The 138,551-nt window shown below is 43.0% G+C and overlaps 13 protein-coding genes across 20 annotated transcripts in view; 8 read left to right on the forward strand and 5 right to left on the reverse strand.

Annotated features, from left to right (window-relative positions):
* Positions 1–3,097: 3,097 nt before the first annotated feature.
* Positions 3,098–7,045, reverse strand: emilin3a (elastin microfibril interfacer 3a). Its single transcript, XM_084015154.1, has 4 exons — positions 6,723–7,045; positions 6,474–6,593; positions 5,845–6,350; positions 3,098–5,641 (listed from the first exon to the last, which is right to left on the reverse strand). Exons 1-4 carry the CDS (start codon positions 6,866–6,868, stop codon positions 3,684–3,686), a joined length of 2,730 nt encoding a protein of 909 aa, XP_083871280.1. The 5' UTR covers positions 6,869–7,045; the 3' UTR covers positions 3,098–3,683.
* A 9,552-nt stretch (positions 7,046–16,597) lies between these two features.
* samd10a (sterile alpha motif domain containing 10a) lies at positions 16,598–23,286 on the forward strand. Its single transcript, XM_084016393.1, has 5 exons — positions 16,598–16,759; positions 18,388–18,569; positions 21,953–22,121; positions 22,222–22,362; positions 23,085–23,286. Exons 1-5 carry the CDS (start codon positions 16,747–16,749, stop codon positions 23,105–23,107), a joined length of 528 nt encoding a protein of 175 aa, XP_083872519.1. The 5' UTR covers positions 16,598–16,746; the 3' UTR covers positions 23,108–23,286.
* Positions 23,287–23,540: 254 nt separating this feature from the next.
* Positions 23,541–32,716, forward strand: uckl1a (uridine-cytidine kinase 1-like 1a). 2 transcript variants are annotated; one of them, XM_084015902.1, is made up of 15 exons: positions 23,541–23,712; positions 26,812–26,999; positions 27,196–27,302; positions 28,039–28,209; positions 28,393–28,464; positions 28,614–28,803; positions 28,892–28,953; positions 29,606–29,622; positions 29,754–29,852; positions 29,927–30,020; positions 30,458–30,520; positions 30,625–30,747; positions 30,971–31,078; positions 31,391–31,547; positions 32,157–32,716. In XM_084015902.1, the coding sequence occupies exons 1-15, from the start codon at positions 23,567–23,569 to the stop codon at positions 32,234–32,236; spliced, it is 1,677 nt and encodes a 558-aa protein (XP_083872028.1). In that variant the 5' UTR covers positions 23,541–23,566; the 3' UTR covers positions 32,237–32,716. The 2 variants fall into 2 exon arrangements, with proteins under 2 accessions (XP_083872028.1, XP_083872029.1); XM_084015903.1 differs by lacking the exon at positions 23,541–23,712 and adding an exon at positions 25,177–25,427.
* A 1,773-nt stretch (positions 32,717–34,489) lies between these two features.
* LOC311017746 (uncharacterized protein) lies at positions 34,490–49,252 on the reverse strand. 3 transcript variants are annotated; one of them, XM_084016324.1, is made up of 8 exons: positions 48,882–49,252; positions 41,773–41,994; positions 40,879–40,936; positions 40,564–40,642; positions 38,888–39,234; positions 38,653–38,742; positions 36,763–36,900; positions 34,490–36,609 (listed from the first exon to the last, which is right to left on the reverse strand). In XM_084016324.1, the coding sequence occupies exons 2-8, from the start codon at positions 41,904–41,906 to the stop codon at positions 36,070–36,072; spliced, it is 1,386 nt and encodes a 461-aa protein (XP_083872450.1). In that variant the 5' UTR covers positions 41,907–41,994; positions 48,882–49,252; the 3' UTR covers positions 34,490–36,069. The 3 variants fall into 3 exon arrangements, with proteins under 3 accessions (XP_083872450.1, XP_083872448.1, XP_083872449.1); XM_084016322.1 differs by having other exon boundaries at positions 38,888–39,351; XM_084016323.1 differs by lacking the exon at positions 38,653–38,742 and having other exon boundaries at positions 38,888–39,351; positions 48,882–49,250.
* Positions 49,253–50,446: 1,194 nt separating this feature from the next.
* On the forward strand, positions 50,447–55,309 carry nkain5 (sodium/potassium transporting ATPase interacting 5). 3 transcript variants are annotated; one of them, XR_014597546.1, is made up of 8 exons: positions 50,447–50,780; positions 51,687–51,824; positions 52,638–52,718; positions 53,408–53,605; positions 54,386–54,446; positions 54,655–54,720; positions 54,839–55,153; positions 55,202–55,309. XR_014597546.1 is itself a non-coding variant. In XM_084014889.1 (7 exons), exons 1-6 carry the CDS (start codon positions 50,631–50,633, stop codon positions 54,708–54,710), a joined length of 684 nt encoding a protein of 227 aa, XP_083871015.1. In that variant the 5' UTR covers positions 50,447–50,630; the 3' UTR covers positions 54,711–54,720; positions 54,839–55,309. The 3 variants fall into 3 exon arrangements, 2 of the variants coding, with proteins under 2 accessions (XP_083871015.1, XP_083871016.1); XM_084014889.1 differs by having other exon boundaries at positions 54,839–55,309; XM_084014890.1 differs by lacking the exon at positions 54,655–54,720 and having other exon boundaries at positions 54,839–55,309.
* An 880-nt stretch (positions 55,310–56,189) lies between these two features.
* On the forward strand, positions 56,190–62,013 carry ythdf1 (YTH N6-methyladenosine RNA binding protein F1). 2 transcript variants are annotated; one of them, XM_084014991.1, is made up of 6 exons: positions 56,190–56,532; positions 56,909–56,936; positions 57,407–57,501; positions 57,613–59,262; positions 60,039–60,083; positions 60,448–62,013. In XM_084014991.1, the coding sequence occupies exons 1-6, from the start codon at positions 56,503–56,505 to the stop codon at positions 60,460–60,462; spliced, it is 1,863 nt and encodes a 620-aa protein (XP_083871117.1). In that variant the 5' UTR covers positions 56,190–56,502; the 3' UTR covers positions 60,463–62,013. The 2 variants fall into 2 exon arrangements, with proteins under 2 accessions (XP_083871117.1, XP_083871118.1); XM_084014992.1 differs by lacking the exon at positions 56,909–56,936 and having other exon boundaries at positions 56,509–56,532.
* Positions 62,014–65,220: 3,207 nt separating this feature from the next.
* Positions 65,221–72,237, reverse strand: LOC311016951 (voltage-gated purine nucleotide uniporter SLC17A9-like). The gene is made up of 13 exons (XM_084015000.1): positions 72,067–72,237; positions 71,375–71,572; positions 71,141–71,280; positions 70,380–70,479; positions 70,173–70,297; positions 69,555–69,654; positions 69,369–69,465; positions 69,152–69,239; positions 69,025–69,059; positions 68,516–68,631; positions 67,155–67,210; positions 67,038–67,067; positions 65,221–66,941 (listed from the first exon to the last, which is right to left on the reverse strand). Exons 1-13 carry the CDS (start codon positions 72,186–72,188, stop codon positions 66,772–66,774), a joined length of 1,377 nt encoding a protein of 458 aa, XP_083871126.1. The 5' UTR covers positions 72,189–72,237; the 3' UTR covers positions 65,221–66,771.
* A 483-nt stretch (positions 72,238–72,720) lies between these two features.
* Positions 72,721–76,639, reverse strand: LOC311016962 (glucose-induced degradation protein 8-B homolog). 2 transcript variants are annotated; one of them, XM_084015014.1, is made up of 5 exons: positions 76,481–76,639; positions 76,000–76,127; positions 75,683–75,879; positions 75,378–75,575; positions 72,721–74,147 (listed from the first exon to the last, which is right to left on the reverse strand). In XM_084015014.1, exons 2-5 carry the CDS (start codon positions 76,118–76,120, stop codon positions 73,974–73,976), a joined length of 690 nt encoding a protein of 229 aa, XP_083871140.1. In that variant the 5' UTR covers positions 76,121–76,127; positions 76,481–76,639; the 3' UTR covers positions 72,721–73,973. The 2 variants fall into 2 exon arrangements, with proteins under 2 accessions (XP_083871140.1, XP_083871139.1); XM_084015013.1 differs by lacking the exon at positions 76,481–76,639 and having other exon boundaries at positions 76,000–76,225.
* Positions 76,640–78,052: 1,413 nt separating this feature from the next.
* Positions 78,053–82,396, forward strand: dnajc5aa (DnaJ (Hsp40) homolog, subfamily C, member 5aa). The gene is made up of 5 exons (XM_084015019.1): positions 78,053–78,202; positions 79,097–79,225; positions 79,308–79,521; positions 79,646–79,817; positions 79,931–82,396. Exons 2-5 carry the CDS (start codon positions 79,116–79,118, stop codon positions 80,032–80,034), a joined length of 600 nt encoding a protein of 199 aa, XP_083871145.1. The 5' UTR covers positions 78,053–78,202; positions 79,097–79,115; the 3' UTR covers positions 80,035–82,396.
* A 1,339-nt stretch (positions 82,397–83,735) lies between these two features.
* On the forward strand, positions 83,736–87,664 carry LOC311016964 (tumor protein D54-like). Its single transcript, XM_084015018.1, has 9 exons — positions 83,736–83,842; positions 84,255–84,370; positions 84,557–84,705; positions 85,137–85,184; positions 85,584–85,685; positions 86,529–86,555; positions 87,005–87,037; positions 87,130–87,178; positions 87,272–87,664. Exons 1-9 carry the CDS (start codon positions 83,830–83,832, stop codon positions 87,341–87,343), a joined length of 609 nt encoding a protein of 202 aa, XP_083871144.1. The 5' UTR covers positions 83,736–83,829; the 3' UTR covers positions 87,344–87,664.
* A 1,026-nt stretch (positions 87,665–88,690) lies between these two features.
* ppdpfa (pancreatic progenitor cell differentiation and proliferation factor a) lies at positions 88,691–90,959 on the forward strand. Its single transcript, XM_084015027.1, has 5 exons — positions 88,691–88,848; positions 89,850–89,953; positions 90,186–90,263; positions 90,369–90,462; positions 90,555–90,959. Exons 2-5 carry the CDS (start codon positions 89,899–89,901, stop codon positions 90,685–90,687), a joined length of 360 nt encoding a protein of 119 aa, XP_083871153.1. The 5' UTR covers positions 88,691–88,848; positions 89,850–89,898; the 3' UTR covers positions 90,688–90,959.
* Positions 90,960–101,281: 10,322 nt separating this feature from the next.
* On the reverse strand, positions 101,282–119,057 carry nol4la (nucleolar protein 4-like a). The gene is made up of 11 exons (XM_084014990.1): positions 118,193–119,057; positions 110,278–110,433; positions 108,385–108,496; positions 106,798–106,907; positions 104,720–104,861; positions 103,692–103,984; positions 103,375–103,560; positions 102,654–102,842; positions 102,423–102,539; positions 102,145–102,334; positions 101,282–101,828 (listed from the first exon to the last, which is right to left on the reverse strand). The coding sequence occupies exons 1-11, from the start codon at positions 118,532–118,534 to the stop codon at positions 101,611–101,613; spliced, it is 2,055 nt and encodes a 684-aa protein (XP_083871116.1). The 5' UTR covers positions 118,535–119,057; the 3' UTR covers positions 101,282–101,610.
* Positions 119,058–133,912: 14,855 nt separating this feature from the next.
* dnmt3ba (DNA (cytosine-5-)-methyltransferase 3 beta, duplicate a) overlaps positions 133,913–138,551 on the forward strand; it is an 11,234-nt gene continuing 6,595 nt past the window's right edge. The window contains exons 1-5 of the mRNA XM_084016370.1: positions 133,913–134,023; positions 135,920–136,054; positions 136,220–136,365; positions 136,518–136,689; positions 136,804–138,527. Of these exons, the coding sequence (XP_083872496.1) occupies positions 135,931–136,054; positions 136,220–136,365; positions 136,518–136,689; positions 136,804–138,527 (2,166 nt within the window). The 5' untranslated portion in view covers positions 133,913–134,023; positions 135,920–135,930. The remainder of the gene's footprint in view (positions 134,024–135,919; positions 136,055–136,219; positions 136,366–136,517; positions 136,690–136,803; positions 138,528–138,551) is intronic.

The following is a 138,551-nucleotide window of genomic DNA, read 5'->3' on the forward strand; positions in this document are numbered from 1 at the left end:
ATACAGCCCATAGACATGGATGAGAAGGGTTGGAAACTGAGAAGTGCACATTTGATTCATTAGTGAAATAAATGTCAAATCACGTCTATTTCATACTGAAAATCTTAACTAAAACCACTTGTATCCATAACATGATTTCCACTATTTAAGCAAGATCTAAACCAAGACAATAAGACAATGCTTTAGTCAATTTACAGTCGTGTGTTTTCTGCACGGTGGTGTAGTGGTTAGCGCTGTCGCCTAACAGCAAAAATCTGGGTTGGGGTTCCTTCTGTATGTGGAGTTTGCATGAATGGATGGATTAAATTAGAATTTAAAAGTCTTACTTGGGGGGAGAGACAAAGATCGTGAGAGACAGAATGCTGACACCACAATGTCCCGGTCACAGATGGGTACGTTTGATTTACTCTGTGATGTGTTTATTTTGGGCCTCACAGTGTTATATGTTATATACATTGGTTTATTGTTATTTTAATTGTTTTCATTGTAAATAGTTTATTGATTAATTGTGGTCTTCTATTGTGACCAATAAAACAGTTCCGTTGTTACGTTCTTTAGAAGAAGCAACTTGTGGTTCCACTGAGAAAAAAATATTTCTCTCTGACGCAACATGCCAAATTAAAAGTTAACTTAATACAAAGACAATTTTATAGGCACTTGGATGATTTGATTGCCCTTCTTGTTTCCCTCCTCATGGTACATGATCCGGCTCAATGCGTCTACCAAGACAACCAGCGCTTTAGAAAATACTTTTCATTAATGTCTCTGTTTTTGTAAGAGAGTGATTGAGCTTCAAAGGAAATCATAATGGCACATGCAAATTGATTGGTTACACCTGCTTGGCTCTATTCATTCTCTTTTTTCAGTCACTTAAGGGAGCAGCAAAACCAATAAACCTGATGCAGGGTTTGCGTTTTCTAGGTTGACATTATTATCAGTCTCTGCGTGAAACATTGGCTCACAAAGTCTGACGAAGCTGGTATATGGAAATCCTTTTAGTATAGCAACATTCTCAGTTGTCACTTTTGTAACTAGAACAGAATACGACCTGATCAAAAGGCCCATTACATGACAGTTTTAATGAGTTTTAGTTGTATGGGCGCTTAAACTGAACTGGATTTTAAACAACATTAGGACGGAAACATGTGGCATGCCATGTTTCTACCTACGCCTCCACCTTCAAAGCTTACTAATTTATATGTTATATCTTGTTAGTTTGATTTGTATACAAACTATAATGTATTAACAACAAGTTTCAGTTTTACTGTACAGAGAGTTGCCTTCCATGGCTTTTTCCCCTTGCTTTCAGTCTATAGGCTAAGCTAATCATCTCTGGGCTCTAGCTTCATATTCAGTGTACAGACATTGAGAGTGGTTTCAATCTTCTCATCTAATCCAATATAACTTATTAAGTCAAGTGCAGTACTTATGTGTACTTCATGAAATCTTCATGTTTATGGAAGACTATTCACTTCGGTGTGAATTAGACTAATTTCCCTTCTGCTATCCATCTGTTTTCCTCAGAGTGGAGGTGTCTCTGAGGATTGAGCCAGGCATTAAACTCTTGCAATAATCCATCTTCACACATTTTTCAAGAAGCAATAATGTGTAAAGCTGTACTGGAGCGTTTGTCCTCTATACCCACGCTTACAAAACATTGTGAAGTGTATTTGAAATATAAAATAATAAATAAAATATAGCCCAGCCTTACATGTTACTGCCTTTTGATGTTAAATCCTGGAGCTTATTATTAAGAAGCTCCGAGTCCTTGATTTTTAAAGTAACCCTCTCCTGGGCTTCCTTGTATTTGAGCCAGCTGTCATCATTACTGTCTGATGTCGGCCATCACTATAATGAGGACAAAACCTCTACTTTAACCTTAAGCTTCCACAGAGGACATTATATAGGATGATTCACATTTTAGACCGCGGCAGCTCTCTGTTTACACGAATGTCCTTTGTCCTCTGTCTTTGTGCCAGGTTTGCCTCTTTTGATTTAGGTGCATGTCTCGGCCATGACGTGAAGCGTGCAAGTTGTGCAGAGAGCATAATCGGATCCATGAGTAGGCAGTGAAGAGACTCGAGTCCGAGGAGACAAATTCACCGGCCCGTGACTGCCCTTTCATTGCAAGTGTCTACTTGGAAACAAACAAGATTAATGGGACTTTGTTGGGGCTTGTGTTCGGTCTAAACTTCAACGAGGCATGGGAGGAATACAGAAAAAACACAAGTCATAACAGAGATGTAATTGAGAAGCAATGCGGGACTGGTGTGGTGCAGCAAAGAGAGAATGGTAGATTATTCTGTGTGTTGCTTTGTATATAGTAACCTGTTATATTCAGTTATTTATCTTTCATTGCATGTATGTTTATCTTAAAGTACACTTTAAGTAATGGAAGAAAGGTTGCTGGAAGCAGTGGAATGTCTCTCCATTCCTCTTACCTGCTGTGCATGCATGGGCATGAACCTGCATCATTACCTAGGTTTCTATTTGTTTCTTTACTCAAACACTCAGCTTTACCAACATAAATCTGTTGTCTATGTTTTCTGCCGTCCCTCCTTTTCCTTCCTGGCATTTCCCTAGTTTTTATTCCCCACATGTCCTGGGTTAAATTGTTTTTACACAGCAGTTGGCTCATCTCCTACAAAGCTGTCATGTTAATGGTTGTTTGTCTGATAGGGGAGTGGCTGAGCGGGAGCTACAGTGACAGGCGAGGGTTATTCACAAGGTCATCTATAGCCCTACTGTGACTTCCAATGAGAAGTGTGCTTCGAAAGCCAGGCTGATAGATTTGTAGAGAGAGAATGAAATGCAGCAGACTGTACAGAAGTCCTCCTCGTCATTCTGTTTCTGTTGCAATATTGTCAATTTGTAATTTTCCTCTGGCAAGCGAGGACTGTCTTCATGAACTATAATTTATACTCACAGTCAGTATTATTAATGCTTCTCTATTATTCCTCCTCTGCATAAAACACTTCCCACCACTAAGGTGAAACATGACTAGTTTTGGAAATTCAGGGTTGGATCAGAAGAGTCCTTAATATATTTTTGTCGATCACCTCGGGTGTTACTCAACTGTTAACCAAGGAAACATGAATAATAAAGAAATGTATTTATTGGATTGTCAGAATTGAAAAACATTGAAATGAAACTGTGTACAGCTTGAAATGCTAACATATGCAGGATTACAATCAGAATAGAAAGGGATGTTCAAAAATGGAAATCCTATAAAAAAACATAATATCTTGTATTCTTCTAGTCTAGACATAAAAAAAATCAATAGAAAAACTTAAACAAGAAATGTAAACATTGCTATACAACCATTCATACAATAGAATTTGTGTAACCTTACATAAACAGAATAGTAACACAGGTGCAGTTTGCTCAATCACTGGTCCTGTGAATATTTGATCGATAACAAAAAAAGATTTAATTTCACCCTCGTGATTCATGTTTAAGATTCTGTGTTATTAGTGCAGTTGGAATTAGCTCCCATTGTTTTCATTTTATACTGTAAGCTAACTAAAACCATCATTCAGTGCAGGTTCAAAACCTTTTGTATTTTACAACTCAAATAATAACATGGGGTTTTAGTTGACCCAACTACACCTGCAGAGTATTTCCCCCTTTTCATTCATTTCTTTTCTTTTTAATCTACTGTCTGTCACTCCATATAAACTGATCTAATTCGAAGTGAACGTGTCCCCTCTCCTCAGCTCAGGCTCCTCTAAACTCTGTTGTGTTGGCTCTACTTGGGAGGTGCAGTTTCTGAGTCCGCCTCTCAGCTCAGACAGCTGCTGAGCATGATTGGAAAGAGTCCCGTTGACTTGCACAAGAAGCCCATTCGATTGTCTCTCCAACTCCTCCCTGATTCTCTCCAAGTCCTCTGCCAAGTAATTCAGGCCCTTACACTGGTCCTCCACACTGGCAACACGCCCTCCAACCTCGATTACCTCTTTCTGGACCCCCATGGCTGTGCTCCGGCAGCCCCGGACCTCCTCAGCTAACCGCCTTCTCATCTCTTGCAGCTCTCCTTTAACCCGGGTCAGTCTGCGTTCACCTGCCCCGAGCATTGAAGCCTGATGTCCTACTAGCTGCACCACACCCTTTATCTGCTGGGCCATACGAGCCTCTCTCTCTTGCCAGGAGCTGTTCGCTTGGCCCACCTGGTGGACCACGGTCCCCAGGGAATCCTGGAGGCCTTTGAGGGTATGGTTGACTGAGCTGACATTAAACTTTAGAATTGTGAGCTCTCCCTGGATGGAATAATCTCCCTCTGCTTGTTCCTGCTTGTCCCTGGGGGTCAGATGCGTTAGGATCTTCTGCAATGTGATGTTGAGGCTATTCAAACGGTCACCTTGCTTGTCGAGGGCCTCCTTCACGTTCTGCTCCTCTGCCAGGTTTGCGCTTGGTGCAGCAGAGTCTCCTTGGATGGCAGATGTTTTTTGAGGAGAGGAACAGGAGGAGGAGCAGCGAATCTCAAGGCTGCTCAGGTGCTTCTGCACTCTGTCCACATCTACTGCTATTCTCCCCCTGAGAGACTCCAGCTCTGTCTCCAGAGTGGGAACAGCATGACCCTCAAGCAGAGCGGGGGCAGTGGCATTACCCAGCTCCTCCAAAGCCATCAGTAAACGGCCTTCCAGAGCCCTCAACTTACCATCCATTCTGTCTTCCACGCCCTGTCCTGTCTGGGCTCTGTCTGGGAAACCACTCTTCCTTTCAGACTCATCGTTTTGAATCAGCCCTGTCAGGTTGAGCTTGTCCTCTACATACCCCAGACGCCCCTCCAACATTCCCTCTATGTGGTCTTTGTGTGCACCTAGCTCCACTCTTAGGTGCCCCTGGGACTGGTTGAGGCCTGCCACTGATGTTTCCAGCATTTGCACCCTTTCAAACAGTCCATTCACTCTACCAGAGCAGTTCTCTCCCTCCTTTACACCACGGATCTGTGACTGGAGGTTTCTCAGCTCTGTTCTCAAGTCTGTGTTCCTTTCCTCCATAGCGTCCTCCATCTGCTCCTGCCTCTGACTTTGCTCCCTCTGGCACTGGCGACGCAAATCCCCAGCTTTCTCCTCGCATCGGCCCTCTGCGCTCTCCACACGTTTCTCAAAACCATCAAGGATTTCTGTCCTGGCTAAACTCAGCTTGGCATCCATTATGCTCTCCATAGCTTTCTGGGTGTTTTCGTCAAGATTCCCATTGGGGTCTGATACCACCCCAGCTTGACTCGACATCTTCTTCAGCGCTCCATCATGTCCCGACACTGTTGCTTTGAGTTCCTGTAGCTCTGCTGTCTTGGTTTGCAGCTCTGTCCGGAGCTCTTCTACTCTTACATTCAGTTCATTAAGGCCTGGAAGCACATGTGTGCCATCCAGACCCTCTGCGTCAGGGTCGCCCCCAGGAATCTCAACAAACCCTACAGTAGAGGGACCAGAGGCTACAACTGGAGCAGGAATGGGACCAGGTGCAGCAGAAAGCAGAGCTGACAGCATCCTGTTGGCATCCTCTCTCAGCGAGGCTCGTAGACTATCTTCCAGTCCATTCACAGTTCCCCTCAGGGTGTCCAGGCCCTGGTTTAGGCGTCGTACATCCTCCTCCATTCGATATATTCGCTCCTCTGTCTCACTGTCAAGAGCCTGGCCTAAAGAGAGAAAGAAAAGCTATTAATTGGAACAAACATAATACATTTTTGTGCTTTTGTTGTTATTTGAATCCAGTTCAAAACAATTATGATAAATCAGGATTTCAGAGCCCAATGTGACTCGAAAAAGTATGTTGTATGCTCACTTTTGTTTCAATTCATTGGCAAAAACATTTAAAATTAGTATATAGTTTTGAACTCACCTATAGTTTCACCCTCAGGCTGTTCACCACCAGAGGAAAGAGGAGGGATATCCTCTGGTATATGTTCCTCAGGTCCTTGGCTATGCTCATTTTCTTGTTCATGCTCTGTGTGATGTGGTTCCTGGTGCTCTGGCATCAGCTCTGGTTCGGATGGATATTGTTCAAAGGTGTCTGGGTAGGAGGAGGTCCTTGGAGGCCCAAAGTGGTGCATTGGGTAAGAGTGAAAACTACCGGTGGCAGGTCCTTTGGGTTGACTCCATGGACTGGCCTTCGCAACAGTGTTCATAGGTGGGCCCTTGAACATGGGACCTTTGTACTGTGGCCCCTTAAACTGCGGGCCTTTCATTGATGGGCCCTTGAACGGGGGCATCATTTTCATGGGGTGTTGGTAAACTTGATGTCCCTCCATACAGCCGTAACCAGAGTACCCGGGACAACAACGCCACTCCAACTCTGTGACTGTTTTATGTGCCACCTTGAAGATTGGTTTGTGCATCAGACGATACCTGAGAGGAAAAGCCAACCATCCGTCAGAAACATACACTTCACTGTGGTATTTGTACTCTGAAGTGATATGAATAGCAATTTTTGAAATATCAACATGACAAAATAAGAGATTGTTTACTCACTGTAGAGTTGGACATTTTTGGCCCCAGGAACACTTGTTGTATTCAGCTTTTACATATGGGGCTGCCCCATCCTGCACGGTGAAGGACACTGTCTTTTCAACCACATAGGCACAGTGGTTCCTTCCAGAGAGGAGATCAAAGATGACAGAATAGAGGTGGGACACAGATATGATTTGTAGTTAGATTTAAAAAAGATGAATTGATGTAGACTTGATTCCTGAGAGCACAAGACAGAGAGAGAGAACTTACTTGTGTCTGCTGGTGGGTTTCCCTTGGCCATGGTGTTGACTGAGCCCAGCTTTATACTGGTTAAACTGGAGTGGTCTGTAGAACTTGGTTTCGGCCAGTGACAAAAATAGAGTCAGGAGCACAAAAGGAGCCATCACAAAATGCATCTTTGAATAAAAATATCCAAATTTGAGGTCAAAAGTTAGTAGTGAAAAGAGTCTTTAAACGAAGGTAAAGGTGATCTCACAGAAGAAAAGAGTACTCCTCCATCAAGGGCAAGTATTACCTAAATAGTCCCGTCCGTTCACTTGACACGGAGATTATTGAATTACTGGGCTTCCAAAAGCAGAAACTCACAAACGATGATGCAAAATTGACATCAGGAAAAAAAAAGTTTGAGTCTCTGCAGGACAACCCTTTTTGAGCAGAATGCCACCCTGTGTTGCCTCTGACGCCGGTTGTGGGTGTGGTGGTCTCTGTTGGAGTGACAACAGTCCACTGTGAGTTTGGTGGACTGCAGACACCACTAATAGGGCCCCACTGGCACCATCTGCATATCTCCTCCCACTCAACCTCCTCAAAGTAACACCAGAGTGACACTGAAGGAGGCAAGAGAGCCCTCATCTTCACAGTCGGTGTTATTCCTGAAGTATGCCATTGCACTCAACTTAAAAGTTTGTATTATAAATCCAGTTTGAAGGCTGCCTTCTACCAATGAGGGTAGAGGCTTAAATCCCATGAGCTTTTTTTTCCATTTTGACATCACGGCACACCAGAGGGGAAATAGAACATCACATCCAGAGTAGTCCCAGACTTGGCAGTGTTTGTGTTGTTTTTATTTTTATTTTAGGATAACTGCTGAAATAAATAATCCAAAGATGATGAGTGAATTTAGTCAGCAACTTTTTTTTTCTTTCACAGTATGGAGAAGACTTGACCTGTAATGTGTACGAACCTTAAGAAAATAACAATAACATTGACCTTTTGATGTAGATGAGAAAAGTTGCCAACAATATTGCTCAAAAGCATTTTTCATGATGATTGAAAGCATCCTTGTCTTTTGCCATTTCAAACTCCTATTCTTCTCATTTAAATTCGTTTTTTGATATCATCCTCAGAATGACAACCATTAGAAACTTTGTCCTTCATTATTGACACATTCATTGTGGCACAGTGTACGGTTGTTATCAATTAATATCTCAATTATTTTTTGGGATTATCGCCTTGTGATGATGCCCATAATATATAATATTGTATGAGGTCTGTATGGTAATCCACACACATCTTTTTTAATGCAAGAATTACTGATGTGTGATGATATTGTTGAGATTATGTGATGGCTCTGCACTCTCTAAGGGAAATCTGTGAAACATATTGGGCTGTTTTTCTTCACACATAGACACAGTTTAAACCCTGACCTAACAGCAAACCTCCAGGACTGGGAACAAATAAAAACAAATACCCTGTGTTGAAGGCTGTGACAGTACACACCCATGCCTGAGTACCTTGCCCCCACAAGCCCACACATTCATTTACAACACTCCTCTTTGTACAGTTGAATAACTTCACCCCCCCCCTGAGTAGAGAGAGACGGCTGGCACCTCCACTATTCAGCAAGAACACTTTCCATGTTAAGGCCACTTAGACAGAGCCACTTTTTAGTTTGCATTTTAGATATTTTATCGTCACCAATTTTCCAAAGAAGCACAATGAAATATTGAATTTACAGAATTAGCTTTTGGAGGGCAAACTGAAAACACTTGTGGAGAAAATCAAAGACTTCAAGGTTCACTGCCTTTTAAAAATATTACCCGTCACCTTTCTTTCCAGTTTGAGATGTGATTTGTTTTCAAGGTAAATTTCATCACAACGCTGTCTTGTTCTGATAGTCCAAAGGAAAGTGTGTGAGGATGGAGCAAACAGAATAACACAATTTCTATTCATTGCCGGAACTAGAGTTTGAAGGCTCTTTATTTAATGTGAGTGTTTTTAACATAGGCAGTGGTGGAAAGTAGTGAAGTACATGTATACAACTACCCACTGATCATGTATGGGTGGCTTCTGAGTTCTTGGCAGTTCCATTTAAACTCCACAGTTGGCTTTATTGGTTGTGAATGCAGGAGAAATTCACATTATGTTCTTCTGTACACGTTATTCTTTATTTTCTTATTATATCTTCCGGGTCAGAAAGTTTGGCCTTCAACTCCTTCAACATTTTCAACATATTCACTCCATTCAAACACAGAATATTCATCACACATGGGAATCAACCGCGTCTATTTTTCTAATTGATATCATTCATAATTTCAGAGATATTTGATGTTTTTCATTTCAAGTAGATTCCAGAATCTCCAAAAAATCCTCAATATTCACACTTTTTCAAGCATTTTCAAAGCTCATCATTCACACTTCCAGATAGAAACTCCATTCAAACTTTTAAATGTTCACAAAGATTAAGACTTTCTCACACAAATTCAACTTTTTCACAGCATTCATATTTTTTGCACAGTCGCAGTTCAAATATTGGTCACTTAGCTTTTCAACAAACCCTACATTATTTCACAGTTTTTATATATTCTGGACATTATTCAAAGTTTTCAAAAGCAGCAATCCGCATTTGGCTTCAGCTTGTCAACAGGGAGCATAACTTCAGAACTTGCCTTCGCTAGTTTAAATCACGTTGAGTTTGAGGCTCAGAAATCTCAAATGATCCCATATTTTTTAGAAAAAAATCAACGATTAGAAACAAATCCAGTCTGAAATCAGATTTATTTTTAATCACAAGTCCATTTTTTCCCCTCTCCCATTTATAATCTTGCATACATACACATAGCTATGCATCATTGTTAACAACATGGACTTTTTTTGATACTTTTAAGTACACATAGACTGATGGCTAATGTACTTTTTCATAAGTATGAATGAGTTTTACTTGTAATGGAAGATTTGAGTCCCTCCTGTATGGACTGAACACCGTTAATGCCACACGTTTGTGAAAACTGTTTTGCTCTGATCATTGTAACATGACCTCATTTTAAACAAGAGAAACTCTGTGTCCTTTATTTTGTTGGGATCTTTTGATTGATCCTTTTTAGAAGCATGCCCATTTCCTGTATCCTGTTTGTAACAGGTCCCACCTCTTTTACCTGGAAACACCCTGTTCAGTATAGATTCACAACAGTGTGTGTGTGTGTGTGTGTGTTGCATGTTCTCCGTGAGCTTTTACCCTCCTGATTTGTAAACAACCTCTCATTGTATCATGTGAAACATGTTGCAGAGCCACACATCATCCAGGCTCGGACTTCCTGGTGCAGTGAAACAAGTGCAGCTTTATACCGCAGGCGGTGGCAACTCCACCCAGAGTTTTCCTTGAATGGTATCACACAGCCACAGCTGTTTTAGCTTCCACTCACCTGGTCGTCATAACGCATACGTCAGGCGTAAGCCTTTCATGGCCTTCTCCACATCGCCACAGTTTAGACGGGGTGAGGTCAAATTTGCCTGCATGGAAAAGAAAGTGGAGAACACCATCTATGGAAGTCTGTGCAACATATGGGTAGCTGCATTCATGTTTATCCCTTCCGTTTTCCTTTGTGTCTATTTAGTTTTAACACTAGCTGTCCAAATTCCGAGCTGGCCTGTAAATCTCCTTATGTGTGTCTTTAGCGTTCAACAAAGTCAGTCCTTTACTAGACTGTGTGACTTTGGCAGTGCTTTCCCAGCAGTGCTGGCTTATAGTATTTGCATTTTCACAATATGTTTTAACTTGCATGGAATAACTGATAAGTTGGAGCATGAACAAAAGACATTCAAAATGTTTTAGACATTTTTTTATAGCTTCTTAAAAAAAACTTTATTCTGAGCCCAGTATGACCCAAATCTCTCTCATTTCTTGTTTCAGATATAAGTTTCTGAATTCTGCATGTTATTGTATCAATAGCATTTATGTATCAACAGCTTTTCTTCATCAAATGAGCTGTTAAAAGTTCAGAGAAAATGTTGCAAAAGCAGGTTTAAATACTGTCGTGTGTAATTTGCAGCTTTGTTTGTTTGTATTAGTGGCATATAGCCGCTCTTGTATGTTCACAGCCATGTAAAAGAACAAACAAGAGTAATTGGTCTCAACACATCACAAACCTCAACCTTGTTTCCTGTGGTGCTGCACCTACAGCTACATGCTTCTTTTTTTACCTCTTTATGTAAGATTGCTGTTTTATGTTTTTGAGTGAATGTTTTTTTCTCTTTTGGTAGTGCGATCATTTATATCTGAGGGGTTACCATCTTATAAGAAAAATAGTAATTAAATAAGACAAATGTTGGCCTGAACAAACCTTAATGTGGTGACACATGGGGAGCCAGAGGTCACGGCACACTTCACACATTAACCAAGAAGTTTAGTGTGTTTGCTGTTGCCAGACTCATGACTGTGAGTACACATCTGGAGGCAACACACACACACACACACACACACACACACTCTCACACACACACACACACCAACTGTCAGGATAGAACTCTTACAATAAGCTTTCATTTCTATGAACTTTTTATGAACCCTCTTTCACTAATCTTTGTCACAGTCATTCAATATTAGACATTGAATTTGATGTGACAATATGTTAATTTTCTTAAAAAATCGAATTCAGTACGATCCGATTAAAGGGGCAGTTCAGGGTTGAACAGAGACTCAGTAGTAGACAAAGGACACGAGGCAAAAGCAGGTGGTCACAGCCAAGTTATCAGTCCCAACAGCAAAATCTACCAGGCAGAGATCCAAACACCAGGGGGCTATTTCACAAAACCTAAACCATGAATGCCGGTATCCTGGCTGAATTTAGCCATGACTCAGTTTCATGAAAGCAGTGGCACATTTTTTTTAAATCAAAGATATTTAAAAGACCAAATGGTCCATCATATTTATTTATGCCATTTTCGGTAGCTTTGCATCATTTTGGTTGCATTTCACAGTAGAATGTCTCCCTGTACATGGAAAGAGACTGCCCCCTTGTGTTGACTGCTTGTTTGGATGTAAAGTGAAGAATAAAACAGTTTCCCTCTCTTTCAAATGCTCTTGACTCGACAAAAAAGGGTAGAATTGTTGCTCGATAAGAAACTATTCTACTAGAGTTTTACAGTACAATATATTTAATGTTTGGACTAAAAATAATGCACTGGGCAGGATTTTCTGCATCTCTCTGGAATTACCATAAAAACAATTGCTGAAAAATAATTCCTTTCACTGTTAAAACAAAAGTCAGCTGCTCGGTGTGAACCTCAAATGTATACTATTAATATTTTAGGCCCTTTGATGTTCTCTCTTGTGGAAACTATTCATCCAAGCGGCCCCTTTCATGTTTTAGCCCGCTAACCAGGCCAAATGTGTACATGCTTAAAGTTTAAGAGGAGCCCCAATGCTCAAATACTTGTGTCCTTAGAAACATCTGCAGAAACTACTCATACCCGCACCCTGCCAATTAAACTAGTCGGCTGGGTGGGAGGGGGGGGTTATATTTGGCAGACGTTGTTATTTAGTGTGGAGTCATTTAAAATAAACATCAATCACATAATGCAGTATCAAAAACAGCAGGGAGCCTCTCTCGGCATATTTTGATTCTTATAAACCCAAAGAGAGAATGTTAAATCGGGGAGATTAAAGGCGCCCAGAACAACAACGCATCATCGCTAACTGTGAAACTGTTGCTATTGTCAGCAGGCATCCCAGTGGACCCCGTGAACTCTTTCCTGTTGCTTCTTGCTGCTCCCCACAACTTCTGCACTGTGTTGCGAATGCTGGTTTTGTTGCTGTTTCTGTCTTTATCATCAGCTATTGTTTGTTCAGGGAAAATTAACTTCATTAGGCACTTTTACAGCAATGCCCTGTATCACATTCATACTGGCGAGAAGGATATACAACACATAACAACCGCAGTAATAACAATAAAGGGCTGAAAAAAGTCAAATAAAAACCAATAACTAACAGACATTGGCAAGAATGATAAATGGCAATAAAAACTGTAAGATGAGGAAAAAGTTAAACAACAACTAAATGAAAAATAAATCTGCCAAGAAGGAAGGATATACAACAGCAATAAAAATAATAACAACCATATCTGCAAATGAACCAAAGCAACACCATACAACAACCATATCATCTATCATACACATCAAATGATCTACCAACACATATCTGTCTAGTCAATACCTCTTGTAATTTGTTCCATTTTATTTGGTGTGGAAATATCAAATTTACCAAGCTCAGTTTGGATTTTTAATGGCTAAAATATCCTGTAAGTGTGTGTGTGAGGACAAATGAGGTAGAAGAGCAACTTGCCTAGCAAGGCCATAAAGTAGGCCGTGTCTTTCTCTTCTATCACACTCTGGTTCACAGCGGTGATTTCTAAAACCAGCCCCATTTCTAAAATGTAGACGAGGGAAATCTGTATCTAGTGATTTTCATGTGAATGGAGCTGTAAGCATTTACAAAATATCACCATAATCTTTTATAGTTGATTGAACAATTGTCATTATTTTATTCATGGTGTCTTGTTGTCTTCTGGGCATCAATCATCTGTTTGTTTTTTTAACCAGAAACGGCATTATCGCTCTTGAACTCTATTAAAAAATATAAATTTGAGTATGTCGTAAAATACTTAATTCAAACTTTACGGAAACAAATTACCTCACCAAATGCACCTTTGTTTATCTTTCTTTTTCATCAATAACAAACTCTGGTTTGGTCGAAATAAAGCATACTTCACTATGTTAGGCAGGAAAATATAAGGAGAGGAGCAATAACCAAGATGGGTTGGTGAATTTTATTTGATTTCTGTCCACTTTCAATTAATTATTATTACGACATGGTAAAATCAATGGTGTCTGGTATATTTGGCACAACATAAATGCTGTTTCTGGTTAAACCAAAAAGGATTTTACTCTTTAAAAAAAGGTCTATTTAGGTTTGTTTTCCATAGTGTTGACTAGTGGCACTTATAATAACAATCCTGTCAGGGGCAAGAACAAGCATTTGTGGTGTGGTGGTTCACGTTTACACTGTGATCTGTAACATTAACATTTTCTTCTATCTTTTAGATTTGTTAACGTTTTTATTGCTGCTGCAGAGTCTGTTTGAAACCTTGGCTATATCTTTCAGACGCATATTGTACACAGAATTGTAGACTTCTGTGTACTTCTCTGCTTTCTGTTTTAGATAACATTTCTGTTTATTGTAGTGGGTGCTTGTTGTGACTTTACTTCGCTGTGTAATTTAATGAAAAATGCACTGACTATCTGCATTGTGACTCTTTTTTCCCCTTGGTGGATTCAGAAATCTACAAGGTAATTTATCTTTTACTCAGACAGTCTGCAGAGACCCTCTGATATCCATCTGTGTCTCTCCATCACTGCACAACTGAACACCTGCCCACATTCACTGTTGATGCTGATCAATTGTGCCAGGCACAGCCCTGTGTATTATTGTGATCTCTCTAATCAACTTTCATCATCACACTTGCACCTCTACATTCTCCTGCCAAAATCTGTCTCAGGAGGACAATCATGTTTAAATCTGCGTGGAAAAGAAATGCAGTTTTTCCTCTGCTGGTTCCAGTTTGATAACGCTTGCAGCTGCAGTGTTTTTTTCATTTTTTGTTTTGCTGTTTTGGAGTTTTCAAGCAAAATGGTTTCAAAGCCAGAGAAGTAATGTATAAAAATAATAGAGACGAGAACCATGAAATGTATTTGAGTCCAGACCTTCAGGGGCAATCCCTCAGCTCCTCCCTGATGCTCTTAAGATTTGTAGCATCTGATAAATAAAACTCAGTTTGCCCTCCTTTTTAGATCTTGTTATGTATATATATGTCTGCCTTATTTGTAATGGGAGATCCCTCCCCACTTAGCCTATTGGACCCAAACCTCTTTTCCCAAAATATCTACTTTTATTTTAGCATTTGCGTTTCTTGTACTAATAGTCTTGTATTTTTGACAAGGCAGGGACTTGGTTGGTTGAAATGCAGTGTCCACAGCGTGGCGCCAACCTGGCCGGACACATACAAGTGCAGGAGGCCCAAGAGACAGCGGCTGCATATGCCCCTTTGGGGAAACCCCGCCTGGATGCACCAGGGACAGAGCGACAGGGAAGCAAGGCCGGGGCACCAAACAATACAGTCTTCCAGAGCAGGCCCTGAGGACAAACCGGCAAAGGAAACCCCTCCACCCCAGAGACAAAGACTTTTGCGTGCATCCACCAAACCGGCATCACGGTAATCTTTCCACAGGTTCACCTATGGAAACCTATGTAATAACTTTTACTTCCTCTAGGCAGTAAAATTTGATCGTCTTCTCAGCACTCTGCCAGGGGAAGGACTGCCCCCGGCAGGACAATCTGAGGACATCACTAAACAATGTAATTGGTAGCAACGGGTGGTGTATACAGGATCTTAATCGAGGCAAGCTTATGACTTGCTTTTACTGTGAAGTCTCCATTCATGGGACATGATTGCATTCCCCTGTGACTATCAAGAGTGAGGCAGGAGCCACATGCTGATCCACTTAGTATGGCGTGCGTATAGCCCTGGGCATCAATGGGCATCACAGACCTGTTGTTGCACATCTCGTGTGGCTGAAGGACACTTATCCCTCTAAGAAGATGCCGCTGGATAAACCTACGTAACTAGAGCCTCTCGACATTATACATGAACTGCCATGCATCACAACATTTGTTTGTATGTTGGGAATAAGAAGGTGTTGACGGTGTTGGACGCCCACTTAGTCACTACCACCATTTTGACAGTGACTTGCAATAATACAAGCACCCTACACTCAGTATTACATTAGTCAGAAAGAACGTCTATTTTAAGACTGATAAATTCTACTAGAATAACTAGTACTACTCTTGTGCTTTATCACTTATTGTAGTATCAATATGTCCCGATCAATTTTTTACCCACCGTTCCCCATCCAAGTAATTTAATAAGAGCATAGATGCTCTCCGGGTACTCCGGCTTCCTCTCACAGTCAAGACATGCATTTTAGGTTAATGATGACTCTAAACCTGCCAGTAAGTGTGAATGTGAATAGCTGTTTCTCTCTATAGACTGCTATACCTGTCCAGCTCCAAATGAGAACATGACTATAGGCTATCATAGAATTATAATATAATAAAATGAGCAATTACTTTGTATCTAGTAAATAGAAGTGTGAGTATTTTATGTGATTCTCAAAGCTAGGTCTATGTCCAGTATTGCATTTGCATGGGTCAATGGGGAAGTTTGGTATATCCAATTATCCAACAGATAATGTTATATATTAACACATCTGTTGAGTTATTATTATGTTGTGTTGCACAAGTGAAAGATGAATGCTTGCTTTTCGGCGGACATAGTGTGTGATCAATAAAGTAACTGTGCAGGGTAGGTGCCCTCTGATTGGCCTGTCGTCCCGCAGCTCTTCCTCACATAGAGGGTCCATCACAGAGATAGAGGGCCCGCTGCCCGCAGGCGCGCACAGAGCTCCCTTTCTTTAAGAAAAGGCGATGGGGGGAATTCCGTCCGCTGGATGCTGCAGCGACGAGAAGCCCTTTTTTTTTCCATCCGGCTGTTTTTCAGAGTCTCCACTGGCTGCGATAATTACAGGGCCCGGGGCTGCACTTTGAGCCCACTGCGCTCAAGCAGGCTTGAGAAAAAGCTGCGCATCTGATTCTCACGACACATGTATTAAAAACCACAAAACGCGCGCGCGCGCGCGCAGGCACGCACGAGCCAGCGGAACCAGTCAGCCAGCTGCTCGAGGACATTCCTGTTGTGTCTCCCAACAACTTCGGCAGCGGATGACACCGGTGGACGACGTGAGCTGGTTTTAAGGCAGTTGGACAAGGGAGACTTGAGAGGATGCGGAGCGCCAGTCCTCCTGCCGGAGCCCACTGAAACTTTTGTCCGCTAACGCAGCGTGGAGAGGCGGGGGAGAGGCGGGCGCAGGACCCGCAGTCCGTGTGTCGGTCACCGGAGAGGATGGGAGTCTCTGACTAGATCCACTACGGCGCAGAAACACCATGGCTGTGGACGGTAGGCGGCTTTCTGTGGCTTACATTCTATACATTAGTCGACAGTCTATTCAGAAAGAAAGAACCTGCATTCGGTGGGAAAACTTGGAGCATGACTTTGTTGAATTAATTCGGTATCGTTACCCGCGAGACCGGTTTAACAGGTATGTTAGTGGTCTGTTGACTAAGCTATACAGCAGATGAATAGCTGAAAGTACATAGGCAGCAACATAAGGTCAAAACATAACATTAAATCTGCCACAAACACACAGCTCGGTAAAATAACTTTAAACTCAGTGCTTTAGAAACGCCTGTAGGAACATTATAGGAACATTAAACAAACTAGGAGGATGCAGGCTATTCTGTTGACACAATGAAACCCCACCAGACTGGACCAGTATCTCCAGCCTGCTGGAGCAGCTGCGTTTTAAGTAATTGGACAGTTGCTGTTTACCACATTCTGGTGAAAATGAGATTGTGTGTTGCTCACTTTTTAATCTACAAAGCAGATTCGACCATCACACCAAGTTAGACGCACTGCATGCAGGCTAGATCCCTTCACAGCACGCCTAGTAAGATTTCTGTTCATGAAAGAGTTTTCTATCCGGTGCTGGCAATTAATATGTGTGTGCTAGTTAATGAGGAATGTTCCCTTTTTAATAGGCGGGCAAAACTAAAGGAAGGGAGGAAAAACTCTGTCTGACAAGTGGTCTTAATTAAATGTGTTTAATCGGGGAAAGGGGCACATGTTTGGTGCTGCAGCAGCCTGGGGGGAGCAATAACTTTGTGAAGGAGAGTTCATATCTTCGCAGCTTTGGAGTTTCGACCTCAAAGAAACAAAAATGGCATACTGAGTTCTAGTCATAATAATCTGATGCTGCTGGTTTGCCTTGATGATTGCAGGACTCAGCTTTGCTCCGCTCTCAGCGGGAGATGTTGAGTGACAGAAAGGAGAGGCACGAAGCCAGAAAGCCAAAAAGACACTCTTTCATCTTCTCAAACCCTCGTCCCCACTGACGGTCTCTCTCATTATGTCCTCTTTTCAAATTCTCTTCTCAATTTAAGATATTGAAAATGCGCGTTAACACACACACACACACAAGCACAGCTGCACACACGGCTTCAAACACGGCAAGAAAGTTCTTGAAATCTGGCACATGAATCAGTAATGACCCGTAGCTCTCAGCCAGGATCTGTGCCAGCAACGGCGTATTTACTGTAGTTCCACACTTTCTTTAACTACTAGATGTTGGGAAGCCACCTGCTGTCGAGCGGGTTTGGATGTCTGCCTGCAGGCTTCCTTGTAATGATGAGAATTTGGCTCGTCTCACAGCTCCAACATTCACCAACAAGTACAAAGAAATAGTGTCACCTGAACACCCACTTCTATGACTTAACCAGGAGCTTGTACAGATGTCAGGGACTTTGAACGTTACCTCATGCCTGCTCGGTGGAGCAGGTACGAGCACGCACTTCATGATGAGATCATTCCCGAATGACAGGGTGTTCAGGTGGGTTCAAGTCTGACTTTTGTTTACAGGTCTCGCAGAGTTTAGGGACTTTTTTTTTCTTTTCTTGCAGAGCATGTCTCATGCTGTTTTTACAGATACGGTGATCTAATCAATACACCACCTGCTTTTAACTCTCCAGCGGCATCCAGTTTCAGTTTCTGCCGGCCAGCTGTGGAGTACAGGGCTCTGCCTGAGGACTTCAAGCACCAGCTGAGTCGTCGTACAGGTGGGAATCTAACCTGGCACGATGGCCGTGGACAGAAAACCGCAGGAGGCAGGACCGTGAAGCTGCTGCAGCAGCCGGGCACGGAGGCCCTGCAGGTGCTGAACGCATGCACAACATGTGGAATAGCACACACCTGGTTCATAAGCTGATGTGATATTTCTTTTTCTTTCAGCGCAATGGAAAACAATACAAGGCAATATTGGTTAAAATGAGATCCCTTTAGTCATTGCGATTTGAGCGCTCCCTACAGTCACGATTCAAATCATGGCATAATGTACAGATTGGTGAGGTCACAGGTGCCAGCAGCTGTGAATTTTATCACCGACTCAGGTGGTGGAAGGTAGGCGGTGTAATAACACGAAGGAAAAGTCGGTGAGAACCAGTGCTAACATGAGCAAGCTAGGCTTTAAATTACAGAGTAGAATACAAACAACACGACAGACATCTTAAATAATTAATTGCATAAACACTGCGGAAAAAACACCATCTTATGTCAAAGTTAGGATAGAAGGGGTTCGTCCTGATTTGATAGACAGGAAAATGTGCATCATAGCTGAAATATCAGCTCCCTAAAGATTTTTTTCAAATCACTAACCAAACATTTTTTAAATATTTAATTGAAAATCATTATTGGGATTATTTTCTGCTTGCATTATATGGAATTCATGTTGTTTTCAATTTCCCTTTTTAATTGTCAGTCCCACTGCCTAAGTAAAGTAGTGCAAACCTAATATTTGCTTAACAAATCATCAGACAGTCATTTTCCTTGTTGTCTTATCAACATGAGGATACATGGAAATTATCCTTGGTGGTGATGTTCAGTAACTCTACTCCCAAAATTCTGTGCAAAGGAGTCTGTCAAGAAAAAAAGCAATGGTCTGGCAAACGTGGCCCGTCGCCACACGTTGTTGCAAATGGACACTTTGTTAGCAGAGAATGGAGGTTGCTCTCTCCCCAGCGGGTTGGTGGGCTTCAACAGCCTTTTACTACAATATGGCTTTAAATAGCAACGGCCCTCCAACACTGGCGCTGTGCTGCAGCAGCACTGTTGACTGAGGGCACAAAGAAACAGAATTTAGTTTGATACAGTCTGTGATTGTCGTTGCACGGTGTGCAAAGCCTTTTTTTTTTTAAATAAATCTCTTTATGTGAAACATTATCAGATATACTTCAAGCAGCCTTTCGGTTCCAGTTCCAACATTTTTCTTAGTCGATATTCGTTTTGTTATCTGATTACAGCATAGCCGTCAACAGACACCATCCGTCTGTGCTGCAAACTGCCCTCTTTTAAAGCCCTCGGTTAGAAGTCAGAAAGCCTGTGTCTTTGTCTTCACCCCATGAAAGACTCTTTAAAAGGCAGTAATGAGCTGGAGCCAAAGCTGCAGACATAGAACTGGGCTGGGCTGATAACAGAGTTGTACACAATGCATTGTTTGTTTGCTTCAATCCTCTTGGATGCACATAATGCAGTGGTCGGTTTATTTTTTTCTGTTAGATGTGCACATGTGACTTCTTCCACAGTTCAGCTTTTCATTCTTCAGTTTAATGTACTCTTTTTCTACATGTTGCCGGCGACGCTTGCCCACTCTGCAACCACAGACTCCTCACTAATACACTGCACATGTTGCTTTGGGAGCAGTAAAAGCTCATTATAGTCTCTCTCTCAACAACACAACACATTTAGTAACTGTTGAATGGAAATAATAATGGATTCGCCATTTTTTTGTGCAAGAATGTTCAAATCCAGCTTCTATATATTGAGAGTTTGCTACATTTATTTCTCTAATTAAAAACACAACAGTGTTAAGACAAAACAAGCTATTTGCTTATTACCTTTGGCTTCAGGAAATTGTGATGGCCTTTTTTCCACAATTCTGTCCGACGTTTGATTGGTCTAAGAATTCATCATTTAGTCAACAAAATAATTAGGATATTAGTTAATAATGGAATCCATTACTTTCAGCCTGAGTAGAAATGGCGACATGGTTTTTGGGGAAAGTGGTGTTCTGAATAGGGATGGGTTTTGCCACGGATTTTCCTCAATCAAGTCGTTTTCAATTCACAAACTCCGATTGGATTACTGATTCGATATTGGGATATTTCAGTTACAATACCAATATCGCTTGGATATAGTATACATATATAAATATATATTCAAGAAAAATACTCTACTCAAACTAGCTGCCCTGAATCAATGTATTCTCATGAATTTTCGTATGGAAACGTACGAAAAATTATGTGCAATTTTTTCGTGTTTTATCCGACGAATATCAAAATGACGCCAGTGCACATGCGCGATTCCCTGCAGTGAAAAATGGCTTCCATTCCTTTCATTCATTATGGAAAATGCAGCATAATGCAGCATTTTAAAGCTGTTTCGGCATTAAAGTACGTTTTGATGACATTCCTAGCGAAAAATATGCATTTTGTTCTCATATTTATCCTTCATTGAATGTATATGATCTTTCGTTTGTTGGTTAGGGTTAGGTTAGGGTAGGGTAGGGTAAAGGTTAAGGTTTGGGTTAGAATCGGAGGAGCCTGGGATCGAACCAGCAATCTTGCAGTCGCAGGCTAGCCCCCTCTACCTCCTGAGCTAAACCCCCTCTACCTCCTAAGCTAAACCCTCTGAAGGTCATGGTCAGGTTTAGGTCTGATCGTCTCTAACTACCAGCATAAAGCGCATCGTTTACGTGACTACGGCTCTGTGTAATACGTAGGAAATCATACGAAAATATCGTGTTTTACTTTTCGTACTTTTTAGTACGAACGCTGAGTGAGAGCAGCCTGCCTGAATGTGTCTTTCCTACCTTTGTGTTATTTTGATCCCCATTAGCTCCATGTACTGTGACACTGACAGTAGCTACTCTCCTAGAAGTCCCCATATATTTAAATGAAAATGATGCACAACACTTCTGACATCCCTACTCCCAGAAACACTCAAAATACATCAAACAACGGTCGTACAATTGATAGCTCCGGAAGATGCATATTAAGCAAACCTCCTGCACAAATCTTAATCCATTCTTTTTTTTCCGTAGCACCACTTTTTCCTGCATCTGAGAAAATCTTGAGTTGGAGAAACGCTGAGCCTGCTGAATTTTTAAAACTGATTGACTGATCAAAGGCCCAGTTTGATAGTTCTACTACACCCTGTACATCTTTTAAGATTAAAGCGCTGGATCTCATGATCACACTGGCCTACTGTGCAGTTGCTGTTGCAGGAACTGCTGCTGCATGTTCGTTGATCTTCCAGAAGTTCACATCTATGCGAGATGTTTGATCTGCCCACACATCGCAATCGTCTCTGTGTGCTTTAAGGCTTTTAAAACCTTACCTTGACCTTTTATAGAGGGTTTTTCTGGTTGTGTAGGCATGTCTAAGTTCATCTGTATCTGTAGTCTTTATGTTAATTCAAGCTGCTGGGTGTCGCTTGATATTACCTCTGTATTTAAATGTCTGTCTTGCTGTCTGTCTTCAGTACCGCTCCAGTGACAATTATGGGATATATCACACAAGCCCAACACAACCCAGCCTGATCCGCCCCGTCGTGCTCTGGTCCCAGCAAGATGTCTGTAAATGGCTGAAGAAACACTGTCCACACAACTACCTGACCTACGTGGAGGCGTTCTCCCAGCACGCCATCACAGGTCACGCCGCTAAGATAATCACAAGACGTCCGAATGGAAAGCGGATTCACAAGAATCACAAAATCAAATTATTTTTGTTTTGTTTGCTTTAACGTTCCAGGCCGCGCGTTGCTGCGTCTGAACGGGGAGAAGCTGCAGAGGATGGGACTGGTGCAAGAAACCCTCCGGCAGGAGCTGCTGCAACAGGTGCTGCAGCTTCAGGTGCAGGAGGAGGGACGCAACCTGCAGCTGCTCAGCAGAGGTGAGGGGCTTGGGTTTAGTTTGACATTTACAGGAATAGTTAACATAACTAAGCAATAGTTGACATTACAGGAAGTGTTGACATTACCGGAATAGTTTTTGGTCATTTTGGGAGATATGCCTTTTGAGATTTGGATAAAGCCTGCCTTTGTAAAAAAAAATGATTATATAACATTTTCATTTGTGATCTTTAGAGCTTTTTTTCAGTATTTGTGCTAAGCCAAGCTAACCTTCTGACGGCAGTAGCTTCATATCAACTGTACAGGCGTGAGTGGTGTACGTCTTCTCCTCTAAACCTCTGCCTTAAAGTGAACAATCATGTTTCCCCAAAATGTCAAATTTTTGTTTTGAATGTTTGTAAAAATGGTCTTGGAATGACCTGCAAGTCAAGAGGAGGATGGGAACTCTCATCCCTCTTTCTGGCTTTAAAAAATGTCTCTCTGAACATTTAATCACCAGTTGTTCCTGTGACTCTTAGCTTTCAAATTGTAATGCACTTTTGGGGTCTCTTTTATTGTATAAATTATCATTATTTCTTTGCTACCTTGCTCTTGCTATGTGTTTTCTCGCCTGTTTGGTCCGATTGTTTTGTAATGCTTCCTGACCAGGACATCCTTGGAAAAGAGATTGTCAAATCTCAATGGATCCTTTCCTGGATAAATAAAGGTTAAATAAAAATAATTTAAAAAATCCAAAAAGTATTAATCTTTCCGTCTTTCACAGGTTCCTTTGGAAGGATATCGTAGCTGGATCGCTGGAAGAAGGGGAACGCTGTGGAATTATGGGATACTCGCCCAAATAAACTCAAATGTGAATCAGATCTGTGGGATGAATCCATCCAGCGAGCTGCGTTATGAGTTGTGTTGTTGAGTGGAGGTCGGCAGCTTTTCATTCTGCACGCTGGAGCCACATCATCTTTGCAGACTGACTATGAACTGTGATAGAAAAGCACCAAGACAATCCGCTTCGACACTTCATTGCTCCGTCGGTGACTAATTATTAACTATTTCTCTCTTACTGTCTCTACCTCTCTCTCTCTATCTCTCTCCCTCTGTGGAACTTTTTTAATGTTAGAAAGCAAAACAAATATAAATTAAAAAAAAGATATATCAACATATCGATGTTTATTTGTGCATTTGCCGATTAAAATTGCGGGGGGAAATGTGTGCGTTACCCTTGAGAGAGCGGTTGTGAGGGAGCACGTGATGATGAACTACATTACCCACTATCCCACAGCGCTGTTAAGAAGGAAGCCGTCCATGGCTGTAACCAGCCGATGTCGCCGGCTCCGAGGTCGCAGGATCCCCATGGAAACGGAGTGCGGGAGAGTAATGTCGTCCCCCTCGGACAGGTACACGATGCTATCAGTGTTTTCTACCCGTGTTTGAGTTCTCTCTACCGATATTATTCATGTCATTTTGAAAAAAAATTACATTTGGATTCAGTCCGCAGCAGCAGCGTCCTGATCCTGTAATGTGAAGCTAACCATGCTGACTCCCCTCCTCCAAATAACCAAACGTCCAACGCTTTTCCTCTCAAATGTTAATACGTAGTTACATTAAAGCCCTCCTCCAGGGGGTAATAATCAATATAGAGACAGATTGGGAGCTGTGGGCTCATCAAACGCGATGGCATATGAAGCTCTTCAGAAGTAGGTGAGCTGCATGGTGACGTCAGTGTGCGTCACAGACTCGGGATATGCTCGCATAGACTTGATATAAAATATACTTAAATACACTTTAAATTCGGTAGAAGATCGAATTTATGCCAATTATTGTATATTTGCTTTATATATATATATATATATACACACACACACACACACACATACTATATACAGTATATATAGCCTTCAGGTGAATATAATATTTCCCCTTTTGTATATAGCTGCAAAAATGTGGTGGTAGAGGAAGTAGGCAGATTCAGATTATTTACTGAAGTAAAAGTACACTATAAAAAAAAATACATTGAAAATTAAGGTCCTAATAAAAAAAACAAAACATAATGAAAGTAAAAAATACTCCCATCATTGTGATATTGTCATATTATTGAGTGTAAATGTACATACATTGTACTTTATACTGTTAAAATGCAACATTTTGAATGAAGGACCTGTAACAGTGTTTTATAATGAGGTATTGCTCCTTTTACATGTGAAAGGCCTCAATACTACTACTACTTCTCATTCTGAGTCTCCATACTACACGTGTAGCCTACTGTTGTATTTCCTGTCTCAGGTGTACATGTGATGTCTATCTGCCCTGGAAGAGGAAGCCCTCCTCTGCTGCTCTTCCTGGGGTTTCAGCCGGTTAAAAGAGTTGTGCCCTAGGTGAACCACGGCTCTGAGGACGGACGGTATTACATTATACAGATCGTACAAACCGCCTGAGGAATATAGGCTATATCAATATAAATGAGCTTGATTTCCCTGATGAGAATCGTGAAACAATACCGTTCAGCTTCTCTACAAGAGGATTTCTGCTTTCCTCTGTTATGTAATTGTTATATAAACATCTTTTGAGTTTTGGACTGATGGTCAGACATATGAAGACTTACCAGTGGACTAGTTTGGGCCCATCAACACATTTCAGTGTGGTTGTTTGCCTGGTGATGTACTGTCTGATCTGATTCTGATCTGATGAGTTTAGGAAGAGGAAGGATCAACAGAAAGACGTCCCGCCCTGCTTTTACTTACCAGTGCCTCTATTAATAACGGCAGAGCAGCACGTTGCTGCCAGTGTTACAGTGATCCTCTTAGTGACACACACACACACACACACACACACAGAGGGGGGGGGGGACACATGGACAGCAGCACTGGGAGATTTCTCAGATGAATGTTTAGGCTCCTCAGATACAGACTGTGAATGGAGGCAGTAAAAGCAGACTAGCGACAAAGCCTGCGATTCGCACACTTCCACGACTTTTGGTCAGTCTTAATTGGCGAGTTGCCACGGTGACAGGCGAGCTGGAGGGTAGAAGGTTGTCGTGTGAAGCAGATATGACTCTGCTGGACGGCGCAGGAGCCAGAATCTCTGGCTGCTGGACCCTGAGGTCTGACCGCAGGTAAGATGTGACTGTTTGTGTTCTCACACAGGATGCCAGTTTTACCCCTCACACTGTGTGTGTGTGTGTGTGTGTGTGTGTGTGTGTGTGTGTGTGTGTGTGTGTGTGTGTGTGTGTGTGTGTGTGTGTGTGTGTGTTATAAATATAGTCTCTAAAAAGGGGTCGTGGAGAGTTTGGAGGAAGTGCTGGATCTGGGTTAGGTTGCAGGGATTTTTTTGTGTTTTGTTGTCACAGAGGATCGCCTGTGGTGTCTCTACATGTGTAGTTGTGCATCGCAAAGGCTAAGAAACGAACAGAGATACTAATTTGACTACCAATTACCGTCTGTGGGAATGCAGAAGTCCCTGAAGGTAACATCGGATTATGACGCAACAGCCTGGCTGACTTTTTATTTGTTCCACAGTAAACAGTTTGTGCGTGAGCCAAATCTTAATTACAGTGATTTAAGCTGTGATTTGTTGTTGAGAGTATCGACCCGTAACATTTGTGGTGGTGGAGCAAGTATTCAAATCCTTTACTGAAGAAAAAGTTCCAATACTACACGGTAAAAGTAGTTCTGCATGAACGTGATAAAGTATGTCCTTACGGTATCAGATGTAAGTAGAAATAGATCTTATAGGTGTATAAAGTAAATCAACTGATGGTATAACTCACAGTATACTTAGAGAGGAGGATAATTGTTGGGTGGATTATTTATTTATTTGGTGTGAGAATGCACCATATTTTAAAAGTTCTTCTTTCCCTCGGAAGTGTAGTGGAGTAGAAGTACCTTTATAAAATGCCAAGTACCTCCAATTCGTACACAGCAGCTGGCTTTGACCTCACAGCAGCTTTTGAATACATTTTCTTATACTGTGTACACGTATGTCAATAATGTTTATTTCGTTTGACTAACCTATTAATCAATGAATCATTTCAGCTCTATGTTCTACTCCACTTCATTTGTCCTGTTTATATCTATTTAAAATGTGTATTAATCTAATATCTGCCTGCAGTAAAGATTGAAGCACATTTGAAAAGAAAATCTTAAATCAAGGTCCGATTCATGGCCGTTTCTGGAGCTTTTAACCACATCTCATGGCCTTCGTCTGTGGATGATGAAGCCTGTGAGAGATATAGCTTGTAAATGGATCTTGATTATTTTGTTAAACTTTTTTGAATATGTTGAATAACACCTGGATTTCATGTACAAACTGTGTAAAATCAAATCATCATCAAAGATCCTAGAATGATGATTTCTGCTTCTTTGATCTAATGTGTTGTTAAAGTGGAAGTATGGCAGCACGTTGACAGTGCAGACTGTGTAGAGAAGCCATACAGGTGTACACCTGACTGTCTGACTCTTCAGGCTCTAACCTGCCCTGCTGTCTGCCTTTTGTTGCAGTGGGAGCGGGGAGGACTCGCTGGACCGGCTCCTGCCCCCCGCCGGGGCCCCTCGCAGGAAGAGCACTACCTCACTGAGTAAAACGGAGCCTCCTCTGCTCCGCACAGGCACGCGCACCATCTACACCGCCGGCCGGCCTCCCTGGTACGACGAGCACGGGGCGCAGTCAAAAGAGGCCTTTGTCATCGGTACGACACTCGCTGCTGATGTTTTCACTCCTCGCCAGCGTTTTCCTCTTTCCCCTCCTTCATTGTGGCTCCTTTTTCTGTCTCCTCATACCCATAAACACTGCACCGCTATCGCACATGCATACCGCCAGACAACATTAGACACACTCTGAAAGACACTCATAATGGGCCATTGAAATGCTGTGTGGATCTGCAGGGTTGTGTGGGGGCAGCGCCTCAGGGAAGACCACCGTGGCCAATAAGATCATCGAGGCTCTGGATGTGCCATGGGTTGTGCTGTTGTCTATGGATTCCTTCTACAAGGTGAGAGACTCATGCGTTTTATTTTTATTTGGCTATTGCCAATTGTCTGCAGGTTCACCGTGGGAAGAATTGACATGCTTTTGTTGTTTTATATTAATTGAAATTCACATTCAGTCAGGAGACATGACTACATCCTTGCAATCATACTAATCTACTGTCGTCAATAAACTGTTGTGGTTACACTTCAGATGTGTTTCCCAAGCCATTCCCTCATAACTGTTATTTCTTGAATAGGTAAACCAGCCATTTTTAAGAGATAAATAGACTTTTATGCATGTTATTGAAAACATATACACATGTTAGTTCATAAATGAGTTAAAATAAATGCTTTCAGGTGGAGTTAAGAGGTTCTCCCTCTCATCTCGCCTTTTTATTAGGTTCAATGTTATCAGCAGGTTAGAATTATCAGAACATTCAGGCTCCCTCGTGTGGCTCAAAGGTGTACTGTATGTATAAATGTGAAATAAAAGGCTGCGGCCCTGATAAAATCTCATACGGTTCCCAACCCAGTCTTTGGAGATCTTTAGATGACAGCCTCCTTTAGATATGTTGTACATAAAGGATACCAATGAAAAACTAAGGGGGTGCCTAAAAATAAATGACACTGTACACTTTTTATTGAATATTATTCTCATCAAACTCTGCCACGAATCAAATAAGCATGTTTAAGTATTCCTTTAAAAGCTCCATACATGCTTTATCATCCCGTCAACTTGAATCTGCTGTGTTTCACCAGGTTTTATCCTCCGAGGAGCAGACTTTGGCAGCAAGGAACGACTACAACTTTGATCATCCGGGGGCGTTTGACTTCGAGCTGCTGGTCGCCACCCTGCGGAAGCTGAAGCAGGGCAAGAGTGTGAAGATCCCGGTTTACGACTTCACCACACACGGGCGGCAGAAAGACTGGGTGAGTCGACAGAAAACTCCTCAATGATGAATTCCTCAAAGACTAAACTCACTGTTTGAACTGTGTATGCTGTTATTTTAGATAGAATGTTTTTTTTTCCTGGAGTAAAGTCCTGCAGCTTTCATTTTAAACTGACTGCTCATGAAGCAGCTTTGAAGACTGTTTTCTCTCCTCTTTGTGCAGAAAAACGTGTACGGTGCCAGTGTAATCATATTTGAAGGAATTATGTCTTTTGCGGACAAAGAGCTTCTTCAGGTGAGGCAGCATGTGTTCTTTTCTTTCTTTTTAACTGCGTGAAGTAAAGAAATCCCCTCCAGGTACCGTTGTTTGAGCAGCTGCTTCTGCTGAAGGCTGAATATTACTGAAGTGTCTCGAGGGTGCGTTTGTTTTCTTCCCGCCTGCAGCTGCTGGATATGAAAATCTTCGTGGACACAGATTCCGACATTCGGCTGGTCCGCCGGCTGCGCAGGGACATCACAGAGCGCGGACGGGACATTGAAGGCGTCATCAAGCAGTACAACAAGTTTGTGAAGCCGGCCTTTGAACAGTACATTGAGCCAACCATGAGGCTGGCTGATATTGTCGTGCCGAGAGGTGAGACGTCCTCAAACCACCTGAAGTATAAACTGTTGGACGTATTGTCAGACAAACATACCCACGTCTCCTTGCTTCCCCCTCTAAGGTGGCGGGAACATGGTGGCCATTGATTTGATCGTCCAGCATGTTCACAGCCAGCTGGAGGAGGTGAGTAGTAGAATCCCTGACTGTACACAAGAGGGTGGCGCCACCATGTGTCCAAAAGCTGTTACATACAGACAGAGAGACTCCCAACTGTTTGTCCCACAGAAACACGCTTATTTCTTGGTGCCATAGATCTCTATTGTCCAAAAACTACAACTATTGTCCAAAAAACTACAACTAACATGTGGGCCCCGTGTTTTATTATTGAATCCAAATTCTTTTGGACTTAATCTTTTGGTTTGTTAGTTGGGGAATGGCGACATCTTGGTTAAAAACAATATTAACGATGTTTGAGTGAATAAAAAACACATGCATACTATTTATTATGTGGGCTAAACTTTTGCAGCCGCTGTGGGGGTAAAAGCAGCACAGTAGAAATAATATATTTATATACAACGCCTAATGTTATCTGAAGGTGAAATGGTCGTTGCACTGCTACAGGTCATTAATATTCATTAGCACCAAATCTGTAGCGGAAAATAAGCCCCATTAAATAAACTACTTACTTAAAAAAAAGCAACTTACTAGTTTTAAAGCTTTACATCTTCATCAGAAATGAATGGGTTCCAGGCTTAGAGCCACAAACAGGCCGTGGATGTCTCCTACTAACTTTTACCACTTACTTTATTATCTTTCTCTTACCTTCTCAATGCAGCGTGAGCTCAGCGTCAGGTATGCTGATTAATACTTTGACTTTACGTCTGTTTGTGTGTTTAGCGACTTGTTCTTAATGATGTCTCTCTGACGCCCGAGTGCAGCAGAATGACAGTAAAACCTCTTGAACCGTCTCTCCTCGGTCTCAGGGCGCTCCTGGCCTCCGCTCAGCAGACTCAGCCGCTGCCTCAGACCCTCAGCGTGTTGGAGAGCACGCCGCAGGTCAAAGGCCTGCACACCATCATCAGGTACTCTGCTCGAGGAATGTCAAGTCCTCCGAACAACATGAAACATGAGGTTGAACCCCCGTTCTTCTACGCAGGAATAAAGAGACCAGTTGTGACGAGTTTATCTTCTACTCAAAGAGACTCATGCGGCTCCTCATCGAACACGCACTGACGTTTCTACCATCTCAGGTGGGTGGACTGTGGAGATTATAATGGTCATGAACCCACAGAGGTCCCCTCAGGTCTCTGGATCGTAGCGTCTTTGAGCTCTTTGTTTTCTTTTTACAGCCCGCTGATCTTTTACTGTTTGGGTTCACTCTCATCACTCTAATGGGTGTCGTTTTGCCTCCAACCCTCCAGGCGGCCTTCAGTTTTATTCTCTGCCAATATACTTTGAAAACCAACTTGTTGAGGCATGAAACCTGCTTGGGATGATTAAAATAATCACACCCTAACTGTTATTATAATTATGGGGTTGTCACCGTTATTGCTGCTTGAAAACAAAGCTGGATACAGGGACTATTTTATCATATTCACGTGCTGCCTTTTCCCTATATCTGCACTTATTGTTTGTAAAGACGAAGGTTTTGTTTGTAAAACAGTATTTGTTCTGTGTGCTCTAACAGCCGTGTGTGGTCCAGACTCCACAGGGCCACGAGTACGAGGGCCGCAGTAACAACGGGAAAGGGGTGAGTGATGCTCTGGTTTTTTACGAGGTCTCGTTAACGTGCGGTCGCGTGGGTCTGCGGGGGTTTCTGCCGTCACACTTTGCTCCACCGCTTCGTCTCCACAGATCACCGGTGTGTCAGTCCTGCGGGCGGGAGAGACCATGGAGCCTGCCCTGAGAGCCGTGTGCAAAGACGTCCGCATCGGCAAGATCCTCATCCAGACCAACCTTGACTCAGGCGAACCAGAGGTGCAAAAAAATATATAAAATCGTCCGATCCCAAAATCTTTGAAACGTGCAAACATTTTTCTGCAGCCTTACGTGATAAGATAGTGTCTCAAAAATCCAATTAAACAAAACGACTTAAATGTTTTTTTTTCTTTTTTTCCACATGATGTGTGTCTCCGTGGTAACTACCCTTCCTGCTTTCGTAACCATGGTAACCTGTCCCCTCCTCCTCTGGCCTCGCCAGCTGCATTACCTGCGTCTGCCCAAAGACATCAGCGAAGATCATGTCATCCTAATGGACAGCACAGTCTCCACCGGCGCTGCTGCCATGATGGCAGTACGAGTCCTATTGGTGGGTGGATATTAACATCGTTATTCTCCACTAAGACAACGAGAGGACCCCCCCACCCCCCCCTCCTCCCCTGGATCAGTCACGTTTCCTCACTCGTCGTCGTGGTTATTGATTGGAAGTGTATTTTTGGTCCCAGTGAGATTAGCGTTGTTTCAGTGAGGAGAAACGGTGGATATTTCCTTTCCCTTTCCCCCTTACTAACTGTCCCTCTGGTGACGATCAGGCAGACTCTGATGGTTGTCGTTGTGGTGTGTTTGTGTGTGTGTGTGTGTGTGTGTGTGTGTGTGTGTGTGTGTGTGTGTTGCTGAGCAGGATCACGAGGTGCAGGAGGAAAGGATTGTGTTGGTGTCGCTGTTGATGGCCGAGCTCGGGGTGCACTCTGTGGCCTACGCCTTCCCGAAGGTCAAAATCATCACCACGGCTGTGGACAAGAGTCTGGACACTTTGTTACATGTAATACCCGGTATCGGTAAGCCATGACACGCACACACACCCCGCTCCTTTTAGTCCCCGTGCGGTTGCATCAGAAGGCACGGATCAAACATTTTGTCCAAAATAGAACTTATTTGAACGTCTCAGCCTCTTGAAGAACTATTTTGTGAGACACAACCCTCCAGTGTGCCTGCTTTTAGTCTCAGGCAGGATACAGAAGTGTCCACGATCAGGTGATCAGATAAGAAACGTTTGTGCTTTGAATCGACAGATTTCATTTCATGTTCCAGCAGATTCTAATTTTATGCTCGTGTCACTTCAGATTCAAAGCGAGCACGTCTCCCGATGTAACTAAACTGCACAATATGCACATCGGATCGACCAGGCTGTAGCCCGCTAACATAAATAATGACACATAATTTGACGTAATGCAAACATTAAGATGAACATTTTAATGCATTAGTCTCCTTGTTTGTGACTCAGTTACTGTTTCAGCATTTTAGAGAACCGTCACTGAGCGCTTATTTCCAAACCTTCCAGCCGTTTAGTTGGATGTGCGTTCACGCTGCTTGTTCATTAGCCTGTTCATTCAGCCTGTAACCCGCTGATGTACAGCAGCTCTGAGTCCGCCGTTGTGTGTTTTCAGGGGACTTTGGGGACCGGTACTTTGGGACGGATGTGTCCGACAGCTGGAGCGACGAGGACCAGGAGCAGCCGTCATACTGACACGCACATCTGTGAGCCACTGTGAAAGAAAATACAAACGCTACTTGAAACCACCATTATTGTGCATCCTCCTCTTCAGGCAAAAACAAAACAAACAACCACTGCTACATTCACTTTTTGTCCATATATGAACTTTTGTACTCTTATACAATAGACGAGTCTCGGTCGAGTCGTGTGCAGAAGGATACTTTGCTCCTTTTACGACTTCTAATGTTCAAACAGAAGGATCAGAGAGTTGAAACAGTGCCATTACCTGTGAGGTGCAATAATGCAATACCAGTATTGTTATGTACTAAACGAGTTTAATCCAGGATTGCACCAGCTGTTTGTGAATCCCATTTGCAGGAGCTACGAGATCGTTTCAAAGTAGTAATTTAGTAAATTGGGTTGCACCATTAAAACCAAACTAGTAATGTGTTTGCTGGAAAACTGTCCACATAACTGTGTAAACATGGAATCCCTGACGCAACGTGAAAACTGTCTTTTTCATCCAATAACACTGCAAAACAGAGTTGAATTTATGAACAACTGGTGCAACCGGCTCAAGAATATGTTCTGGTATGGATGACGCTGCTCTAATAAAACATTTTATACATACACAATGTGATAAATGCACATCTAGAGTAGAGTAGTTGCAAAATGCCTATAAGTATTTAATAAATGTTAAATTCAGGGGTATAAGAAAACATCTGGGAGATTCCGCTGGACATTGTTTATGACTGGCGGACCATCTGGGGGATCAGATCATCGAAGCGAGGTCATGGAGGGTCACGTGCTCTCCTCTGAATAAATCCCGGTCCCGATGCCTCTCAGGGTTCACGTACAGGCTGCCCTCCTCCCCCCCTGTGATGCACTCTGACGCCTCAGGGTGTCAGTACAGCTCACATTTAGCTTCTCCCGGTGTGATTCACAGTGTGTCCCTTTTGAGAAATCACCGTCGTTACAGTACAGAAGGATGCATTCAGACTCACCTGAATCACTTGATTTATACGGGATACAACGTGTTGATATTTCATGTCACGGAGCCCCCTCCAGTTCCCTCCAGACATCGTGATCCATAATGATTCCCCAGCTGTTTTTGGGGCCCTAATGATCACTATAATCACTATGAACCTTTTCACTTGTGTTGTGTGCCTTTCAATGGATCTGGCCCGTCTCATTCATGTATTTATTCAGGCGTTCGTACTCCTGGCTGGAGATTTAACGCCTCGGGATGAGCTGCCAACGTTGTGTCATCTTCACACCTCCAGCATCTCCTGCTCCGGCGTGTTTGTTGTGTTTTTTTTTGGGGGTGGGGGGGGGAACACTGTGATCACGGATGTCACACGACGCATGCTGTATTCTCCAAGACAGCAGAAGACTCGCTCGCCCATGTGACTACTGCCTCAAGGTTAACCTGTTACCATGGAGACAAGCCCGCCAATGAAAATTCAGCAGACGGTTGCGATGTTGACTGCAAGCTTTTTGTTTTAAGGGGTGACCTATTTTTTTTTTCCTTTTCCTCCCAACCCACCGCACCCCCGCCCCCCTCCCCCCTACTCACCCCTCCACAGCTACTCAGACACAGACCCCGCTACTCTGGCTCACGTGAACACACATTCACACAGATGGGGGAAACACACACACACACACACACTCCATGAGGAATGAGGTTGTAAGGTTGTACACAAAAGAGGGCAAGGGGACAAAAGGAACAGGCGGCCTTGGATAATACATTTCTTTTTAATATAATTTGACCCTGGGATTAAGAATAAAGATATTTCCTTTGATGGAGCTGGAGACAAGAAGCTTTTTAGATCAGAAGAAAAGATTTAAATAAAAAAAAATAAGATCCTTTCTGTCGTAGACGGCAAAGTGAGCTCTCGGTGATATTTAGTCTTTTAGAGAAGGTCGTCTTCAGCAAGTCTCTGCGAAACTCTGCTGTCTTTCAAATTTTAATAACTGACACTATGAGATAAAACATCTTTTTTTTTTAAAGTGCCACTTTATTACAAAAGTATAAACTTGACTGACATTTCATGAATAGTAATCTTGATATAAAACATTACAATCTTTTGCACTTTAGCACTTAATTACACGCTTTTTGAGTACAAGACCCTGTAGTCTGAATAGCAAACACACAACAGTAGCTGCCACATTTAACTTAGCTGGGCTTTCCAAGAACACACCGTAGCGTCATGGCTTCAAAAACAACAAACAGAATACACTGAAAAATTTACATTGCAGCTGTTTTTTTTTTGTTTTTTTCGTCTCGTTTCGTTTGTTTTTTGCTTTTCTTCTTCGTGTCACAAGATAAGTCATTCCAAAACACAATTAAACATAATAGAAAAAGATAGATTCCTTGACACTGATGATATATTTATTATTCTTTCTCTTTTGTAATGTACATACACATTGCATTAACATACATAGTCACATTTGTTTGCTGGGGATATTTGGTCAAATGAAGTCGTTATTGTCCAGGATCGGGGGGGGGGTAAATTTGTGAGTGTTATCCTCTGCTGCTTAGCGGGGAAAAAACCCATTTGCTTCTCGTTTTTGTCATTTCTGCAATATTTTTAAACACTGATAACAGAGAGAGGAGGGGGGGGGGGGGGGGTGATGATGATGGTGGGACATGACGTTTGCTAATACACATCAGTTCTACTGTAGCTTTCCAAGCTGCACTATGAAAACCCAAGCAGATTCATATGACCACGAGGCGGGGACGATGTAGATGAACGGGCCACAGATGTGAGTGAGGACTGAGCAGAGAGGGAGGGGGGGGGGGGACTGTCTCCACCTTTAGGACTCGAGCAGTTCTCTTTACTTTCGCTTCATTGTACCGATTGTGTGGCGAGAGAGGAAATTAATTCTCCCACCGAGCCAAAGACATCCTTAGTCCGACTGGCTTTGTGCTCTACAGAGAAATAAAGCAACGCACTTTTTTTTTTTTTTTTTAAAACAACAACAAAAAAAACAACCAACGACAATATAAAAAAAAAAAAAACATTCATATAGAGGTACCACATGACAGTGCTTGATTTTTTTTTTTTTTTTTTTTTTACAGCATGCAACTTGTAGCAGGCAAAGTGCAGAAACAGGATCGACAAAGTAAAACACTTCATTTACAGACGGCAGTGGAGACAGTGTTCAGTCCGTGTACGATGAAACAAAAACATGACGGAGGGAAGTATCCGGTCGGTTTTTAAACACCTTGATGGTCTAAATTAGTCGAAGCTTTGAGGAGGAATGCAAAATGTGTGCAATTTTTTCGTTATAATACTCTCATAATTGTTTCTCTTGGTCCCTGAGCTTTCAAGCATTTTGATTAGTAATTCATCCCTTCCTTATATCATTTCAATTCCATCCTGAATCATATCTTGACCAACTACAGGGAAGGCCTGTTCATGATAAGTGCTACCAAACTACTTCACACAATGCATTGCCTTCTCCCCCTGTAGGAGTCCTGCTAGGACTATTTTACCCGCGAGAATTGAGGAAGAATTTAGGCTCTTTTTTTACTTTATTGTGCTTTGCACACATGTATCAGTAAAACAGAAGTGCTACTGTCGCCTACAGATTGCTCTGCAATGGTCTTGTGCTCATTTCTTATTCTCTACCTTTGGATTCCTTAGAAGGTTTATAGATTGGACTTTGTGTTCAGCCCAGGTCATAACAGATTAACATTATTGCCCCAAGGCCTCATGAGCCTGTGATAGGCATGACGTTATGACTCGAATGTAAACAGTATGTGTGGGTGAGCATGACAGGGGCTCAGCCGTCACTCCTCGTGGCGTCAGCTCAGCTCCTTGTGTTGGAAGGATACAGGGGGTCACAGTGCAGCCGCCGCCTCAGAGCCCCGTCACGTACATCTCCATGCCGTCGTTGAAGGTGAAGATGGTGGTGGTGCTGGAGGTGGCGGAGCCCTGCTTCAGGTCGCCGATGCTCTCGTACAGGTTCTCCCCCGGCAGCAGCAGGGCTTTGGCGGGCAGGTGCTGTAACTTGGGGGTCTGCTGCGTAGGCGGCGGCGGAGGGGGCTGCTGCTGCTGCAAGGGCTGCTGGGCTTTCTTCCTCCTCGGCCGCAGGGTGGCACACGTGTTGGGGGGCCTTTCCCTCTTCCAGGCGCCTCCACCCTCCATGTTCTCATAGGCCAGATCGCACTCCTCCGTCCCGATGGACTCGTAGCAGTGGTCGTCGAGGGGCCCTCCGACGGCTTTGCCCTCCTGAAGGGCCCACGTCTGGGGTTTGACCACAACGCTAAACCCGCCGTCCCGGTCTCGGTCCCTGTCACTGCGACCCAAGGTCCGGAAGCCGGGGTTACCTGGGGGAGACCCCGGCACGGCTCTCTTCTTCTTTCCTGGTTTGCAAACCTTCGAGTACATCTCAGCCACCTGCGGTCAAACGAAACATTGCTGAGATTATGAACCGTGCAAAAGACTTGTTTGATATTACAGGTAAATATGCAGGTACTGAATCTTCTTTCTGAATCTGTAATTTAACAAAAAAGAAATAGGTTGATGCAGACTGCAAGAGTCCTCGCTCACCACGGCAGCAGACGGTTGTATGTTCTCCACCGTGTGAGCAGCCAACGGTCCCGGGACTTTAGTTTGGTGCAGGAGCATCTCCTCATCCTCTGGAGGCTTCCAGATGTACTGCTCTCCGTTGCCCATAAACATCACTTCCTGTCAACGGAACAAAAAAAACTACATTTGGGGCAAAACTGGGCGCATGTTCATGTCTTCTTTGAGTATTTGTGAATATAATTATAATAAAAACAGACCCAACATTGTTAATAAAAGAATCACTTTAGACACACAGGTGTTACAGCACAAAGCCATTATTAGGGATGGATTTCATGCAGTATTGAATAGATTTTCCCTAGAAGGTGGAGCTTGGAAGGTAGGACGCCATGTGCTTGTAGTCTGGATGACTCCATTGCAACATGTTGCGTCATCCGCAAGAAAACCAGCGAGCAGCCCCGCGAGCAGACGGCGTACACATGTAAACCTGCGAACTGTGCGTGTGTCGCCGAACCTCGGGTCACAGCAGACAGCGCGACCCCGCTGACCTCACGCAGGGTGGCAAACGGCCTCCCGCTGTCAGCTAGAGGGGAGCACCGGGCCTTACATCCACAGTAAGAGCAGACGACCAGCCTGCACTCCTGCTGCTGCCAACACATAAGGGAGGGGGGTGACACTGCTGAGAGCACTAATGCCCAACTATTGCCACGAAGTCTTTGACAAATAACCACGGCTCCGGAGTCCACGGATGTGCTCGACATATCACAGCACCGTGCACGATGATGCCGAGTGCAGCTTAAAAACTGCAGCGTTGGCACAATCACAAGTGTGTAGATCCTCTGCTGCAACGTGAGCGAGCTGGAAGGCAGCATCCGTCCTCGCTAAGGTGGAAATCACACACGTGCACATCGTCTGTGTAAAGTTGGATGAAACGGAAACGAACCCAGGGTGTTTGTTGAGTGGTGCTTTTATTTTGGCGAGCTCCAGGGAGGCGTGTTTTTTTTTATATAGCAGACGCACCTGAGAATGCAGCCGCAGGACGACAGCTGATGTCAATTACCTTGGTAGGTTTGAACCAAGTAGTGAGAGGGGGATGTGATATATCTGTATGTTATTTAATCTGGATTATGTTTATTTGTATATAGAAATATGAGTAAGTAACTTGTAAATATGTGTGTGCCGGTAGAGAGACTGTAGGTATTTATTTCCCAGGGAGAATCTGCTTTTGTTTTCCCTCAGCCTGTGTTGGTGAGATTGGTGGAACTTTTGCAACCTGTTTTATGGTCAGTCGTAAAAATAAAATCAGAGCTCGGGGGGGAGGGGGGCGTTGACAACGCAGCGAAGGAAGCCGGTGACATAAAGGTAAAAGCACTTGTCGCTACACATTTCTAAGACACATTTCCATCCATAAGGCCATGTCAGTATTAAAATGACACTTTCAACAAAGTCTGAGCACGAGGCATCGATTCACATTCATCCGTTTGGTATGATCTAATCTGCCGCTCCAGTCGGACCCCCGGAGAACCACTAGCAGCCTGATTTAGCTGTGATCTTCATCTCCCCCTCAGGTTCTCACTTCCCTCAGCCCATAAAACTGAGTCCTGCTCACCTACAACGTTACGAGATGATGATCAAATGGAACATAACTGGCATTATGTGAGTAACTCTTTGTATGATTTACCATTTTTATGTGTGAATCCAGTCCCATTTAAATGAAATACTACAAGTTTTCTTCCCATTAAAATACCTAAAGACTTGATCTAATCCTTGCCATCCCCCCAAAAAACAACCTGTTACTGGAAATGATCTGTAGGTTTACATGTAAATAGCAATAATAGACAATATTAAAACCAACTTCATACTGGACAACTTTATTTTTTAACTTTAATAATCTTAATATAAGCGGCCACTTACTAGCTTTTCCACTTTCAACTGCATCTCATGGTCTTCATCGGCGTATGGAGCTTGCCCAGTTGTCATGGAGATGAGATGCAGCTGAAAGCGCTAGAGAAAAGCTTTTTGTAAGTGCACCTTGATTGCACCGTATTGAATGTATGAACTTTAAAGCTCAAAAACATTTTTTTTTTTTTTTAAATTGTGAAATTTTGAAATCATCTGATGAAAAACAAAAAAAAGTGCCCCTACCAACCTTTGGGAATGCCGGGACGTTGAAGGCGTCCACGTTTCTGCGGGGCAGCTTTGTGCTGTGAGGGTGTGGCGGAGGAGGGGCGGGATGCGTCGGCGGGGCGTGCCGGGGAGGCGGCACCGGTGGCTCGCCCATGTCCGTGCCGCTGTCCCTCTTCTGGGGTGCCTTGTCGGCCTTCCTCAGCTTCCTGACGCAGGCGTACTCGGCCGGCTCCACGGGGTGAGGGGCCGACATGACCTGGGCCTCCTGTTCTGGCAGCCCTCCTTCCACGTCACCGTCTGGGTCCGGGGGCGCCGGGGTGTTGGCGGGGACGGCCGGAGGGGCCGGCGTGTCCGTCTGGCCGGCCCTGCCTACCATGGCGTACAGGGCATCGTCAGTACGCGCGGTGGAGGAGCTTCGACCCACTTCAGAGTAAGTGTGCTCCCCGTCCTCTCCAGTCCCAGAGGGGATCTGGGGAAGCTGCCTGCCTTGAGAACGAAGGTCAGAGTTAGACCTGCAGGGCAGACCGGCTGGACCCTTTTTCATTTTTAGAGGCCTCTGAAGGGCGCATACAGGCCGATGCCCACCATAAACCAGAACTCGCTTACGTCTACTCCTGCACTGGACAAACATTTATGAACACGAATAAATCTCTCGCTGGTGGAGAGACTCTGGCGCTGACAGTGAACCGGGAGCTGGCGTGGATGTTTGAGGAAAAAGCGTCCTGCTTCCGCTGCAGTGGAATGAAGACAATTTGGACAAGTATGAAGCAGGACATATGCTTATATTCCTTCAAACCCTCTCGGGCTTCTGTCACTGTGCCCACAAACGCAGCTCCCTGTTGACTGTCAGAGACGGAGCTCCAGGACTCCTCTTTGATTTCTGTCTTTGAGAGAGAGAGAGAGAGATGCATGCTCATAAATCAACATTGTCCTGTGCAATAAAGCTTAGTTGTAAATGTAATGTGAATTCCGTTTTAGGGTAAACTACTTTTGCATGAATTTAGGGCCAGATCAGATACGGAGCGCGTGCGGCGGCGTGAACGTTAAACATCAAGCTAAAACCTCTATTTGCATAATTACGGCTTTGTAAAGTTGTTTTTTGTTGACTCTGGAAATGAGGATAAGAACATGTTAGTTACACGTATTTGTACCATTCATCTGCTGCTCTATTTTCCAAAAGATTTTCCATTTTTTTACCATTTCATGGATTACATTGACTGTGTTTGGTGAAAACCTTGTATCTCCGTTTTTTCTTCTTCGGATTTTCATGCTTTCAAATGAGCTGAAATGTACACGACGCCATGTGTTTTCTGCTACTTCTACTCCTCATTTCACCCTTTACTAGTTAGATTTTACGTTTATATAATGCAGTATAATAGTACTAATCTACCAGTAGTAAACAACGTATCTAGATCCAGATTGAACTACAATATTAAACTGCTCTCACATGCATTTGTTAATGATAAAAACAGTAATTCTGCATCTGCCAGCACAGCAGGCTCATGTGGTTTAGAACAACTTTCAACTTCAATCCTTCTTAAAAAATCTCCTTTGATGATGCCAAAAGTGCTTCGTCATGCAGCTAAAACAAGACCAGGCTGTTAGATTCCATTAAGGAGATACAAGGTTTCCTGCCGGATGACAGAGCGGTTCGGAGCGGAGCTCAGGTCTGGATGTGTATGTGAAAGGTGCACTCACTTTTGCCATTGCAGTTCATCTTGTTCATCTCAGTGTCTGATTTACTGATGGACCGCAGCTTCGACTGCCTGAGTATACCCTGCCAACGCACACACACACACACACACACACACACACACACACACACACACACACACACACACACACACACACACACACACACACACACACACACACAGGGGGCCAGTTAAACACTAATTAAGACTGAAGAGGTGTCCTCTGAATGATATTGTTCCCTGGTGAATAGAGTTGCTTCAGCTTCCTCTGCTGCAGCACAAACAACAAACATGGAGGAGCGTGTAGCCGGATACATACCATGTCCATGAGACGGTGTTTTCCACCCTCGCCGGGAACATTGTGTGTCTTCCCTTTCCTGTGGTAGACACAACCGCTCTGTCACACAGGTTGACACTTACTACAGTGATGCACAGTGTGTGTGTGTCTGTGTGTGTGTGTGTGTGTCTGTGTGTGTGTCTGTGTGTGTGTGTCTGTGTGTGTGAGTTTGAGTCACTGTCCATGAACGTCTGAGTCATCTCATGACCGTGTGTGTGTGTGTGTGTGTGTGTGTGTGTGTGTGTGTGTGTGTGTGTGTGTGTGTGTGTGTGTGTGTGTGTGTGTGTGTGTGTGTGTGTGTGTGTGTGTGTGTGTGTGTGTGTGTGTGTGAGAGAGAGGAAGACATTCAGAGTATATTTGCATATATGCGTACATGGTGGTACATTCACTCAAGTACTTCACTTAAGTATTTTAGTATTTCCATGTATTTCTGGGGGAAATATTGTACTTTTTACTTAAATGACAGATTTAGTTACTTTGTGAATTCAGATTAGTAGTACAAACTATAAATCAACTAATAACTTATGATGTATTACTTCAGGATAAAGTCCCCAACAGTAGTTCGATTATCGGCACTTTTACCAGCAGCAGAGATAAAGTGATGAGTGAAAGAATGCAGTACTTTTACGTGAGTATTTCTAGCGTGTGTTGATACTTTAGTAAAAGATACAAAAGTAAAAGTTCTGAATTGAATACTTGATCTGGTTGCAGGGGACATTAGCTGATGATTGCACTTTTGCTTCAGTAAGACTTTGAATGCATGCTTGTAATGGAGTATTTTTTACATAGTTTTGCCTGTAATTATTCCTGGAGTACAGCATCTGAGTACTTCGGCTGCGTGCATGTGTAAATGTGTGTATCCATGCGTGGCCTTACCTCTGGCAGCCCACACAGAGCACCACGATGAGGATTGTGACAACGAAGGCTGAGGCAGCAGCGATAGCGCCCAGCAGCAGGACCTTGCCGTAGGGAGGAGCCGTGAAGTTCAGCCCGTCCTGCATGGAGGCCATGTGGGAGCGCTGACGCTCACTTGCTCTCACACACGCTTACACCCTTACAACTCATCCACGCAGGGAAGTGCCACAGTCTCACTGGGATCTGCAAGCGAGAAGGCACAGAGCGGTGTTACGAAAAAAAATGATCTGACTTTTACAAAACATAGGTTAACGAAGCAGAGGACCAGGAAGTGATTTCTGCTTTACCTTTTGAGGGAATAGAGCTTTTACCAGAAAAACACACCTGTGCTGATCTGTTCAGCAAGTATGCGGTGCATATGTGTAAATGCATAATTCCTCTCCGAACACGCATATTGAGAAGGTACGATGAGTCACGACCGAAGTCGAACCCGCCAGCGGGCGGAATAACCTGAAGCGCCGAAGGAGACGAGTGTGAAAGCAGATCGAGCAGACAGAAACATCTTTTTCTCGCGTCTCCTCTACTCCTCGCTGCTTGCCAGACAATTTCACATTTGGCAGTGTAGAAATGTTTCAAATAAACAATAAAAACAACCACAGAGCCAGAGCTGAAAAAAGACCAATCAATGAGCGCCGTTCTAATCTCTGTCAAATCATTGCCATCTGTCTACTGTGACTGTGTTTTCATGTGTGTTGATCTGTCCCTTGTCCATCAGCAACAACAAGACTGAGCAGCAGACTGCAGGAAACATACTGCCTGGTTTTGTCCAAAGTCCTGTTCCTGTTGGGATGATGATGCTTAACTGTCGGTACGTCTGTCCAAACGTCTCTTGTGTATTTTATTCTAGAGATTTCCTTCCAAGAGGAATGCTCCCTAATGGATTTTGTACCTTTTAGACAAACCCTTCCTCCGTTCTCCTCACTAACGAGCAAATCTGATGTTTTAATCAACGTGTTCTAGGAGGACATGGATCCTTTCTGTCCGGACCGAATTTAATCTTCACAGTCCAAATTACTTTATCAATTTGTCTGTAGTCTGGCCAGCGATGTTTCTCTGATGGTTGCCAAAGCTTTGGATACCTCCGAGGGTTTTGCTGCATCTCAAAGAATTTGGCGTTAGCGCTTTAGTGGCGATCTGTAAATGCTGCGTGGCCCAAGCATTCATTTGTTGTTACGCTGCTGTTCGTTTTTGCCTCTTACTCACTAAAATCATATTCATGACCTCGTCATTTGGTTCATCATCACTTCATTTCATCACACTGACCCCCGCGCCTGCGTGCACTTCCAATAAAACCTCTGAGCATGCTCCTGATGGTGGTGTCCTGGGGGATCTCCTCCCAGACCTGGATCAGGGCATCAGCGGGACAGTCTGTGGCGGTACTTGGCGGCGTCGTACATAACGTCCCATAGGTGCTCAGCTGGATGTAGGTCAGGGGGAACGGGCAAAAGGTCTGACAACCTCTCTGAGGATTCCACCCTGGTCCCTAACATCACTCGGTGTACAGTTGGCTATGACGTGGAGATCTGTTTGACCCTCCAAGGATGCGTCTCCCCAGACCATCACTGAACCACCACCAAACCGGTCTGCTGGATGATGTCACAGGCAGCATCACGTTCACCACGGCGGCTCCAGACTCTTTCACGCCTGTCACACGTGCTCAGTGTGAACCACCAATGGCGGATCAGCCAATTCAGAACTTGTTGCCGGGCTGTGAGACCCACTAGAGGACGTCAGCCCCTCATACCACTCTCGTGGAGTCTGTTTCTGAGAGTTCTCCTCCTGTTCCTCCTCCACAAAGAAGCAGATACCCGTCCTGCTGCTGGGGTTATGAACGTTTGGTCTACCTGCATCTCCTCCATGCTCCTTAGACTGGAGACACAGCAAACCTTCTTGTGACCTCACGTATGGATGTGGATCCTGGACTACTTGTGCAACCTGATTGGGCTGCAGGTTCCAATTCATGCTCCAAGTAGCAACAAGGAATCAGTCAGGAAGGATGCGAGAGCAACTGTCTGTGGCCACCACATCAAAACTACTATTCCCTTTTTTGAGGTCGTCTAGCTTTTGCCTCCCCCTTTGATTCACAATCACTTCCCGGCAGATTTTGCTGCTCAATCTTCTCCAACCAATGCTAGCAGCTCCGGGAAACTGTACTTGACACAATGGTGAGTTGAACTGAAGCCGAGAAGAACCGGGCTTATTATTTTTTTTTTTTATGCCATTATCTCAAGATCATGACTTAATTATTTTGTTATCTCAAGAAAATGAGCTTCGTTATCTCTTGATAACGAGATAATCGACGCGTTATCACGAGAAAACAAAAGGTTGTCTCCTCTTATTATAATGTTTAAGCAACTGATTTATGCAGAAGATGTGGCACCAAGGAGAAAGCATTATTGACCAAACTGTACTTCAATCAAAGTCTGACAGGCAGGAACGGCTTTGTGTATTTCTGTTAGAGATAGCGCTCGGATCAGTCCTCCTCGTTTAATGCAAATAAATAAGTCATTACACATTTAAGCCTCGGCTTACTTCTCAGTTATGAATCCTTCAGTTGTGATCTTGAAGGCTGAAATCCGGTGTGATCAAAGGAATCAGACCCTCCTTTTCTCCATAATTATCCCATGATGGTGGTGTAGTGGGTAGCACTGTCGCCTCACAGCGAGGGGGTCCAGGGTTCAATTCCCGGCTCGGGTTCGGGTTCCTTCTGTGTGGAGTTTGCATGTTCTCCCCGTGTAAGCGTGTGTTCTCTCCGGGTTCTCCGGATTCCTCCCACAGTCCAAAGACATGCAGGATTGGGGATAGGTTCATTGATGACTCTAAATTGCCTGTAGATGTGAGTGAGAATGGTTTTCTGTCTCTACATGTTGGCCCTGTGATAGACTGGCGACCTGTCCTCTAGTTGCCGAGTTCGCTTATGCTATGGCTAGTGCAAGTAGGCAAGACTGTTTTTAATGCCTGTCTAGCTAAGAACCATTGACTTGCGCTAGCCATAGCATAAGCGAACTCGGCAACTAGAGGAACTGAATGAAATTTCTTGAAAACGTCTCCAGACGTCTCGAACACACCGGCTCACTTGGAAAATAGGTCTTATGTCCAAAATTCCGAACTATCCCTTTAACCAGGCGGCAATTTCTCCCAGTCTCCCAACATATATATCCGCAGTACTGCTTTGAGCCACATGAGGGAGTGTTCTCATCTGATTTTATTCAGCATTCTGTTGTACTTAGCTCCGGTTTCGCTGGAGGTTTCAGAACAGCAGTCCACACGTTTTTAGGTTGGAGGTAATTACACTTTAGTAACAAATCCCAGCTCACTCTCGCTCACTAAAATCACACAAAAATGCTAATAATCCTTTTGTGTTTAATCCACATATTCCTTGAGTTCAGCTGGGTTTCGGCCACTGCACGTTGGCGGGAAAAACGGCGAGGACCATAACGCCATCTAAAGGTAAGGTAAGTTTACACACAAATGCTGCAGATGAGACACTAGTTCCCGTTTGTAAGTTAAGAACGAGACAGCAGCAGGAAGGCTATGGACTGTTGCTAGGGTCTGTGGTTCATGAAGCAGGCTGCTGTGTGGCTCGGTGATAGGCGCACACATGCAGAAGACCAGCTACTTCTCTGACCAGGACTTGAGAATGTGATCACGGCAGTGAAAACTAAAATTTACCAGCTCATCCGTCATATTATTTCGGGGCATTTTAACAGCGGCCACATGTCACAAGGATATCACAGACTCACTTTAAATACCATCAATTCATCCTCAGCTTCCTGGGTGAGTAGCCCGAAATATTATGTTGGATTTAAAGAACGGCATGCACCTGAGAGGCGATGATCATTTAATTTGCAGTTGCAAATGGAGTCGGTGTAATTATATCTGTGCTTATTCGACAACAGAGCCGAGGAGTGGAGATGGAGAGTGTGATTAGAGGGGAAGAGAGAGGGGGAAAGGTGGAGGTGTGGAGGGAGAGAACGGGGAGGGGAGGATGGGAGGACGACATGTGCGGAAGTCCTGTGGCAGTTTGAAGACGCTGAAAGCAGATGATGAGAGGAGTCTGTCACATTTCCCAACCAGGTTCCCCGGCCTTCCTCCCCCTTCTCCATCTCGGTGAGTGTGTCCACACCTCCCCACCCATCCCTCTCTCCCTCTCTCCCCCTCTCTCCACTGTCTCCTGTCTCTGCCTGCGGTGTTCAGCCGGAGTGACGCCTCAGCACTGCAGTGTAATCTCTGGCCCTGGAGCTGCCTCACCAATGAGCCAACCAATTGGACATAGTAGTATCAGTGATCTAAATATCTGATTTCCTAACTTATTTCATTGTATTGTCATTTAAACCAAAGTACAATATAAATGAATATTAAAGTAAAGGTTCATTATTTATCTTTTGGGAACAGAATATGTTCTGAAAGCTAATGCGTTACGTGGACCTTTGAATTTAGATTATTTTTGCTGTATATTTAAAAAAATCTATTAATTGTTTTCTTTTATTGGGTCAGGATACAGGAGACTAGCAATGATTTGTCAATGTGTGATGTGCCAATCATTTTTTTGTTTTTTGTTAATAATTTAGTCTCGGCCAGTGAAACATTTAAAATGAAGTCTAGAATTTATACTTTTAATACAAAGATGACTGAGAAGCTGCAGTTTTTTTTACTGTAAAAATGACTTAAATGTGTAATCAGCCTTCAAACAGGTGGCGGTTGTTTTTCTGTTGATTGACTGAACATTTAAAGGTGCAGTGTGTAGGGTTCGCCAACATCCAACAACTGAAACTTCTCTTGAACCACGGTGGCTGACACAGAAACGCCAGTTTTCAGGTGATTATAAAGAAATGGTGGTTCTTAATATGATATTCCATTTCTGTCAGCGGAGTTTCCTAAATGCTGCACACTGGCCCTTTAAATCGTCTTTATAATGCCACTATCTTCTGTCAGATATCTCCAGAGTACTCTGTGGCATCTTCCTATTGCTTGATTATTTTTTTCCCCAATCAGCAGTCAAATATATTGTTTAGAATTAAATCAAACAAAGAAAAGCAGAAAATATTTACATTGGAGAATTCTGGGTTCCAGTTTCTCACATGTGAGTATTTGCTGCCTTTGTGTGTCTTACGTTATAAAACATTGTTTCTCTCTGGATTCTGAAGTGTTTTCAGACAATGAAAGACATCTGAAGACATCAGCTGGGTCTCTGGGAGACGCCATGGAGGTTTTTCATAAACACTATTACTGGAGAACATATGAATGAAGGAAAGCTACACCTGTTGACTCGGATGATCTCAACAATTAAACGTCTTGGGTGACACATTTGACAAATCAGGTTATATATTATCGGCAGAAAATACACGTGATTTTGTCCTATTTACAAAATAAACTCACTAAAATAATAAAAAGCAATATTCATGGATTATGACAAGACAAACAAGGAATTCTGTTGTAATCCTCATATAAAAACTCATTTTCAGGAACACATTTAGCCCTGCAGTGTTGGAATAAATAACAGGCTTTTTAAATTTCCAGGAACTGCATTTACACGTTTGTTCATTATTCACAGAACTAACGCTTCTTTTTTTAACAAGCAGCCAGCCAGCAGTGGCCTCTCTGCCGAAGCAGCTCAGGTTTTGATAAACCACCTGGGAGTTCATGTGGAGCAAAAAAAAACCTCACCCTCTGTGTGACACAAATAACAGCAGCGAGTGTGTGTGTGTGTGTGAGAGAGAGAGGGAGAGAGGGAGAGAGAGGGGGGGGGAGGCTGCTATTGTGTGAGAATGTGAATTAGGTCAAATGTTTGCTTGCAACAACGATTAACCATGCCCCTGTGAGGAGGAAGGCTGAGGCTCTGTCTTTATCTGTGCAGCGCCGCCTCTGACACAAACGCTGCCTGACGTTATAACGGAGGATTTCTTGTGGCCACACGATTCACATCCTTCCCGTTCTGTCAAACAGAGATGCTGTGAAAGGCTCGTGTGCTTGGAGGTTGCATGTATGTATGTATGTATGTCTGCTGATGATGGTCTCCTCTCAGCGGGCATCCATCACCCTGGGTGACGGCTCCGCTGCCCGGCTCGCCGCGCCTCTGGGCGCTGACACCTCAAACTGCAGTGATGCTGCTTACAACAGGTTTACAAACCACGACTGGAAGACGACGCCGGCTCTCAGACAGAGAACCACGGCGGGGTGTGAAGTGTGGAAATGACCCCCCGTTTGCAGGTGGAGGATATAGGCGGCCACAAAAACAGAAGAATTTCAAGCTGATGCAGCTTTTATCATTGTTTCATTAAGCCTGTAGCACCAGATGGGGTTCTCTCTCTCTCTCTCTCTCTCTCTCTCTCTCTCTCTCTCTCTCTCTCTCTCTCTCTCTCTCTCTCCTCTTTTTCTTCTCCTCTAATCATCAAAGTGTTTCCGATTCATTCCCAGATCAAAGTGAGGATGGTAAAGGGTGCTGTGTCCCTGAGGTCAGCTGGCAACTTACAGACAAAGCCACCCCCCCCCCCCCCCCCCCATTTATGAGAAAGGGAGTGTGAGGAGAGGGGAGGGGAGGGGGGCTGCAAACGTTAACGGAAGGTCTAACGTTAATTATCTTTATGCTTCACAGTTGGCAGGGGGGGATCTCACACACAACAAATGATTGGAGGCTTCCTGTGCCTCCCTCTCATCAAATCACACTGAAGTTCTCTGATGAATTCGGGGCTTAAAATCACACACACACACACACACACACACACACACACACACACACACACACACACACACACAAAAAGGGCAATGCAGTAACAGCGAGGCGGGCGCACACGTGTCTGTGTGTTAAACGTATGACCGGAGGAGCCGAGGCGGCGGGCAGGGGCGAGCACAAAGAACATGCAGGAATGAGCGGCGGCTCGCTGGGTGAATAAAGGACGCTGTGCGCTAACTGCGTGTGCGGCTTATTGAGCTGAATCTATAGGCACATATGAATGCCTCCCCCCCTCCCACCTCCTCCCTCCCTCCCTCCCTCCTCCCAATCTCCCTCCAGCCTGTCACATAGCCACGGGCACAGAGCATTGCGCTATAGCATCCCCCCGTATACTCACTCAGCTCGGAGATGGTGTGAGGCGCAGCATCAGCACCGGTCGCTTCCTTCGGTTTCTGCTTCCCCTCGGACCGGGCGCTCCCCGCGAGCATAATCAATCAAGGGCGACAGCGTGGCTTTCTCGGGCTTCAGGAAAACGGGAATGCAGCATAGTGCATGTGACATCCCTGTGAGCGCCCGCTGACCCGCTCGTGCGCCCTGTCCGCGCGCCTCTGCTCCCCAGCCCGGAGGGAGGCTGGGAAGTGCGTAAAACCTGCCGGTGTTGCTGCTGCTGCTGCTGCGGCCGCTGTATCTCCACTGTGATCTCCAGGTTTTCTCCTCCGCGGTCCCTCAAGCCCCTTCCATCTGTACTCGCATCCCCTCGGCTCAGCTACTGTGCTTCCATGTGACAGGCAGAGCTGGAGACCCCCCAATTTTCTGTTCGCCTTTTGATTCTAGCGTCATCCCTCGGCAGGACGGGGAAGTGCGGGTGTTGCTGTGACTCGTGTGATGGGCTGAGTCCAGTTTAGGAGGTTTTCTCTCAGTCCCTGCTAAAGGTGCACGAGGCTCTGGGGGATTTCAGAGTACACTTTGGACATTCAGGATCTAATTTCACTGTCAAGTCCTTCCTTTGCACAAAGAATTTAAAATCAGCCTACCTGTAGCTATTCTTCTTCTTCTTCTTCTTCTTCTTCTTCTTGGCTGAAGACCCATCAACACCTGCAATAAGAGTGAATCCAACAAAGCAACAGGTCCAACTGTTGGCTGCAGCCTTTATCGATCCCCTTAAATAAGAGGAATAGTGAAATTGCATTGCATTTGAGCTTCATGTGATCCCCTACAAGAACCTGTAATAACCCAGTGACCCCCATATACTATGTTTGCCTTTTCCACTTTTATGAAAGTTATTCAACAAAGTTATGCTAATATTATAATGTCTGACAGGTTGTGTCATTAAGTCTAAATCTGGCAATATGTATCTATAAAAGTAGGCCAGTAACGTCTTGTTTGAACCTTGCCACTCTCACACACCTTTGAAGCGATACACCTCCGCCGCTCTCTACCACCACCTACTGGCGCCTTCGGGGAATTGCGGCAGAGCAACCACCTATCACGGTGCAGGAGACGGTGTTGCTGTATGAGGCTCAATCCGTGCCACACTGGGGGGAGAAACAGTAGAATCATACAGGAGAGTCACACGGAGGTGTCAGAAAAGTAGCAGAAGCTCTAACCAGAGATGTTTGCCACTTTGCATGGAAAGCAATGAATCAATTTATTAAATGTAATTTTCTGTTGCTGCACTAATTGATAAATGTTGTCAGTTTACACCACAATCTCTGTAAATAAGTGAACACAGGAAACAAACATTGATGTCACGTTTCGATCATCGTTTTCCCACCATTTGAAGTTTGAATCTTTTTATCACGTCTTGAATTATGACCTCTTCTTCTGCAATGGTTTAACGTCGTCATCACAGACACCTGTTTGTTTAATATAATTCTGAATATTCATAATGAGACTGGTGGATGGAAATGCCCATTATTTATTTTCTTTTTTTCTGAATGTATTGAAATTTAGGCCACATTTTTTTGAATACTACAGACTGTTGCTATCTTTGTCCCTCGGAGTTCCCCCTCTGCTGCTCAGCGTGGCATTAATCACCCCTCATACATGCTACCCTCCCCCCTTCTCCGTGGTTCCCACACAGGGGACAGCCTACGTGTTTTGCTCGTGAGGTAAAAGTGCACCGTGCGTTTCCTCGCACGTCTGGATGGTGTTTGAGCACTTTTTTAAAAACAAATACTTCACTGTTGTTCTCCACGTCTCCTCCATCATCTTCATCATCGGGGCCAGAGAGGAGAGGAAGATGGGCTGCTGCTCGGCACGATGCATGCTGATCCTCCTGTGTTGCCTTCAGTTGGTAAGTGATGTGTTTTTTCTCCAGATGCTGCCACATAAACACGTCTGTTTACTATCTTCTACCTCCATAAACTGAACTTATACGAAATCCCTGAAAATGAAAGCGACACGTTTATGTTTAACTTGCTGTTTATTACAAAAGAAAGTTCTTTGTTGGTGTTTTACATATTGGGAATATCAAATCTTCTCCCACTTTAATACCTGTTCAACACATTCTTGGTGATAAGCTTTTATTCACATTGTCATTATTAGTAATTCTGCTTTCTGCACAAACTGCAAACTAAAAATGAAACACAACAAAGTTAGTTGTGCTTCCAGATTCTCAAATTGTTAGGTTGAAATAAATTTAATTTCTTTTTTATTATTTGAAGTCGTCTCCTTAGGCTCTGGGACTTTTTCACAAGCATGTTTTCCCATTATTTTACAGCCATTTAACAGAACAAACACTTGTAATTGTATATATAGTAAACCATGTTGAAAGCTTAGTTGAAGGTGCTTGTGAGAAGCAGTGACTCGACGACAACCACCACAATGAAGGGCTGCACCCACTTTGTCCTCCTCCTCTCTGTTTCCCACCCTGCCCCCCTTCATGACCGACTGGGGCTCCAGCTCCAGAGGACACATCACTATCAGCGGCTCTGTCTTTGACGCAGTTGCCATGACGACATAGAAGAATCAAAAACACAACCTTGTGGGATGGACAAGCAAAAGGATTGCATTTTATCTCTAAAGCCCAGTATCATAAATCACAGGTTAGCCTCGAGGGGGTTTTTACATCCTGTGTAGCCGACGACACCCTGCGGTCCCCTTTTTCCATCCCTCACCTTTAAAAGGAGAAAACAAGCCGGGGCAGCACGGCCTCCTCTGCTTTAACAAAGTCTTTCATAAGTCATCCTGACCCCTCCAGATAACGGCGCTGGAGCGACAGGCCTTCGACTTCCTCGGCTACCAGTGGGCTCCCATCGCCGTCAACTTCTTCCACATCCTCGTCGTCATCCTGGGCCTGTTCGGTGTCCTCCAGTACAGATCACGCTACGTGGTGATGGTGAGGGAACGTCCAGATTCTTTTTTCAATACTTAATGTTGGTTCGTGGTTCCCAACCCCCCTTTTTTTTAGGCTTATTGTTGTAGTTTGACCATTTGGAAAATACACTTATTGTTGAATAAGAATATGTATATTGTTCAGCAGCCAGTTAGCTTAGCTTAGCATCAATGGAAACCAAATGGCTACTGAAACTTCTAAAGAGCACCAATGACGGCTCCGGGCTGAGAAATAGTCCGTGAGAGGTGCTGGTGAGTATATTTTGTAACCTTTGGACGGATCCAGGCTAGCAGTTTAGTCTTTATGCTGCACTAAGCTAACCAAACCTCATATTAAACCTGCAGACACAAGAATGGTATCAATCTTCTCATCTAACTCTAAAATGTGGATCTCCCAAAATGTCAAACTAGTCGTTTAAAAAAAGTGTGACGTGAGAGTAAGACTTGAATTGATATGATTAGAAAAACATGAAGGAAATAAACAACGGCTCTGATGCGCCGAGTAATGGAGCATATTACTGATTAGATATCTGAGATGTGTGTTTGTATTTGTCTTTGAGAATGAGGGAGAGAGAAAAAAAAACAATCACTGCAGTACATTACGAGTTTATCTGATTTTTCACAAGAAATAACATTTAGATAAAAGCTATTAAATGCTTTGATTTATTATATCATTAATCAGCATCAGATTCATCATTACCCGCTTGTGTCATTCATGTTGAGGACATTCGTTGGAGAGAAAACAGACGAGCTACTGAGCTTTACGTTTGACCACATTGAAGTATCGTGGTTTTTATGAATCTCTTTGTGTCTTCAGTACCTGCTGTGGACGTTGTTGTGGGTTGGCTGGAATATCTTTGTCAGCTGTCTCTACTTGGATTTGGGAGGTCTTTCAAAGGTACGTCTAATGGTCGCATAAGTGTCACATAATTAGAGACCGGCAGAGCTTCACCTCCTAAACACAGTGTTCAGCTCCTCCCGGGTCTCAGGACCCGCAGTCACACGATCCACACCCCGTTTACATTTTGTTGTCATAAAGTGACAGTGTGTGTTGGGAAATTACCTTTTGATGGTGGCGATGATAATAATAATAATAATAATAATAATAATAATAATAATAATAATAATAATACATTTTATTTACAAATAAATACTGTACAAAACATTTACAATCAAAGAGATAAAAACAAGATAAAAGACAATATAAGACAAAATAAAAAAGGACAGTGCAATTGACGTTGATGATGACAATATTAGACAAAAGTAATAAATAATCACTTATGCTTAAATCTGGAAATAAATCCATAATCGCATTACATGAACATTAAGAATGTTTTGTTATTTAACTTGTTGCTTTTATTTTATTTTATTGCTGCAGCTCGTAATGTATTTCATTACTCTGCTGTTGTTGAATAAAATGAAACATTTCTAGCTTAATTCATAATAAAGTTGCAGCTCAGACTTTTCTCTCATCTTTTTTTAAAGGAGGATTTTACACCTTCTACTTCATACAGTCTAATAGAAACATGTTTAGGAACCTGGGAGCTGACAAGATCACGTCTTTTTCTCCCTGTTCCCTCCCTGCAGGGCAGCGACGTCCTCTCCCTGGGGGTGTCATCGCATCACTCCTGGTGGAAGGACAACGGGCCGGGCTGCGAGGGCGAGGCCCTTCCCTCCGCTGGGTGGCAGGACCAGCCGAACCCCGAGCTGACCACAGTGCTCAACTGCTGGCTGGAATACCAGTACATTGAAATTCTGCACTGCATCGTCCAGCTCCTCCTATCAGTGAGTCTCTGCCGCTGTCACACGCCGCCAAGGAGCTCGTCCATCACACCGGCCGGCCAAGTCAACAAGTATAACAGTTAGAGTCACCTGAATGACTCGGCGGTGTGTTTAAAACTTCAAATGAGAAGCGTTTTTTTCTACATTCAATATTTTAATATCAGGCAATATGCAATTGCACCACAGGAATGGACTGTTGCCTAGCAACAGCAACTCTAAATTGGAAAACAGGCCCGGAGAGTTTAAAAATGCCACCACATTGTCACACTGATGTCCAGTGGTGGTTAATGTGTTCGTCTATAGGCCTACATTTGATTTACTGATATTCTATTTCCTCTAGTAACAATTATAAGCAGCAGACACACACACACACGCACACACACACACACACACACACACTGTGCTCTACGAAAACTACTGTTTCTCATAAAACTAGAAACATCACAACACAACAAAAGTTGTTGGGTTAATTAATAATAATAATAATAATATATATATTAATAATAATTGATCATAAACAACTGTAATTAATCAAATCCAACTATCGTAACAACAATTGAATGATCTAAACCAGGCCATTAGGTTCAGATTGTCAAATGTAAAGAAAGCAACAAGCGGTTTATTATTTGTGCTTTTCCTCTTCTGTGAAATCTTCCATGCTCATCATCATAAAGAGAATGTTTCTGAAGTATGCTTTCTGATCAATAATGTACTTAACCACATAAAAAAAACACACAGTTTTAGTGATTCATTTTTCATACATGTTTGTGTTAATACCCACAGCTCCCGGGATTTGCTTATGCCTGCTATGTCGTCAGCACTTTCTCAGATGAGGAAGACAACTGTAAGTATGCTCCTGATCAATACCACACGGCATTGATTGGCAAATATTATTAATTTTACAAACATTTTTAAAAACATTTTAAATAATTAATACAATATAAAGAAAATGCTTTCAACAACATTTGCTTTCCATTTTTTTTTTTTAAATCTTTTACACCGAGGTTGATTTGCTTTGTATCATTTATTTATGTTCTGCTTTCTTATTTTAGTTAATTTCATTGGTGAATTTCATCATCCAGCCAAACCCTCTCAGCTGCTCTTTTAAAGGCGAGTTGGTAGGTTTAGTGGTGTGAATGCCATTGCCTCTTATTTTCCACCCATTCTATCAAAATCATTATATCCATTAGTTCAACGGCTCATACACAATGTGTTTCTCCAATTTGTTTTGCTTAGATTACAAATAACCATGTGAGTTAAGTGGATGTGGAATGCCGAGAAGGATCCGGGCAGAAGAAGAGACGACTTTGAAGACTGTCATCGCCATCGTGGTCCAAACAATAATGTTGTTCCATATATATTAACAAGTGTTGCAGACTGCAGACTTCCCTTCTGCTTGGAAGAAGGTGTAGTTTTGGCAGAAACCCCACTCTGTTTATACTCAGGCCTCAAATGCTGTAAATCGAGATTTAAATCTACCTCTTTGTGTGTGTGTGTGTGTGTGTGTGTGTGTGTGTGTGTGTGTGTGTGTGTGTGTGTGTGTGTGTGTGTGTGTGTGTGTGTGTGTGTGTGTGTGTGTGTGTGTGTGTGTGTGAAAAGAGATAGAAATCACTACATATGAAGCACTCAAGTACAAAAGAAAAGTGATTTAGAATATGTAAATAAGTAGGCCGAGCAGATCCTTTCAGATGTAAAATGTATTAATTATTAAAAAATGTGTTACTTTTTTTTAAATAAACCATGCTCACAAAACTGCTTGTATTGTGGCGTTGAACAATTTTTTTTAAAAATGATTAAACATTTATAAGACTAAGAAATTGTTCCCAATATATCTGATAATTTGTCTTTCTCTTTGCACTGCCCCTCAGCACTCAACCAGAATATATATATTGTAAAGGGACTTAAAGTTGTATTTAATAACACTGTGTTGGAAAATGATGAATACATGACAATAGGAACAAAATTACAGCATTTAAATGCTTTTCAAAAGCATTGAGAAAATTGATTGCTTTTTTCCACAATGCACTGAAACATAATATATTGTTCACACACATTAAAGAATATACAATATCTCGCAGAATACATATATAACATAATAACACAATATAAAAATATAAAATGATATGTAGAAATGTATTAATCAACAGTCATTTTTAATCACTGTGTATGGATTTTTAAAACATAACAAAAGCAGTTCAAGATATTTCCTCAGATATTTCTTCTTACAGTTCACTATAATATATATATACTTATTTTAATTACAAGTAATGATTAAAAATAATAATTAATATCATAAATATTACTTTAATTTATAAACGAAATAAAGGCTTACTATTTCTCCCATAAGATCATATTACTCATGTCAGAAAGGTTAATTATTCATTTTTAATGTATTATTTTAACAAATGGCAAACAGTGTGGTAAACGTAACAAACATGGGAAAAAAGACAGACTAAATGCTGCATAAAGGTACATAGATTCAGGGTTTTTATAGTTTTTTGTTGTTTTCTATCCTGCTGCTGCTGCTAGGTAGCCGTGGATGCGTCTTCTTACGTCACCGACGTCATTTCCGTCCCGCAGAGCCCGGATGAAGCTGCCATTGGGGAAAGTGAGCAGGGCCACCGAGGCTGGTTGGATTTTTAATTTAACGGTGTGGGGGTCGCAGCGGATTGAAGCCCCGCTGGATTAATGTCGACAGGGCAGCGCGGAGAGCCAGCAAGGGCGACGACGAGCGAACGGTCCGCGCCGAGCAGAGACACCGGCTAACGGCCGCTGCTAACTGGGTCCAAGTGCTAGCAAAGTACCGCGGAGCGAGCAAGCAGCGTCTCCGGCTATTAGCCTCTCCGCGCGGCGTACGTGTTGTCAGGGTGGTTCAGTCCGACACCGCACCCGGTGGATGAATGATGTCTGCCGCTAGCATTGACCCTCAGGTAAGCAGCGAGGAGACGAGACGTGTGCGTGTGTGTGTGTGTGTGTGTGTGAGAGTGTGCGCGCGTACAAAGGGCGTGCGTGCGTGTGCTTGTGTGCATCCCACTCTGAAGACGATGCCACCATTCCCAAGCTAGTTAGCCCACCGAGAGGGGATGTTAGCTGCAGCTGTGCTCGGTGGTGGTGGTGGTAACCCGCGGCCTGGAGCCCAGCTTCCAGCCTTTTGGAGTGTGTGTTGTGTGTCTGGTTCCCAGACCAGATGCGTTAAGTTGTCACTTTGCAGCGAGGATTGAACGTGTGATGCTTCTAATAACATGCGAGCGTTGTGTTTGTCCTCCTCCTTCACATGCATCCCTCCTTTCTCGGGGACGACTAAAGACAACAAAAGGACAAGACGCAAGCAAAGGTGAGGAGAACAAGTCTAGAGGATGCTGCAGCCGAAGATGCTGCACACATACACACGTTTTTAGTGACTGATCTGATATCTGATACAGCTGTATTGTTGTAGCCCCTTTTTATGTAAACGGAGAGACTCCCAACAAATGTGTCCACAGCAGTAAATAATGTATTTGCATCATTGCATATTTTCATCCGTGTGTTTCGCTTTGTAGTTCCTCTGCGGTGATGAACATACATCATTGATAAGGCAAAGGAAAACAACTTTTCAAAAGGTCAACCGCTCTACAGGCTATGTTTATCAGACCGACGGGATACTGTATTTAAAAATCACCGTTCAGCACCGAACACCCGTGGATTTCGTTCCAGCTCTTAACAGAACCGGGTGCACGCTAGTTATGAGAACTAGTCGCACGGGGAACTATGATGTCGCCGTGACCGTGGTGATATTTTAGGCTTCATCATGGACTTTTCTTGCAGGCTTTCCAGTTTCAGTGCAGAATGGCTCCCTCCACCAGAAGGACACCGTTCATGACAATGACTTTGAGCCTTATCTCACCAACCAGTCCAATCAGGTAGGAAGCACCTTTTTTAAATCATCTTTTGCCACAACCACAATAATAATTTGATATCGCTGCGTTTTATTGCCCCTAATGAATCATCCTAACTCCTGTTTGTGTTTGTAGAATAACAGCTATCAATCCATGACAGACCCGTACCTGTCCAGCTACTATGCCCCCTCCATTGGATTTCCTTACCCTCTCAGTGAGGCTCCTTGGTCTACAGGAGGTGACCCACCGATTCCCTACCTGACACCCTACGCACCCCTCAGCAATGGAGACCATCACTTCATGCATGACACGGTGTTTGGGCAACCGGGTGGGCTCAGCAGCAGCATCTACCCCCACAGGTTCAACTTTTTCCCCGAGAACCCGGCCTTCTCAGCCTGGGGCACCAGTGGTTCTCAGGGCCAGCAGACTCAGAGCTCAGCCTATGGGGGGAGTTACAGCTACCCACCTAGCTCTCTGGGAGGCACCTTAGTGCCTGATGGCCAGACGAGTTTCCATAGTGACACCCTGAGCAAGGCTCCAGGCATGAACAGCCTGGAGCAGGGCATGCTGGGCCTAAAAATAGGTGGGGATGTGACAGGAAGTGGCTCGGGTGTGAAGAGCGCAGGCTCTCTTGGAGGTGGCAGCGTAGCCACAGCTGTTGCCACGGGCAACGGAGGCACACCGATTGGAATGCCCCCTCCGAAACCTACATCGTGGGCTGCCATTGCTAGTAAACCTGCCAAGCTGCAGCAACAAAAGGCGAAGAACAAACCTGGCGCGCCCATGGCTGTCGGAGGTCTGCCTCCGCCCCCCATCAAACACAACATGGACATTGATACTTGGGATAATAAAGGGGCTATTAACAAGATGGCCCCTCCTTTGCCACCTCATCACCACCACCACCACCATCACCAACAGCACCAACACCAGCCCCAGCTTCACTCCCATGCTCCCAGTCTCCTACCCCCTCTTCAACAGTCCTTGCAGTCTGCCCAGTCCCTCGTGCAGCAGATGACCATGCAGGGTCCTCCACCTCCTCCTCCACAGTCTTACCAGAACCACAACTCCGCTCCGACACCCCAAACCCGCTGGATAGCCCCGCGCAACCGCAACTTGTGCTACGGCGGTGGAAGCTTGGACAGCAGCAGCTCCTCTAACGGTGGCGGTGTTGGTAACGGCGGCGGAGGGGGCGGGAGCGTGCCTCCAGAGCCGGGGTCGGAGTCCCACCCTGTGCTGGAGAAGCTTCGGGCGGCGCACAGCTACAACCCCAAGGAGTTTGACTGGAACCTGAAAAACGGACGCGTGTTCATCATCAAGAGCTACTCTGAGGACGACATCCACCGCTCCATCAAGTACTCCATCTGGTGCAGCACGGAGCACGGCAACAAACGCTTGGACTCAGCCTTCAGAGCCATGAACGCTAAAGGTCCCGTCTACTTGTTGTTCAGTGTCAACGGCAGCGGCCATTTCTGTGGCGTGGCCGAGATGCGCTCGCCTGTGGACTACGGGACCAGCGCTGGCGTTTGGGCACAGGACAAGTGGAAGGGCAAGTTTGACGTGAACTGGTTGTTTGTTAAGGACGTGCCTAATAGCCAGCTGCGCCACATCCGCCTGGAGAACAATGACAACAAGCCAGTCACCAACTCGCGTGACACTCAAGAGGTTCCTCTGGAAAAGGCGAAGCAGGTGCTGAAGATTATCGCCCAGTACAAACACACCACCTCCATCTTTGATGACTTCTCCCACTATGAGAAGAAGCAGGAGGAGGAGGAGGTGGTGAAAAAGGTAGTCATTTCCTTTTAGACTTATACTTTTAAATTAGAGGAGTGGAGATATTTGGAGACTGTGAGAGTGTTGTTAATATTTCTTTGGACCCTCCCCCTGACCAAGATTATATTTAAAAATAACAAAAGTGTTGAACTGATACAATTCCTTTTAACTTAAGCCCCTTAATATAATATTCCAAATCGTGACAAGAAATGTCATTTTAGATCTGATATTTTATTAGTTGTCTCTCTGTCTGTCATAATTACACAACTTAATTCTGAGTGGCATTATGAGGCACCTTTAACCATGTTATTATGGTATTTTGGTTCTGTTTTAGTCTCTTGACTGTGGTCATGAAAAAAAGACTGTTATGACACCTTATTGACATGAAAGCCATCTTGTTAATTTTATTATTTGTTATAATATTTATTTTAATCACATAAAGGCTGGAATATGGAGTAAGAAGAAAAAGCAGATCCTCTCCTGCTATCCCAAAAAGACTTAAAATATAACCTTGTATACAAAAATATTAAGACACAGTACATAAAATGGTAATAGAGAGCAATATAATTAAACATTAAAAAAGATCAGCAATATAAAAGAAGTACATAAAAATAATAAAAACATAATGGATCAATCATAGGCGCATGATTATCTATAAGTTGCATCCTTTTAATTTGCATTTGTATCCAATGGTCATTGATTTGAAATTGGAAAGGTTGCTGATGAATTATTAAAATTGACGCTGTGCATTTCTAGTGTGACTTTTCATGTTTTTTTTGTTTTTTTAACAGAGTTATGAGCCTGCCCCAATACAGAGCAGATCCCGGCTCGATCAGGTAAAGTCTGATATTGATATATATAACTATATATGACCGTATGCAGAATCACATATATGAATTCATCAAATCACACGGGACAAAACCCTTCATGTGTAAAACAACTTCAATATCTTAATGCGTTTGTCTGTGATTAAAGCTCAGGATTATTAATTCAGGCAACACATTTTTACTAAAATGGTGACATAAGAATGATCTGATAACAATAATTCCATACATGCAATTTATAAATGTTAATATTGCATCATGAGTCCTGTGTCAAAAAATCTGTTTTTTTCCTTGAGCATAACAGGTTTATGTGATGTGATTTAATCATTTCTTGATTTGATTTTGAATTTTTTTTTTTATTCCCCGTCTTTTTCAGGATCGCCAAAAGTAATCGGAAGACGGCCGTCGACGAAATTTAGATTTAAAAAAGGAAACGCAAGGACATAAAGAAATTGAAACTAATATTTTTTTCTATTTAATTATTTTGACTTTTGGCCCACGTCAAACTCTTGACCCACAATGCTCCTCGTCCCGGTCTTTAAGATGCGTGCAGGGATGAAGATAGTTCCACCAGTTGAATTCAACAATATGTATTTTCTTGTTTTTTTTTCTTCTGTTTTTTGGAGCCTTACAAATCTCTATCGCTACCCCAGAACTTGCATTCTTAACTAAATATAAGTAACAAATATCTGCACGTCTGTTTTTTGAAAAATCTCTTGACAACATGCTGCTGATATTCAGTGACTGTTCACTTTGTGGTTTGTGTGTTGGAGAAATGTTAAGTGCTTGTATTGGTTAATCTTAATGAGTGAACAAGACTTTATTGACAAATGTCTGCTATCTGTTTGTGGCCAGTTGTGTTTTATATTATCAGATGGAGAAAAAAGAAAACCCTTCTATACAGCCCCCTTTTTTCTTTTTTTTTCTTCTTTTTTTAATGTGAGGGGTGTTTTGGGGGGGTACACTGAAAGTTTCCGTATGCATAGACATAATCGTGCAAGGTTGTGATGTTAGAAAGCGTAAATGTTGGGGGGAAATGTTTTGAATAATGTATCACCTGGCTTACAACTGATTAGATTTAACATTAAGGTGGAGAGTGTGTTGTCTCTCCTTGAGCGGAGCCTTAACATTTCTTTTTAGCACTAAAATTAAACGTGTATTTTTCTTTTCTTTTTATTTCAGAACTGTACCTCGAAAATCTTTCAGCCAGAGATTCAGGGTAAAGATATCTAGAGATCAAATGCTCTTAAATGTGGTCCCTCTCTTTCTTATTTACAGCATGGATTTGCAAATATACTGTACGAGTTCAGGTTTTTATCCGACACAAAATTTGCTTCCTGTCTTATGTCCCAGTTTGGGTGACTTTTATTTCCCCTTCAAACAAGAGGATCTTTGTTAATTCTGGAGGAAATGTAGCATGTACTGCTTTTAAAACTAAAGCCAGGCCTGTCACTTTGTTTTTCTTTTCTTTCTTTCGTTTCTTGTTCTCTCTTAACAGAATTATAATCTCGGCATCATTTTCATTGCTATAACCTGTCCACATCATCCTCAGAAAAATGTAAGCTTTAATGTACTGGCGTTTCTAACTGAGAATGCCTCAAAATGTTTAACTGTAGCATTATACTTAACTGATTTATTGTCAATTGTATGAAAACCCAGAGACTAGCCTATATGGTATATGTTGTGTGACTTTTTCTTTTTTGATTTTTTTTTTTTTTTTAAATCTTGCTTGCTGTATCGTGTGTATGCAAGAGTGAAAGAAAAGAGAGGGAGTATGATTGTGGAGCAATCAGAGTTATATTGATATTGGGTTATAGAAAATTTATGCAAAAAAAAAAAAATGTTTTAAAGGCACCCCAAAATTAAATATCCATTGTATCAGAGGTCACTATCACGTTCTTAGATTTGATCATGTCTATTATTAAAGATATACTTATCTGTTCTCTGCAGCGTTTTATTGTGACGAGGATGACGTGTGTGTAAGATCAAGTTCATTTTATAGATTAAAAAAATTCACTATAAAGGGATTTACAGCCTGGACTGATTGAAAGGAAAACAAACTGCCAAAAAATAACATGTCTCGCATTTTTTAAATTATTATTGGGGCACTTCGTAAACAAGATCTCTGTTTGAGATGCTGTTATATGTTCTTAATCTACAGCAATGCATCAGATTCTATCAGATCATCTGTTTGTAGCATCGCTGTCCTTTGAGAACCGCGTATCTAAAAAGTCAACCTTTCAGGAGCTCAGTGAACAGCAGTTTATCTGGGTTTTTAAATATTTAATTTTCACTGTTTTCAAGTAACTTAATCTGTCAATGTAGAGGGAAAGAAGTATAATATTTGCTACTACTTTGAATTTGTACATCAACGTTGAAAGTCATTCAAAAAATTTAATTGTCAGATGATTCTTTTGAATTAGGTTTATTTATTCCATAAAAGTTGATTTTATTAATAATATAATATATATAATATTCTTCATACATGATACAATTATCTTATAGTCAATGTGTGTTTTTTGGAGGTGGTGTTCAGCTGGAGGCCTTAATTGTGACAATATATATATATATATACACTCAAGATCAATCTCACACCAATTTGTAATGCTGCATGTGTTTATTATCCTTCTAAACACAAACACACAAACATTATCAGAAAAAAAAACAAAAAAACAGTGACAGTTTGACATGATGTGTTCATTATTCAGTCATTTATTAACCAAACCTCCAGCTTGCTTCACCGACGTGATGATATTCCGTGTTTCTCCATTTTCAATCACAGGAAACTGAATTTCTTGTTGGTCAGACAAAACAAGATATTTGAGCTGCAACCAATAACTATTATCATTATTGATGAATCTGTTGATTTGAAAAAAAAACCAACATCTTATTAATTGTTGAGACATTGAAATGTCACAAAAAATGTGGGGAAAATGGCTATTAAAAGCCAAAGGTGATGTTTTCTTGACCAACAGTTCAAACCAAAATATATACACTTTACAACAATATATGAGAAAGAAAAGCAGCGAATCCTTTCATGGTATTTTTACTTAAAGCAATTACTGAAACATTGAATTGTATCAATCGATTAATCAATGACACCTAGTCATCACCACTATGAATTATACACCAAAATCTGTCCACGTGTTGAAGTCTTGGAATTAAGTATCTTTAATGGAAAATTTAAAGTAGAAAACGTGCAAGAAAAACAACGTAGTTTTGGTTAAATATTGGTCACAAGATGTCTTTGTTCCATCTCTCTCTCTCTCTCTCTCTCTCTCTCTCTCTCTCTCTCTCTCTCTCTCTCTCTCTCTCTCTGCAGATGTGTTAAATCCCTCCAGAGGTGCAGAGTGGGATTCCCGCTCTTGGCATTCACCGCGTGCCTTAATTGTATGGCTAATAAATCAAGGTCCGCCGTGAACACGAGGAGCGACAATCCTTATCGGGGAAAGTTGGAGGCACGTGCACGCGCACACACACGCACACACAAATGACTCGACAGGCCCGCGCGCCATCAGCGCGCTACAAGGGTATTCGCTGTGTCCTCTAATGTGATCCGTATCGAACAAGACTCTAATAAATACCACATTTCTATGATTTACAGCTGGGTCCGCATCAGACGACGCGCGTCTTCTTTCTTTATCTTCCCGTCCTTGTTCACCGTCACTGTCGCTCCTCCACATTAACGCCACAATCAACGTCCGACTCCTCCGGGCTTTTGCGGCTGCGTGCGTTCATTCCGCGACATCTGATTCTCAGGTCTCCTCAGTGGAAACCTCCGCGCGTTACAAGATGTCAGGAGATGGAGATGGAGGTGGAGAGATGGAGATGGAGGTGAAGCCGGCCAAACAATACCGTCCATCGGTGGAGGAGGGCGGACAGGCCCGCTGATGATGTCCTCTCAGGCTTTCTGGAGAGAAAGACGTTGCTTTCAGGTTCAAGTGGCGATCACACTATTCCTCGTTTTATTATCATTATAATAATAATTATAATTATAGCAGCCTATTAGACATTTCTCTACACCGAGCCTCCCCGTCCTGATTTGCGTGTCCTGCTCTTCATAGGCTGAAGAAATAACGTCATGACGTAGCCTGTCTTCGCTATCAGCCGCTGGTTGCCCCCCCCTACCCCTACACACCAAGCACAGTCTGCTGGACCCGGACCCGGACTCGGTGCATGACTCCAGCGTGGCTCTGTCCCCGCAGCCTCCCTCTGCCACTGTAATATTTCTGTGCAGGTCGCGGTGTAGTCAAGGTGAGCATAAGTGGGAGTAAAGGGGAGGATTAGGATGGATCTTGCTCCCTAGAGGGCGCTGTTAAAATGTTGCTACTGACATTTAAAGAATCGGGGTCAGAGGTCACCTACTGGGCCACTTCAGGAGTGACGTTGAGGTGAGAGAATTGTTTGGTGTTTTTAAATATCTGGCTCTTCTTGGCCCTTACATAATGGGTTTATGATAAAATAACTATAACCATTCACATGTATGAAGGACAAGCCCTCGTTTAGATTATTTTTTGTTTAATTTAGGCTTTAATCTTCATATACAGTCTATGGCTACATGTGGTTTTTAGCTTAGTCACCAGCAAAATCTTCCAGTTGGGGGTGCTGGTGCCATTTTGTTCAGGGTTGGTTTTCACATGTGACCGATAGTTTTAATTACACGTTGAAAGGAAGTCGATTAAGGATGCAGATTTTCAGGGATTTAAATGAAAGTAAAAAGTTTGATGAACAACCGCGTTCTCCCCTACTGGAGAAAGACTGTTGTGGGCCTTAAAATTTAAAAATAATAATTAAAAACAGCTTAATTTGCCTAGCATTCCCCCTCAGTCAGCATGCATGATATCAAAGGCATTGAACTCATTCAGAGAGGAGGTATTGCAAAAAAAAAAAGGAAAGAAAAATAGCCTCAAATGAACAGAAAGCCAAATAAAAACAAAAGACAACAGAAATCAAACAAATCAAATGTAAGATACATAAAACAGAAATAAACACCTGAGAGAATGACAATAAATTCATCAAAAAGCTGTTTTGTTTTGTGAGAAAGACGTGGTCGACGTGTATCGTTTCCTTCATAAAAACAAAGACTTGAGGCTTTTTGTGAATGTGGAATTTGGCAAGAATTAAAATCAGATGAATAAGGGAAAATGCATTAACATCTTTGTCACCGTAGCAACCAAATATAACATTTCTATGGTAAAAAATAAATAAATCTGACAATATATTGCAGAATATAAAATTACATAAATAACCAACATAACCCAGATATGAATATTTCACATTTTTATAATTATCAGAGGAAGAAAAAAGGATTTCTTTAATGTTTGACCTTTTTTAATTATCATCTTGACCTTTCAGGAAAACACAATATTAAGATTGAAAAGTAAACACTACAGATAAGACACATAAAACAAACATTTGATGACAAAAGTCCAAAACACATTAATTTCTCAAGCCACATACAGGACCCTTCGCTTTCCCCACATTTTGCCATGTTGAAGCTTTTTACTACAACATATTTCCCCTCTCTCATCAATCTACTATACTCAATCTAATAATGACAAACTGAAAACATGATTTTGGTATGATTTTTGACATTTAGCACAGGTGTCTCTCATTTCGCTTGATCATCTTTGAGATGTTTTGACACCTTGATTAGAGTCCACCTGCTGTTAATTCAACATATGATATGCAGAGGCACACACTTGAGCTGACAGCAGATCAGAGCAGAAACCAAGCCACGCCATGACAGGATTATATTGAGGTACAGAACAAAACAAATGCATGTCTGCTGCATGTAAGTTTCCCTAAAGCACATTGCCTGTAATTCTTCAAAGGAAGACGTTTGGAACAACCAAACAACAAAGCACGTAACAGACTAATCTGGTTTGAGAGGATCTGCAGACAATCCAGGTGTGCAAAGCTTGTTGTGTCACACCAAACAGGACCCCAAAGGTGCTTCAAGTACTGATTAAAAGGTCTGAATACACTTATATGTCAGTGTATTAATAAAACAAAACTTCCTCTATCCAGTATTGCCTCATAATTATGGGTTATTGAGTGAAAACATGTATTTGAGGGTAAATGGCTGCAACATAAAGTAAGTAAAGGGGTCTGAATACTTAATAAATAGGCTATTTTTGATCATTTTTTTCATACACTTGTAAGTTTCCCTCAGAAAAACACGTGTCGTCAAAACACAGATTCTTAAAACACAATGAGAAACTGAAACAAATGTAACCCCTTAAACGGGGTAATTCACATTTTTAATGATCAGTAACAAAGAAAAGTGAGTTTTACAAGCACCAAACTGTAAAAAAAAGAAAAGCACAACAGAAGTGCCTCAGTTGAATAAATATAACCTTTTTAAATATGTTTTGGTGCTCATAATAATCATAATAATCCCCAACAAATGCAATATGTACTTATATTTATACAAACATTTGTACAATGTCACTTTGTTTTATCCAGAGTGATTTACAGTAAACAGAATATTCAAGTTCCTTCATTTTAAAGAGTGTAAGTTTGTGATGTTTTCACGTTCTAATATGTTCAGCAAATATGTGGTTCAGGTGTTAAAACAATGACAAAACAAACAATACTTTATATAATCCAAAACAATATCCCTTCTGCAAATATGTGCTCAAAAGGAGCACTAAATCTCTCTTAGAGATACTTATTTTAAACGTAATGTTCAAAACGTTTAAATTACGGTAACCGGTTGGTAATCTTCCAGGTCGACACGACGAGCTTCTCCAAAGAGGAGGAAAACCAAGAGACCCGTGGCGTTCACTAAAGTGACGAGGGAGAAAACCGTGGCCCACGACTGCGTGACCTCGATCAGGTAACCGGACAGAGACACCGACACCAGACCTGGGGGGGGGGGATTTACATTTTTAAACCTCCAGATACAACAGTGAGTATAACAGACAATTTATGTGTACTGAAAACTACTTTTTTTATACGTACCCATGAAAGCTCCCAACATATTCATAAAACCTGTTGCGGAAAAGGAAACCGTGATCAACAAAAAACAAAAATGAGCACAGTTTTATGAGACTGAAATGTAGACGAGGGGAAACTCACCGTAGAGAGTGCCGGCACACGACGGGCAGAGATCTTGTACATTCACCGACACACCACTGAAACACAGACAAGTCATTACTTTAACAGCAAAAAACGAAATTTTTACACGACACAATGAAAATATAACTGGATTTAAAGGATAAGTCCGGTGATATTTGTGTTATTATCAGCAAATCCTATGATGAGACCAAAAGCTACACTGAGTAAGTCTGTGTATCCAGACTGATCAACGGTAACAGCTCCACTGTTCAATAAGCCACATCTTTGCACACGTTCCTTCATCACAATGAGGTCTTGGCGTGTATTAATCCGCTGCTGGAAATAGTCCCCAGCAATTGTGTTGTTTCCTCCTGTCTGAGTAATGTTAATAATGAGAGAATGAAAGGGACTGTGTAATGCATTATATGTAGAGTGTTTGATGTTGAGAACATGATAAAGGAAGTAGAGCTCAGGAGGCGGGGCTTTTTGAAATGTTGATTTAAGAACAACACCGTGATTCAAAGGTTTTGTGTTGTAGCTTGAGGCCATGTGGGCGTAGCAGCGGACGCGAGTTGGGACGCCTGAACTTGCAGGCTCCATATGAGGCCCGTACAAACACACAGCCTTTTACTCTTAATTTTATGTTTGCATACTTTATTAGGGCCCGAGCGCCGACAACGTCGGGCTGCGAAGCCCTGAAATGCTGTCGTTTATTATTATTTTTCCCACATCCCGGCCTTTTTGGGGGCCTAAACATATTCAGAAGTTGAAAAAAATGTCCATGCTAATAGAAAACGGCGAAAATTCAATGATTTTAAAGGTTTCATAGTTGGCCACAAAAAATTGGCTCGCTAGCGCCACCTAACGCAAAGAAGGATGGCCAGCTCACACCATAACTCCAATTGACTTGAAATTTTGCACAGACATGCAGATCCGTGTGCTCTACAAAAAATTACATTATAGCACCAAAGTCCGCCTACCGAAATTTTCCGCCATTTTGAATTTTGTGGAAAACACGTTTTCGCTAATTTTTCCTAAACCGTGGATCCGATTCTCACCAAAATTGCTGTGGATCATCATTAGACTAAGCTAAACAAGTGCTATCAAAGGCTTTGAAAAATATTGTTGCGTTTAGAAGTTATAAGCCAATGAACATTGGAGGGGCGGGGCTCTAGAAAGCAATACACATAACTCCATATTCTCTAACCCAATCATCACGAAACTTCTGAAATCAGAAAGTATTGAGAAATGGTTTTCGTGGCAACACCAGCCTCTTCCTTTAAATATTTGCTTAGCCTAATTTCGTTGACAAATCTGTCATCGGAATTAAATGAGGCGGTGATAGTTTAAACACACAGATTTCTGTCTTTTTAACGACGTACCTGCTGCCGAAGGAGCTAAAACCCATCGCACCACAGACCAAAAACACAGCAGAGGAAAAGGAGGCGGTCCCAGGCAGAAGAATGACAAAGACACTCGACACGCCCATGGCAAAGAACTGAGGAGGGTGAGACATGCAGTGAGACATTTAAACGGCAACCGATCATCTCAAAGTAAATGCAAACAACTTAGCCTGAGTGTCTGATTCAGTTTATTAATCTATAAGTCAAGCTTTTCAGTTATACTATATATATATATATATATATATGACCAGAGTAAGTACTTATTCTTATCCCCTACAGAGACATACACCTAGTAAAGAATACTGTGAAAAACCTCTTGCCCTCAAGAAGCTTGTAATAACATGTTTGAAGCACACACACAAATTCCTTGGTGTACACCTCAGCTGCCAGTCAGGACGAACCCTTTTCTGTGCGCACACACACTTTTTAGCACTTGAAAACACAGCTATGGTACTTTGAAATATTGTGCGTAGTTTTTAAACACTTACCTGCATTGTCTTTCTCACCATTAGAACGCTATATTCTACGGGAAAGATCAACAAGGTGTAAAGATGAGATTTATTTCCTACTAACACAATCAATACACAGCAATAAATGAATAATACTTTTGAATACCACGGCTGATGAGAAAATCTGACATGTATCCTCCACCCATCCCCGCTGGAATTGAAATCAGCCATGGAAGTATGTTGTACACCCAGCCCTGCAACAAAAGGCAGGTCAGCATTTAAACAAGTGCGGGTAAGTGGAGGCTGTCTAAAGCTTGGAGCATCGCACAGTTTGGCATCTTTATCGGCTGAATAGCAACATTATGGTGAAGGAAAACAAATACCGTGGCATGTGGAAATGATTCTTTGAAGTATGTCGGCAGCCATGACAGTAACGTGTAGAAACTGCTGCTTACGCACATGTGAGCAAACACCATGGCCCTTTAGAAAGGAGATGACAAAGAGGGATATAAAAGTGCTGAAGAGTCGACGGTGGTAATGAGTGAAGGGTTAAAGAACACAAGCTATACCAGACAGGCGGCTTCTTAATAAGACTCAGCCAGCGGGTTCTTGATAAACTCTGTTGTGGTCCATTACTTCTTTCCATCTGCTTGGGGACGCCCTCTGAACCTGAACCACACATTGCACATTATATTATACTCACGTATGGCATGAGTACCGAAATGATACTGTTACAGTAACATACCAGTACAAGGAGGAGGCTGCAGGCACGCTGGGCTCCCTGTGACGACGCTGACATGCTGATGTTAAGCAGGTGTAATGTTTACCATGTAATCCCCATAAATGATCACAATGCTTCCTAAGGGAAACATGAATGCGTGGGCCAAATATCATAACGGTCCAGCCAATAGTCGTGGAGACAAACCATGAGTTAACTCGAGGAGAAGTCAGGGGATCACTAAAGTTGGTATGGAGCATGAATGAATCTGTCTTATAGATCATTTACTCAATGAGCGGAATAGATTTCTGGACAGAATTCAGCAGCCGTCGAGATGTTTCAGTGAAAATAGAGACGGAGTTAAAGGCAGAGTAGGTCATTTGGAAAAACCACAGAGATTTTCGGTGAACCGGAAACATTGTGACTTTATCATTCGGGGATGCGTGACTGACTAGCGGAGTTACTGTACCTTTTAAAAAACACAGCCAAACAACGAGCGCCCAGAGTCCGGACAGGAAACCAATACTGTAGAACATGCTTTCCCAGCTGTACCTGTCCAGCAACAGGGAACCCATCGCACCCGCCAGCAACGTTCTGAAAGAGCAACAAGAAAGTGTCACCGGAGATGTAGGTGTCTGTCTGTCTGTCTGTCTGTCTGTCTGTCTGTACAACGTACCCAAGATTGCTACCGCTGTTCATGGCGCTCATTAAGAAGCCCCTCTCTTCTTTCAACACACGCTGTGAGCAAAGGCTCGCCAAAGACGGGAAGAAAACACCTAGAAGACATAATGAGACGGTCTCACCTTCATTCCAGCGCTGGAACAGTTTGATAATTTGGGAAAAATGTGTTTATTCGCTTCGAAAGTTAAATGAGACGATGGATTCCACTCACGTCTGTACAGTAAAGGCCGGGGGGGTTCGCAACCTTGTCTAACTGAAGGCCCACGTCCAATTGGTAAAAATATATCCAAATAATTGAAGGAAAAAGACATTATTTATGAAAATAACTAGCTAAGTAAATCATATATATATAAAATATAAAAATAAATAAATATATATATATATATATATATATATATATAAAAACCGAACCATTTGACAGTACCCCTGCAGGCCACTAGATGGCGGTCAGCGGCCCAGCAGCGGCCCAGTGGTTGAGAATAGCTAGCATATTCAATACAAAAAATAGCCAGCAATTGGTTAGCTTAGCTTAGCATAAGGACTGTAAACAAGTAACACAGCTAGCCTCGCTTTTTTTGAAGGTTAAAAAAAAAAGTTGAGACTTATGCTAAGCTAAGCTAACTGGCTGTAGCTTCATATGTGGTGCACAGAGAGTGGACTCCATCTTTTCATCCAACCCCAAGAAAGTGAGCATGCGTCTTTCCCAAATTGTTCAACTTGACCTTTACATGCTTAGTCCAATACTGAAACTCTCACCCTGCAGTAGTCCCATGAGGAATCTGGCCATAGTCATGAGAGCCAGGGTGTGGGATCCTAGGTGAGCCAGAAGAGGAGTGCCAGTAGTGACCAGAGCCCACGAGGCTGCAGACATAAACAGCACTCGCTCTCCTCCAATCCTAACATGTCAACAAACGTCATGGCATTAACAAGAGGGGTTAATATTTGTGTTTGCATTTCACGTTGCACTGTTCTACCAGCTTAGCTGCTTACTTGTCACTAGCATGGCCTCCCAGGACCTGAGTCAAACAGTATCCCCAGAAGAACCCGCCGAGAACCAGCCCGGAGTCGATCTTACTCCAGTGGAAAGTGGTCGCCATGGACACCGCACAGATCGGCATGGCCATCCGGGCACAGTAGAGCAGGCAGGTGCCCGCAAACAGCATCGCGATCCATTTCCGAGCCAGCGGTCTAAAGGCATGAAGGGAAACAGGTTCCACTCAGAGAGTCAAGGCACCAGCTGTCTACCAATTTGCATCGGGAACAAGAAAGAAACATTTCTCTCGGCTCGGCTCTCGGATAACGTCGTAACATCAAAAAGTCAACATCAGGGACACGCGACTCAAATTTGACTGTCTAAATGCGTGCTTTTGGTTTCATTTGGTCTGGCTGGTTGATCACCATAGCTACCTCCCGTAGAATGTACCTACGCATCACCGCAGCTCGTAATAATAATCATAATGAGCCTCTTTAGCCAAAGTGACTGATTAAAGAACAGGATGATCACAGTTGTGGAAATCCGATGACGTCTACGGTTAATGACACCAGATCTGAGCAGCATGCAAGTATTTTCTAAATGGCACTTAAGACAAAATGTTATGGTTGGCAGGAATTTGGTCAATTCAACTAGGCTACAGTAAGTTCATATCAGTATTAATCTGATCTAAATCCTTTTCAAGTCTCACCTGGGCCACAGGTTCGGGTCTCCTGGCTCCTTTCCGTTGAAATCGTCGGCTGCGTGAAACTTAGAATCCGGCAGAGAACCGTTGAAGTCATGGCTGCTCTGCCCAGAGTGCCTGTCAGCCATTCAGAGAACCCTGGCCGTCGTCTCTGTAATAAGTGCAACTCTCCACCCTGAGAGTTGCACATGAGGTATAAGTGCTGCAACTGCTCATGTCCTCAGGCACCCGGGCCAAACAGGCAAAACTTGTTACAACAAAGCATGGAATGTCTATGGAAATGTGTCGTATTCAAGTGTGTTTTGAGTACCTATACAAACTTTACCAAACGTTATACCAAAATAAAAGCACCCATTATGCAGAATGGACAATTTCATAATGATACGTTATATAATTAGTTTACATTTATTGTTGCATTAATGTGTAAGCATCACTTAATATTGTAGCTGGTAAAGGTTGGGTCAATTTTAATTAATATAATAACACTTCTGGGTAGCTTGACCTATAATTAAACATCTATTAGATGATTCATGTAGTATAAATGCAGTGAAGTAAAAAAAAAAAAGCACAACATTTACAAACACAGGCACTGAGCATCGGTGTATTTCCCCTTAAGATTTGCATGCATGCACACTCACAACTCAGAAACAGCTCTTGTATGGTTCACAAAAGTTTTATTTTCATAATTGCAAATCTGATCTTAAAAATGTTTAATAATAAAAGGGATGTAAGCTCTCTGGGTCTCAGTAAGCCAATATCTATAAAGACAACCTTAAAATAAATTAAGGATGGACAACTAGCAGCAAGTTTGTTTATATATAATATATATATATATAATAATAAATGTAAACAAACCGAACAAAATAAACAAGCACAAGAGCCTTTCCCATTGAAACAAAGACACATTTACATGCAGTTAAAGTGAAAATACCAACGGCCTTAAAAGTGGCAAAATGGACAACAAGTTCTATGACTTTAAAAATGCCTATCAAATGTTTAGTTCATTTGATCATCAATTAATGATTAATTACTAGTCTCAATAGAGTTTAAATGAGAGTTTTTCCAATCTCTGTGATTGCCGTAATTTGCTCCGTCGCACTTTCACATGTCATGTCCGGAGCGGCCCTTTCTCTCCGGAAACTCATAAATCCTCCCTCCATCAATGGGACTGGTAGAACATTATCTTAATCTCAACCCTCCTTTGTAACATAAAAACCAAAACGCTGCCGTTCGGACCATGTTGGGTGGACGGGGGCACGCTGTTGGCTAAAACTCAGTAAGGAACGTCTCTGATTTCAACCCATCAGTCAGGTCGTATTTCACCCTCTCAAACACACAGTAAAAGACCACTTGTTAAGTTCATCCCATAGACACTGTAAAGGTACAACAAATCATAAAATACCATATTGTTGAAACTATATTACATTGATAAGGTGTATCTTTCCTTTTGAATCGATCTAGACTCTTGAAAGTGTGTCCGTTGTAACGAAGTGTAATCCATTACAGTTGAACCCCTCCATTCTGGGGGAGCATGCATTTTGGCTCCACGGCATTAACACATTTATACCATCATCTCTCTCTCTCTGGCAAAATAAAGTCTTGGTGGGGGAAAATGGTTACAATAAATAATACTACTGGCTTAGGTTTTATTAAGACAAAATATAAAACAGCTATTTTAATTTTGTCATCTCCAAGATCTGAAAAATCCAGGATCTGTATTTAAACTAAATAGTTTTTCAATTTGCAAATACAGCAATTTACAGTTTGCACAATGAGTTATCTGTCATGAATGAATCATGGAAGGAAAAGAAACAATGTGGCATTTGTTTATACATGTTACCTGGTTGTCACACAGTCACTGACTGATCATAAATTAAGGGGACGTGGAAGGTGGTTGTTCTTGTCTGTTGTATTCACTTGGGGTCCTCGATGGTGCCCGTGCTAAGGTCAGTCATTTTGGGGTATTTCACCTTCTTCTGGTCCAGCTCATTCTGTGCCCACAGCAGTAACTTCAGGAGTTTTGCCAGTTTCGGCGTCGACTCCCTGTTTTCATAGTCCAGCACAGCTTGGTTCACCTCACTCCACACCTGTGCATCGAGAGGTGCGTTTCAGTGAAAATTAACATCAACACATTTCCTGCACTATTTCTTACATTCACTGTGTTCTCGAAGCTTACCTGCAGTCTGACGGACAAAAAACGAGAACTCGGGAGCCTTGTCGCAATAACGGCACATTCACAAATAACCTGTTTGGTTCGGTACATTTTTTTGTATGTTTGATTGCAGGTTTGGTTCAGATAGTTTAACATACAAGCTGTTAATGGACCCTTTTTTCCACCATCTGCTGTTAAGGAAGCAATTCTATTTAAAAAACAACAACTAAAAGCTATGTATTTATTTAAATAATTAGGAGAACATAGAAACATGCATGTAGAACAGCAGAATGTTGTGCTTGTATCCTCCTCCCTGTACTTTGGACTTGAAGTGGCATGTTGCAGTACGAGACGCTTCTGTTCTGACCCGTCTCCTACGTGGGTCCGTGTAACGTTGCTGGTCCAGGATGACAGTCGTCAAAACTGTCCAATCAATGAGTTATCTCATGCTTACAGGTTTTGGTTTGAGAGTAAAAAATAAATGTGAAGACCGCAGAACTAAAAAGGCACAAGACCTTAGATCCACAGGGACAAACACAGAGGCATTGTGAAGTGTGCTATTCCGGTGTATGGCATAGACTGTATAGAGAGGCAAAGTCACAAGCCTTCCGGTGCCCCTCAGGGGAACTTATTTCAGACAAAATGTGTACAGCAGTCGGTGAAAGACACCTATTCTTTTGATCCTGTTTGAATTGTGACATGAATCACACGTTTCTCAATTTAAAAAATATTTTGCAAGTCAAGAATGTTGCAGTTTGTCATAGATTTGTCATATCAATAAGTGAATTCTCTCGTCTGTTTTATCCAGACTATTTTTTATCAGTCGGTTGCTTTATCGTCTATTTTACTCTGACTGGATGTTTTTTTTCCGCAGACTTCTATATATATATATTCAGTATCATTTTCACAACCAGAGGAGTCGACCCTGTAGGCCATTAGAATGAGGTTTAAGAAACGCCTTCACCTTTCAGACCCCAAACCTGTGCCTGGATAAAAGCAACAATGTTTTTTCCTTTTTCTCCAGGGTCCAAACTGAACCAACCCAAATCCTACATATGACTACTCCTTAAAATTGCTGTGCACAGCTCCCCTTTTTTTTCAGCCATTATATAATACGGTGAATTGAGTCCGATTACCCGGCTAATAACTCGGATTAAAAACCCACCTTTTGCCGCTGCATCATGTTGAGCAGGTCTCCAAAAGGCGACTCCTCTGGGTTGTCGAAGGCCAGGAGGGCTAGCGTCCTCTCCATCTCTGTCAGGCACTCGCGGCTCTCCTCGCCCTGCTCAGCCAACTGTGTCTGGGCAAACTCCAGCGCTGACTCAGTCTCCCTTAGCCTGATTAACTCAATCAAATGTTGCTGCTGCAAGAGGGGGGGGGGAAGCAAAATCGAACTGTCGTCTTATTTATCTGAGAAAATAACAATATTTTCATGCACACTGGCAGACAGTGTTATTACCCACAACGCACCTGCAGGTGAAAATACAAGTATCGATTGGTGTCCAGCAGCTCCGGGTGCAAGCTGTTGATGAGAGCAATAGCTTCCTGTATCTGTCCCTTCAGGATCATCTCTCTGATCTTTATCCTCTCGTCCAGAGAGTCCAGGTCCACACTAGGCTCGATCCCGGACTCCATCCGGAACTTCTCCGCGGCTTCTTTGAATCCCTCTTGAAAAACATGTGGAAACAGATAACAGGTAGGAGGGCAAATACATTTAGTGACGCATGAGGTCTTCTTGAGGCAGTGGCAACATTCAAAATCACTAATCGTCGACGCGCGCGCCTCACCTGTCACCAGGTAGTTCATAATGAGCCGATTCATGTCCGCCCGCTGTATGTGAACATTGTTCAGTTTGTCCATCCACTCTTCTTTCGTGATGTCTTCTGGCTTTTCAGCATAACTCATCATTGGGATCCTGGAAAGACGGAAATCCATTTGGGAAAACACGGCGAAACGTGAGCAAGACTGACACGGCTTGGCCACAGTTTGCACCTACACGGCAAACCACGGTTAGCTAATAGGAAGGATTCAACGCGAACGTACGCTACTAACACAAAAATGCCAAATTAACAACACAAGCAACGGGCGGGTTTTTTTGCGCTTTATACAGCGGTTGAGCGCTTGCTAGCGTCACACACACACACATACACATACATACACGCGCGCACACACACACAAAATAATTCGGAGGCTTCCAAAACAAACCCATTTCCTCCCGGAGCAGCAGCCCGGGCTAGTTAGCAGCCTGTGTGCGTTTAGCTAACTCACCGTGCAAACACGAGGACCGGCGACTATCCGTTCTTACAGGCGCGAAGAGAAGATGAACGCAACGGAAATGCGCAGTGTCCCCTCCGCGCTGTTTAAGAAGAAACGGGTTAATAAACGCAGGATACACACTCGAGGTTTTTTCGCGGCTAGCTAACTAACCAAGCTAACGTGATAAACCTCGCGATAGGAGCGTCGGTCCTGCGAGCTGTGCGATTGGTGGGGAGAGTGACGTCACGGTTGCCGAGGAACAGTCGGTGCAGCGGATGGTCAAATCTAATGTGCTGTGTATATAAATATATGTGTTTACTATAATTGGAACAGTTCCTACACTGTAGGAATGTGCTGTGTGTGTGTATATATGTATACAGCACATTCATACAGTATATATATATATATATATATATATATATATATATATATATATATATATATATATATATATATAAAGGGCTGTCAAAATTAATGCGTCAACGCACGTCGGTTTATTTCTTTGCACTCATTTTTTTAATGCAAAAAAAGAGAGAAAACTATCAATAAACGATGTAACGTTAGCGAGTGTCTCTTCTGAGTCTCTTAGCTTTTTTTATCGTTAATATTCATTTGAACTGTAACTGATAGCAGGTTAAACAGTTAATTATTAATTAGTAATATCTTTACTGCAAACTCTGCTCTGTTTGTATCAGGAAAACACAAAGTTGAATGTTTTCAAAGTTATTGTTAGAACTGAAATGGTATTATTAAGTAAGCAAGTATTGAAATTGAAATGTTTGTACTTGGTCTGATAATAAGTGGTATCAGTGCCTCTCTATTTGTGGAGGCTTCATATTCTGGTGCATATACGCCGTCTGTCATTTATCTGAAGAAAAGGTGCCCAGACAATATAGACACACACATATTTGACAGAGTATTTATTAAACGATAACGCAATTTACAAAGCTCCCTCAGACTAAAACTGCTAAACAAATCCAGTCACTTCCATACAGATCATGAGGGTTTGATGGGGATCAGAATGGTGTGAATCAATGCCATGGCCGTCACAGTCCCCAGCTCTCAGCCCAGTTGAACATATATGGGCAAAGCAGGATTAACAGAGTGGGAAATTGGGCTACTGCCCCGGGTCCGGGGCAAGTAAGCAGACCTGCCATCATACTGTCACAACAGTGTGGCCATGCTTCCCTTGTATGTCCTCCTTTCCTCGTCACATTGTGTCCCCTCCCTCTGTAATGTAATGTGATTTTCTGTTGTGTTTCAAATGCCTGGTCTGATCAACATTGTCCTGTCCTACTTTGAATGATGCTCGTCTGACTCCCCCCTCACCTTTCACCTGTTCTCGTGTTACATGTTGATTTAAGGTGTAAAATCTGAATTGAAACACTTTTGCTTTAAGAGCATTTAATCAATGTTAAGTGGTCTTAAAGTCACTACTATATATATTTTTTTGTGATGGTATAAGCAAAAATCCACTCCGACAGTGCTGGATCTGCACGCCCAGCATCCTCATCAACGCTCGTGTGCACGCGCACGTCGGGTCGCCAGGGGGTGTTGCGGAGGGGGGCGGAGCCAGCGTACTGCTGCAGCTGTCCATGATTGTGTAGTGGGAGCCAGAGAGGGTCCGGGTACGTGCGAGATGCAGCCATAGTCACGCTACACTGTCAAAAAAAAAAAAAACCTTATCACCGGCTGGGATCGTTCGTGTTGCAGCGCATCAAAGCCGACTGAAAGGTGAGCCCGGGACGTGCATTTCGATCATGTATTCGTCCTCGAGTCACTGCCCCCTGCCCTTGAAAATTACTGCTGACGACCCATCCCTGGATTGCATCAAGAACAGGCCAGGAAGCAAACCAACATGGATGCTGTGCGCTATACTGTAGCAGTGCTGCTGCTGCTGCTGCTGATGATGATGCTCGCAGAGATTATGCTCCTAGCATCGCATTCGCAGAGTCTAATCCTTCTTATAGACAATATAAAACCGGGATGCGATCCGTATCAAAGGGGGGTATTTGGCACGCAGTTGTCAGAGCCGACAGGTTTTAGGTTAAAAAGAAGAAGGAAAAAAACCGGAATAAGCTGTGCAGGGCTTCTAACAGACTAGTGGCTGTTCATTTGTGTCAAGCTGACACCCATTTGGAAGCAGCTATATTCAAACGAATGGCTTTATCCAGTTTTTTTTTTTTTTTTAAATTGCAGCATCTTGTTAAATCTGTTTCTCTTGCAGCATCTTAGGCTGCATGGATGTCATTTACTGATCGACTTGCAGCAGCAGAGGCAGGCCGTGGTCCTGCCAACATGTCAGTTATAGAATAGTCATGAAGAAATGTAACGTTTTACGTCGTGAGGGTGCCAATTGCAGGGAAAAACTGTAAAATGTGGTGCAGGGGAATGTAGTACGTTTAGCATGTTGCCTTCATGGCTCTTTAACCTTTCCCCCCCCCCCCTGTGGTTCAGATGGAGCTGGGGTCTATCCACATATAGCATGATTTGCCTGCAAACACACAGGCCTCACTGTAGTTACATATGATTAGAAACAGATGTATATCAGGATAAACGGGCTTTCATAACGAAGCAGGCCTGGCCATGACAAGCGGCACAATCTGTGTTTTCTGTTTGTCTGCCCAGCCTGTGGACGTGAGGCATCATGGCTGAGCATCAGAGGCAACGCTCCCTGTCCACCGCTGGGGAGTCTCTCTACATCGTGTTGGGAGTCGAGAAGGTGGCCACATCGGATGACATCAAGAGATCCTACAGGTGAGGGCATCCCCCCTGTGACGTGTCTCGCATAATTACAGCAGGAACGTGTGCAGTGATTATATTTTTTTTCTCTCCACAGGAAACTGGCGTTGAAGTTCCACCCCGACAAGAATCCTGACAATCCAGAGGCGGCCGATAAGTTCAAGGAGATAAACAACGCTCATGCCATTCTGAATGACCCCACAAAGCGTAATATTTATGACAAATATGGTTCTCTGGGACTATATGTGGCTGAGCAGTTTGGAGAGGAGAATGTTAACACTTACTTTGTCCTCTCAAGCTGGTGGGCAAAGGTAAGGCTGTTTTTATTACTATTTGATCTGTGATTTCTTATTTATCTGGCTAAACTTTTTTTTGTTTTTTTTCTTTCTCACACATTGACCCTTCACTTCCTCCCATGAATCTGCTTCCCTGCAGGCTCTGTTTGTATTCTGCGGTCTGGCCACTGGCTGCTACTTCTGTTGCTGCCTATGTTGCTGCTGTAACTGCTGCTGTGGCAAATGTAAACCACGGCCTCGGGAGGGCCAGGACCAGGAATTTTATGTGTCCCCCGAGGACCTGGAGGCTCAGCTGCAATCCGATGAGAGAGGTGAGACTGCATCACCTGTGTCTCCGCTCCCGTTTTGTGTTTGTTAAGAGGGTTTTTAAACAGGATGAGGGGAGGAGGCTGAAAAAAAGTTTTTATTTTTGTTTGTCGAGCAGAGGCTGGGGGTGACCCTATAATGCTGCAACCTTCAGCAACAGAGACAACCCAGTTAACATCGGATGGGCACCACTCCTACCACACCGACACCGGCTTCAACTAACCCTCCCCCCTCTCTCGTCCCCGTCAATCCTGGCCTGCGGTCCTGCCTGCTTCCCTGCTCCACCTCAGTGAGATGAAAGAAAGGGGCAATCCTTTCCACTTCCGAAAGAGAGCCATGCGGGGGAGAGGGACTAGTAAGCATGGCCCATGAAAGGAACTTATGAAGTCACATCCCTAACACCCCTCCCTGATTTGTCAACAACTTATTTCCCCCCCCAGTACAAGAAGAAAAAGAGAAACCACTAAAGTTTCCTTTTTATCTCTTCTTTTGTATTTCTTGGCCTTTTAACCGCACAGGTCTCCTACCCCACTTTCCCTCTCCCCACGCGTTGCATCATGGTGTAGCATGCACTGTTTATAAAAAAACATGGTCTCCACCTTTTTCTTTAATCTTTTGCAACACTTTTACTTTGCAAGACCCATAATGTAGGTGCATAATGTATGTGCAATATGTTCAAATAAGTACAGTTCACACGGAGGCGGCGGAGGGGTAAAGTTTCCGTGATATTTTCTTGGGAAGGAAAGGAGAGCCATGGCTCAGGGAGATGCTGGTTAGAGAGGCGCGTTTGTTTGCCCGGGGTGATCAGTGCCATCATTAAACCCTCGAGAACAGAGTTGTCATATATTAGTGCAATCTTCACTTCTGATTCGCAATCAAAACTATTTTAGTTGAAAAATGTCACCATGTTTGTTTGTCTCCATTGAGCTCTCGGGAGAGATTTTAATGCGAATCATGAGGTTGTTAAGGCACAGAGCTTTATTTGCAGACAATTTTTTCATGAAGGCCCGCTGGCGAAACATTTCTACTGCAGTTATTAATTAGTATCGGCTTTCCATTCCTCGGCCTCAGCTTTATTTCAGCTCGTCTTTGCAGGATGGAGACTATTTTTCCTGTCTTTCCTGCACCTCTGAACAAGTCGTCATGAACCGTATTTTCAAGGTAATTCTTATGTCGGTCTCATAAGTTCTTGCAACGCACATTTATTTATAGCAGATTAAAAAATGTAGACACTGGATTCAGAAATTGGAAGCTTCAGCTTTTCAAGAAATCTCATACAAAAAAACCTGATAATTAACATTAAATGGTGTCGTTTTTCATTAGTGGTGGAGATGTTAATTCCCCTTTATCCAAAGTTTGTTACAGCAAGGTTATTGTAGTAATATGATGACGTGCTGCTCTTTTTTTGTTTTTGTTTATACCAATAGCAATTACAGTTTATTTGAGACGCCAAAAACAGACTTCGTTTCATCTAATCTTTGCAGTTGTTTCTGTTTTATTATTGATCTCGCCATATATGAAGCCAAGGAGGTCTAGGTAACCCAGGCAGCTCTAATAAGAGCCGTCAATAGGGAGATCTCTATCAGCTGCTTGTTCAGAGGATGACACTTTTTTTTTTAACTCTGAGCTGTCTTGAATATGTTAAGTAGTTAATGTGCTGTGGAGAAGAAAAAAAACATGTTTCACTCTTCATTTTTGGGAAATAAAGCTGACCACAGAACATCCACACGAGGGATACTTTAGGTAGTGAAGAATATGATTTCCATCATGTTTTTAGTCCTTGTGTTTTGAACTGAAGTCCGATGACATTTTGTCCGATGCTGTGATCGTTTATTATTGTTGACTTTTTTGACTCCATGTAGAGTGAGAAGCTCATCAGGCATATCATCTGTGAGCTCAGTGCTACAGGCAGCTCCAAGTTAAAACGACTTTAGGGTTTTTCATACTACTGAATTTGCATACATTGTCACACATTTGCAAATTGCCATAAATTGCCATGAACATCTTTGCCACTTTGTCCGTTTCATAAATGCTAATAATGTGTTTCAATGGTTTACAATCGGTGAGCTCCCGTCGCCCACCCTCTGCTATTAACGGTATGGATGTTGACCTCTGTGGCCCTTGTATGATGTTTCCTGTAACCTTCGATGAAACATAGATGTTCCTGTCATGGCTTATTCATCGAGATACTGAAAGATGCTACTGTAAATGTTCCAAGTTGAATGCACTGTGTGTTTAAAAAAAAAAAAAAACTATAATTGATCAATGATCATGAAATTACTCCACAAAAAGACAACATAGTATATATAGTGTAACTATAGTGAAATGGTTATATGATGCATTTTTGGAATTTAATTTATTTCATATTCGATGATGGCTATAATTTTAACTGGTATGGTGTTGTGATGTAACCATTAAATTTAGCAAGGAATGGTTTAATGGTTAAGGTCGCTTGTACAAACACTTGGCCCATATAAAGTATAAACCTTAACGTTTATGTTGTAGCATGGTAATTGTGTGTCTGGAAGAAAATAAGTGGTCATTGATCTGATTTGCTGTTGTTGAATAAATGTTCCTGAACATTTTGACTTGTTTGATCCTCAGTTTGTTTGGCGACAACAATATTGAATAGAAACAAGCAAGAGATATTTACAAATCTACAAATTTACAATCTTTTTTACAAGACATGCTTATATGAGGTGGACATCGTGAAAGTGTGTGTTTATGCTGCATTAATTCTAATTTGCCTGGGACCCTGAACAGGATGAGCAGTGATGATGGATGGATGGATGATAATGAATCCAAATACTGGGTTGTTCACACAATAGTAATATAAAATCCTCATTCTCAATGAACACAGCTTTGTTGTGTCTCACCGTGTAATATGATGCTACGACCACAGAAGACTAAAAGCTGACGATCTTTAGTTCACTAGCTTCTAGATGACTTTGCACACACTGCAGTGTTGGGGCACGTTCTGCCAGCAGATGGAGACAAGTCATTGATTTAACCAACTTTTTGTGGGATGCTTATTATAAATTACAGCTTACCTGCATTTGACTGTCAAATGTAAAAAGAACCCTCCATTAGGTGTCATGTTAAATCTTGATGATATCCCATATCATACATATATTAATGGTTATACTCTTTCTTTTGTCTTATATTTCTTATCTTGGATGTAATGACTAGTGGTGGAATAAGTTGACTCAAATACTGTAGTCCCACTTAAATATAATTTTGAGGTACTTGAGTATTTCCATACATTATACCTCTACTCCACTATAATTTCAGCAGAGAATATTGTGCGTTTTACTCCACTACATTTATTTGACAGATGAAATACTTTTCAGATTATGATTTTTTGAAGTATAGTGACCAACTACAACGTGTACAACTGCTTGCATAAATACTATCAAAATAAGGATCCAATCTAATAATAATAATAATAATAATAATAATAATAATAAAAAACTTCCCCCATTCTGCACAATTAATAATTGTACTTTTGATACTTACTAAGTATAGGCATACATTGTATTGCAAATACTTCTACACTTAGTAATTTATTTGACATTTGAAATAATTTGATCAAGATTCAGATTATTGATACAAACTATAAATCACCTAATAGATTATGATAAGCTTTTGATATAGTAGCCTATATTCTATTCCGAAATGGGCCAATTTTCATTATGAGTACGTTTATTTGATATTCTACGTTTATTTTGATGCAAATATTTAAATAGACGCAAATGGGATTTATACTATTTGTAATAGAGTATTTTTACACAGTGGACTTGGACAACATCGCACACACACACACACACACACACACACACACACACACACACACACACACACACACACACACACACACACACACAAACACACACACACACACACCCCCGCCCCTCCGGCTCTGAGTTGATCTGATTGTGAGGACAACAGGCGCTGCAGGTGCTGCTGCTGCTGCTAGCTTAACTACTACTCATAACAGTCCGGAGGCGAGAAGCAGCGATGAACCGCCCGGGTAAGACCGTTTACCTCAATTCACAATTTCAAAATGAATTTTCACAAATACCTCGGCTAGTTTGAGTCGGCAGCTAGCGTGTTGCGTAGTGTGGCTAACGTTAGCTCCGCGTGCAACAAGTAACGCACCTGTTAGCTTCTGTTAGCTGCCGTAAGCTTCAGCTAGCCGGCTAGATGGAGTGAAGTTCAGCACTAAGGACAGCTCCGACTGTGTTGACATGACATACCTTTACTTATACTATTGGTATGATTAGGCTACTGCAGTTTTAACTTATTTGACTTTAAAACGTGCAACTATATCGTCATCTATCTATCTATCTATCTATCTATCTATCTATCTATCTATCTGTCTATCTGTCTATCTATCTAATATTTCTTTAACTGTCTTGTGTTTATTCGCCCATTCTTATAAGGTTTTGGTGGGGCTTCGTCATCCATGAGCTTCTCCACATCCACACCAGAGAGCGGATGCTCAGATTCAGATCTCACAGAGGAGGATGTGTACAATCTACGTATTGAACTTGCAAAGGTGATGCAGCTCTTTTGGGCTATTAATCACACACACACACACACACACACACACACACACACACACACACACACACACACACATATATATATATATATATATATATATATATATATATATATATATATATATATACAGCATCTGCTCAATAATTGTCTCTCTACCGATGTTTTTGTGTTTTTCTAGATGGAGGAAGAAATTCAGACCCTGCGACAGGTGCTTTTGGTCAGAGAAAAATATGCAGCAGACATCAGGAGGCAGCTGGGTATGAGCCCTCTCAGTAACATCAAACAGAACCTGTCCAAAGGCTGGCAAGACATCCAGACCTCAGCCCCGTAAGTGGATGACGATGATGCTGGTGATGATGATGATGATGATTTAAATTGCCATTTTCATCCAAGGTCTGTTGGATGGTTAAACACTCTACTACATACCTTTATATTTTTACCTGACTAAAGACACCCAACCTCTCCTCTGGTAGAACATTTACCACGCATTGTCTTACTGTGACATAGTCATTAGTGTGTTCTTCACAGGTTATGTAACCGTCTTGTTGTCTGCTTTAAGTCGGACTAATAACCTGCCAACTCTCGTATAATACCTTTATATTTTGACCTGGCTGAAGACACCCAACCTCTCCTCTGGTAGAATATTTACCACGCATTGTCTTACCGTGACATGGTTACATAACCTGTGAAGAAAACACTAACGACTGTCGTGTGGTCTGTCTTAAGTCGGACTAATAACCTGCCGACTCTCGTTTCAGATACCTCACAGCCTCCGCCACGTTGGACGACATCAGCCACTCCAACGCGTGAGTGTTTGTCATCATGTTTGCATCACATGCTGAAAATTCTTCTTTTTTTTTTTTAACTGCATTTCTTGACGCACGGAGTTCCCGATGGTTTGCCCTTTGCTCACATGTTAAAGAGGATTCTGTTTTAAGAAACAAGTGATGGGATTTTCCTGGTCAAATAGGATTGGTGCCCCGTTAATAGCCTTACAGTCTGACTTAGTACAAGGAGCAGCTGTATTAACATGCAGGCAATGGCAGTGCTGTCCTGAAACGTTTTTTGGAACCCTCTGCAGCCACACGGGCCGTAGCTTGTGACGTGTTTGAGCCTTTGTGCTCTCATGTGTCACATGTGTGTTGGCAGCGTTGTGACTCTGCTGAATTCAGATCCTGACTTCCGGTGCTTCTTTCTTCCTGTAGATATATGAGGACACGGGAGAGTCTCACTCATGCAGGCCAGGCGACATCTTCTGCACTGTCCAATGTAGGAGTGGCCATCACCAGGAGACTGGCAGAGATGAGGTACCTTCAGGCCCATCTCCTAATTGCTGAAAAGAAAAACTTTAATCATTTTCCAATTTCATTTGTTCATTTAAGAGTCTTAACAATCAAACATGACTACCATTGCCTGGTATGAAAAGCTGCTACAGTCAACAGCACAGTAGGATTTTGTACATTTAACCACCACAGCCATATTTAGATGTTGTTTCTTGAGAAAGTAACTTTCAGTTTTCATATTCATTTCATATCTAAGTGTTTAGACACAAATAATGGATCTTCTATATTTTTGGTTCTTAGCATTCTACTCTTTTTGGTGGTGAAATCTGGCCATTATTATAACTATTATTGAAATCCATTAAAACCACACAAATTCACTTGTTGAAATTGTATCTAAAGGGGCTAAACCTGATAAAGGATATCTATTACATCATTTTCCTGAATGTTTCTGTGACGACGCCCTCTGTCAGGACGCCGGTATATGCTGTGACCAGCGTGTGAGCGTAGTGAGTTAGCCAGTGGGGCAAATTCAAATGCACAAAAATAAACTAGTAACTAAAGCTTTAAAATAAATTTAGTAAAAAGTACAATATTTTGCTCTGAAGTTAGTAAAGGTATACAGTAGCAAATAAATGAAAATATTAAAGTAAAGTACATTCCAGCCAGTGTTTTGGGTGGAATATCACTTTAAGTTTAAAGGCCCTCCTGTCTCATGTTTTTGTTGAGCCTGTAAACAACCGTAATCCAATCACACTGGTACATCTGGACATCGGGAGCAGAAGCTGATAAGTCTGTTGTTGTCATCATCCTTGTGGAAACGGAAGCCGGTGTGACGTTATCTGTGTGTTTGTCTCTTTATCTCAACAGAGCTCTGCCTCTCCCGAGCCCGCCACGGTAAGACCGAACTCATCGTCGTGAGGCTGAATGGTCTGAAGTGTTGAATGAGTCCCAGCGTGTGTGCTTGAATAAAAGTAGTAATAACACAGTGTGGAATTACTCCGTCTCAAGCATTCAAAATTGTTCTTCAAGTTCAAGTACAAAAAATATTGTCAAGTAACAAAAGTACAAGTATTCAGTATGCAGAATGCATTAACGTGTAAGCATCACTAATGTAGCTGGTAAAGCTCAGCTCATTATAATGTGTACATACTGCTGCAGATGAGAATGAGGAAATTAGCTCATTACCTAACTGCTTACATTGAGGTGAGAACCGAAATGTTAATTGAACTGTCCCTGGTAAATAAATAAACGTGTTTGCTAATTTCTGACAATACTTTTAACTTTACTTATCACTAATCAAACTTCCTTCTCTCTTCATCCGTCTCTGCCTCTCCAATACGAAGCCTGAACCACACCATGAGTGTGCCGACCATGAGGTAAAACATCACTGCTATTCATATTCATAATGCTGTATTCGTGTGCTAAAACACAACAGATTGTCAAATTAATTTCTCACATTTCTCTGCAGACATTCCTCTACATTCAAGTCTTTTGAGGAAATGGTTGGAAATGTGAAGGTGAGTTTGTTGAAATGGCAGTCCAGTCACACAAATGTTTTTACTGTGTATATTTACTGAGTATTGATCACTTGTCTCATGTGGGTCACACAGGACAAGGTGAGCGGTGGGCTGTCAAGTAACGGAGACACCTCTGGGTTCGAAAGAAGATCCTCGCGTACATGAGATGGACCCCACTCAACATGTCACTAATAATTATTTTTCATATCTTTTAAAGTCATGATTTAACATTCCCAATGCTCCCTTGTCTGTGTTAACTTGTCCACTTTTATTATTGTATTAATACCACGTTACTAATAGATTTAACATTTGCAAAGGGAATTATTTTAAACTTCAATGTAAAATAGTATTTTAAATATGTGAATATGTTATATTTCTGCATGTTGGATAATTGTTCTATATTTACGCACGACATGTGAGTGCAGTAAACCCATCTTGTACTTGCATTCAATGACATTAATTGTAGCATTTACCGAATATAACAAACTAGAAGTATTTTTGTACTTGAACATTTTTAAATTAAAGTCAATTGAATGGTGTATTGTCTTTTGACATCGATGGTCATGTGAAGTTCAATTAATATACTTATACTGGTGTTCTGACTTCTCAAGGCTAGGTTACTGTCAGTGGTGATGGCCTTGTTCTATATTGAGCCTTTGGGTGGCGCTAGAGACTTAAAATGTATTAACAGTTTTGTTTAGGGAATGGAAGCTAGATCCAAGTGTCACTAATAGTGCATTTATAGCACTTTTATGGAAATCAAAAGGGGATACTGATACTACACAACACAAATATGGCTCCACGAAGTAACGATTCCTAGCAGTGTAGAGGTAGCCATTATTATTATTATGATATATATATATATATATATATATATATATATATATATATATATATATATATATATATATATATATATATATATATATATATATATAAACGGGTTTGTCGTGTCAGAATGAAGATCGCGAAAATCATGACCACTGATCGAACAAAGCGTGTCCGGAAGGAAAAGGTAGTTCCCTGACCGGGAATCGAACCCGGGCCGCGGCGGTGAGAGCGCCGAATCCTAACCACTAGACCACCAGGGAAGCACGTCGACTCTGGAAATTCAATGTTATTTATCGATACCAAGACCTGAGGTCATGTACGCTTACTTAATTTTATGTAAATCACCATTGATGTAACGTAACTTAGCCCTCATTAAAAAAAAATGTGGAAACTAAAACCACAAGTTGTACTACGCGCCGTAACTAATGTTGGTTAAACTTTTATGAAAACCTGCTGTTTGAATCCACGTTGCTGATTTAAACGTGACGTCTGTGTCCTAAAAACAGAGCAACTCCACGTCCGCTGTTAACTGACGTGGAGTTGACAGCGGGGTTTAAAGCCTCCTCAAAGTCTCCTCTCGTCTGATGTCACGGAACATAACAACAGTGTGTCCAGTGTCCTCGCGCTGCTGCACACAGTCCCCGCCCCCGTGCCAGAGCAGCACGCGCCCGTGACCGGACCCTATAAAAGCCGGACAACGTGTCGGCGGAGGCAGCGTTAGAGGCAGTGACCGAGAGGGGTCAACACCGACAGTTCATCCACAAATGGGCCATTGGAACAACTAGCACCTCTTGCACTTCCAGCCATCCGCACCTTACAGCCGCACCCTGCACTTACAGGTACGTTTTAAAATGAATGAAATATGTGTTTGTCTCTGATTTGTCTCACAATACCACCTGTCTTCATCATAAATAGAATGGTAGTTTGTTTGTTTTGGTAAGTGGGCTGGGGTGTTTTTAGTGAAGAGACGTGAAGTGTCCTTGTTTTCACATTTGATTAACTTATTCTCTGCAAGACCATGCATAGATTTATATAAGCACACGTGGCAGATAGGCTACCAGTTAAAAGGCAAAGCCCTCTTGGCAAAAGTGTTGTGGTTTTGGTCAGCTGCTGTTTGTCCAGGCTATGGGGTGCAGACGTGTTTTTGTCTGTTCCATAAAATCCCCAAAGCCATCTGCTGCTCACCTGCTGTTAAGCTTTATAGCATTCAGTTGATTCTCCAGGCAGAGTATGAAATACACGTGAAACACTTACCCCCCCATAAAAATAAAGAGTTTCTAATATTCATTACATGTTGCTGCACTTTTAATATAAATGCATTCAGATGGTTTGGCATTAAACCAATTGGCTAGACCGTCCTGTAATGACCTGGCTGACCTCGGCAATACAAATACACCCAGTGTGGGAAGAACACTGGCACAATCCTTTGCCAGCAACTTGCATGATCACGCAGGCAACTCGTGCACCAATCTATCTGAGCGGACACGCACGCACACACATACACTGGTTATATGAGTCATGGGAAACCAGATTCTAGGAAGCAGCTGCTTCTGTTTTGTCACTTATGAAGCGTAGAGGCCACAAATGCACGCAGCAAAAAAGGGTTCTTAATTCTGTGAATGCTGTCAATGCATATGTGCTTCCTCATCTTCCTTTTGTATTAGTAATCTGGTGCTCTTTTTTTTTTAAACAAGAGAATTTGGTGATAACAATACACTCAAGTTCAAGATATTTTTTTAACTCCAAGGAAATTAAATAATGTTGAATACATAACTGCATGAATTTTCTTATAGAATAATACCCACACCATGTATTTTCCCCATCGCTCTCTCTCCTCCAGGTTTCCATTTTCCATCTTTTGAGCGGTTTTCCACCTAAGGGCGGAGAAAATGGCAGCAATTCCATCAACTGGCTCCCTCATCGCCACCCATGATTACTATAGAAGTGAGTCAGATGTGGCTTATATGCATTTATATTGCATTCATTTCAGTGAATGGCAAGATGTCAGCTTTTTTTTTTATTATGATTGATTTGCATTCTGCATATTCTGGCAGAAGCGTTTTGAGTCTCCCCGTGGGTGTCTGTTTCATCTTAAATAAGTCATAGATGAATGTTGTTTAAAAATGTGGGGGGGTTTTTTCCACTAAAAGGAAATGTCTATCTTGTTTTTCCCCAGGGCGTCTTGGTTCCAACTCCAGCAACAGCTCCTGTGGCAGTGCCGAGTACACAGGAGAGGTTATTCCACATCCCCCAGGTATAAAATAAAAGACGATGTTTAGTTTTTAACACCTGAAAAAGCTTAATCTCCCTGCACCAAACTGAGCTCTTGTTTAAAATCCATTATGTTTCTTCTCTGCAGGACTGGCAAGACAAGATTCTGGCCACTGGTGGACTTCATTTTTCTTTGCAAAACAGAACCAGCCCGGCATTCAGAACGGATCTGAGAGTCAAAAGTGAGTGCTGCAATTTGGACGTGGCGGAATTTAAGTAAATCGGGTGCCGTCACAGTCGGTTCTGATGAGTAACCTTTCTTTTTGTATCGCAGGAACAAAACCTACACAGTGGCCGACGGTCAGGTGACCTGCATCGCCAGGGAAATGGTTTTAAAACGACAACTCAGTGAAAGTAGTGACAATGGAAAGCCTGAAACGTCAAACCCTCCACCTGCTTCCTCCTAGACTCCATCCCCAGCTTTCACCTCACGTTCCTGCGGCCTGCTCCCCCCCCCTCACACCTCCCTCACCCTCAGCTCGTCACCGTCCATCCCTGAAGACGGAGATGATGATGATGGTGTTTGTCACCTGTAGTCCATGCTTTTTCAATTTTGCCTATGTATAGTATATTTTTATTATGACCAAAAGTTTTTAAAAAAGTATGTAAAGTGTTTTTTTTCCACCATATTCTTGTGACTTTAAATTGTTGATGATGATAAATAAAATGCTTAAAGTCAGCACTTATAATGTGTTTTATTAACAGCTGCTTTGTATGTGTATGATACTTTCATTATAACGAACCTCAAATCCTCAGAGGGGTTATCGCCTCTCTTAAGGTGACCCACACAGGAGAGCAGCCCTTTTATAACTCTGTCAGGCAACACACAAGCAGCCTAAACTAATCTGTTTAGCTGCGATATGATTAGCAGCTATTGATTCAGCTCCTAATTCATCTTACACAATGCCGAACCTTATCTGGGTCAGCAGCTTCTGGCAAAGTAAAGGTTCATGGTTTTTTAGCTGCGCAACTATATTGAAATACGTGATGATTTCATATCAAACGTAAACGAATCCGGAAACAGAATCCAAGTCAGAATCCAGGTCACCGGGCAGCTGCTGCTGAGTTTGACCCACATCCTTAAAAATAAAGCAGCCCATCTGCTGCTATTAAATCTTATACGTGTGATGGAATTTATAAGACGTTGGAACGCGTCAGTGCATAGTTGGAAAAGATTCAGTCTGTGTAAGTGCTGCAAAGAGAGAACTGACTGCTCCCTTGCTGTGTTTTTTATGTTTTTGGGTGCAACATGGTACGTTGACAGTTCTTGGACAAATCACGGTACCAAGTTTCTAAAGCCGGGGCCACAAATCCCTTATAAAACCAATCTTATTATCAAATGTATTATCATTTTGGACCTTAAAAATATTTAAATTCCTTTGAAGTCGTGGGGTACTGCTGACTGTTCGGAGGCTCAATAAATGCAGTGTTTTTTTAATTGACTTTTCCATGAAGTGATGTGCAAAGTGCACAACTAAGAATAGACTGAACTGGTGGTAACAGTCCAGTTCGGTTTCAGATAACCTGTTCAAACAGGAAAGTCAGATCGTTCCGGTACTCTATTTGGAGTATTTAGAACAGCATACTGGGACAAAGGTTCTGCCATTTAAAGGAACAAAATGATTCATGTCTTCAGCCTCGTTTAGAGCCTGTGCTGTCGCGCCCGCCGTGCAAAGCTGCACTATTCCTGGCAACGGAGAAGCATTTGAGTCTAAAACTGTCCCGTGATCCCAGCCAAGTACAATCAGTCACTTAACTGACACAGGAGACTCACATCGTGCAGGTCTCTGAGGTCTGTAGGGCACGCCGTGTTTCTCTGTACAAAGTTCAAAAACAGTGAAGGAGAGCTTCACATCCTAAACTATGGTGAAAAAACAAGCTTGATTTATTTTCTTATTTTCTGAATTGTGGATTTACTTGCTTAAATTATCTGATATTTGTCCCCATCATGTTGGTTACCATTGTTACGTGCATGGGTAGGCTATGCTCTTCGCTAGCAACGCCATTTATTTCTCGTCTAGAAAAGAGCAGAAATGTTTTGCAAAGAGAGAATATTGGTTATTGGATGCTATCCTTAAAGAATCCTTCTTCTTCTTCTTCTTCTTCTTCTTCTTCTTCTTCTTCTTCTTCTTCTTCTTACATAACATCTATATGTGCTGAGTAAACCACTTAAGATGATTACTGATTAGCATGCGTGTAACGGCCAATGCCTTTAGGGTAAGTGCGGTATGATTCATCCACTAGATGGAGACAAAGACTGTGTTTTCACATGTTCGGATTAAGTTGTTCGTGCAGGAGGCAGATTGGGTAATTTCTGAGTCAATACCATTTACCAGAGACATTGGAGTAGCCATTAGCAACGTGGATATGCTGTTGAGCACTATTTTCTATCACAAAACAGCAAAGGTAATTAGTAACACAATGTTCAACTGTCAAAAGTTTGACGAGATTGTGATGGCAGTTGCAGAGACTTCTCTTTAAATGGCTATTTTTTTTAAGTAAATCTACCCCTTGTGGCATACCTCAAGGAAGCTGTCTCGGGCCATTTTAATTACGTTTTTTTTTTTACAAATTAATTTTATATAATGCAACATGTTATATGCTGATGATTCAACAATATGTAAGGCCGAACCCACTACAGTACTAGACAGTGAATTGGACAGAGGGCTGCCGTCTTTGTAGGAGCTTAATTGTATAGACCAAACAAGTGATCCACTACAACTGTAGTCAACTGATTGGTCAATTGAGTTCAGGTTAGTCTGGAAATTCACCCTGACAAAAGAAACATACCCAAGCGTTGGTTGAGTGTTTCCAGCACATGAAGTGGCTCAAAGATATATTTGGAATCTGGGGTAAAGGTAGCAGGGCCATGCAGGTTTGCCTTGGTGTTTCATGGAAGAGTTCAAATCCCAGACTCCCAAGAACAGTGGCGGATTTAGGCATGTGCGACACGTGCAGGGTGACCTTAGGCCTCCCCACTGGAAACCCGACGTAGGGGGGGAATCTATCACACAGCACACCTCTACCTTTGCACAGCACTAATGTAGGATGCAACCAAATAAACCACAATTCATTAATTCAACTGGGACTATATCATTTCAAAGACATATTTGCATTTTTTTTCTGGGTTGTGTGAAATCGTTAAGAATAATAAGTATGTCTTGATTTCCCTGATGGCCTCGTGGTCTGGACTTGTGGTTTATATTTAGATGGTCTGTGTCCAGTTCCTGGTGAGGGATCACCTTTTACAAACGTCCACCATTAATTTATCCATTAATTAACATCAACGTTGCATTTTCAACTTTAATTCAACTTTATTTCAGATAAAAATTAATGCGATTAAAAACATTTGCCTGTCAAGCTAGCTAGCTTACCAAGCTAACTAGCTCGACCCCTTTGGCTGACTTACCTGTTCGCTGTTTCTTCCTCGTTGGTTGATGGTGGAAATTCGGAAATTCGAAGTTGAAATTGACGCGAAATCGCAACGAACAACGCTTTTGAACGCAAGGTTTGAAATTTTTAGTTGTTGTTTTTTGGAGCTCACACACACACTCATCGCATACACACCTGTGTGACATACCTCAGGCGGGGTTCGAACCCCCATCTGAAGGTTGGTAGTCCATGTCCTTAACCACTGGTCCACGTCTGGTGCTGACAATGCAAATAAGATAGAACCTCACCTTCCTTAATGGTGAGTGATGTGTTTTTATTGGGGGGGGTTGAGAATGGAGGTAAACTCAATTTTTGTTTGTTTGTTCATTATTTCCAGGGCGACATACAAGCTTGAACCACTGCCAATGAAAAATAGTACAAGTTCATTCTGCACAGATAAGAGGACCATATATAATATCTACAGTGCTTTGCAAAAGTATTCATTGAAGTGAAATGAAAAAAAACTGAAAAGTATACGCGATATATTATCTATCACCTGATCGAACGGAGCACCATTAAATCCATTATTATAAGAATATGGCCCCACAACAAACCGGTCTAGAGAGGGCCGATACTCGGCACCAGGCAAGGAGGACATTAATCAGAGAAACAACAAAGTGGAGATAAGAGTATTTCTCACTTTAAGCCGTCTACGCCACAGAGATGGGCTTTATGGAAGAGTGGCCAGAAAAAAGACATCGCTTAAAAAAAGAGCACATTTGGATCATCCCACACACGTTTTGGCAAACGTCACACATGTTTCTAATATTTTTCTGTGAGTATTGATCCTCTCTTGGCAGATTTGTTGTGGTGCCATATTCTTTTTATTCTGTAATATTGGATTTAATGATGCTCAGTTAGATCATGTGACACCGGGATTGCACACAGGTGGACTTTATTTATGTGATCTCTGAAGGTAACACCATGTGTTGTTATGGGATTTATGAGCAAGGGCGTATAAGCACTCACCACTTTGCAGTTTTTTATTTCTTAGATTTAAAAAAAAAAAAAAAAAGTTTTTTTCATTTTACTTGCCCAATTTTTTACTTTTTTGTGTAGGTCCATTACAAAAAAATCAATGTTAATTCCAGGTTGTAAATTTTAAAAAAAGAAACGTCAAAGAGGGTGAATACTTTTGCAATAGACTATAATTCTCAGTATTAGCTGATGCAGCTCGTTGCTGTGTAATTTGCAATGTTTGTTTTTTCCGATAAAGGGCTCCAGACTGTGTGCGGGGGCTCAGGTGGCATCCTGTTTCAGATCTATATTTGATCTGCAGCATGAGCAGACGGCGTGTGCACGTGTCACTGAGGGACTTTCAGTGTCAACACAAAGTCACACCATGATCGATTTACTCCACGAGTCACGGTTGTTTATTTGACTTCTTGTCTGGATCAAGTTTTGGGAAATGCCCTGAAAAACAGATTTCAAAAGGATCAAATCTGAGAGTTGGCTGAGGTCTTGAAAGTTTACTGGTGAAGTCATAAATAATGCAGGAGCAGCAACAGTTTAAGGGCTGCTGGGACTTTAATGTAATTGTTATAAAGCTGGTTTGTTATATACATTTTTTTGTTGAACAGCAGCAAATTAAACAAAAATGATGAATACAAAAATAAATATTAATGCAAAATGTTAATTTTAGAAATTAGGACATGGTCAAATGATTGGATCAGTGAGCCCCTGAGGACCCTCTTTGGTCTAAATAAAAATACCCTTGAGGGAATTAAACTAATTATCAGCCCAATTTCCTAAAAAAAAATACCTTCCCATATCTAGAAGCTGCATTGTCAATTATCTTTCGAGAGTACGTATTTTTTCCCCATATTAATTTAAATCTGCGTAGGGAGGAGGTTAAGATGGATATTTTCACCCGTTTTGTGAAAATATGAAATAAAGAATGCACTTATTTTAACCAAACATGATATTTTACAAAACCAAACAAAGTAATGTTGTTGCCTGAATCCAAATATAATTGTGAATGCAGGTCAAAAAAGTGGTTACATTGACATGTGTGTAGAAATGTATTTTGGGTTCAAACGTCTGGTGAAACTGCGTTACTGAGTTAGTAATATAAGAGCTTAATGAGGTCACTGCTGTTGTGTTTTCATTCTGTGAGAATATTAACTTTGGTCTGCTGGAACACGCCGTCCATGTTTGTGAACCCAGCTGCAAATCTTCCCAGACGTGGGCCAAAACATTTGACTTAAAGGACACAGATAGGTTCAGAAACTATTATCTGTATGTCGTTGCAGCCTCATACAAATGTTTTCTAAATGATTTTCAAATATTTTGCAAGGTTATCAAGAAGAAAAAAAGCCTGAAATATCCTGTTGACATTAATGGTATTCAGACACTTTACTCTTGAATTTTAACTTGGGTGTTCCCCACTTCTCTTGATCATCTTTGAGCTGTTGCTACACCTTGATTGGAGTCCACCTGTGGTGAATGCAACTGATTGGATGTGATTAGGAGAGACACACACCTGTCTATATAAGGTCTCCTGGTTTGGGCATTTTGGCCTATACCAGAGCAGAAACTAAGCCCTGCGGTCAAAGGAATGGCCTGCAGAGCTCAGGGACAGGATAGTGTTGAGATGTGGATCTGAGAAAGGCTATAAGGAAGAAGTCTGAAACAAGCTCTTTAGAGTTGCTCAGCCCATCTGAGCACTCGGGGGGGAAGAAGGGCCTCAGCAAGAGAGGTGGTGAACAATCTGGCTAAAGATCTGAGAAACTTCCAGACTGAAAACCATCACTGCAACACTCCAACTGATCTGGACATCACAGCCGAGTGGACGGAAGAAATCCTCTCCTCAGTGAAAGCCTGCTTGGAGATGCAAGAAAAAGCTCTGAAAGATTCTCTGCTCTGATTTGATGTATTTGCCTGTGAAATACCCTCGTAATGGGGAAGCATGCGTCAATGTGAAATTGTGTCTTTTGAATAAACTTGCAAAATAATCTAAAATCCTGTTCTCGTTTTCATTATGGGGTATTCGGTGAAGCTTGTTAGAGAACATTAAAGTATATTTTTTTAGCATTAAGCTGCAATAAAACACCTGGATCCTCTGTGTGGCCACACTTTTCTCCCATGGCGTTCTGCTGCCCTCTTGTGGACAAATAACTTAATTTCTAACTGCAGGAAGAAATGTGTATGAAAGGAAACAAGTGAGATCTCATTTAGATAGCTCATCGCACTATTTTATTCAATTACTGACATCTCAGGAGAAGAGGAGAGCCTTGGAGCTCCGCTGTTGGTAAACCACTTTTTTTTTTTTCTCTTTTTTTTTCATAGCGTTGATGCAACACTGAAAAAGCGCTATTTCCAAACAAACACAGGTCCCTCATCAGTGATATGTAAGAGGCAGAGAGAATCTCACCTGGACAGTTTTGCATGAAACATACAAATGAAACAGGTTCAACCTTTTCTTTTGTCTTTTTGTTTCACATATAATAATAAATATCCATACCTATAAACACTCCAAAGAAAGGAAAAAAGAAAATCAAAATATTAAGTCACAGGTACTGGAAAAAAGCTCCACTTTTAAATCACAATGATCAATGTACAAAACAATAGACATCTCATATAAATGTTAATGGTTTTTCGTTAAGAGATTTAAATCTCAGTGGATAAAAACTAAACTTGGAGATTCAGTATTTCCTGAGGTTTATGGGTTCCCCTTAAAAAGGCCAGGAGAGGGGAATGGCTTTTATGTTACCAAGGAGATATTACAACAGGTCAAAGTGTACCTTTCAGGGTACCAGTCGGGTTAAGGACAAGGAGTTCTCCCTCACAATACTGCCGGGATATTAAAAGATTCTGAGCACTTAATGTAGTATAATGAGCGTACCTACACCCCACCCATCTCCATTTAGGCCACAATAGGATTCTAAAACAGCTGATTAAAGTTGATCCTTAATAAATCTTTGCTGGTCCACTTTGAGAAGTTGTGACGCTCCCTTTTTTTTTTTTTTAAACTTAAGATTTTTTTTTTTTTAATGCTGGAAGCCACCACTCCACGAGCGGACCGCGTCCAGCTGTCATGGCGCGCTTCGTGACCACGTAGTCAAAGAGGTCACGTCTGCACTTTGATGCAATGTCACAACAACAAAAAAAAGAAAAATATCTGAGCACAATGTACACAGATTCAGGGTATAGGTGAAGAAAAAGAAAAATATAGCCTGGATAAAACACAAAAGTATTCTGAAAAACTGTACATGTAAACATCACACTTTCACTGAGTCCAAAACCAGGGGGGTAGAGAGGGGGGGGGGGGATACAAAGCTTCACACAGGTTTACAGTACAACCTCCTGCACAGAGCTACAGTCTCTTATCAGAGCAGGAGAGGCAACAACTGAAATATAAATAACAATAGAAGTAATACAGATCACAACCAAATGATAAGTTAAAACAAGCAAAGGCTAAAACCACTTTGATTTTTTTTTTAACAGTGCTGTACCCACAGAAGAAAATAAAAAGGTTTAAAACATCTCGTATCACTCTTTGTACAGCTATACAGTACATTTATCTGACCACGTTAGCAATCCACAAGCTACCAGGGCATTTTAAACACCAATAGATTACATTGTCCAGTCAAATACAAAGAGAAAAATCCATTGGGCATCGTTAGAAAAACAAAAACAAAACAACAACATGACAACAAGTAGGTTGTCGTTGATCACAGTTACTCCAGCACAAACGTTCAGCGTAGACTTAAGACGGTTTCACAAATCTGCAAGCTAATGTTGTCAAAGTCGTGAGCATGTGGACGGCGTGACATCACTGAGTTCTGAGGGCGAGTGTGAGGCTCTGCTGTGGACGAGGCGGTGATGAACGAGGGCGGGGTCGGAGGAGACGAGGAAGACATGTGTGAGGACCCGGGTCCCACGTACGTCTCTGATCACGTCCGTTTGAGCCCAGATGGGTGTTTCATGGAGCCGTTCAAACCAGGCCTGTTCCAGGAAGGAAGGTGGTGGAAAGAAGTCTGGCCCAAGTTGCCATGGAAACCTGGTTTAGATTCGTCTTCAGGCTCAGGTTAATCTCAGGCTTAAAGATAACTTAAATCTGCTATCACAGATTTTCTTTCCCCCCAGTTGATTATTTATACATTAAGGAGATTTGAAGCAACATTATCATTAATTAGGAGTCCTGTTTAAGTCCAATGTGCAATATTAACTCTCTTATAGCTCTGTTTTGGGTCTCCACCATCTCCTGAGGGAAATATCTGCCTTTTTAGCTGCTGATTGTTCCACTTTGTTGACTAGCTAATCACCAACTGTGTCCTGCAGGGTGCAGTTTGTTTGTGTCTTGCACGAGTTTCAGGATGGACAGCTAAACAATGAGCCAATCTGGGCTGCAGGTTCAGGTGACAATTCTCTGCAGGCGCTTTTTCCAGTAGGCCTGGTTTTTCTGAGCCTCCTCCACGAAACACCCCTCTGTGATGAGCTGAAACCGAGCTCCAGTAAAGTTTTCAACAAATGAGCTGTTTGCGTTTTTTCACCGCTTCCATCCTTCATTATAATCAGTTCTCATTGTGTTTAAACCGAAGCTGATATTCCAAATTAGGTTAAAAAAAAACCACACTCAAATCACTGTGTTACGTTACCTTAATCCTGAGCTATAAAGTGCTTCCAAACTTGCAATAGTTAGAAGAATTTAAATGTAAATGTAATGGATCCCGATCACGACATGGGAGTTAAATCAAGAAATGGACCTTTTTACTATGTGAATCCAGACCGGTCTGATGGTGGTGAGAAATAGACTGAATCATGATAAATAACTGATAGATTTTGTGATAAATACAGAAATATATCTCTCTGAACTTTGACAAATCAATAAGGTGCGAGCCGCTTGTCCGGGTCGCTTGAAGAGTCATCGTCCTTGTTTGGAATGTTTCAGCCGACTGAATTAAAATCATCACAGATTGATGTCGTACGAACTGGGTCGCTCCACTTATACACAAACAGAAATCTAACATACTGGCAATGCTAACACTTACGCCACCGAAAAGAGGGGAAAAAAAGGGAATAAAAACACATCCGCGACTTGTCTTTTGTGCCGAGTGACTCACCATTAAAAGTGTCTGTTGTGAGACTGTGCTCTAGATCTGCTTTGAGATTTCTGCTTGTGTGCTCAGACCACACACACACACACACACACACACACACACACACACACACACACACACGCACACACATACACACCATAGCAGAAAGCTGAGAGTAAACTGTGATGCGATTACAGATATTTCAAAGATTGTCTCTTGCTTCTTTTCAGACAGTGTGTTTTCAGACATTACGTCTATGATGGAGATGAGAGAGAGAGATAGAGAGAGAGAGAGAGAGAGAGAGAGAGAGAGAGAGAGAGTTTGACACAGCTGAGGTCAGAGGGGATGATACAGCCTACACACACACACACTCAAACTACATCCAGTAAAGCCACGTGGATGTGAGGGTTACACCAATGCATGTGAGCTCAATATGCTCCTTGTTAACCTTTAAAAAAAAAATACTCACAGGACAATTCCTTCACAAAACGACCCCAAAAATCACTTTAAAAGGTAAAAAAAAGAAAAAAGAAAGAAAAAGACGTGCAACATTAAGTCTCATTTTTCGGCCAGGTCCCATTTTCCTTTTATCACTACGGATGACTGATCCCAATACATGAAAGTGCCTCAGTTATGAGGTGAGCGATAGAGATCAGTATTCACAACAAACAACAACATTGAAATTGGCTACAATGCTGCATGGGATATCATTTTTTTTTTTTTTTTTTTTTACGACTTGACAGTTACAGTGAGGAGATCGTGGTAAAGTACTCCATCTATTTTATTTTATTTTTTTTGCCTTAAAACGCTTCAGCAAGTCTGGGAGTCATTTCAGTAAGGACACCATTACTGATTATCTTCAATATTGCACCGTTCTCCTCTTTTCCAGTAGCACTGGCTATAAACTAAGAGTCTAAACAATATATCAATCTCCTGTTTGTTTGTTTTCCCTGACAGGTGTCTGTGACCTCAATTTGCATACCCAGGCTTCTTAAAAAGCCTCTTTTCCTTCTTTTTTTTTTGAGTAATGAGAAATTGCCCGTGATAGAAATATTCATAGTAAAATAACTCACGTTGGGTGACGAGTCTTTGTCTCTTCGTAAACCACGTGCCTAAGAATAAGAAATCTCACCAGAGCAGGACCGAGGTAAAGTTTTCAGGAGAGACTGTGTTTTTTTTTCTCGCCTATTTCACTCTCTGTACATTTCTCTTTTCTTTATTTTCTTTTTTTACGTCTATTCAAGTCAGCTTCTTTCGGTAGATGTCGAGGTTAACAGGACGGAGGATTTAGCAGCGACTTTCAGAAAGCAATGCTCTAAATTTTCCATGAGACAGAAGTGAATTTGGAGATAATTGACTCAGACGACCAATCAGATCATGCATGTTAAGTTAAAACAAGGTAATGGCAAATCACTGCTCTTCAATAATTAATTTGTCCAAACATCTGCATAAACGAGCCAATGTGGCATCATGGTCACAGCTAATTTAAAATTCTGTTACCCCCCTCCCTCCCCCTCCCCCCGTGCACCAATGCTGATCATTCTTTCACATAGATCATCGCTTCCTGAGACGAATGGAGGTTGAAGTGGTAAAAGCAAACTGAATGGGATGAATGGCTACAGATAACAGGGCACTAAGGTCAAAGTGAACCAAATGCATAAATAAATTTTCAGCCTGTGATATGTTCCAGCCCCGTCCAAATACATAAAAAGTGTGGGAATAAGTAAAGGTGCCAAACCTACAGGGCCCACTGTGCACCGCGGTGTCACTCGTGTACGTTTGTGTCTTTTGGATGCCCCAGATGTGTGAGACTGAGCGCGACGGATGTGGTTTCGGGGGAGACGACTCGGCTCCTACTCAGTTCTGCTGCAGGATCAGGTTTTCCAGCTCGTCCGCTGAGCGGAGCAGGAAGGCAGCGGACTCCCGGTATCCGGCGATGAGCTGCCTCACCGCCGTGACCTCCGGGGGGCTGAGCTGAGCCGAAGCTCCGCCGCCGCCGCCCCCCTGACCGTGACTGTTGGCGCTGGAGGAGGTGGTGTTTGGGCCGACTGACTTCATGCTCAGATCTGTGGGACCTGCAGACACGACCGTGATAAACATTCCATAAAGGAGACATAAAGGGCCGGCAACCTGAGACTAAATATCCAGAACAGAGCAGATAAACATCAAAGAGGAGCTCAATATCTTGAGGAAAGGGAGAATCTTGCATTATTTATATATACAGTATATATACATAAGGAAAATGGAATCCCTAAGGAGGAGATTTGAATTTCAAAATATGTTGTGTTTTCTATGAATTAGCATGAACCCCCACTTTATTTACAGGACTAATGTGTTGAATATCTCTTCCTTCTAAACACACAGCATTAATAATTCCCCTCCGGGCCTCACCGTTGGCGTGTGACGCACCGGAGTTCTGCTGGTTGCTCCCGACTGTCCCGTATCCCCGCAGGTTGTAGTTGAGGCCTCCGTTGGTGTAGAGCTGGTCTTGGGCGAAAGCTGCGCTGGAGATGGTGAACCCTGACGGGGCCGCGGAGGCCGGGTCCCTCGAGTTGGTCGTGTCAACGGAGGCAGGTTCGTCCTGTGAGACAATGACACTGTTTTCAGCATGGAAAAAAAAAAAAACCCTGCTGGGCAAATTCACAAACACCAACTGTCAAGACATTTACCGCTGGGTAGACATCGAGCCGCATCCTCTTGGCAGCGTTTCGGTTTTCGTTCTCGCAGGCGGCGGCGAGGATGTTCTCGGCCATGGCAGAGGTGAGGTGAGGAGGTGTTGGTCGTATCTGCCGGGAGGGGGTCGGCGAGATGTTTGACACGTTATAAACAGGAAACGCTTATTGGGATTCATGAGTGTATGTGGGATTAATGCAGACAATATTTAAACTGAGTCACTGTACCTCCAAACCGCCCTTTTTCATGCGGCGGCAGGATTTGAGGTAGGTGCGGATGCGCTTGCGGGAACGCTCCTGGAATTCTGGGAACTGGCGGCTACAGGACTCGATGATGGCCTGGATCTTCTCCTTGGGCTGTTTGGAGATGGGCACCATGCGGTCCAGATTCTCATCCACAAACAGACGCACAAACATCTGACAGAGAGAGAGAGAGAGGGAGAGGGGGAGGGGAGAGAGGGGATGTAGAGCAGAAAAAATGGAGTGGGGGTGCCGGGTAGCAAGAGAGAGAGAGAGAGAGGGGGAGAGGGGTGTGGGAGTGTAAAACAAAAGAGAGGAAAGGGAAGGCAGGGGAGGGGGGAGCATCAGAGGTAGAGTGGAAGAAGAGAGGATAAAGAGGGAGGGGGAGGTGATGAAAACAGGAGAGATGGAAATTGAATCATTGCTCATATTCAGGACAATATTTCTAGTGTTTGCTTATTCACACATGGCTGCATTTTTTTTGCAACTCTCCTGTTTTTGCTTCCATTAGATGCAGAAATGCCCAGATAGTGGTTTTTCACAGAATAAACAGGGAGCGTCGGGTATTTGCCGATATTAAGTTAGGATATGAGATTTTTTTTTCTAAGTACAATATCTCTGCATCATGACACTTGTTATTCAACGGGGCGGGCTGATATCCAACGGGACTACCATGCTTTCTCTCCATTTGAATGTGATTATCGCTTACATTGAAGGCTTTGAGTCTCTCCGGGTCCATCCCCTCGGCGTCATTGATCTTGTCGCTGTCATCGTGGTCGTCGTGATCGTCGTCGTCGTCGTCAATTATCTGTGTCCGAGCAGAAGTCAAGTCCTCGGCGCTCATGCTCAGTTCGGTCTTCACGGAGTCATAGCTTCCTGAGCTGTAAGGAGGGGACTAAACACAGAAACACACCAAGAAAAACTATAATATACAGACACACACTGATTTGATTTAGTCGGCACCGCATGAGAACAATCAAGTGCTGTGTGTTTGAAGTTATAATTATGTTTAATTCCTCGCCTCACCTTGTTGGTGTACTCTGTCTTGATGGGGTACTTCCTGTTGGGGTCTGTGGGGTAAGAGTTTGGCGGCGAGCTCCCCGCCGGCAGCAGTCTGTCGCTCAGATTGACGGGCTGCTGATCCTCCGAGGTGGACGAGGGCGAGGTTGTGCTGAAGTCCAGGGGAGCGCTCAGTCCGTTCTCTGTGACCTCCCCGTAAGGGGCCCCGCCATCTGGGGGGTTCCCACCCGCGGCCAGCACCTCCGGGGAGGTCAGGGCCGGCAGCCCGTTGGCACTGCCGCTCTCCGAGGAGTCGTCATCTGGCGGAGGGGAAGGGACAGAAGATGCAGGGATGAGCTGCTTGTCATGTTTGCATCAATGTGGGTTTGTTTACTACATAATAGGTCTTGGGTGGCGACGGAGCGGTGTGTGACTACAGGGGGGGTGGGACTTCCTGCCTGTTGTTGTGCTTTCTGAAACCGTTAAGGAAGTGCATATTGGGGTCAACTGCCAAATGGAATAAAAGTTGGGGTGGAAGAGTCTTTTAGTTTTAACAGCGCGGGGAGAAACAGATGAGGATGAGGAGGGACTGATGGGGGGGAAGGGAGCCTTCACAGCTTGTGCAAAGTGCAGGTTTCTAACCCAGTTTCTTTGTAAGGATTTTACTGGGACGTCTGCACACGCCGTGTTCACAGAGTGGTTCCTCCATTTCAGTGATTCGCCCTGTTTTCTGTCTTTTCTAAAGTGGTGCGTAATCTGTGAAGGTTAACACCGGCCTTTGTCCTACTTCTCTAAGCCCTGTACCCTGAGAGGGAGAGAGAGAGAGAGAGGGGTGCACAATGGATTGGGGCTGCAGTGGTGTCCCACCCCCCCCACCCCCCCGTAAGGGTGGATTTATTTGGATTAGTCCACTAATAACAAGGCAAGCTGTTTCCTGCGTAACACCAATCTGTACCCTTTTAATGTAATGAGTCAACCTTCAAGTTCCAGATGTAAACAAAACGAACATGTCAGTAACAACCAGTACAAGACGTCTACAGTAAGGGATGTCTTACCGTCCTCTTCTTTAATGGGGGCTGCTGGGTCGCTGATTTTCTCTCCATTAGGGGGACCGGGCTCAGGCACTGGGGGCTGTTCAGCTGGGACCCATGTGGGCTCCACGCCGTTCATGTCCTCGCTGCTCACCGAACTGTCATCCTGGGAGGAGGACAGAAGAGACCGTGAGACTTTCTGTAGTTTATTTCAAAGTTTATCTCTGCAGTCATTCGGTTTCCTAATTGCTTCTGCCGTCCAAACAAGCCACAAAGGTTCCCCTTCGATATGTAAATGTTAGCGATGGGGGACGAAATCCAAGATGTTACACAAATCACACAGAGTTTTTAACCATGACATTCCCTCCTTGTGCTTCCACAGACCATAATTCACTGTTAAACTACAGCAGAGGGAGGATAACATAACAGCTTCAGCTGATCTTTGCATTCAAACATCCCTACATCGGAGAAAAACCACAATCAATACCACTTTTAATGTCCAGTACATTCACAGGGCTCCCTGTTAAGTTGGAGCGCTGCTATTTTGTTTTTGAGACCCTAAAGATGCTTCTTGTAGTGAAACACCAATATAAGTACACCATGAGGGTAAAGGATTAGCATGAGCTCATCTCACCTGCTAACAGCCATGAGCACATTTCCCCCTTTACGTCCCGCTAACATAAATGGCGACTTCTCTTCCCTCAGCTGGCAGAAATGGGAGCAGAACTACCAAACTGTGTGGTGGGAATGGAGCGGAAATATCATCTATTCATCTCATTCCCGCCACACGAGCACACAAATAGCACTCAACTCTTGGGAATATGCATCCATCCCTCTGTAAAGGGTTTGAGGAGGACCGAAATGCTCAGTGACAGCTCCATTAGGTGCCAAGTGAGCAATGTAGCATTAGAGAGAGAGAGAGAGAGAGAGAGAGGGAGAGAGAGAGAGAGAGAGAGAGAGAGAGAGAGAGAGAGAGAGAGAGAGAGACTTTAATTGCACCGTCTCTAAGTAGTTGGAATGTAACATCATTAATGTCTATGCTTTGGGAAAGTATATAATTCATAAAGTCTGAGAATTTAAACCTAAACCTGAGACGAGGTTCATTATGAAGCAGAGTTGGGAACAAATTAAGTTCAAGTACTTTTACTTCTAAGATAAACTTACCATTATTTAAAGTTTATTTGAATAGGGACAGATACAAAAACATAGATAAGCTTTGAACAGTCATCTGATTTACGCATCATAGTGTTTTTACAACAGCTAATTAACATTTACTCACTCATTAATGAGGTAGAAAGCAATATATCTGCAGAAGTTGATACAACTTTTAGTTGATCAACTAAACACTGTTGCTCGACGGCCACAGTGAGGTGTAAAACAGTGAGACTGATAGAAAACAGGCCACGTGTAGCTGCACTGTAACCATCACTAAAGTTCTGCAAAGCAACACAACAGAACCAACCTGCTGCTTCTTCAAGCGACCGTCCTCTGGACCAGACGTGGAACGAATCACTACAAGTCTCCTACAACCGTTGCAGCAACCCTCTGTGGTGGTTAATTATTAAAGTATTGCCCCCCCCCCTGCTCATTCTCAGTCTGCACACAGATGTGACCAACACACTCTGAGCATTTGTTAATTTGTACTCACCCGTGAATCACGGCCTGGGTCATTGTTCCGGATAATCCTAATTATGCCAGAGTGAGGTTCTACATTATCATCATCAAGCAGCGCTACCCTGCACTTTAGTGACAGTGGTTTCTGAGTGTTTCTGTCACAGCCGCACATGGGAGTGGTCTTCCACATGACGTCACGCAGTGGATTAACTAATCCTCATTTCACACTGAGCTCCTCCTCCCTGCAGGACGACTGCTCTGATTGTTTGGTATTGAATTAAAAAGTTTGCCTGCACTATTTCTCCTCACAGCCTCCACGGGACCCAAACCATTAACCAGAGGGTATGCATGTCAGTACAAATACAATAACGGTGGGAAAAGGAGATGTTAACAGTGTTTGATGTTCTAATGAATCCACCAGGACATCTTGTGTCTATGGCCACGTGTCACAAACATTCACCATCCACTTGCAGAGAAGATGCACTTACCCTTTCTGTGGCCGTCATGCACTGCAGCTTCATTTGTTTCAGGTAGGTGGCAGTAAGAGGCATGTTGTAATCGATGAGGTCCGGGACCAGCGAGGTGGGTCTGTCATTTTCTGAAGAAATTACAAGAACATTCAATTACGATTTCATGTGATGAATGTGGATACAACCAGATGAACCGAGTTTTATCTAAATTTGGAGGAGTGGGAATAACATTTTCAACTTTTGATCAGCAAAAAAGTAACAAAGAAGGTTACATTCAATAAGTTTACAATTGTGAGGCAATTCAGGGAGAAATATTGTATTTTTTTACTCCACTAAATGTATCACTCTTTCAGATTATTATTAAAATGATCCCCATACTCATTGATTTACACACAACTATTACTGGATTCCTTTGAAACCTGGAGAAAACCTTTAAACGTGATGATTCTTGTCATGACATTGGGTTTTATATGATTTCCTCTTATTTTGTAGTTCTTATCTCTTGTGTTTGGTTTTGTGGATTTCCTGTTCTGTTACTTCCTGTTCCTTGTTCTGACCTCCCCTCGTTTATGGTGTCTTGACTCGTCCTCTTGTGTTGATTACCTGTCTGCCCTCATGTGTCTCACCTGTGCCAGTCTCCCCGCCTCCTGCTGTGATTGGTCGGCCTTCCCTCATGTCTGTTCAGCTGTTTCTCGTTCCCCAATTAGTTTCATGTGTGTATATAATCTATAATGTGTGTGTTTCCTGTTTCTTTGTCGGTTTCAGTTTAGTAGCTCTTGTGTTTTTGTGGATTTTGGGCGTTTTGGACTCTTTCCTTTTGTCGCCTGCGCTTTGGACTCTGTAAGTTTATTTTCATCCTTGAACCTTTTTTCAGTAACCTTTTTGCCTGAGTCTTCTATTGGCTCTCTCATTCGAAAATATGTGTTTAAATATGTGCACCTCTGAGAAGGGTGATAACAAACTTCCTGTTGTTTCTTTATGGACATGCACCTGTCCATCAAAATTCCCCCTCACCGTTTGAAAACCTCTGCCTTATAATAGTATAATGCAAAGGGCTGATATGGAAGAAGTAGCCTCTGCTGTATAACATCTGAAATCAAAGGAAGTGGCTGAGAGCTGTCTGCAGTCTCCCCACCGGCCACTAGAGGGACTCTGTATTCATTTTAATGGTTGTACACAAAACCCCAGAGGTGAGGTCCTCTTGAGTCTTTGTTACAGCATGCCGGTGATGGATATACACACACAATATGTTTTATTGATGAAGGTTTGATATAATAAGTCTCCCAGCTACAAATACCTATAAGGTCACATTGGCTCATATTTAGTGTCTGACAGGACGATGGAAAACTCACCTTTTATTTGATATACCAAATATTGTATTAGATATTATTTCAGACATAATGTCTGGCTGTAGCAGGAGATTGATTGCTTCCTAATCCCATCCCAGCATGCAGAGCAACATAGTAATTAACCCGTTTTCCATGTCAGCGTGTCAAAGGGATCTGAGAGCGTTACACCTTTAAAGGTTGATTTCAGAAATAACATATCAGTTAATGATGTCTCCGGAATTAGCGAGCCCTCCACGGGTCAGGTGTGTGCCAGTACCTTTGAACTCTGCGGTGCTGGGGTTGATGTGCATCCTCTTCTGACACTCTCCACAGCTCATTAGGAACCGAGTCACCGCCTCTCTGGGCAGGAAGGCGTAGGTCTCTGCTATCTGTGCCGGGGGAGAGTGAGCAGAGGAGACCGGGTTAACGGCAACAAAACTGGCAGCGGTTATGGCTCATGCTGTGAACTCAAACTGTGTGTGCAGGTGTTTCTGTTTTGTTTTCTTATTTTGTACCGTGCCTGTGTGAAAGTTTGAGGGGTCAGTAATTGTGCGTCGTCTGGATGTGGCGTGAGGAGGAATCCTCCCTCTTGGCGATCTCGGGTGGCCTAATTCTAGCTGCGTGGAGAGGAGGACTTTGACACTCAAACACAAAACAAGCGGCGTCATCGTTCTCCTCCTGCTCTCTCAGGTGCAGTCGACTCGTATCTACGCCTCTTCCTCATGCTCGGCCTTCCTTCCCTGTTTGTCTCCACTGCTATGCCACCCTCTCTTCCCTCGCCCCCCTCTGGCGTTTCCCTGTAAAAATGCGACCTTCACGTGACCATGGAGAGGCAGCAGGGGTGCCTACCCCCACCGGCCCACCGTCACAACTGCCACAGCTCCCCATCCCCTTTGCCCACCCACCACCCCCCCCTCCTCACCCCTACTCTCATGGCCCCTTGAGGCAGCTGAGAGGGAAAGGCCACCCAGAGGAGCGTGCACCTCCCAGAAGGCCACAGTGACAGTTCCATATTATGCCCTGCCCCAGTGATGCTGCCTCCTCAAAAGGGTACACTCTATGAGACGTGACAGGACCTCTCTACAGGGCAGGAGGGAAGTGGCTCTATGATTATTTTTTTTCCCATCCCGAGGGGTGGGGGGGGGGGGGGGGGGGGGGGTACCAGAGTCCTGCTTAACCCCCCTCCCCAACACTGCACCAAAGCTGCACACAAAGCCCCTCGTTCTGTCAGGGTACCGGACCTGAAACCACACCTCAGTTTGCAGCACAAACCTCAAATTCTGACTGTCTTTGTTCCCCGAAACACGTGACACCATAAAACTCTTGGGCACCATAAGTACTTTGTTTTTTTCTGGTGAAGGTGGTTACTTGGTAACTCCTGATGTTAGACATTATACATTATATAGCCTATTGTCCTTCACTGTGGGGGGGGGAAACATCTTTGAGGTCTCAATTAAACATGCCTTTAGGCGCCTGGAAGTTTTGCAGACTTCAGACCCACTTCTTTCAGATAAAATAATCATACTGGGATTTTTTTTTTAAACCACCTCCAGCTGTGGGACAGTTTTCAAACAAGGGAAAAAGTCTCAGAAAAACATCATCTACAAAATATAACAATAAGCAGACAATATAGGTATGGTTTGGACCAGACTGAGATATCTCCATGGAATATTGGACAGGCGTTCATGGTCCCCTGAGGATGAGTCCTACTGACTTTGGTGATATGGTGACTTTTCTTCTATAGCCAGTATGAGGTTGAAGTTGGGGTTTTAGTAAAATGATTACATGAATTTGGTATTTTTCATATTATGAATGTAATGTAATTCCTTTGGCAATTCCTTAACTTAGCATCGAGCACCAGCCTCAGGTCAAAGTTTGACCTGATCAAAAATGACTGTTTTCCCAGTTGACTAGCTAGCTATCGTGCTACTTCCCTAAACAAAAAACATGGTAAACACGCCTATCAACACGTTGATTGTCATTGTGACATTATTATTAAGTTCAAAGCACCACTGCCCCTAAATCACTGAGCTGCTGACATGGCTGTAGACTCTTACATCTGTGGGCTAAATGTAGCATGTTGCTGTAGCCTGTTTATTGTTCATACGGATGTTTTAAGTCCTTCCTTTTTCTGTGGATGAGGGGTTAGCTGCACCCTACCCATACCCACCGCTTTGTAGGTCTTCTTTTGGCCGGCATGTTTGGGTGCTCTCCCGGGGTCGGCGCCCATCTCCACATGCATGGCATAGATGATGTCAAAGAAGTCCTCGACCACAGCGACGCGCTTCAGGGAGGAGTTGTCTTGGGCCGAATTCCCATCTGAGCACTGAAACACAGACGCAGAGTGGAGTTTAGTTGCAATGGCCTGCCACGGGTGCGTCATGTGTTACAGCTGGAAACGGAGCGTCCTGCGTCCACATGACGTGTGCAGGATCTTTAAGGCACGAGTCACGGGCCGGGTTGTGACGGTCACACACACTGCACGAGGTGTCCTGGCCAGCACGGAAACAGCCAGCCTCGTTTTGTCCACCGGCCATCTTATCTTTGAATGTCTTTCTCGGGTGGAGAAGTCTCGGCCCAGCCATCACCTCATCTCCGCAATGTTTAAAAATAACACCACCGACACCGTACAAGGCTAACAGTCCCTCCCACCACCACCTCTGGCAGCCATCCTGCCTCCCGTACTGCTGACCCTGTCGCCATAGAAACTGCCACTGATTTCTCTCGGGCAGGTGTGCTGGGCAAAGGGTCATGTGACAAGCCATAGAAGTGGGATCGCCAGGACAACGGCCTCCATCCGCATGGGGGTTTTCTTCTCCCTTCTGCCTCCGTCTTTTTTTTGTCAAGTACAACTCTCACTTCCCCTCTTGCCTGACAAAAACACTTTGCATTTTCCACCAGATCTTATCTTGGTGTTTCTGCACCTGCTGGTATTTTTAAAGCGTCCCAGCAAGCGTAAAATGTAAAAAAAGAAATGGTTTGGGGCATTTAATTAGTTTTTCTCGTGAGTTCTCCTCTTCCTTTACAGATATGAGACACGCTCTGACATTTTACGGAGATTGGGATCTGGGTGGGGAGTGATCTTTTCTTGTTTGAGTGAGAGGAGGGTCCCGAGTTCAAAAAGTTGGCCCCCTGGCATCTAGGAGATACACTTTTGTCCCCCTCCCCTCCTTGACATTTCCACACAGTTCCTGGGATTGACATTTATTTTTCTCATTTTCCCCCCAAATACGTCCTGCCTCCATGTCCTTATCCCCTACCTCTCCGTCCCATCTTTCTTTCTTTCTTTCTTTCTTTCTTTCTTCCCCTCCTCCTCCTCTTCCTCCTGCTCTCCCAAGTGCGAGGTAATGATCGTTGCCATGGCAACTAAAACCAGCTCACAGAGCGGGTTTGTTTTAATCCGGCCCTCTCTCCCTCTCTCTCTCTCTCCCTCTCTCTTTCGAGCCACTCTCCGCTGTCAGCATGGGCTAAATGTAATGATAATAAATGAAATAATAGCAACTCTCCACCTCATCATCACAGCTGTAATCTATCGCACTTGGAGGTATCATCATCATTCCCCCGGTGACATCACCGCCGCCGCCGCCGCCACCGCCACCGCTGCTGCTGCTGCTGCTGCTTGGGACAATGGTGTCAGGTCCATTCACGCTGGATTTAGATAATCTCATACAACTGTGGGGTGTGCAGTGTACCCACACCGCTGCTGCATCCTCCACTGAATTCAAACCCAGCAAAATATCCAACACACACACACACACACACACCGAATATTCTGCTACGGGATGTGTTCCACCTGAAATCCAACCAAAAGACATGCATCATATTGCAAGGAATGTTTATCATTTTTGCTTGAAAAACAACTCAAGCTGTTAATAGATTATCAAAATAGTTATCCAATATTAATTGCCTTATCATTGCAGCTCTATTTTTTTGCCATACTACCCCCTCAAGTAAGAACTTGCATGCTAGGCAGCCTTTCTTTCCTTGCTGCTATACCTAAAGGCCTTCTCGGGCTCTTCTGCTTCTGATAAGCTCTTTAGTATCCAAACACGAGTCAACAGGGAGTTAAACATTCACCTCGAAACCCGACGTGATTCGAGTGTGTGTGTGTGTTCGTGAGCGTGGTGTGTGTTTAAGTGCGGCACATCAGCTCAGCACGTCTACCGAGCAGGGCTCGTATAGCTGAAGCATCTCGGAGGAGAACAGCTGTTGAACAGCGCTGTAGATATTTGGTCTCATCAGCAGCGTGCCATTTTTAAAGGAGCAAAGGAGACATGTCAGCATCTCTAATCACCAACAACACCGCCAAAACTCCTCGCCTTCCTTCCTCTCCTTCCCTCTGTCTTTCTAATCCCGTAGGACTTTGCTCTCCCCAGCCACTGTACAACCAGCCCCCATCCCCTGCTCGCTCTCTCCCCGTCCCGCACCAAACCGCTCTGTTGCTAGGAGACTGGAGGGGTTGAGTCTGCTGCCCCCACCCCCGCTGGCAGTCACACACACACACACATACACACACACACACACTGTAGCAGAGAGGGGAGAGAGGAGCAGTCCTGCACACAGGCAGGTCAGGAGGAGGAGGTGATGGAGGAAGAGGAGGAGGAGGGGGGGGGAGGTTCACGGGAAGCAGCTGGGTCACAAAGACAGGCCGGCAAAGATAGCAGAGATGCACCACACAAGAAATTAAATCCGCGGTTGAACGGATGCAACCACAACAACAAAAATCTCAAAAGCAGAAATTTTGCTTTAACTTTTCAAGTCGGGCAAAAACCTGAAGATGGTGTTTTTATTTTGTAGGCTGGCTGCAAAATAAGTAGCTTAAGTTTCAGCAGCAGAAGTGATGCGTGTTCAGGCACTTTCTGTGTGCATGCATGTGTGTGTGTGTGTGTGTGTGTGTGTGTGTCATGACTCAGATTATCTCACTGCAATGTGACAACAGGTCATCTTTTAAAGCCCCATGACCCCTCTGTAAATCTATCAACTGGCTAATGGACACACGAATGGAACAATCCTTGTTTCTTCTATGTGTGTGTGTGTGTGTGTGTGTGTGTGTGTGTGTGTGTGTGTGTGTGTGTGTGTGTGTGTTCAAAGTGCAATATAGATTTAAGATTCAGATGACAGAAAACCTGAGATAAAAAAGACTATTACCTCAAGCGTACCCCAAATGTTTTATAAAACCCTCCTATGTATTTTTGCTTCACCCTCCTCCTCTCAATTCATGAAGCCCTGTCATTAAATCCACATTAGGTGCTCTACCCCTCATGTCCGACCTCCATATCCGTGTGTGTGTGTGTGTGTGTGTGTGTGTGTGTGTGTGTGTGTGTGTGTGGTGTGTGTGTGTGTGTGTGTGTGTGTGTGTCTTCCTCTCCCGGCTGCTCCCGTGATGAACATGATTTGATAGAGTGTGTGACATCCCCAATATCCCACCGAGCCGGAGACACAGACAGTCCCAGCAGCCCCGGCAGACTGGCACTGTTGACGTTCCAGTCGCTGACTCAAAATGGTATGTAAATGACTCGCCCATACATCATCACAGAGTCCATTTTAAGGCTATTATCATACTGTCCCAGTTCGTTAAATGTTGGTCCTGCTAAGGTATTAAAAAAATGACAGTAGCGGTGTGGTAGGAAGATTATTGCCGTCTTAAAGGCAGTGTGTGTGTGTGTGTGTGTGCATGTGTGTGTGTGCGTGTGTGTGTGTGTGTGTGCGTGTGTGTGTGCGCGTGTGCTGAGCAGAACTCAGACTATCTCCCACACAGGGGGGGAGGCCCCCGGGCCAGTTAAAAATGGTGTTAATTTCTCCTCCTATGGGAAAGCAAAGAACGGTCTCTCCATGGCAACAGAGAGGGTGCTGAAGGGAGGAAACACAGAGCATGCGATCAGCGACCCCCTCTTTGTACGAGCTCACACAAACTACCACATACATGCAGTACGGTTTCCATCGGCCATTTACAGTAAGTCTCAGTCACATAAGGTGGAGGTGAAGTCCACTGTCCTCCAGCCTCAAACCGACACATCTCCACCCTCAAGTACAAAAGTCAATGCACAGGTAAATTCTGCTTGATCCATCTGTGGCGAGAACTAGGTGATTCTTGTTTGGGGTGGTGAGCATGTGTTGCCCCATATAAGCGCTACCAGAGAAGGATGAAACAAACCCAAAAAAAAGCGGGACAAAAGCATTGGAGAGTCTCCGTGCAACAAAAAAATAGCATTAATGCAAATGCTGTTGAATAATGGGCCAGTATTCTTTTGACTCTGTGGCCTCTTCCGCAAAAGAGGAGCTCTCAGGGGAAATGTGGACTAATTAATCAGATAATAATGACGATGCTCCTCTCCCAGTCTGATGGCAAAACACAAACATTTAGGGCCCATTTTCCATCACACAGATTAGGAAAAAGTGATTTCTGCACGAGGAGAGGACGTCCCACGATGAATTTTGTAAATTGACAGCATTATTTAATCCTATTCAGAAAACCTCTTTCTGTGGCGTTCCTGTTTCATTTCATCCTGTCCCGTCACTTTAAGACCCATTATTTTCTCAATTTATAGTCATTTTGTTAAATAAATATCAGAATATACTTAAACAATGGCCTTTATAACTTCCCAGAGGCCGAGGTGGCATCTTCATGTTCCCTGTTCCATCTGATCAAAACCCAAATATATATATATAGATATATAGTGATTGACAGAAAGTAATCTTCAACTATTTTGATTGTTTTTCTGCTTCTGGCTTCTTAAAATGTGATTTTTTTTCTCTTTATCTTTTGTCTCGTGATAGTTTTGAATACATTTGGGCTTTGGGACTCTTTGCTCAGACAAGATATTTGAAAGCATTAAACTAAGCTTTAACAATTTTTCACTATTTTCATTTTATAGACCAAATGGAGGAAATAATCAGATTGATCAATAATCAATTGTTATTTAGAGCCCTTGTTACCACATTATTTTCTTCATCTTTAGGACACTGATTGGTTTTTGGTCTGGCAGATGATAATGAATGGACCAATCGTACGAGTTAAAATATAAAGCTTTACACAAACTGTTGACTGCATAAATGGGAATGCACGATTCAACTTCAACTTGTGAAAATCATGTGACGTGTTCTGAACAGTTACGTGTGTGTGTGTGTGTGTGTGTGTGTGTGTGTGTGTGTGTGTGTGTGTGTGTGTGTGTGTGTGTGTGCACATCTGGGTGTGAGAGCATGTCCACCAAAGCCTAATTGTGAGACGAACAAAGATATTTACAGATTTCAGTTGGCATGGCAACAAAAAGCAACAGCTCACAGTACTTCAAAATGTTCAGTACAATGCTCGTGTCAGCCGTAAAAAAAGGAAACGCACGGGGCGTTAAAGCGTTTCTGTTGAGAGTGGCTGCACTCTGACTCCCCTCCGTTCTCCAGAAAGTATACGCGCTTAGATAGTGTGCAATTCTGTGGTGCATCTCTGTGTCTGTTCCCGGTCCTATTACCCTCCTCCTCTGTAGCGTCCTCTAATCAAGACATAATGAGAGCTAAACGAGCTTGCATCTCCACACACTGAGGGGCTGCTGGATGCTCTGAGCACTGAGCCGGGAGGACAGAGGCAGACAGAGAGAACGCAGAAAGAACACAATTCTGTGTCCGGCTTGAAAAGGGAGGCATCCACCGCGAGCGTGCGCTGTACTGTGCCCCGGCCTCTCTGTCCCGTCACACACTGAAGCAGCCTTGTGTGCTTCACTGACACGTAGAAGAGACCTTCTCTGTCTGCACATCAGCCACCATCATCCCTACCCCCACCCAGCCTCCTGTCATTCAGCCCCATGCCTGCCCCCTTACAGAAACTTGGCACACCCTGGGAGCAGCTGCAGCAGGGCTCCCAATGCTGGAGCACCAGGGACACGCCCCCGGCCCTGCAGCCGTACGAGGAGGCAGTGACCATTGTGTGTGTGCGTGTGTGTAGGCGAGCGTGTATGTGTGTGTGTGTGTGTGTGCGTGATTGCACGTCTGCTCTTGTGTGTGTCACTTTTCCACTGGCCCAGGACGGCCTATTTATAAAACCTGCGAACAGTGAATGAAAAGAACTCTGCTTTCTAATGCAGTCAAATGCATCTAAATAGGTTGATTTGTTGCTTCTGACTCATAATTTGAGGCCGTTTGTGTTGGCTGATGTGTTTGTTTGTTGTTTGAATTTCTCAAGTGGAGCTGAGTCAGGGGGACGCTTTCCCCGCGTTATGATATTAGCTACGAAGTGTGTGCACTCCTCTCCAATAAACAGAGCTACGTCTCCTTCAGTAAGACTTTCTCAGCCTCTCCGGTGGAGAATAACTTCATATTGGATGGGCTTCACTCAGAGACATCGGGCTCACCTGGAGGCAATTATATTGGCTGGAATAGGTTAATCTATTGAACAAGAGGAATGCATATAAGGAATCACAAGAGCCACAGACAAAAGCCAATCAACAACACATTTCAGGCACCATCTGCACCTGCGGAGACGGATCACACCTGCCCTGTTCGCCCGGAGGGAAACATAATATTGAAAGGAAATTAGAGGAGTTTTGTAAAGGCAGTTGGCCTAAATCTAAATCGTGCATTCACACAGGTATAACACCTGTGGAGGGATGAGCGCTATTCAAACCAACAACAAAAAAAATCAAAGCATTCAGTCAGTAATCGGTGCCAACATTTGTGAACAGAAAATGTGCTTTCATGCTCTTTGAGGTCCAGAGAGACCTTGTCCCTGCTGGCTGGGATTATTCCCTGAAGACCCTTATTTAAAATGGTGGTTGTCTCCTTTCTGGCACAGCAGGCCCCAAAAAAACACACAGAGGCATGGTGTGCGCGTGTGCGCGTGCACAAAGAGAGCTACCGGGGCACTGCTGACAGTTCACCGTGTACATGTTTATCTTGGAGAAAGGAACGTCAGCAATGCATATAGTGCGTTGTGGTGACCGGACTTCCGTTCCACTACATAGCTCCCCCCCTCGTCACCCAGAGACATGCAGAAGAGAAGTGTGAGCCCTAACTGTGGGCGTACGTCGCTATCAGTCCCGAGCAGCCCCTTTTGTTTCCGCCACAGCCCCTCACGTGGTCACCAATTACGCACGCCGACCTCCGTCAAATTGTTTAATAATAAATGTTTCTCTTGCAAACACGGTCTTGAACGGGCTTAATATCTCAACGTACAATATGAAAATGCGGCAGAGGCAGACTATCCTGGGCTACACAGGTGTTGCCAGAGCAACGAGTGCCTGCCAGCCGATCTGCATCCTGCCCAGGACAATGAGAAGTGGGGTGCAAGCACCGAGACTCTGGCTGTCTGCCACACAGTCACATTTCTTTTTATGGGGAGAAAAACAGATATTTCGGTGGGGGGGTATTTTAACCCTATCTTTGCTCAGCCAGATTAATCTCGCCGACCCACGTGACACAGTCCGGTTGGCTCGGTTCAGGTGGGACAGCGAGGTTCGCGTGTCGTTTTGAGGAACCAAACCCGCTGAGCGCGCAGCGGAAAGGTGAATCAGACGTGATCTAAGTTGGCGTCAGTGGCCCGTATACAGTCCGTCGAAGGAAGACACGCCGGAGCACCCTGACATGGGCTGCCCGACCCGCGAACATGCCGTTGCATTCACGCGCACGCGCACAGCATCGACCACATCGGGCTGCACGAGACCTGAACGACAAAAAAAAATGTTGTCAATAGACAATTATTTCGTGCTTTCTTTTGCGCCCGGGAGCGTGCCGGTGACAGGACTTCAACCTCACTGACAGATGGCTATGCATGATAGCCGATACCTTTTTTTACAATTGCGATTGCCAGAAGGCACCGGCGTTGCTATGGCAGCAAGGGATGAGAGTATATGGCTGCTCCGGTTGGGATGTGGACAAAGTGAAGCTTTATCGGGGAAAGGCGAGGGCGAGTCGGGACGACAAAAGATTCTAAGTTGTCATTTTATTCATGTGGCAGGTGCGTGTGCGCAGCCAGAAATAACGAGAACTTATAGGCAGCAACGGGACATCTCGTGCGCGTGTACATGCACTCTGTCACAAACACATGCACACACACACACACACACACACACACACACACACATACACACACACTTTACCGTTGTCTTGACCGGGACATATAGAACGGGTTTCCCCGGAGCTCCTTTCTTGTTGTGCTCTCCCAGCACGTTGGTCCCGACCTGAAATCCTTTCGACTTCACCCAGAATTTGAATTTGGCGTTGATGTGGCTGTTGTCGATATAGACGCCGTCCGACTCGTCGTTCTGCAACAGTGTCTGCATGATTTTGTTATATTTTCGCCGAGTGACGGTCTTTGTTTTGCCGGAGTCTCCATAAGTCCGGAGACACCAGTCCTGAAATTCACTGAACATCTCCGCCTCCAACACGACCGGACTCCGGCTCCTTTTGGGCGCATCCACGCACGCCTTTTTCGTTGCCATCGCTCTCTCGCTCTCTCTCTCTCTCTCTCTCGCTCTCTCTCTCCCTCTCTCTCTCGCTCTCTCTCTCTCTCTGAACCCGTTCAAACAGCCCAGGCTAATAAAGACTTGACTGGCTCCTGTGGTCCCCGCTGTCCCGTGTCAAGGAGGCTTTGGTTCCGGTTTCGGGACGCTGCCTCTCAGTGGTTCCCCCCCAAGCGAAAGTGACCCGGACGGTGAGCACACCTGTTTGCAGCGGAGCAGTGCTGTCCCGAACCGCAGCGGTGAAAAATGTCACTTCGTCACATCATCCGCTGAGTAGCAGAGAAGGGGGGCTGTCCTACAGTACGCCGAGCGGGTATCTCCCACCTGTGCGTAAAACGCTCTTTACTAAAGGGGAGGCTGTGGAAAGAAAAAAAAAACCCACAGTCCTCGCTTAACAACAAAGAACACAGACAAAAGCGTGAAAAAAAACGTCGCTTTCAGTTCCTATCGACCTACTTTCTAACAGCCAACACTATTCTCGGATGCGGGTTGCTCAACCCCTTCAAAAAAAAAGAGAGATGCTCTCTCAATGTGCTTCTTCTATATGGGGACACATCCGATCAACATGCGCCACCTGGGATTGTTTCAGTTCCTCACACCTGTTTGAATGCGAATCCCGCGTGCACCGGCTGCTCTTTCCGTCCCGTAAATAACACACAGTCACATTGCGCGTTTACACCGGTGACCGGTGCTTCATTCGCAGCAAAAGCCTGCCGGTTTGCGAGCACAGCATTATATGTTGGACCAGACGCAGAGAGGAAAATGTCCGATTTGGAGACGTGGAAGGTGAGAGAGAGGGGTGGGGGCAGAAAACATTTGATGCTGTCTGAAGAATATGCTAGACCATATTGATTTCACAATTTCCTTTCAAATAGGAAACACTTTCTTGCACATAGAGACGGCCAGAGATGTATAGATAAAACAAAACGTGAGTTAGATTAGTGACAGTCACGAGGCAAACAACCTCTAAAACACAACATATTCAAAAAGAATTATCTTCACAACAGTTACTGTGTTCAGATATGGTGGATTTTTGTGCTTTAGTGATAAAACATATCATATATTTATATATATATGGTGTGTAAATGGAAAATAAGTTTCTCTTGACAACCTTAGGTGTATGGTCTCAATATTGCAACATCTGTCCCAGAAGGGAAACAAAGAAACAAAAAAATAGCATTTTTAACAAAGAAGAATTTAATTTTCATATTAGGATCTGTGTGTGTGTGTGTGTGTGTGTGTGTGTGTGTGTGTGTGTGTGTGTGTGTGTGTGTGTGTGTGTGTGTGTGTGTGTGACTCCTCCTGGCCCGTGCATTATAGGCCCATGCTGGCGGTGGTGACTGCTGCTGTTGCCATGACAGCAGCGCAGCAGTGTCTCCGGCCGTGCAGAGGGTGAGTGGGATGCCCCGTCCCCATCTCTCCATCCTGACTCAGACAACGGCATGCTGGACAAAAAAAGAAAAAGCCCCACCCCGACTGAACAACATGCGTGTGTGCGAGAGTGTGTGTGTGTGTGTGTGTGTGTGTGCCTTTTGCATTTCATTTCATTTCATCATTTGGTCTCGTGTTGTCTTCTCTCAGGACTGGCCTGCATGCAGGATGAGCTCCAGGGCTCCCCCATCCATACCTCTGGGGAGGAAACAGCTCAACGTGGCTCTTATTTTGAAAGGTTTGGGTTTTAGACATGAATCTACAGTTTCTTGTAATTGTAGAAAGGTGGAAATGCCAAAAAAAATAAATAAAAAGGGGGGGGGAAAGAAGCCTAGAACATTAAGGCTACTCTCAAATGCTGATGCCTACTTGTAGCCTATAACATTACTGTCTGTCTATCCTTCTTTTTTTATTTTCAGTTTTATTTTCAATCTCATGAGAACTAACTGTTGATTCTTCATAAACCTAAATAATTCTTCTACTGGACCAAACATGCGCATCCATGTAACGGGGATCGCTCTCCTGCAGGGCACCGATCCCTGAGATCATCTCTCAGCGCCGCCATCCATGCCTCAGCTGTCAGACTTGTAGGCAGGGTCACGCCTCCTCACTCCTAATGAGGCAAAACTGCTGTAATTATGCTCACAACCCCCCCGCTGAGTGCTTTCCTTTCACTATGAGGTGGACAACTCCTGTCCTGTAAGGCCACAGCATGGCCTTGTCTCGCTGAGATACCCCACTCTTCAAAATAAAACCCCTCACTTTAAACCAAGCCTGGTGACAGCAGCTTCATACCCATCTTATACACTCCGACCTGCACCCCACTCACCTCTGGATTAAGTGGATACACCACCCTACAGTGTTGTCTCCATCCCACAGATGGATACGTCCTAGTGTGCATGGTGCTGGAAGAAATGTTTAAATCCTTTTACTTTTAAAATTCCTTTTCTAGAATACAAGAGTGTGAAAGTTACACGCGTAAGTCCTGCATATTTTTAGTGCATGTTCATACATGCAGCATACCCCCTTGGCAAACTCATGGCTCTGCTCTCATATGGTGGTTACCAGTGACAACGCTGTCATCATGTTAGGAGTCAATCAAAATGCTGACAATCTCATATTTTAACCTGCAAAGCAACGACATAAAGTATGAATATTATCCCCTTAAATGGAGTGGAATAGAAGCGTAAAGTTGCACAAAATGTAAGTTCAGTGGCAGTGCATCCGTACCTGAGTAAATGTGCTTTCAGTTATGTGAATTTCCATTACGCATTGTATGACTGAGGGTTCACCGAGTCACACTCAAAAACAGTCCCTCAGGGGCATTTCGAGAGCTAACAAAGAGGATGTCTGCAGAAGGTAGTAAAAGAGAAAATAGTGTAAACAAACCAAATCAGTCTTGGAGGAGGCGAAACAACCTAAACAGAGCTTAAAAAGACGTATGGAGTGGAGAGAGAGACTCAGCGACACGGAGCTGTGAGACTGAAGAAGAGTGTGAGGTGAGAGGGAGTCGGTGATGGTGAATCAGTTAGGGTGACAAATGTACCCTCCTCAGCCCCCGTTGATCCCAGAGTGTGATAAAGTCTGAGTGACAATTTGATCACTACTGTCTCCTGTTGGTGGAGCTGAAAACTGCACCTCCTTTGTGTCCTGAACCGGACCTGTCCGACACAAACCCACCAGTAGCCTAATATACTTTTCCTTTTAAGTCAACTGTCTTGTAATGATTGTATTTTGGATTTAAATGTTATATTTGCTTGTGGGCTAACAGTAGACACAAGTCATTTTTGTTTTTATTGAATTGAACATTAAATTAATTATTCTGCTGTATTTAATTTATTATTATTTTTTGTCATTTTTTTGTTTTTTAGCATTGAAAAATTAAAAGTTAAAGACTCAACAGTAAAATATCTCAGGATACTCCACAAATATCAGTAGTTTTTAATAGGAATATTTCTTTATCAGAAATTTCAATTGTTTTATTGAAAAAAAATAATGAGGTTGGTGGATTATCTTTTGGTTTCTGGAAAGACATGCAGCTTTTCAAATGAAATTGTCCAATGTTTTCCTTCCAACGTCCATTGTAATCAATCAGTCAGTCAAACTGGATTTGTATAGCACCTTTCATTAGTGTGTTATTCAAAGTGCTTTACAGATGACTGACAGGCCAATAATGAGACAAATTGAACTATTTCAGTCTAATTCATGTGTGATAAAAATGATGGAAATTCAATAATGAAATTCATTTCCAAAAAGAAAAAGCTCAACATTTTTGTCATGTAAACAAGATAGAAATATAAATTGAATAGGAATTTAAGAATTTCATATCAAAATCAAAGAGTTCTGTTAGAAAAGGTGGAAAACCCTATAAGACTTTATTTATTTATTAATATTTGTTGTTTTTTGATGCTTTCTTTGATTTGGGTGAACTCACTCATTTCAGACAAACATGACAGTGGTTTATTCTCTGCGTGGTTTGACGTAGCTGTTAAAGAGAGACAGGGAGCATACCGGATGCATTATATCAACTCTCTGTCTCTTTGTCTGCTCAGTCAGCCACAACACCGACGAGTCCGAAGTTGCATCCACCAGTCCTGGCGTGGTGAGGGGCTGCATTGCGACGTGAACGCGCACTGACAGCCTTACGGGACCAGGAGGCAGGGAGCTGTGGGTCAGGGCCCGGGGTGGCTACAGGCCATCGGGGCAGCACAGCCAAGAGGCAAGCCACGAGACGACAGAAGGGGGCACAGTCGCCATGGAAACACAAGCGGCCCAGGCAAATCATGGCAACTGGTAACTAAGTAACAGGAAACGAGGGACCGTTGAGGGCGATGAGTCTGGTTAATCATGAAGAGGGAGGGGAGAGAGCAGAGGGGGGAGACGAAGGGAGGGACAATGACAGGGAGATAAGGGCCACAGTTCTGGCTCATTGCAGACCCCTCTCCTCCAAAGTGTGTGAGCTCATTCCCTCCCCATGTGCACTGGATTGACACTGGATTAGTGTCAGCGCGAGCAGGAGAGGAAGCCTCCACCCTTCTTTCCCCATCATTTTCTTTGTAGATCCATGAGGGGGTGTAAATGAGCACCGCAAGGAGAGGAGCCGGAGAGCGGCCATTAAATGCAGCTTTTGTCTGTGTGTGTGTGTATGTGTGATGATATTAAAATGTCTATGATCAATATTTTTTTTTTACAATAACAGGTTATCAAATGACAAAGGAGTCACACATAGTAACTCTAGTAACACTACAGGGAATTCTTCCCTCAATCAGCTCCCGGTGAGCTTATTGTTCAGCTGTCCAACCCACAACTCTGCTGTCTTTTGGTCCACTCTCATCACTCTCATAGTTTGGTTTTGAGCCACAGCAGGCAGCTGTTTTCAGAGTAAAAAGCTTTTAAAACCCACTGTACACTCCCCGCTTAGCGCCAAAGAGCTGACGGAAACCGTGAGCAACAAAATGATGAACATAACGGAGCATTCGGCAGCTAAAGAGCCAGATATTTCTCTCTGATGTTAGCGGCAATGCCAAAATATATACTGGAATTGGTGAGCATAGTTTGTGTCTCTCTTCTACATTTAGTGCACAGTGGTCTTATAGCAGTTTGGTAAATGGACCTGAAAGTGTAATATACTGCAACTCCCCCTCATGAAATAGAATCAGGTTTAAATCAAGCTGAAAGTTGTGAGGTGGTTTGAATGATAATTGTCACATTTTATGGGATTGATTCTTTTATAAACCTCTTTCAGATAATCAGATAATCCTTATGGGTGAAGAGAAGGTCAGCTCCAAATAAAAGACAGAAGAAACTCAAACTCTTTGAGGGTTTTGCAAATTAACTGAACATTTTTAATTAAGGAATATCTACCCATGCTATTTGAACATTGGCAGGAGGGGGGGAGTGGGGGACACTTTCAAAATACTTCTCTAAAAAGCAGCACATAGTGGAGCTTTTAGCAGCTAAAGAGAGAAACAGAGTAAAAGAGTAAGAGTAGAATATTGGACTTGGTGAGTAAAGTATTAGTGTCCCATTATACCTGTCCTGTACATCAAATGTGTCTTGTTTTAAACATTATTGTTTTACCTTTAGCTGGAAACAAACCGGCAGCATTGCTATATAACTTACCTCTGAAGTTAACGCTATGCAGCTTCTAACGCGTGTGTGTGCAGCTTCTTTCATGGTGTTGGACAAAAACTGGAACAGCTTCAAACTGAATGTGATGAATAAAATGAGGTCAAAGTCAGAACCTCAGTACTGTTAGAACCAGATTCTTATCTTAGAGAAGTTGCAAGTCTGTCAGCCCGAGCCGTCTTGAGCCCTCCTCTGCGGTCTGGGAGGCCCCCGAGGGGCCCAGAGGAAGCCTGTTACCTCCACACAAAGGCGGATTGTATTTGTTACCCTGGCGCCCTAACCACTGCTCATAACCATAGCTTTATCTCGGACACAACATCTGCTTATTAAACCGCCAGCCGTGAATGAGTTAAGTGGCCACAAATTCGGACTAGTCAAACCATAAAAAAAGTCCAAGTCATCAGAAAAGGTGGCAGCCATCATCAGCAAAACCCAGACCTAACCCTTCCCCCGATCGGTTCATTCACAAATCGCCCACTCTGCTTTGGAGCCTTCAGTGCCACCTGTGTTTGTGGGCTCAGCCTCGACGGCTGTAACGGGTTAGCTGTGGAGAGACACAACCACTCCCTGCTGCCCAAACGGCTCTTATTCTAGCCTCCTGATTGGCGGTGACATGCTTATAGTGGCGCCCCGCAGCTGCACTGACATCCACTTTGCCACGGCTGTGTGACACATCTGATTGCACCTGTCAGGCTCTGTCCTTTAAGCCTTATCCCCTAAATGCCCCTGCTGACCTTTGCCTCTGTTTTTTTTTCTTCCTCCTTTCAGGCTTTCCCTGCTTTCTCAGACCACTTGGTATTCCTCATTCCCTGCCTACACCACATGACACTCTTGTGCTTTAGGCAAGACCTTTTTAGCCTCAGAGCATCACACGTGTTGATACATTATAATATTGTAATAATAGTTTGAGTGCATGTTAGCACCAGTTTTGAATAAGTCACAGTGTGACTTTGTGACCAATTCTTGAATCAAATCAATTTATAGGATAAGGCCTCTTTTTTTTTTTACAGTCAACAAATCCCACGACCAAATCACTTCTTCTCGCACTGACTTTTGTTTGGTTTTGTTTCCAGGCAGGCAGCTGTTCGATCAACTGTTTGAATAACAACAGAGACATAAACTTAATGACTAGTTGGTGAACATAGTGGAGCACTTAGCAGCTGAGGAGACGAGCATTATCCTTGAGGAGATGGTGGAGACCAAAAACAGAGCTAAAATACTCCCATTGCTTCCACCTTGATAATGCCAGTGTTCTTACCTTTCACAATAAAAGCCCATGACATATATGCGGCATCACTGCTTACCAGGGGCACTTAAATTACATCAAATTAGCTTACAATGTGTATTTATTACAAAAAATAGTTTTGTATTTATTATGGATGGTCCACCAGTGACTGTTGATCCAGCATGTTTTAATTGTGCGACAGCAGTGGCTTACATACCGCTTACAGTATAGTCCTCGACATAGAACTCCCTGAATAGTGAGTAGGGAGTAGTGAATTAATCAAATATATATTTAAAAGGTGGTGATATGTCAGTGTTGTGTTTACAGCTTGTCTCTGCTGCCCCCAGGTGGACCAAAAATGAATCAGTTACTGCAGGTTTAAAAAGATGTCACACATTTATAAGTCAATTTCTACCCAGCATTCCTGATCATTTTCTATCAAGTTCCTCAGGTCAAACAGCACTGAGGGACTGTGCAGCACAGTTGGGGGATGTCACCGCTTGCCAGCTTGCCGTGGATGCTGTGTATACACAGTTCTGTGAAATTTTGAAAAAGGAGATGCAAGATCAGATCCCTCACAGAGATGTTGTTATTCAACATGGCTGTTCTAACAAAAAGAGGAGGAGTAAAAAAGTTTGGTGGACAGATCATCACTCCTCACTATGGAAGGCTTTATGCTCAGCGGAGAAGGAATGGATACTGTGCCCCCCTGGTCCAGCTAAGGCGCAGGCTAAAGCTGTAATGAAGGACATTCAGAAGCAGTTTGATCGTTCAGTCCAAGCTGCTAAAAGACGATACTGGAGATTACAGCAGGAAAACATCCAAGAACTAGTGAGTAACGACCCAAGGACCTTCTGGCAGCAGGTTAACCAGCTTGGTGTTGGCAGTGAACGCCGCCCAGAGATTCCCTGGGAGGTACTGAGGCCTGATGGGACTGTACAGACTGATAAATATGCTGTTTTAGAGACCTGGAGGTGTGAGTTTGCCGGTCTGTTTCAATCTAATAACCATTGTGACTCTTGTATCAGAGGTAGAGTTACTGCATATGCACATAACCAGGGCTCCTTCATGAATCAGCAAATTACAGAGCATGAAATCATAAAAGCTCTACAAGCAGCTAAAAAGGGTAAAGCTTATGGATATGACGTGGTGCCAGTTGATGTATTGAAAAATGGTAACACACTGAATATTTTAAATAGGCTCTTTAATTATTGTTTTTCAAATGGTGTGGTACCAGAGTTTTGGAAATATGGTATTATTAACCCCATCCCCAAAGCTGGGGGAAAAGACAACAGAATACCTCTAAACTATCGGGGAATCACTTTGACATCTTCTGTGTATAAACTGTTCTGTTCTGTGCTGTATAATCGTGTTGCCGAATGGGCAGAAGCTAACGATATTATAGCAGACGAGCAAAATGGGTTTAGAAAGAAACGGAGCTGCCTTGACCATATTGCTACTTTAACTACAATCATAGACACAAGGAAAAAGTTGAAGAAAGCTACTTTTTGTTCTTTTATAGATTTTTCTAAAGCTTTTGATCACATAGACCGAAACATGCTCTCGAATAAGTTGTCCGCATTAGGCCTACATGGCAACATGTTGAATTGTCTCATTGCTTTGTATGAAAATGTCAAATGTTGTGTTGGAGTTAATGGACACCTCACAGATTGGTTTCCAGTTGATATTGGAGTTAAACAAGGATGTATTCTATCTCCTATTCTGTTTGCCATGTATATAAACGATCTGTCTCTAGCAATTAAGGCCTTAGATAAAGGTGTCTCTATTGGTAACGAAAAAATATCCATTCTGTTATATGCAGATGACATTGTTTTGATTTCTGAAACTGAGGAGGGGCTTCAGGAGATGCTTAATTTTGTTCATAGTTGGTGTCAGGACTGGAAATTGAATGTAAATCCTGATAAAACCAAGGTGGTGCACTTTAGAAATCCATCAATGCCCCTGTCTGAGTTTAGTTTCTCCTGCGGCTCGTTTACTTTGGCAACAGCTAAAGAGTATAAATATCTGGGTTTGATGTTAACAGAATTTCTAGATTATAATGAAACTGTCAAGAATTTAGCAATGCATGCGAATAGAGCCCTAGGTGCAATCATAGCTAAGTGTAAATGTATGGGTGGTTTTCCTTTTAAATGCTATACTAAATTGTTTGAATCCTTGGTCCTGCCTATTTTGACCTATGCTGCTGCTGTCTGGGGATACAAAAGTTATTCTCCTATTAATGCTGTGTTTAATAGAGCATGTAGATTCTATCTAGGTGTGGGTAAATACACCCCAAATGCTGCTATACAAGGTGACATGGGCTGGAAAACCCCATGGCAACATCAGTGGTCCTGTATTTTTAAAAACTGGCAAAGACTCTGTGGAATGTCTGACAGTCGATTATGTAAACGTGTTTTTCAGTGGGCGGCTCATTTGACAAATGTAAAAAATTATATGCAAACGGTAAAAACCTTTTTCAGTACTATGAATTTACCTCATCTTGCTTGTACAGATATGGTTTATTCTAGTAACGACCTTAAATGTTTTGATGTGGCTGTGTCAAAGGCAGATGAGGACTCATGGCTACAGTTAATAAATAAACCAGAAGGGAATAAATTACGCACCTACTGCCTATTTAAGGGTACATTTGAGACAGAGCATTATGTAAAGAATATACTTTCAAGACAACATAGAAGTTCCCTTGCTAAATTTAGATGTGGAGTCGCTCCTTTAGCGATAGAAACCGGTAGATACACAAACACCCCATTGGAGAGACGTTACTGTATTTTATGTGATTCTGGCTCCATTGAATCAGAAGCCCATGTTCTTTTGCACTGTGTTACTTATACGGACATTCGTGCTGATCTATTTAGTACACTTTCGAAGTTTTATTTTAATTTTAATGATTTTGATGATATGAATAAATTGTGTGTCATTTTAGCTGGTAAACATTGTATTAATGAATGTGCCAAAGCCTGCCACCTCATCCTCAATAGAAGACTGTCTCTTATGAGTTCCAGTTCATAAAATAATTGTTTTGCTTTGTTTTTTTGTTTTTTTGTATGGTACCATAATGTGCGTTTCTATTCATGTTTTTATTAGTTGGTGTCTCACAACTCTCTTTTTGAGTGGTCCCCAACACTTTTAATTTTGTCAAGGGGGAACGGGTCATTTTGTAATCAATACTGTATTTTTATATTGTCTCTGGATTTTTATTGTGTGTTGTGGAGTGACACCGAAATAAAGCTTATCTATCTATCTATCTTCCCTGCCTACACCACATGACACTCTTGTGCTTTAGGCAAGACCTTTTTAGCCTCAGAGCATCACACGTGTTGATACATTATAATATTGTAATAATAGTTTGAGTGCATGTTAGCACCAGTTTTGAATAAGTCACAGTGTGACTTTGTGACCAATTCTTGAATCAAATCAATTTATAGGATAAGGCCTCTTTTTTTTTTTACAGTCAACAAATCCCACGACCAAATCACTTCTTCTCGCACTGACTTTTGTTTGGTTTTGTTTCCAGGCAGGCAGCTGTTCGATCAACTGTTTGAATAACAACAGAGACATAAACTTAATGACTAGTTGGTGAACATAGTGGAGCACTTAGCAGCTGAGGAGACGAGCATTATCCTTGAGGAGATGGTGGAGACCAAAAACAGAGCTAAAATACTCCCATTGCTTCCACCTTGATAATGCCAGTGTTCTTACCTTTCACAATAAAAGCCCATGACATATATGCGGCATCACTGCTTACCAGGGGCACTTAAATTACATCAAATTAGCTTACAATGTGTATTTATTACAAAAAATAGTTTTGTATTTATTATGGATGGTCCACCAGTGACTGTTGATCCAGCATGTTTTAATTGTGCGACAGCAGTGGCTTACATACCGCTTACAGTATAGTCCTCGACATAGAACTCCCTGAATAGTGAGTAGGGAGTAGTGAATTAATCAAATATATATTTAAAAGGTGGTGATATGTCAGTGTTGTGTTTACAGCTTGTCTCTGCTGCCCCCAGGTGGACCAAAAATGAATCAGTTACTGCAGGTTTAAAAAGATGTCACACATTTATAAGTCAATTTTAGTAAAGACTGCCTGAACACTGCCTCATACACATTGGATTATAACTCCCAAGAAACTACAGAGCCCATGGTTCAAAGGAGTATGCGACCAAGATCAATAGTGTGGCTCGTTGATAACAATGAGTGTCTATGGCAAAGAGGAATAAATGGTATCGGATCAGTTTATTATTTGTTTTGGTCTTGATTTTATATTTTTCAGGACTTTAAACATACATTATTCACAAACTGAAACAATGCTCTAGTTGGGTGAAGAGTTAATTTGTTCTGAAAAGCCTTTAGCAGTTTTTTTTAGAGAGATATTTTTATTGTATATATTTGTATACAGTAGTGAGAACCACAGATATAGAGAAGTATTAAACACAATAGTGATTTTCTTTACATATTGTTTTGGCAAGGACCTTTAGCTCTATTTACTTTCCCTTTTCAGACGTCTCATTCTCAGGCCACTTGCTATTCTTCCTTTATTTCCCACACCACATAACACTTTGCACAAGTGTAGATTTTTCTCATCACGCCTTGATATCACTCGCTTTATAATACTGTGTTGCTATTTCTGTTTCCCAATCGAATTTTCATCATGAGGCAGGTGCAGCAGACGCATCTTACACTCTGGGTGGGCCAGAGCCAATAATTAGCAAATCATAACTTCAGACATTCATGCAAATTCAAATGGAGCATGATAATGAAAGTACTTGATTGTTTTAAGGTTGGGGTGATAAGAACTCTAACCAGAGTTAATCATTTACAGACATGGCTAAAGTGAGTCTGTCTCACTGAGTAATCTAATTGCTGAGCCCCGAGAGTTTACAATCCTAAACTAAGGCCAGAGCAATTACCCATGATGAGATTAATTAATTATTTGTGAAAGAGGAAATACATATTAGGGCAAAATAATCCACTCTTACTATTTATCCTGAACAAGCGCTTTCTTCACACATTAGCCTTCGTTGGTCATTCAAGCTTTTGACCGGTGGAATTTATGGTGGGTATTTTCACCTCCTTTTGTCAGCAAGGCTACAATTGAGAGTTGAGAATTCCTTTGTCTGACCTTTTAACCCGACACATGATGAAACTATAAAGGGAACTGCAAATTATCGATCTCTTTTTAAATGTTTTAGATGTTTTAACTTTTCATGAGAACACACACACACATATTCACACATTCTCCAGCATTACACAACAACCGAACGTCAGCCACGTGAAGAGAAGTGATCATTTTGATTATTCAGCCGCTACCGCCCCCTTGGGAGGATGGGTCGGTGGAGAGGTGGAGGGGGCAAACAAAGCCTATCCTGACCCCTGTGACTCTGCTGTAGGCTATAGAGTGGATCCACACACTCACCGCACATGGTGTCGCAAAAGCCCACAGCTATCTTCATAATGACATCATAAAGAGAAATTCTGTTTTTTACGGTATTAAAGCAATATTTCAAACTGTAAGAGCATTTTCGCATCAAGGGTTCTCCACCTCAGTATCAGTCCATAAATAAATTCGGTGACGAACGTCAGCTCCCCCCGTGGACGCGCAAGCACACAGGGTTCAGCCCCGTGATCCCGTCGTAACCATTGACTTACATTTATTTCTGAGCTTGAACATAAATTCAGACACACACATTAACCCCTGGTCCTCCTCAGTGACTCTCAGCGCCATCCTCTCTACAGCACATATATGAAAGAAAAAGGCTGTAACTCGTTTCACTCATGCAAACCAAGTTCCACAGCTCAACGTGTGACTTGGACTCTGGATAGTTTACAACATACATTTTACTTAGGTTTATCTTATGATAGGTTTGTCTGATTTAAATATTAACATATCACTCCACAAGACCAGAATTGTTACTTTGGCTTGCTAGCAAGCTAGGCAACTAGCTATGTTTCATGCACAAATCTAATGTAGGCCTACTGGGAAGTTGATTCATTGATTTACAGATGTCTCTTTACAAATGTAAGTCTATTAGGAAAGTCTTTTTGGGGCCCCATGGCGTCACGTGATGGACCAGGAAATTGATTTCCCATCATTTGCCGAATTTAAAATTTGCTTCAAAGTCTGGCGCTCTTCCCAGTGGTAGGTGCTACACCCCATAGAACTCTGCCTGTGGTGGTTGCTACGAGCAACAGAAGGTTCAAACCAACTGCTGTCGGCAGAACATGGAGACGTGCAGAATCTTGTCTGACTGTTGATATTCTTTCCCCTGTCAGAAAGGCTACGCTCTGTCCCGCAGACGCATTTTTTTTTTTGCAATGAGTTCAGCTCTTGAACTATTTTTTATATTTTTAATTAGTCAATCAATCTATGTTGACTGTTCTAGACAATCATGCACGCAAACTAAACAAAGATGCTGAAAAGGAATGACATTTAAATGTTGTTACAACTTACCCAATATAGTAAAGGTTTCTGAAAGATGTCATGTTGTTTCATGTGACTTCTGTTTTGTATGCTCTAATAGCAACGTCTTAATTCATATCCTTGTGCATCATTTTGCAATGTCCCACCTACAAGTGATGCACGGGCTGCCCGCAGTCACAACTCAAACTAAACTGACGTCCCATGCTGATCATGGTAACTGACCAACAAGTTTGTGGTAGCGAAGTGCACATCGCTGTGTCTGATTGTTGAACATATTTGTCTTTCGAGCTGTATGCTGGTGGTTTCCATGGAATGAAGATGTCTTCAGACGAGAGCACAGTTGTCATGTACGTCCTCCAGTCCCAGTCACTCAGAATAGCTGCTCCCTGCCAGAGGCTCTCTGGCTGCCAGCCGACCGGGATCCAGTTTCCAGCTATTATCCATCCACGGGGAGTCTCCCCGCCCGCCATCCCCTCCAGTTTCCTGCCCATTCAGCCGATATTCATTCAGGGTGTCATCACGGCGTGCTATTCCTCCAAGAAAACATTCGTATAGGCCTACTGATGGGTGGCGGTTCTCCGTCGGCCCAAACAATTCACATTGCTTGTAAAAATGTCTTGCCTCTGTACCAGTTGCTGGACATTCAATAATGTTTGCTTCCCATTTGGTTGTTATTATCCACATATTTTTAACAACATAAATCCTCCCTCACATCTCACATTAATGACTTTGACGTTTGAAAAAGAAGAAGAAAATCTTCAATGCATCATCTTGCTCAAGCTCGTCATTGAAGTTAGGCATCATAGTTTGTGCAACAGTGCTAACCGCCCCCAAGTCGTAGTATCTACCTGTTTTTATGATGTATTGTAGCTGTTAAATTCATTTTTTTTTAAACTCAATTTATTAGAATTTTAGCATCGACTGCTGAGCACTTAGCATGAACATTGGCAACAGTAACTTTTGTGTCTAGAGGCAAACAACTGTGTGTGATTGTTTAAATGCCAATCCAAATACCAGGCTAAATAATGTAATACCCAGGATACAACTTTGTTATTGTTTCTATCGTTGGAGTCACAGCTTATTTGACTTTAATTATTATTATTATTTATGTATATATTTATAGAGTACCTTTCAAAACAAAGTGTTTGACGATAAAAACAAACAATAATAGTGACATGAGGCCTCGATGTAATTTTTTTCGACTGTAACGTGGTTCAGATGGTGTAATGGCTTCACTCTCCTTTCACAAAATGGCCTATACAGGCGCCATATTGGCCGAGCCCGGTAGCTCTTGTATACTTTATAACGGGGTCAGTTTTTTAATATGGGGCCGCATCAACCTTCACGTTTCAATGTGTGTCGTTAAGTGTGCTGTCCTCGGTCCAACCGTTTCTCCGGCAGGACGCCATTACACCATTACAACGGAGCTCAATGTAGACAACGTCGCAAACGGGCCGGACACAGATCGGCTACGTTGCGACACCGCGACCGGCCGCCATTACTGCGTGTCTGTGAAAACGGCATCTCTTTGGCGTTACGCAACTAACGAAAGCTCCTTATAGTGTGTCCTTTGACCGAGAAAACCCCGTCGCTAATTAACAATTTCAGTAGTTAATCAACGAAGGTAGACTGGTGTTAGTGTAATCACTGTGATATACTCAATTGAGAGGATATTCATTTTCGATGTACGATTCAACATTTCACGGTGAAAGTCTACACCGGAAGTTGCCTAGTAAGCTAGTTATAGTTAGCTAACTAGTTACATTAGCATGTTTACCTACACGAAATCGGTGAAATGTGGATGTTGTGTCTACTATGCTGTACTATCGTATAATTGACTGATTATTAATCAGTCGGAAGTAATTGAGCGGGTGGGGTGATAGCTATTCTAGTGGTTCATTTTCATAAATTAACAGAGTTACTAAACTCATTCAGTTCGCTGGGTTAGCAGCTGGGTTTTTCTAGGGAACTGAAACTCGACTATTTGCATATTTATAGGTTCTTGCGGTTCTATTTGACTCATAGTTCAACAGCATGCGAACATTTTGAGTCGGGTTTAGAGGCTATGTAATGTCAGGGCAGTTAAATAGCTAACGTTACATTAGCCTCCTACATCGGTCGTCCAATGGATCATCCCGGCTAATGCGGACGTCACGACGGCCGGTCTGCCTATTGGACAATGTGCTTCAGAGGGAAGCTAATAGTGAGGAGGAGCGCTTACATCTGTAAGGGAACCGGCGAGGTAAGTTACCCCACGATCTTACTGTTATCCATTTACAAAACACACGTTTTTAATCTATTGAGACGTTCTCCTGCAAAGGATGTGTACGGTTGGATGTGAACAGGGTCACGTTGTCAACAGTTTGTATTGTCCTGGTTTGTTGCAAATCTTCAGAATCTCAACACAAAGACCGGCTCATACAAACGCAGGAGGATAACAGATCGGGTCGTGAGCCGGGGAGGTTTTTTGACTTACTAATAAGTACTGCAGTTGACTTCAATTAATTTGTATTACGCCGTTTGCCGTAACAACGTGCGTACGCGCACACCGTCAGCTGTTATTACATATTATTACGCGGTCGTTTGAATGCTTCACTTGTAGGTACTTGCTCAAAACGTAACGTTAAAACGCCGAGACAACATGAAACAACACGACCCTGGCCATATGTGGAACCAGACTGCAGCATCTGCATCGTGCATGTAGAGTGAACTGCTAAAGACAAAAAAAAAACCTCACTATATAAACGAACATACCCGCCCGCGTGGGGTTTCCCTTCAAGTAAAGTAACACGGTCTGGTGTTAAAGCTCGTGTTTCCTTGTCAGTGAAAGTTGTGCAGCGGGGCACGTTCGCGGCAAAAAAAAAAAGGAACAACGCGAGATTTCATTTACGATTTCTATACATTGGGGAGGAAGGGGTGGAGAGTCGACAGCGTGGCTCGAGTGTGCTGTAGCACTCAGCTACAGCTCAGCTCGGTGTCTTCATGTCGGAGGACACAAATATGAAGATCATTTGACAGAAAGCACCCAGTCTTTGTCCCCCACAATCAGACAAAAGGGGATTAGAAGAACCCACCCACTGATCCAGTCTCACGCACCACCCCCACCCCTGGAAGTCAGCCATGGGGTAGGGGTAAACAGCAGCTTTGGCAATACTGACAGCCATGTTTTTCGAATGAATAGTAATCTAAAAAAAAAAATACCTTTTGAATATTGGGAAGGGTATGCGTCACAGAAAATGAAGCATGCATGTCAGTAGCGTATGAATTATATTACAGTAGAGAAGTTGTCCGACAAATAAAAATAATATTACAAATAGCAACACTAGTGGTAAATACATTATTGAATTAATTTGGCAATTAAGCCAATCCTCGTCTTATAAATGCAATACAAAACTATTGATTAAACACTCAAACAAATCCATGACAGATAAAATAAGATTATGACGGTAAAAGTTAATATTTTTTTAATAGGCACCATATTGTTATTGCTAACTTTTTATTTATTTTTTAACTTAATTCACTTGTTACAGCAGCTCAATAGTCAAAGGAGAAAGGAAAAACAAGACAAACCATGTTGTGAGGGCTAGAAAAAAATATAATTGCACAGGAAGCAGAAAATTGCATGGCATAAGCCGTCAGGTTGTAAGTGTTGACGGTGGTGGCAGACAAGAGCGGTGATTATGTTGTGTTAAACAGTCTGACTGCTGTTTGGCACGAAGGGCCTGCAGTAGTGCTCCTTCTTGCAATGTGGGTGTCACAGTCTATTACTGAAGGAGATGCTTATGGTCCCCACAGTCTTATGCAGGGAGTGAGAGGTAGTGTCCATGCTTATCATGAGTTTGAGTAACATCCTCCTCTCACCCACCTCCTCCATTGAATCAAGAGGGCAGCTGAGGAAGAGCTGGCCCAGTTTGTTGACTCTCTTTCTGTCCCCCTCCATGCTTCCACCTGCCCAAAAGTCCATTTTGGGGAAGATTGCACCACATCCTGAGCCTAGGCTTCCCAACAGACAATGTAAAAAATGTGATGTTATGTCTGGTGTAGATGTACAGTAAATGTAGAATAAATTGTAGGCATGATTAACTATGACGATAAGGTTATTGTTTAGCATCAAATTGATTTAAGTTTTCTTTCTCAGAGAGCTGCAAGATGGCAAGCACAGTGGTTGTGAGTCCGGGCTCCATCAGTGATAAGAGCAGCCGCTCTTATTTTGTAACCTGGATCAACAACCTGCTGAAGACCAACTTCAAAGATGTGCGGGAGATGGCTTCAGGTGATTCATCAGAATGAGCAGATATAACGTAGTACAACAGTCGTGATGTAAATGCAATGTGCTTGTCCCTGAATTAGCATTATTCTTCAATGCAAATGGTCTGCCAAACAGTCAGAGGAACAGTCTTAAATATTGCAGTGTGTGTGTGTGTGTGTGATCCCACAGGTGCATGCCACTGTCAGATCATGGACTGGGTTATTCCCGGCTCTGTTGACATGACCAAGGTGAAGCTCAATGCACAAGGTGAGGATGACTGTAAGCACAACTTCAGTCTCCTCCATGAGGCCTTCAGCAAGAACGGTATCACAAAGGTAAGCATATTTTCTCAAGTAGAGGCGCATTACATCTTTTGAAGAGCTGCTGGTTGGAGCCAGCCTAGCTGTGTGTCGTTTATATGCTGGTTTCCTGATGTTCAATATAATCGTTTTCTCAATTTTGTCACGTCTTCTTTGTCCTGGTTTAGACTATTCCAGTTGAGGATCTCATTAAAGGGGATGTTAAGTTGAACTTTGAGGTCCTGAAGTGGTTCAAAGCTTTCTACTTGGCAAATGTGAAAAGAGAAGGATACGACCCTGTGAAGGCTCGGGACAGCCAGGATATCAGCCCTATTGTGGTACCTCCCAAATTGCATAATGGTAACTTAAGGCTTTTTTCTCCCATTCTGATAATAAAATAAAGAATTGCACTGTGCTTAGTTTGTCAGATTTACAGTAATTGTACAGTAATAATGTTTTCTCTTACTTTGTCAGATGGATCTAAATCGGAATCGGGCACGGAGGAGATCAGCTCTACGCCGACTAAAGCATTCTCTTTCACTGAAAAGTGGAAGGACATGTTTGATTGGGCTGAAAATAGTACTCTGGGAGAGGAATATACTTTCTGCCGCATTTGTGACAGAAACCTGAAGACATTTCAGAAAGGCCATATTGAACTCAGGCGACATGTGGAAACTATCAGACACAAAAAAAGAGCTCGAAATCTCAAGAGCAGTGGCCCGCAAAGCAAATGCTCTGAGCCGCTGCCCTGTAGCGATGCAGCTATTCGGTTTATTCACAAGTACTGCTACACTGGACCTGCTAAAAGTGCACACGGGTCTCAGCATTTTGCACGCTGGAAACTGGGGTCGCAGTACCCCGAAAACATCACATCTGTTTGTCAGCACACCCCTTACTGTGTCTACATTTATGGAGGGTGCACACTGGGAGAGGACGACACCGTCTCTGTGGTCCTTGTTGGGTTTTTTGATGTCAAAAGCTCCAGGCACTGCATCCGATTCCTGGATGCTCTAAAGCCGGGGGAGGATGCCGGAGATCAAACAGCTGCAGCAGTGGTTGAGACCTTGAAGAAATTCGGGTTACATACAGATAATCTTGCCGCTGTTTATGCTGATGGTAATGGTGCGGCCTCAGAGCAGATCTGCTCGCAGCTCAGGAAACTCAACCCAAACCTAATAGCCTTAGGAGGACTGTACGCCGTTGCTGATGCTGCCTGCCATGCTGGGATAAAGGAGCTCTCCAGTCAGGCTCAAGACTTGATGGTAGATATCCATGCTCACTACTCCTCCTGCTCTACCAAGAATGAAAACCTCAAATCTCTTTTTGGGTCCGATATTAGTGCAAACGGTCCATCATTTAATCTCAACACCAGCTGCCTTAAGTTCTGCCAGTTTGTCCAAAAATTCTTGGAAATATGGACAGATCTTATAATGTACTTCAAGTCGTGCGACAAGGACGATGAAAAAGCCAAGTTAATCTGCTCCCAGCTGCAGGATCCCAAAATCAGGGCAACGTTTATGTTCCTGGAGCAGGCCTTAAAGCCTCTGCACAGCTTCCAAAGGATTCTGCAGACGCAGGAGGGAGCCGTCCGAGCCGACATGCTGCTCATCCTAGAAGAGGCCAGTAGCCTGCTGTGCACCTACGCCTCCTACTTCCTTCATCCCGAAGATGTTGTTCGCTTCCTCAAAGAACGTGATGCCAAAATCCTTAAGGACAAGAAACTCTACCTGCAGAGCCCTGCACTGAGTCTGGGTGGAAAAGCCTTGGAAGACTTCCTGACTGAGTCCGAGGCTACAGATGCACTGACACCATTAAAAGAGGAGGCGTTGTCCTTTTATGCCGCACTCACAAGTTGCATTGCAGAGGAGCTGCCCCTAAGCGACGAGGTGCTACGAAGCATAGCTCTGCTGCTGAATCCCCAGAGCAGAGTGAAGCTGACTGGGAAGGAAGTGGGGAAGCTTGGGGCCAAGCTTGAAATCTGCAGCTCCCCAGAGGAGGTCAGCCAGCTGATAAGTGAGTTCCTTGAGTATCAGCAGGCTGAGGAGGGAGAGAAGGACAACTCAGAAGTGGTTTCACTGGAGAAACACTGGGCCGGCGTACTGGAGGGCATCAAGCCTACGTCAATCTTCAGAAAGCTTGTCCTGACCTTGTTGTCTCTCCCCTGTCCTCCACTCGAGGCTCAGCAGGTTTTTGTTCAGGTATGTAAATGGAAGCGCTGTATC

The sequence above is a fragment of the Eutrigla gurnardus genome (assembly GCF_963514095.1).
Source record: "Eutrigla gurnardus genome assembly, chromosome: 8".
In the NCBI taxonomy this organism is placed as follows: domain Eukaryota; kingdom Metazoa; phylum Chordata; class Actinopteri; order Perciformes; family Triglidae; genus Eutrigla; species Eutrigla gurnardus.

What these genes read in the sequence shown, in the direction of transcription:
- emilin3a (XM_084015154.1), bottom strand. Translation starts at nt 6,868, where the DNA reads ATGCATTTTGTGATGGCTCCTTTTGTGCTCCTGACTCTATTTTTGTCA. An exon ending in AAACCCACCAGCAGACACAA is followed by an intron (nt 6,594 to 6,722) that starts GTAAGTTCTCTC and finishes CCTCTCTGGAAG; the next exon opens with GAACCACTGTGCCTATGTGG. An exon ending in GCCTGAGGGTGAAACTATAG is followed by an intron (nt 5,642 to 5,844) that starts GTGAGTTCAAAA and finishes TTCTCTCTTTAG; the next exon opens with GCCAGGCTCTTGACAGTGAG.
- LOC311016964 (XM_084015018.1), top strand. An exon ending in GACATCCAGACCTCAGCCCC is followed by an intron (nt 84,706 to 85,136) that starts GTAAGTGGATGA and finishes CTCTCGTTTCAG; the next exon opens with ATACCTCACAGCCTCCGCCA. An exon ending in ATGAGTGTGCCGACCATGAG is followed by an intron (nt 87,038 to 87,129) that starts GTAAAACATCAC and finishes ATTTCTCTGCAG; the next exon opens with ACATTCCTCTACATTCAAGT.
- LOC311016962 (XM_084015013.1), bottom strand. Translation starts at nt 76,147, where the DNA reads ATGGATTTCCGTCTTTCCAGGATCCCAATGATGAGTTATGCTGAAAAG. An exon ending in ACTTGTATTTTCACCTGCAG is followed by an intron (nt 75,576 to 75,682) that starts GTGCGTTGTGGG and finishes CCCCTCTTGCAG; the next exon opens with CAGCAACATTTGATTGAGTT. An exon ending in ACATGATGCAGCGGCAAAAG is followed by an intron (nt 74,148 to 75,377) that starts GTGGGTTTTTAA and finishes CTCGATGCACAG; the next exon opens with GTGTGGAGTGAGGTGAACCA.
- samd10a (XM_084016393.1), top strand. An exon ending in CGGGCACGGAGGCCCTGCAG is followed by an intron (nt 18,570 to 21,952) that starts GTGCTGAACGCA and finishes GTCTGTCTTCAG; the next exon opens with TACCGCTCCAGTGACAATTA. An exon ending in CCTGCAGCTGCTCAGCAGAG is followed by an intron (nt 22,363 to 23,084) that starts GTGAGGGGCTTG and finishes CGTCTTTCACAG; the next exon opens with GTTCCTTTGGAAGGATATCG.
- ppdpfa (XM_084015027.1), top strand. Translation starts at nt 89,899, where the DNA reads ATGGCAGCAATTCCATCAACTGGCTCCCTCATCGCCACCCATGATTAC. An exon ending in CACCCATGATTACTATAGAA is followed by an intron (nt 89,954 to 90,185) that starts GTGAGTCAGATG and finishes GTTTTTCCCCAG; the next exon opens with GGCGTCTTGGTTCCAACTCC. An exon ending in GGTTATTCCACATCCCCCAG is followed by an intron (nt 90,264 to 90,368) that starts GTATAAAATAAA and finishes TCTTCTCTGCAG; the next exon opens with GACTGGCAAGACAAGATTCT.
- LOC311016951 (XM_084015000.1), bottom strand. Translation starts at nt 72,188, where the DNA reads ATGGCTGACAGGCACTCTGGGCAGAGCAGCCATGACTTCAACGGTTCT. An exon ending in GACCCGAACCTGTGGCCCAG is followed by an intron (nt 71,573 to 72,066) that starts GTGAGACTTGAA and finishes TCATGCCTTTAG; the next exon opens with ACCGCTGGCTCGGAAATGGA. An exon ending in GGAGGCCATGCTAGTGACAA is followed by an intron (nt 71,281 to 71,374) that starts GTAAGCAGCTAA and finishes TTGACATGTTAG; the next exon opens with GATTGGAGGAGAGCGAGTGC.
- LOC311017746 (XM_084016322.1), bottom strand. Translation starts at nt 41,906, where the DNA reads ATGGCCTCCATGCAGGACGGGCTGAACTTCACGGCTCCTCCCTACGGC. An exon ending in GATGAACTGCAATGGCAAAA is followed by an intron (nt 39,352 to 40,563) that starts GTGAGTGCACCT and finishes TTCGTTCTCAAG; the next exon opens with GCAGGCAGCTTCCCCAGATC. An exon ending in ACGTCCCGGCATTCCCAAAG is followed by an intron (nt 38,743 to 38,887) that starts GTTGGTAGGGGC and finishes GCTTTTCTCTAG; the next exon opens with CGCTTTCAGCTGCATCTCAT.
- ythdf1 (XM_084014991.1), top strand. Translation starts at nt 56,503, where the DNA reads ATGATGTCTGCCGCTAGCATTGACCCTCAG. An exon ending in CCGCTAGCATTGACCCTCAG is followed by an intron (nt 56,533 to 56,908) that starts GTAAGCAGCGAG and finishes GGACGACTAAAG; the next exon opens with ACAACAAAAGGACAAGACGC. An exon ending in AGGACAAGACGCAAGCAAAG is followed by an intron (nt 56,937 to 57,406) that starts GTGAGGAGAACA and finishes CTTTTCTTGCAG; the next exon opens with GCTTTCCAGTTTCAGTGCAG.
- nol4la (XM_084014990.1), bottom strand. Translation starts at nt 118,534, where the DNA reads ATGGCAACGAAAAAGGCGTGCGTGGATGCGCCCAAAAGGAGCCGGAGT. An exon ending in AAAAGAAGACCTACAAAGCG is followed by an intron (nt 108,497 to 110,277) that starts GTGGGTATGGGT and finishes CCCCCGGCACAG; the next exon opens with ATAGCAGAGACCTACGCCTT. An exon ending in AGACAGAGTACACCAACAAG is followed by an intron (nt 103,561 to 103,691) that starts GTGAGGCGAGGA and finishes TTCTGTGTTTAG; the next exon opens with TCCCCTCCTTACAGCTCAGG.
- dnajc5aa (XM_084015019.1), top strand. Translation starts at nt 79,116, where the DNA reads ATGGCTGAGCATCAGAGGCAACGCTCCCTGTCCACCGCTGGGGAGTCT. An exon ending in GACATCAAGAGATCCTACAG is followed by an intron (nt 79,226 to 79,307) that starts GTGAGGGCATCC and finishes TTCTCTCCACAG; the next exon opens with GAAACTGGCGTTGAAGTTCC. An exon ending in GCTGCAATCCGATGAGAGAG is followed by an intron (nt 79,818 to 79,930) that starts GTGAGACTGCAT and finishes TTTGTCGAGCAG; the next exon opens with AGGCTGGGGGTGACCCTATA.
- nkain5 (XM_084014889.1), top strand. Translation starts at nt 50,631, where the DNA reads ATGGTGTTTGAGCACTTTTTTAAAAACAAATACTTCACTGTTGTTCTC. An exon ending in TCGTCCAGCTCCTCCTATCA is followed by an intron (nt 53,606 to 54,385) that starts GTGAGTCTCTGC and finishes TAATACCCACAG; the next exon opens with CTCCCGGGATTTGCTTATGC. An exon ending in CTCAGATGAGGAAGACAACT is followed by an intron (nt 54,447 to 54,654) that starts GTAAGTATGCTC and finishes TTCTTATTTTAG; the next exon opens with TTAATTTCATTGGTGAATTT.
- uckl1a (XM_084015902.1), top strand. Translation starts at nt 23,567, where the DNA reads ATGATGAACTACATTACCCACTATCCCACAGCGCTGTTAAGAAGGAAG. An exon ending in ATGTCGTCCCCCTCGGACAG is followed by an intron (nt 23,713 to 26,811) that starts GTACACGATGCT and finishes CTTTTGTTGCAG; the next exon opens with TGGGAGCGGGGAGGACTCGC. An exon ending in TTGACTCAGGCGAACCAGAG is followed by an intron (nt 30,748 to 30,970) that starts GTGCAAAAAAAT and finishes TGGCCTCGCCAG; the next exon opens with CTGCATTACCTGCGTCTGCC.